A 144179-nucleotide genomic window follows, 5' to 3' on the forward strand; every position below is an offset into this window, starting at 1 on the left:
GAATGAGAAAATGAGACCACACACAGCCAAGAGCCTGCAGAAACTCAGGAGTCCTCTGGTGTCCCAGGGCTCAAAGTCACTTACGCCTCCATGGTACCATCTGGGACAGGAGGAATCTGGTGAAAGCTGGGGAGAAAGGATGAAAGAGTGAATCACCCCAAAAAGAGACTGTTCCTGAAAAGACCCCTTCAGGGACCAGATTGGATTCGGTTTTTTCTTCCTCTGCTATGCAGTGGGAGTCAGGCGTGGGGCTTGAAAGGAAAGTGTGTAAGTTATAGAGAAGAATGAAGTAGCGGGTTCTTGGCATATCTCAATCAAGTGTGAATAAATAGGTGATTCCAATTCAGATGCTATGAAAATACGTCCTAGAGATTTCTGGAGATTCAAAGCAGGGTGTTGTGCTTGAATGTAGAACCTGAGAACCAGAGGGGACACTAGAAATTGTCAAGTCCCTGGTATTTTCCTCTGCTTGTGCCTTATCTGATGGTGCCCATCCCCTTTCTCTCTTTCCCTATGAACAGCAAACTGCAAGCACTGGCATTGAAAAGATGGCACTGGCTTTGCTATATGCATTATTTGGGAATGACGATCTATTAAAAGGCTGCCCCCAGCCACCAGTCCCAACACATGTAGCTCAAAAAGGCTGCAGGCAGGAATCAGAGCCATAGGACATGTGTTCCGTGGGTCAGAAGCCAACCCTGGTTTTATTAAAGTATGTACAGGCGACTGGGAAGGAAAAGGACCACTCTGTGATACAGCCAATGCCACAGCCAGGCTTGCTGTCTGGGGCCGGCCTGCCGGTGGCTCTTTGGAAATCGGTCTGGTTGGAGCCTTGGAAGAGACCTGATGAATCCGGTCTTGACCTTCGCTCGACCGGAGCTGACCCATGGCATCTGGTTCATCCCCAAAAGGTGGGCGGGGAAGGCCACTGGGTTGGTAGAATGGGGTGAATTTCTTTGCCACTCACATAGTCTCTTTGGAAGAAACTGAGTTCTTATAAGCAGCATGGGAATCTTCCAGAGGACCCCAGCAGTCAGGGAGGCAACGGCCTACCAGAAAGTAAGCTCGACTCACCCTCCACTGATTTTGAAATCAGAAGCCCAGGGGCACAGCGAAATTCACAGGCAGAATCCCACTCTGGGTCTGTACTGCCCCGGCTGACACACACGGACGGCTGCACAGAAACACTCCTCCCTGGGCCTATGGCTCACTTCATGTTTCTCTCGATCCAGTCTTTAAAAGGCAGCACTTTGGTGAAGGCCGTGGAGAGGCTGTGGCTGCACGTCTTGTCATAGCTCCAGCTGACCAGCCCCACCAGGTGCCAGCGGGGCTCCGGGGACGCCCGGCCCGGGAAGGACACAGCCGCGATGCCCCCCGTCTCAGCTGTGCAGATGTCGGAAGGGGCCGTGGGGTCCCGGCCGGCACAGAACATGCTGTCCGTGATGCTCACCGGGATCCCCTGTGCCTCGTGCTGCTCTTCACACAGCAGCGAGTCCGCCACCCTCACCACCCCTGAGCGCAGCGTGTCGTCCTTGTAGCTGGGGCTGCTGGCGTCCGCCAGGACGTTCCAGCCGGCCACAGTGATGCTGGACTCCTGGAAGGAGGTGCTGAGATCCCGAGGGGCCGCCAGGCAGATGGGCTGGATGCGGGTGCTGATGCGAGCCTTGTCCAGGAGCTTCAGGATGGCAATGTCCGTATCCAGCAGGATGGGGTCGTAGCTGGGATGGAGGATGACTGCAGAAATCTGTGAAGGTAAAGAATGGACAGCAATGGTGAGCGGCCGACTCCACGGTGACGGCAACAGGCAAGCCCTGGGGCTAAATTATCAGGAGAAAATATCTGAGAGTCAGCTGCAATTATTTGGACACACTGCGCTCAGTGGATCATAGAAAGCAATTGCTCTGTTTCTAGGGTTGCAAACTGAAATGGCTACCAGGGCTGGCAGGTGGTTTTTAAATAAGTGGAGTGGACAAGCGAGGCTTCGAAGGACCAGAATGCCACATCCCAGGCAAAGAGGCACACCACTTTGCTCAGCTGACCACTGCTGTGCAGACATGCTCATTTTGCCAGAGAATAGACTCCAGACCTCTGGCTGAAACCTCCTGGTTTTTAAATGTTGGCTGCTGCTGCTGCTGCTGCTGCTGCTAAGTTGCTTCAGTCGTGTCCGACTCTGTGCGACCCCAGAGATGGCAGCCAACCAGGCTCCCTCATCCCTGGGATTCTCCAGGCAAGAATACTGAAGTGGGTGGCCATTTCCTTTTCCAATGCATGAAAGTGAAAAGTGAAAGTGAACTTGCTCAGTCGTGTCCGACTCCTAGTGACACCATGGACTGCAGCCTACCAGGCTCCTCCGTCCATGGGATTTTCCAGGCAAGAGGACTGGAGTGGATTGCCACTGCCTTCTCCAAATGTTGGCAACTAACTGATTAAAAAAATATACATTAGCACTATCAAAACACAAACCTGTACAGGCTACCAGCTGGCAACCTCTGGTCCACTGTAAACATTTCATTTACCGTCAAGCCAGTAAGATAGAGCTTCACCTAGGATGGTCCACAAGACTTTTCCAGCAAGCCTCCCCTGATTATCCCCATTCTTGCTCGTCACCCTCTTTGATGGGGCCCCCTGGAGCTTACATCTGTGATACGCTACAACATTTTTATAGACTTGTTCTATATCTGAGCTCATTTGCCCAGGGATTCTATTGTGCTGGATTAGTCACAATATACTGGTCTGTCTCTTCCCCTAGCCTGTGGACTCTTCAGGGCAAAAACCATGCCTTGTTCAGTTCTGTGTATTCCCAGTGAATGGCATGCTGTGGGAACCCAACAATGGATGGATGGATGGACAGGTGGATGAGCTAGACTGCATGAGAGGGTGGATGGTACAGAAGGAGGGAGGGAGGTAGGGATAGAAAATAATATTAGAAATTTATTAGGAGCCTCTATGTCCTCACAGTCTACCTAGCACTGTGTCCTAAACAGAATAGGTGGTTGGTTACCTTTCAATGACCCCAATGATAGAAGATATTTTTTATTATCTTATTTAAAAATTTTTTTGGGGGGGGAAGACTCCATAGTCTTTCTAGATGCCCCTTTCTAGTGTCTGCCAATCATGAAAGGTTAGGCATCTAGGTGGCACGGTTGGTGGAGAATCTGCTTGCCAGTGCAGGAGATGCAAAAGACATGGGTTCAACCTCTGGGTCAGGAAGATGCCCTGCAGGAGGGCATGGCAACCCACTCCAGTCTGCTTGCATGGAGAATCCCGTGGACAGAGGTGGACTACAGTCCACGGGGTCACAAAGAGTCCGACAGTACCGAGCCACTGAGCGTGCATGTGCCTAATATTTCCAGGCTCTGGACTGGATGCCAAGGTAACAGACTGACAGAAGGACTGCGCTCCCGATGCTGGGGGCTGCCGAGAAAGAAACCAGACTTCCAGGCTGCAGCCCTCTCTCACCCGCAAGCTCTGGATGCTCTTCTCATCCCGGTCGTCATCCCTGTAGAATTTCCCCAGGACGACTTTGAGGTCTGCCGTCTTGATCACGGTGACCCTCCCCAGGTCGGTGACGCAGTGGGCAGCCACCACCACCGTGCGCTCGTTGACCAGAGCACCGCTGCAGACCAGAAACCAGGCATCCTTGTGCAGACCGCCCCCGTGCACCCCGCCGGCCCTCCTGTAGATGGCAGCCTGCCACGGCCAGCGCGTGCCCTGGGTCTTCGGAGCAGAGATGTTCTCGGTTTTCCCACAAACTATGGAGAAAGCACCAGCTCAGTGAGATAAACTCAGACCTCCCCATCCAGAGGAGAATGTGTCAATCAACCAACAGAGCACATATCTGGAAAGGTGGGCCCGACAGGGGTCAAGACCACAGAGCATCTAACCTGTTTTTTTTTTTTTTTTTACAAACTAATCAACCACCTTAACATGCTTCACTATAAAGTCGAGTGTTATAATTGGGAGTCTTACCATCCTAGGCACTTACTGGGTAAGTTGCCTAATCTCTTAGAGCCTCAGTCTTCCTGCCTGCAAAATGGATACAGTAATCACAACTGTCTCCTAGGTTCTTGCAGAGAGTGGATGAGATGATGTATATAAACTGACTCAAAATATCATGACTATAAAGATGACCACCTCGAACTAAGCCATATTCTTCTCCTCTAACAAAAAGGATGGGGGTAGTAGCTTAGTATGTGCAAAAGCCCATTCAAGACATTTCCATGTATTATCTCAGTAATCATTATTATAACCTGTAAGTAACTGATACCTCATTACTTACTAACAATAATGTAATTAATACCATTGGGTGAAGAGGATGAAAACTGGGCCTCAGGTAACCAATATGGCATAAATAGAGGTTCTCTGGCTCCTTCAATCCCTTCTCCATTTGGTGCTTAATGACTGCTCTGTCCCTTTTCTCCAAGCAAATATGATAAAATCATCCACAAGAAAGTATGCCTCCTCTTCCTCAAAAATTCATCTAGGATTTAATTATCTCTCCTGGGTAATAAGTTTAAGCCAAAGGAAGGAAACTCTAACTGTGGAATTTCAGACTTCACCAAGCTGAGGGAAAGTATTAGAGGACTATTCTTTTGGACAAGGATTTTTTCCCCAAAAGTCATCAAGAGGGTCAGGGGCTTTTCATAGGCAGCCATGAGAGATGTAAGCTGTTTCAGTGCAAGGACAAGCCTTGACTCACTAGGGATGCAGGACGGGGCACGGCCACTCCACTTCCCGGTCCTTAGACATGTCCTCCGGCTGCTGCCCAGGCGGCGGTAGAAGGGTGAGATGCATTCGTACTGGAGCTGGGCGTGCAGATGCTGGTACCCAGGTGGCAGGTCTCCAAAGGGAAGGACTGGCTTCTTGGTAGGGGCGTCCTGCAGTTTCTGCTTGCTGAAGGCTGATGAGTATAGCTGGTGTAATGGCGTTTCCCTGCATCACAGCAGAGAGGCCCGGAGAGAGAGGAGGGCAGGAGACAGTCATTACAGCCCTTTTAGTATCTGTGCCAAGCTGCACAAAGATGTTCAGTTACGAAGGAAGAAAACAACAGCTATCTCATCCTCTGTGTGTGGGTGACTCACTCTCCTTTTCTCCCCTTACCTCTCTCTGTCTCTGTCTCTCCCTCACACACACACACATCTCTTCTACCACTGAGCAGATTTTCTTGCACACTTCAACCTTCTCTTTATTCCTCCATTTCCATTTCTGGCATGCTTCCAGCTCCCCAGGGTTTTAACCAAAGAGCATAATATCTGACATAATAGCTGCAATCCAAAGGTACGCTATACATGCACACACACACACACACACACAAATTAACTGTGAAATTAAACAAGAAAAAGAAGTTAATTTCAAGGAAAGAAATCCAAGTGACTGCTCTGCTCTAACCATTATCATAATGGAGCAATATAAGGAATTGACTCAAACTAAACTGTGTTGATACAGTAGCTTGATTTAGCAATTAACGGGTGTAATTAGTCCACCTCAGAGAATAGAACCTTCTCTCAGAGCGCACTGATTGGGAGAAATAAGAAGCGCTGTGTGCCAATGTGAAAAGGCCTTTTAAATGCGCCCTGATGTTGAAGCCCCGGAGGCCACTCTAGGGTTCTTGGGAGAGAGGTATGCACACTACACAGCTTCTGCTCATTTTATATCAGTGCATAATGACAATTAACTGACAAGTGAGATTTCCTTTTGGAATCAATGTTTTCATCCCTGTTAAATGCATGGAGAAAGGTAGTCCAGAGAGGTAGGTGGGGATGCTGAAGGGTACACAGGAAGCTTAGACAGGACCCCAGACAGCACTGGGCGATCACAAGTCTCACCCTGGTGAGAATACCATTGTAGGAAATGTTTCACGTGTCCGTACAATGCTTTGCTCAGAGCAAATATTCCACCTACATTGATTCCATTCTACAGATCTTTAGCTCATATTTAGAACCAGGTCTGTAGCTCAGGGGGCTTCTGTACTTGCAAACAAGCTCAGGTTTTGGCTGCTGAAGCTTTGCATTGCCTTTGGGGGTTCCTGAATGAGCCTGTCTGCTGAAGACCATCATATCCTTGCTCCAGCAGTGAATCTTCCAGGAAGATATTTGCCTTGCATTTAATCCTTTAACAATTTCTAGAGACAAACGTTAGTGTGATTGCCCTTATTTTGGAAAAGAGGAAACTAAAGGCTCTGCAAGTTTAGGAATTTGCCTAAGAATAGCCAGCATTAAAGAGAGATGACAGAAAGAGCACTTGAACCCGTCTATCCCATCCAGTCATTCACTCATTCACTATTCTGGGGGTGTCCACTATGCAGCAGGCACTATTCTAGGTACTAGAAGTTCAGCATGAACTAAACAGGAAATGTTCTTGCATGTGTAACTTTCACAATTTTTTGGTGGGTTGTGAGGAGACTGAAATTGAACAAATAGATAAACAAATGTCAGTAGGACAATAGGTGAAGATGAATGCCAGGTGAAAATTGGAGATCTCTGTAAAGGTCAGAAAATACTGGGTAAACAAGTCAGCTCAGCAGTCAGGGTGGAGGTAAGGGTGCTATCTTTTTAAAAGAACTGTCATGGAGGGTCTCTCTGCCAGGTAAAAACTGAGTAGGGAACTGAAGGAAGCCAGGCATTTCAGCCTCGTTGATATCTGGTGGAAGCAACTTCCCTAGCTTGCCACCAGGGGTCCCCACCTCTCTCTTTCCAGGAGAAAGACTAGGTGGGCGTCCCGCCCCCCGACCCCGCCCAACCCCGTCCCCCCCACCCCACCCACACACCGAGGCTTCACATCGTTCATCAGGGGCTAGTCATTCATCTCTGGTCCCTAGCTCCACCAGCCTGCCTTATCTGATTGATCACTACCAAGGACATCTTCCTAAGCCACAACTGACTGTGTTTGGTAGGAATGCCATCTCCCTAAAAGCTGCATGATAAATACACAGTCATTTTAGAAGGACTCAAGTATTAAAATCCAGCTCCTCAAAGGCCATCTTAAAGTCTGGCTTCCAACCAGCCACTGACTTTCCCACGATCCAGTGAAACCTGTACATCTTCCAACAGTTGCTACCTCTTGGCTAAAGGCAGCTAGCTAATAAGCCGCCATCTAACAAGCCCTTTTCTTTCCTGGCAAGTCAACACGGAGTGTCCCTAAGAAACCTCCGACTGTCTTTGGCCAAACACAAGTAGGGAAAGGGGGTGGAGAAAGGAATGGTCATTTGACTTTAAAGCAGAGCTCAGGTGTTTCAACCTCACCTTGACTGAACCTGCATTGGAAGAACTTTCCGTCTCACCAGGTCTGAGATCTTTGGTTCTCGGCAGGCTAGAAAGAAAAAGATAAAGCTGCATAACCCTTTTCCATACTAACTGTTCACACCATGAATTCAGATTCATACCTGACCACCCTCTCTGGACACCAGTGCACATTCTCCAGGCTCTCAGAAGTGAGACGTGTCAGCCAAGCATGAACAGCTCGCTTAGCAAAAGAGCATGCTGAGAGACTTCCCTGGTGGTCCAGTGGTTAGGAATCCACCTGCCAATGAAGGAGAGCCGGGTCCAATCCCTCGTCCAGGAAGATCCCACATGCTGCAGGGCAACTAAGCCTGTGAGCCACAAATACTGAGCCCATGCTCTACCGTGTGTACTCTGTAACAAGCGAAGCCACCCCAATGAGAAGCTCATGAGTGCAGAATGGCCCAAAGTAAATAAATGAATTTTTAAAAAACAGAGCATGCTGAGTTTCATTTATTAATAAAATGGCAGCCCCCTTTGAAGAACCCAAGTAGAATAAACACGTCTGAAGAGCTGCTCCATCCAGGTGATATGAAAATGTGAAAGGATTAGTCGCTCAGTTGTGCCTGACTCTTTGTGACCCCAAAGACTGGAGCCCACCAGGCTCTTCTGTCCATGGACTTCTCCAGGCAAGAATACTGGAGTGGGTTGCCATGCCCTCCTCCAGGGGATCTTCCCAACCCAGGGATCAAACCCATGTCTCCTGCCTTGCAGGGCAGATTCTTTCCTGTCTGAGCCACCAGGGATGCCCAGTGATATGAAGCAATAGTAGTTAATAGAATTATCCGTTCACAGTATTAGCAAACTAGATCAATCTGGAATAAAGGCCAAGGGCAAGGTTCTAAAATGTAGCCCAAGATAGGAAAGCACAAGGTTCTCATTTAAAACTGAACAGCAGTGTCAACCAACAATAAGTCTTGAGTAACTGATTCCTCCAGGTCCTTTCTCTGCAATTAAGGCTTGTAATGATCCTTTGAAAGCAACTCAAAGCCTGGTTTAATTTTGTTGAAGTCTCTTTCTTCACAAGTGAAAAGGAATCCTTCCCATCTCACTTTCCCAATCAAGCAGCCAACATTTGTCTAATTAGCAACCTAGGGAACTCTAGTTGTATTAATTTGTAAGAGAAGAGTTAACAAAAAATCTCCAAGGACATAGGTAACACCATGTCCATACCTAATGAAATCAAGAATCATAGTCTGTGCTGGTGGGGATGAAGGTCGCTCCTGGCTAAAGTCTAAAGTCTTCCTTTCACAGACTTGTTCTTTCATTCCTTTTCCCATGATTCAGGTTGTTGACAAACACTCAGAAGGCAAAGTGGAGGAATGAAGCAATTATCTGGATAATCTAGGCCAAGGATATGCTTTTCTTCAGGAAACAACTAGATAGTTGTGTGTGTGTGTGTGTGTGTGTGTGTGTGTGTGTGTGTTACTTGCTCAGTCCTGCCACTGAAAAGAGAGCTACTGTCGACTTGGAGCAACAAGTGAATCAATTTAACAAGAAACTACGGGGCTTCCCTGTTGGTTCGGTGGTAAGGAGCCACCTGCCAATGCTGGAGACACAGATCATCCCTGATGCTGGAAGATCTACATAGCATGGAGCAACCAAGCCTGTGTGCACAGCTACTGATGCTGGAAACCTGTGCTCTAGAGCCTGGAAACCTCACCTACTGAGCCTACCCACCCTAGAGCCTATCCTCCACAAGAGAAGCCACTGCAACAAAGAGCAGCCTCCACTCTCCACAACTAGAGAAAAGCTTGCACAGCAACGAAGACCAGCACAGCCAAAAACAAATAAAAAGTAGACAGAGAAATAAAATTGCATATATATCTCTCTCAAATATACATGATATATATATAAAAGAAACTACACATGCCTACGGTCATGGAGTCAGGTCCAGACTTCCTTATACAAAGTCCCATTTGTTCTGGTCTCAAACTACCTTTTAAAATTTACCTCCCAGATTCTCCGATTGACTCATTTTTTTACTTACCATGATTCTTTCACTTCTGCCTATACCACTTTTTGTCTTCCAACTGGAATATCGTCCCAACTCCTCTTTATCTCAGTAAATCCTTCCCTGTTTCCCAAAGGGGCTCCAGTCCTCCCTGCTACAGGAGAATTGGAGCTCATATTTCTCAGAATACACACCACTCATTTGCCCTGTAACTCTCCTTTGAATGTTCAAGGGTTTATTGTCTTTTAAAGATGCTTTTAAACATTTTAACATTTCAAACCTCCCTCCACACAGGCTGGCAAGGATGATGCGTCCATTGTATCTTTATTTCTTGCATTGATTTAATGTTGCACAGAGGGTAGATAAATGTAGCCATATAAATACATATTAATTGTTTCAGTTCTATCCTTGGGGTTACACATAAAAAACTCAGCCTTGTCATCTCTCTAAACTCTGATAAGTACATCACTCTTCTTGATCACATCAAGACATTGTGATGAGGATAAACTGGTCCTTTGGCGATCCAAAAAAGAAGCCCATGTTTTATGGATGGTTTTCAATATAAGAATAATGTACGGTTTCAGTGAGAACTTAAAAGAGAAAGGCAATTTTTTTCCCAGGGCTTCGAAAACAGGTATGGGAGCTACCAAAATGTGCAGCAACTCCACTTATCTATACAGACTTCAGAAATATTTGCCAGTCACCTTTTATGCAGATTGGCTGTTTCCCTGACCACTCTCCATTCTGCTGGCAAGTTCTCATCTCATTACCACTGAGAACATAGGAGCTGTTACAAAAGAAGGTCAGGACGGTGCCGATTTTTGCATAGCGCCCGTGGATAAGCCCAGGGCCTCCTGTAATTTTCTTGTACCCATTGACTGGGCCCCCGGGGTCTGAGCAGTTTCTTTCTTCAAGAACTGAAAGTGAAAAGAAAAGAAAAGAAGAGTTATTAAGAGTCTGAAGCATTTCATTTTAGCATTGAATCTTTTCACATCTCATTGAATTAAAAATGCAGTGATATGCAGCCTGCTAACAATGGTACTCAAAGGAATTACCAAGAGAAAACGCATAACAGAAAAATGCACGCATTAGACATATCTTCCTGTTTTAACAATTTATTCTTAAATTGAGAACTCTTTCACACCATATATATAAAAATATATAAATTTGACACCACATCAGGCCCTCATGTAATCACATTCATTTGCTTCCTAAATTGTGAAATCTGGACAGGTCTGGACAAAATAAACATTTTGCCTAGATTTTATCCTCAGTATGCAAGGATTGTTGGTTTTCAGTACTGTAATATCATCTCCTTCATTCCCTGAAGCTTGGGCAATTAAACCAGACTATTCAGTTTCCTATTTCTGTTGTTCCCAGAAAGTAGAATAGATTAGAAATGAGAGCACATTTATGAATTTAGATTTTCTATTTCATCTGCCAGAACACTGGGTGTGTTAAAAGTTGTAATTAAAAAACACTAGAGCCAATATAAATTCAGAGATACAACAAATTCCCGTAATCTCCAAATAGAACTTTTCATCTAAACATGTAACAATACTCATTATAGGAGATCTCTATTCTCTCATTCACGCTGCACAGCTACTTTCAGTAAAATTGGCATCAACAAAACTATCCTGAGCACCGAACAGGATATTAGATATATCCTGGAAATACTCGATCAGCTAGACAATATATTTTTCTCAAATGGATTATGGTACAATACTGAATATTACTTGCCTAAGGATACAGAGTAAGTCCCCTTAGAATTCAACCTTTAATTACTGAGTTTAGATACCAATCACTCTATCAGGCTCCCTAGCCTCTTTTTAATCATTTTTCTAAGATATGGGCTCATCCCTATACACAGGGGCTTCCCAGGTGGCTCAGTGTTAAAGAATCCGCCTGCCAATACAGGAGACACAGGTTTGATCTCTCATCCAGGAAGATCCCCTGGAGCAGGAAATGGCTACCCACTCTAGCATTCTTGCCTGAAAAATCCCATGGACAGAGGTGCCTGGCGAGTAGCAGAGTCAGACACAACTGAGCACATTATAAAACAGTCTCCACACAACTCAGTTATGCATCGGACATTCTTTTTTTCCCTTAAGGGTCCCAGTTACCTTTCAAACAACTTGCTTGCTTGCCTCCAGGCAAGAAATGAATATCCATTCATATAACACTTCCACAATATTTCAGAACTAAAAATTAATACATTGTTCCTATGTGCAATTTGGCAAAGTTGCTAAACTGGTTAAGCTCCTGGTTTGTCTACTCTAAGACTGCTCACAGCTCACATGACAGCTGATCTCAATGACACTGTGTGCTCTGGACTATGCATTCTGTGTGATCTCCCTGGTGGTTGATGCCAAAGCCCCATTTTAAATGTCAAAAAGGGATCTCACTGAGTGAGTTGTTTAAAAATACCAAAATGGCATAGAGAAGGCACTGCACTTTTTGAAGCTTCAAGAGGACTCAGAAAAATCCCAGTGCTTATACTTCTAGGAATCCCTGGATGATGTGGAATGAAGAGGCAGAAAGAGCCTTCCATATTGCTTCATTGATGGGCCACCTTCTTCGAACCCAGGTCTCCTGCATTGCGGGCAGACACTTTAACCTCTGAGCCACCAGGGAAGCCTTCTTATAGTACAGACTCAGTCAAAGCTGCATATGTAGCCTGGAAACAACCGGAAGAGCCCACAGACTTCAATCATCCCCAAAACATATGTCATACCTGCAAGTTTCAGAGGATGGAATTCACCGTCAACATAAAAATCAGACAGTGTCTCATAAAAATCTGCATTACTAGCTTCTGACAAAATTTAGCTCTGGAAACCCTGGGTCTATATTCTCACAGGGCGGGGAGGAGCTCTCTACTTAGACAGTATCACATTCTTGCCTTGGTCACAGTCCCCACTCACCAGCTGTCTGGTGCCGGCAGAGACTTCAATCTGTGACCAGTTAGACTATCAAAGGGCTATGATTTGTGTAATTCAAGTGTAGTTCCTCATTCATTTTGAACTTTGCTTGTTAGAGATCACAGCCAAGAAAGGCTGAGTGATACTTAAGACCTGTCCTGGAATACGGAAAGAAAATGAACTAGCCTCTAGCCATGTCAACCTCAGTTAGAATACAACAAATCACTTTTACTGTAAGCCTAATCATTGGATTTTTCTCCGCTTAGAAGTAAGTACCTTCACAGTCCATTAGGCTTCCACTTCATGATCTCTTACCTGTGAGATGGGTCCTATTTCTATTACATTTCATGTGGGTTTAACTGGCAGGAACCTTGGAGAGTTCTCAAGCCCTTCCAGGTAATAAAGCCTCATGACAATCCAGGTTCTTCATGTCATTGAAAAGGGTTTAAAGGGAGATTTAAAGGTCAACAGACTCAGGATACCTAAACACGTCTGCCCACGGTGGAGGAATTCTGCCACATTTCTGTAATTCTGAAACACATATTCCTTTCTAACACGACATGTCTGAAATCAAGACACGTGCCTACTTCTCTTGTAGGTCTACTCTTTCATTTGGTTTCAAGTTATGCTCATGAAATATGACCAGGGTTGAGCAGGATGATGCTTCCAAGGGAAGGTTCAGTGAAAGGTGAGACCATGTGGCTGAAATTCAAGAGAAACGTAGACGTTAGAAATAGATTCATAAAGGATTCAGATAATGGAGTTGTCTGACACGACTTAAAAAGTAAATAGAATGAAAATGTTCAAGGAAATAAAATATAAAATTGAGGACTTTGGAAGAAAACTTTCACCTTAAAAAGTAACCCAGGGAGAAATCTAGAACACAAAAGTTATAATGACATAAAGTAAAAAATTCAGTGGATGAGTTCAATAGCAAATCAGATGCAACTGAAGGGTACTGGCAAAGTGAAAGATAGTCAAACAGAAGACTCAGTATGAAGCCTAAGAAACAAAAAGATGAAAAATGTACAGGAAAATGTAAAGATATAGTAAGAAAGTTAATAAATCCATTAACTGGCATCCCAGAAGAAAAGAGAGAGAATGGAGGAAAACCAAGATGTAAAGATATAACAACTGAAATTTTTCTGATGAAAGACACTGACCTACAGATTTACAAGGTCCCAAGCCAGATAAGTATGAAGAAAATCACACACAGACATAGCGTATAAAGCTGTTCAAAATCAAAACCAAAGAAGGAAAATCTAAGCAGCCAAAGGAAAAAAAAGGACTGGAAAAGCATACTTTAAAATAATTACAGTCGTTATCTCTGGTTTGTAACATTGAGAATGTTTCTTGCTTCTTTCTACTATTTTTTTCAAGTTTTATAATCGGAAAATGTTAGCCATAAAATTGTGTATTTTATAATTTTGTTGCTGGCCTATAGCTATTATCTTTTAAAGTGTCAGGAAATGGTTTGGGTATCCCCCGCTAAGCCTATAAATCTAGCATGAAGTCTTCATGCCTTTTTTGTGTGTGCTCCCAGACCCTCTCTGCCCCCTGCAAATCTCTTTACCATCCTGCATAACCACAGTGTAATCCAACGTTCCATGAACTCAGATTTAAATGTTTTGTCACTAGACTCTGGTGGAAAAAGAGTGGCCTCCAGGATCAGATAGCTATAGGCTCAAATATACAGGTATTCAACAAATGTCTGTTTGTGGGCAGAAAGAATAAAGGCTAAAATGTGCTCATTCTTCCAGTTAATAAACTAGGGTCTGGGAAAATTAATCTTTTCAGGTCTTGTTTTCCTCATCTATGAAGCAAGATAATAACACTTTTCTGGTTGGTCTGGTTTTGAGTAGCAATTTAAACTACGCATAGTCTCTGCTTCCCTTGTTTGCCTTTATTTACAAAGCATCCAACTGCCTTTAAAAATCAATTCCCCAAATGCATACACCTTAAAGAAAAATCCATAAAGGAATTTAATTATTGGACCTTTTCAAGTACAAAGCAATACTTTTTGGTCTCTTGGTAATGCAATGGGTTTCCAGATCTGGGTCCAGTGTGTTGATTCCGACTTCCGGGTACCAAGCATGGTCTCTGTACTTTCATCTATTTTAATCCCGTGTAATGAAGCCTTAAAATTATATTCTTACATCAAACATCTACTGAGCATTATTCTCTCTTCCCTCATTTATTTCCTGTGCTTTTCAAAGCTATACCTTCTCCTCTGATGCTTTTGAAGAGAATTCTAAGACGTCCTCATCTATCCTTTTCTCTCCTGGTTTAGACCTCTACCTGTTGGGTTCACAGACCATCTGCATGTCATCAGAGCATCTCCCTAAGGTTAGATTTCAAAGCTATCTCTCTTTTCTCCCTGTGGGTTCTCTGTTTAGAGACCTCTGTATCTTCCCACTGAACAGACCCGTGATTCTTTCCTATTTGATGTTTCAAGAGCTTTTGACTTCATTTCTTCTCGGTGGGATGGATGTTTTCACACAAAGCCAAAGGAGAATTTAAAACATCTGCATCACTGGTGTGAAGGAGCATCAAACTCCTGCTTTGCTAAGTAAAATAGTCCATAACTAGTCATAAATAGCACATTGTCCTGTTACTTTGGGGACTCAGCCTAGGGATATAAACACATTAAGTCTAGCATGCCTTTACATGCTACCTTGTAAGCAGAGGCAGTACCCAGGATGCACTTCTCTGCGACACTGTTTCAGATAAATGGTTTTAAAAAGACCTTCTCTCCTTGTCTTCTTTTGCTCTTCAGGACAGCAGTATTAGGCAGTTCCCTGTGATACCACTTTACAGAGGCGATGCGATCGCTTTGCATGGCCCATGTAGCGATCACTGTTGGTGCCACATCGAGGTCTCCTCTTATCCTTTTCCAAGCTCTGCTTCTACACGTGTGCTTTGCTGCTGAGAGCTGGCACCTGCCACCTTCACGGACTGCCCTTGGCATGGGCCCCATCTCGCCCATATGAAGAGCTAAAAACTGCCTAGATTTTCAGCCCCTTCATGCTCACCCCAGGGTTGTCTATAGCCAGTGACTGATGGGTGTGGAAGCACAAAGGCCCAACTCCTGTTCTTCAAGGTGTGATTTACACTTGCCAGCACCTTACAGGATGGGGCTGAGTCTGGGAGTTCAGTTAAAATCACTCATGCTTGGCTTGTTCCTCTTTCCCATTTTCCTTCTGCAGCTTCCTTAGTGGTTGATCCTGAAAGTACTCCCTGTAATAAATCATGTGGACCCAAAAGTGGCTCAGGACCTGGTTTGGGGAGTTCTGCTGTTTTCTTAGCCCTGGGCATCAGAACCCTTCATGCCTCCCCATGGCAGCACTCCTGGGAGTGTTGGAAGCCCAAAAGGTGGTTAAGCCAACCCCTGGCATGGGGCTTGTTTGGCTTTCCACACTCCTAGGAGATCTTGGGCAGGATGACTGGCAGGGCAACTAGAAAGGCCACATCTCATCAGAGGGTCTCCAGCCTCCACAGATAGTCTCATATTCCAGCATCCCACCTGCCAAGCTCCATCAGCAGGGCTGTTTTGACCTGAAGGGAACAGGAGCCTTAAGACATGGATTTCCCCAAGCTGAACAGTGTGGACCCAGAATACACCATCCAAGCATTCTCCTTACTGATTTGCTGCTGTCTGTGTAGAGCCAGGGACCTTTTGCAACCCTGGGATACAGAGCTGGCCCCAGCAATGACTGAACTTCCCACGAGCCTGAATTGTGGGTCTTAGAGTTGGACTTGGAGAAGGCAATGGCACCCCACTCCAGTACTCTTGCCTGGAAAATCCCATGGACGGAGGAGCCTGGTGGGCTGCAGTCCATGGGGTCTCGAAGAGTCAGACACGACTGAGCGACTTCACTTTCATGCATTGGAGAAGGAAATGGCAACCCACTCCATTGTTCTTACCTGGAGAATCCCAGGGATGGCGGAGCCTGGTGGGCTGCCGTCTCTGGGATCGCACAGAGTCAGACATGACTGAAGTGACTTAGCAGCAGCAGAGTTGGACTTAAGTTGATTTAAAGCAAATAAAGTTATATCCTTTTCTCCCCTGATTGATCCACTAAGATGCATGCTCAGTATAAGGTATAATGGCTAAGATGACCAGGTCCAGAAGGTTTTATGGGCCATGACCACAAAAAATGGACCTGATGATAGAGACATCAAGAAGTGTATCAGGATACTGCAGAGACATTATAAGGAGAAGCAGCTTTTTGGTGCACACAAATAACACCGCCTTCTTTGTGCCCTCTGCTCAGATCAACTACACTGACTACAACAAAAGGAAGCTCACACTCTTCATTCCTAATTTAGGGAGAGGGTTCATTTCCCATCACCCTCATGATCACAAAATTCAGAGGGCAGATCCAGCTGTGGCAAGAAAGCAGACTGCTTGTTACATTATATTACTCTATCCTTGCTCACAAAACACCTTTTCATGAATGAATCCATAATTTCAATATGATATACCAAATTCATGAGTATTTGTCTTTTCCTTTCTTCTCAAAGCTATCAGTTCAAATTTGGAGACAATACATAGAAAAAAGCCCCTAGGAACCAAACAATTCAACCATCACTTTTCTTTCTGGAAGCCCAATTTGTCTTTCTGTAAAGGCCTGTGAACTGCTGCTGGCTGTTGGTATCACTGATGACTTTTCTTGCATCCTCTATTCAATGAGCGCCTCCTCTGTGCCCAGCAGAATCAGGGATTGGCAGATGTGCTTCTATAATTTTAACATGAAAATTTTTCATTTAAACCCAGACAACCCAAGGCCTTCCCTGCCTTATTAAAATAAGTGCTGATGTAAGCACTTATTAAAAAATGGTTTGAGGCCTTCCAGAGACTTAACCCCCAAGTCTTCAGGGGAATGGAGACATACATATATAATTTTTCATTAGCACCATTTCATCCTAAATGACTAGTGTCTAACTTTGCTTATAAATTATATCAGAACATAGGAACGTCTAACCAAACAATAAAGTAAAGGTAATCACTGGGGCCTTAAATAATTTAAAGAGGTGTAGGGGGCGTCTCAGAAAATACTAGCTAACCACAGCAATTGACGGTAGTCTGGGTTGCACCAAAGAGTCCATCAGGTACGATTAACTGGGTTAATACAACTCAGCCTTTGTGTTGCCTGAACGATAACCTCTTAATCTACAGGCAGAAACCTGGGTGAAATGGAACCAGGGTCTATTTTAGATGTTTATGCTAAGAATAATCATTTGGGATTTGTTGGAATCTATTGAATCACATGTGTGTTCTCCTTGTGATACTAAACAGATGTGTTGATACAGAGACTACCATTTAACCAGGGCACGTGTTACAGTTAATGCAGTGAGACCAATTGATCAAGGGCACAATTAGGAAAGAGGACGCAATTAGCACAGGCCCAGCGATGCTTCCTTACGATGGGAGCAGCCGCCTTCTAACACATGTCTGAAAAATGGTAGATGGCAGAGGATGACCAAATCCTTCAGATTTTAAGTCCTTTGGGAGACATTATAGGCTCTCTCTAGAAACATTACTGGCGTCTCCACTTACTTGTACTACCCCATCTCACAAAGGACTGGGCTGGCTCTTTCACACCGAGAACAGTGTGTGTGTGAGAGCGAAAGGGACAAAAGAGAGAGAGATCAATTCTTGGATCTAACATTAAATCTTTTTAAACCAATAATACAATCATACTTTGAGCATCCCTTTAGACAATGCAATCCTGAAATATATGTTACTTAGCATTGATCAAAGTCTTACCCAATATTTTAAAGAAACAACCAAATGGTGATCTAGCTGACTTGAACTCTATAACTCAATTAAGTTAGCTCCTCAGAGAAATATCTTCACAAATTATTTTAGGTTGGGTTCTTCTAGAAGCAGGCTGGGAGAGATAGATTTGAGTGTAAGTAGCTTATGTAGGTGGTGATCCCAATGAGGGCCAAAAGTAGTGTGGGAAAGTAAGACACAAAAGTTTGTATTATTAAGAAAGTTACTACTGGGGGCGATGGAGTTTCAGTGCCAGTGGGGAACTCTGGAAGACAGTGTAGACTATGTCTCAGAGTCATACTACCCAGAGAGCAATGGATATGAGTTATTACCTACAGACCACCATCAACCATTTGTTGAAGGATGATGAGATGAACATTAATTCCTCAGCACTCCAGTCTTTGCTCATATATGAGTCAATGGACTCTGAGAGCCAGAGAAAGCCCTTAGGCAGAGCTGCAGGAGCCTGGGGCTGGAGGTCAGTGGGTCAACAGTAATAATGTTAGCATAATAAAGTCTAGCTACCTTTTTTTTTTCCCCAGGAAGGTGGAAGAACCCAGTTTTTACACGTTTGGTATAAAAAGGGTTAAATTTCTGTTATTTACAAAGTTGAAGTGAAAAACATTTCTCCAGCACCCACCTTTACATAAGGAAAGGGAAGAATTAGGAATTAAAATAACACAAACAATATCTGCATCTGCAAATGAACTTGTATTTGCTTTCCGTTAATACACAATGAGAGCTATGCCAGTGAAGGCCTTTCTCTTTTTTGCCTTTGCTGCCAAGAAATTCAGAATCGCAGACTTTCTGAGGCTGAAATTTCATCTGATGCAAATGTTGAACTTACTCTCTCATCCCATAGAGTGTCCTCCTTCTCTGTTCTTGTCCCACTTCTAAACTCTCTTACTTTAATTATTATTTATACCCTGTGTGTGTGTTCAGTTGCTCAGTTGTGTCTGACACTTCACAGCCCCATGAACTATAGCCCTTCAGGCTCCTCTGTCCATGGGATTCTCCAGGCAAGAATACTAGAGTGGTTTGCAATTTTCGTCTTCCAGGAGATCTTCCCAACCTAGGGAAGATACATTTAGGGTAATGAGAGAGCTATCTGAGCAAAACACTAAGGGGACCACTCTGTCTCTTTAACAGGAATTATTAGAGCTGTAAGAGTATCTTGAGAGTTCCAGCAAGGGACACAGATCCAAAGTCAACAACATTCAGGACTCCATTATCTAGCTGGCAGTGTGAGCTGGGGCGTTAGCCTCAACTCTTCCAATACTCTGCTATCCACCTGTTCTCGTCACCAAATTCAAAGGAACAATTTGTGATCATTTCAGTTCTATTTGGAAAAGGCATTAGCTTTCTTTTTTTTTTCTTTATATATATATATTTTAGTGAAGAATAGTTGACTTACAATGTTTCAGGTGCACAGCAAGGTAATTCAGTTATACATATACAATATATTATTTTTAAATTATTTTCCATTAGAGATCATTACAAGATATTGCTATAGTTCCCTATGCCATACAGTAACCTTTTATTGCTTATTGCATATCTGTTTTTTTAATTAGAAATCTAGCATTCTATTCATACTAAGCCAAACAAGTGGAATCAAAATGTCACAAATTTTTTAGTTGGGCAAAAATTCATAAGTTTTCTAAAATATGTATATTATTTATATATAAAGCATTAACTTTCTTACTGGGACTTCGTTCATCCTGGAAACCTAACTTAATATGAGACCAACACCCAGAGACAGCCTTCGGACAGGCTTGAATCCCTTTCTCACTTCTTCCTGTTCAGTTTGTATCTGAGTCTGGTGCCTCTGGACCCAACATCTTTTACCTCCAAAATGTCTTCCCCAACCAGGAACAATGACACCAACTGGTGATATAACCCCTCCACTGAAACCCTTTTTGTCCCTGTCCAGCTGATGGAACTCTGCCCCCTGATGTTTTCCAGCCTTCCCAGGTTGTGAATGAGACAGCACCCGTGTGAAATTACACTTGGACTGCGCACACTGCTATTTGTTCATCTGGCAGCAATTTGGAGGCTGAGGCTTTCAATTAGCGACTTGATCTTAATCAGTATTGTCCTTGGCTCCTGGTACACTGTGTCTTTCGGACACCCCTTTTCTGGTGTTTAGATGGCCTATTTCATTAGACAGCTGAAACTCCCTGTGCCTAGGAGACGGGTCTGCTTCAAAAAATCCTCAGAAAGTCCTGATTACTTTGCTTTTGTTCAAAATCAACATCCTCATTTGCTAGAGTCGATGGGTAACTTATGTAACTATAGAAACGTAGTCGTCTTCTACCTGGTGGATGTGCTCAGTAAGTCTTCTTCAGTTCAGTTCAGTCCAGTCGCTCAGTCGGATCCAACTCTTTGCGACCCCATGATTTGCAGCACGCCAGGCCTCCCTATCCATTACCAACTCCCAGAGTTCACTCAGACTCACGTCCATCGAATCAGTGATGCCATCCCAGCCATCTCATCCTCTGTCGTCCCCTTCTCCTCCTGCCCCCAATCCCTCCCAGCATCAGAGTCTTTTCCAATGAGTCAGCTCTTGGCATGAGGTGGCCAAAGTATTGGAGTTTCAGCTTTAGCATCAGTCCTTCCAATGAACACCCAGGACTGATCTCCTTTAGAATGGACTGGTTGGATCTCCTTGCAGTCCAAGGGACTCTCAAGAGTCTTCTCCAACACCACAGTTCAAAAGCATCGATTCTTCAGGGCTCAGCTTTCTTCACAGTCCAACTCTCACATCCATACATGACCACTGGGAGGCTCCCACAAATCTCAGAATGTTTCTGAGTCAGCTCCAGGGGATGGGGCTGGACGGTACGTAATAACACTACCAAAATGTCCCCCAGTGGCATTCCTCGACAGCTTTTCAAATGTAAAGTGTGCTCACAGCGAAAATAGCCCAAACAAGGAAATTCTGTTTAGCCTTGGGGATGAAGAGGATGACCTTGCAGAGGAGTCCTGAGCTTCAGAGGACATTTGAGTCCTGAGATCCTGCCCACTTAGTAACTCTCATCCTCACCATCACCATTATTACCAAACATCTTTCTAGAAGTAGTAATATCTGGGAAATGCATGGCATGACCACTCTCCTGTGTGCCAGAAAAAGGCTACAATTGGAACTGGTGTACAGTTCTGCCAAATGAAGCAGGAAAATATACTAAAGAGCCCTGCCTTACCCTTACCAGTGCCTGGTGCCTAACAGACACTCAAAAATGTCTGGCTGGATGAATCTGCCAAGTGGGGAGGATCACAGTACCTCCCCCAGGGGCATGTTGTGATAATTAAATGAGACAGTGTCACATAGAGCACAGAGTCTGATCTATATTGAGAATGCAGAGAATAACTACCATTGTAGTTTTTAATACTTGGATACCAATAAACATGCCTTGTGTTTTGCAGAAAAGAAGCTTTCACCTTCTGAAGCAGGGTGAGGGACAGGTGGTAAATGCCCCACAAGGCAGGAGTTTCCAAGGCAAATGAGAACACTGCTGGAGTCGGCCTCAGGGTCTGCAATAGCAGGTAAGTTTGCTTCCATCAGCAGGTAATTCGGCTTTGCTCTCAAGTTCTTCTATTCTTCTTATCTTCCCACCACTTCCCTCCATGGGCAAAGAGTCCATCCCAGCTCTGAGTTACTTCTTAACCCCAAACCAAAATAAATCCTACCCCTGCATGACGTCCTGCCTCAGGGACCTTGTCTGCCAAAGCAAAAGCCAAGAGGGTCCCCACAAGGAGCAGGCAAGTGGAAGCAAAGTCTTAGTAAAACTGTGGTGGACCTGGCCCATCCCACACTGTTGGGCACTCCATCCCAAGTTTTCGGAGTCAGTCAGGCTGAAGAGCTGTTTATGAGGCTTGATCTGTCCTCTTACTATTTGGCTAGAATGCCATCCATCACTAAAACAACTGCTGACCAGCAAAATGCACTCCATGTATACCAATCCTAATCATCTTACTCTGAGTGAGAAGAGGCTATGCCTTGATTAAAAGGCCACAGATTCATGGAGCCCAGCAGAGTTAAGGCTAACATGTTATTTGGTCTATGTAGACTCAGAGTTACCCAGCAAAAAATGATTCAAATGATAAGGAAAATTTCCCCCTGAATTATAAAAACAAGCAAATATTAGATAGTTATGAGAGGGCAGCTTCCACTGTGTTCAGTGACCACATTGGCTTTCCAGATCTAAATCCAATGAGACAGCATCCCTCCAAACACGCTAAGAAAGGGGCAGAGATTCATCTCCATGTTACGGAGAGACAGTGGATGGGAGGCTCCGGTGTAGGAGGTGTAAGAGGGAAGCAGACTACTAGCTAAGCATCCTCCCAGGACTCCTTCTGTCTCTGAAGGCTCTGGGTTACTACTGAGTGTTGGTGGGTAAAAACAGTGGACCGCCAGGAACTGTTTTTTTATGAAGTTATCCTTATACTCCTAATGTCCTCTCCAGCCAGACTGTGAATTCTCTTTTCTGCCCTGTTGCTCTAATTTAATATGCAAGGGATGCTCTGGAGACTTGGTCTCCTGTATAACCACAGGGGACTGACATAGAGTCCACCTCATGTTAATGAGTGAACATTAAAAAAGAACCATTAGAAATAAGGAGGCTGACCAAGTAACATGATGCTTGGAGCAACCTGCCCCGGAGTTTCCCTATCCAGTCCCCCCTGCTATTACTCCATGTATCATCTCCAACAGCCCCCTATTCTGGCTGTTCTGGCTACAGAGACTCCCCATCCATCATGCCACTGTGCATGTCTACCCCTGGGATCCAGGGTTTCTTTATGACAAAGGCATTGGCAGTATCTACCTGTCCTTTAAAACCCAATCTTTCTTGCCTGGATGCTGGTGTAATGGCAGCAGTCCTTAGCATCTGGCAATGATTCAGGAGGAACAGTTCATAGAGAAAACTCAGAAACTCTTGGGAGAATTTTCTTAAACCTTGAGAGTCTGAGAAAGGTTTGTCATGATCATCTAGTTTGTAGAAACGAGTGCTGATGCCCTAACCCCTTAGCTAGAACATCCTTGCTTTCTGCCAAACTTTTAAATGGCTACATGGGCCCAGAAGTAGTAATAAGAATAACTGTTTCTATTAAATTCAGTGTATTTCTATCACTATCTGTATCAATATACAAGTATCTTAAATGGATCATCTTATTCCCTCCCTGCTATCACCCCTAAGAAGAACTTGATAAGATTTTCCTGGAATTTATAAGTGGGGAGACTGAGACTCCTAGGAGGTAAATTACTTGCTCAAGACTTACCAGGCTGGTAAATTGCAGATTTAGAACCAAACCAAAGTCTTTCTGACCAGAGTCCAAGCTCTCCACCCTAGGTTGTGTCATCTCAGTGTGGACAAAGGTATTCTCACCTGTCTTCTACATGTTAAAGATGAAACAGACCTTTAGAACTCTAAAGAAGCCAGTTCAAAATTCCATTTTTACAATGTCTCCCCTAAGAGATCTTAGAACAAATACGCATTAATTCCAGCAAGCCTGCAGCCCATTATTTACCTGTGATGGGAGAGGGGACTGTGACCCACAAGGGGTCTCAGGACATTCATCACTATTAAGGTCTCCTGGAAAACCCCAAAGTTCCCAGTCACTTATTTTGATGAGAAACACGGGTTGGCCCTTTGAAGCTGAAGTATAAAGTGTGCCTCTTATCCTGGGCTCTTTTCTTCCCAGTCCTTGGGACAGGCTAGTGGGAAACCTTCTGATGCCCCAGAACCCCAACGAATCCAGAGACACCATTTGTCTTTAATTGGTGGAAGCCGATTTGTGTTGTTCAAAGGCGCGTCTGAGCCCGCAGGGTGAGCATTGTGCCCCAAGATTTAGCCCGTTTCATCGCCCTTCATTAGGATGCAGGGGGGAGACCTCGGCACCGTCAACTGGGCCAGAGGAACAAAGGCAACATGGAAAGTGGAGCGGGCAGCGAACCCCTCAGTCTCTACTTTGTCAAAACAAGATTCCGACCATTTGCTCAAGAACTTACTTTGTCCTTCTGTTCCACACAAAGAAACAGGAAACTTCAGAGGGAAAAAAAAGGGGGCCCAGTTTCTTACATGGTGGCCCAGGGAGGCTGGGGTTGCAGAGGGTGCTGGCAGGAGGTTAGCTTGGCCCCAGAGCTCAGGAGGGCCCACTCCCCTGTTTTTGTTCTCAGAGGAGGTCATCTGGGAGCAGGAGAAGGTGCTTCTTCCCTGGAAAACAACTTGAGGAGAAGGTGGGGTTGTAATCAGTGAAGACTGCCCTCGGGGCCCTTGCACCCTCTCACTAACCCAACGGGAAAACCTGTGTTGATTGTATCTTCTTGTTCATCTTGCTTGCTTGATTAGTCGTTAGGTCATGTCCAAGTCTTTTGTGACCCCATGGACTGCAGCCTGCCAGGCTCCTCTGTTCATGGGATTTCCCAGGCAAGAGTACTGGAGTGGGTTGCCATTTTCTTCTCCAGGTTGTTTATTTACTACCCCACAAAATCTGAACAAAACATCTCCCCTCAGACTCTAAGAATTCCTTTGACAATAAATCCATTTTCAACTTGACAAGGATAGACCAAGTTGCTGACAGGCACGTTCTAACTCTTATTTTGAGGACCGGTGTGTATAATGGCTTGTCTTGTAAGCAGGTAAAGTGACTTTTTTTGGTGACCACTTTGGCAACAGCTCTCCAAAGGTTAAATACAGGTAACCTTTGGACTAACAATTCAACATCTAGGAATTTATTTTACAAAATACCTTTGCATGTGAGCAAAGAAACATGTGAGGCTATTCATCTCAGCCTTTTTCATAATAGTAAGAATATTAAAAACGACATTAAGTCCATCTTAAGCGATGGAATGATTATATGATTGGATAGACATTCATATAATGGAATCCTCCAGCAGACCAACATGGACTGACCTGGGAAAATGTCTATGATATGAACACTGAAGGCAAAAAGTTGAAAAATTGTACGTATGCTTTAAATTCACTTTTGCTTGAAACCAGGTTTCTCAGTCTTGGCACTACTGACCTGTGGGCCAGACAGCTCTTTGTTGTGGGGCTGTCCTGTGTATCTTGGGGGGTTTTGCAGCATCCCTGGCCTCTACCCACCAAATGCCAGTGGCACCCTCCCCTCCTGTTGTTACAACAGCCAAAAAAGTTTCCAGTTTCCAAAAGTCCCCTGGGGCAGGAGCAGGGGGCAAAATCACCTCCAGATGAGAACCACTGGTTTAAAGTAATGACACATAGACAACCTAGGTTTGCACACCTTAGAAAAAAGTTTAGAAGGATCCTCATTAAGTTGCTAACCGTGGGAACCAGGATTGGTCAGAAAAAATAATGTTCTTTTTATTTTATACACCTCTGTACTGTTTGATTATTTTTACAAGTCTATATTTTTTCTGTAATTAAGCAGAAAATCTATTTCAATTCTATTCCCACTCACAGACATAGACACACACAAGGAAAATAAAGAGAATAACTCATATCAAGAGACAGCTAATTGGGACTTTCTAGAAAAGAGAGACAGGTGGGTCTTACCTGGGAAGGAAAGTCCTCTGAGAGGACTTGATAATGAGACCAGAGCTAATCAATCTGCAGTCTCACCAAGCCAGGTGGTGAGAATGGTGTCTGAGAACTTGTAAACAGGGTGGGAAGTGTGGAATTCTGGCCTCTGGTCTTGAATTTGACCAATTTAGTGTCCTGAGCCCTGTACTTAAAATCCTTCATTTGCTTAAAGGATCATCTACCTTCCCACAAAACCTTTCGGAGAGCAGCACATTAAAGCATCATCCATGAAATGATTTCCCCTCATCAGATTTGGTGCTACATAAACAAAAGATGGAATTTTTATTAACATTTGTTTTGCTGCTTTAAAAGTCATTTTAAAAAAACATATGCCTAGTTCAATTTGGGCATTTTAGGATTTAGAAAATCCTAGAATGCTTCAGTTTCTTATTAATTTTGAAAGAATTTCTTCCAGGGAAGTATTTTCAGCTTTTTGATATATCTATGATAAAGTTTTTTGTTTTTGTTTTTTTTTGGTTTTTCTGGAAAAATGGTTAAAGTTTGTTCAGAAATTACAAGGTAAACTGTTAATAGACCATTGTGATGATTCCCTTATTGAGTTAGTTGGAATTCATGGTGAATATCCTAAGACAGAAAATCAGACCTAAATCTTATGGAAAATAATCAAACATTTGGTCCCCCAAGGCTTTCCTAGTGGCTCAGTGGAAAAAAAAAAAATCAGTGCACTGCAGGAGACGTGGGTTTGATCCCTAAGTCAGGAAGAGGCCCTGGAGAAGGAAGTGGCTACCCACTCCAGTATTCTTGCCCGGGAACTCCCACGGACAGAGAAGCCTGGTGGGTTACAGTCCATGGTGTCGCAGGAGTCAGACATGACTTAGGGATTAAACTACCACCACCACAGCAAATGGCTTATCAGATATCCACAAACAATATCTTTCCCCAGTCTCAACAACAGGGTACTAAGAGAATTATGGTTTTTGAACAACATTTTGAAAAGTAGCTAGAAAGAATTCTCTTGTCCATTTACGCTGATGTTTTGAAAGCAAAAGTGACTTGAGACCAAAAGCAATTTGAGATAGTTCATGAATCAAGTTATGAATCAGTTCATAATGACATAGTTTACATTCTTTTTCATCATATTTATTTGTTTTGTTCTGGGTTTTTTTCTGGATAAAGTAATAATGCCTATAAGTCCATTTTTCACTCAAAAGCTACTCATAAATATTTTAGTCAAAACTTTCAGACCAATTTCCTTCCCTCTGCTCCACTCTCCTTCTCCAATTTAACTCAGCTTCTTACAGGTATTTTGACTAATTGGTAATGTTTAACTTTTCTCCAATTTTGCCTTTGTTAATCAAAGCCCTAATATGGTAAAGTTAGTTTAGTATGGTAAAGTTATGGTAAAGAATTTAGGGCTTCCTTTTTTTGTACCCCTCTGCATCTAAAGGGTAGCGCTCATGATCAGTCATTATCAAGACTCCACAATCACTCCATCTACAAATTCCTGAAACAAAGGGAAAGCAACACTTCTCCGCCTTGTACGCCTCACAGAGAACTTGAACGAGTCAAGAACCACAAAGCAGAACATACTTTTCTAAGAATCCGGCATAATCACACTTAGGTCAGCTGAGACACCCAAAGCAACAGGTGTTTTAAGTAGAATGAAATGTACACTCAAGGACACACTACCGACACTGGCTTCAGTCTGCGTTGTTTGCAAGGAAAATTCACAAAATTAACTGAAAAATGCATGAACTTTATAAAATGCTGTCAAACCAGGTCTCTTATATATAGGATGACCCCAAAGTAACCTGAGCATGCCAGTTAGAAGTGACAGCAGAGGCTGCTGGGGCCCTGTCCTGGGATGCCGCTTCCCTCCCCTCCCCCACCCAATCTGCTCTGTATCCTTCCAATGGCCTGCACCAGCCAATGCCTCCACTGCTCGAGTGTTATTGGAACCACCCTGGCACATGCACAGAACGTTAAGCATGTCCCACTTGCCCAAGGCAGACCTTAGCCAATTGCCAATCGCACTTGGGATGTGAAAGCCCAGCTGTCTTGCGTTAAAGCCAGGACACACTCTGAGATGTACTTTCCATTCCAGATTCCACTGCCTGTTAACACTCAGGCTGGGATTTTGCCCGAAATTGTGCCTTTGCTTGGCTTCCTTCCCTTCCGGTCCAGCCTCCCCACTCCCTTACCAGCTTCTCCTAGGGGACGTGTCCTTGACACGTCATTTGTACACACGTTCCCATGTCAGGATCTGCTTTGGGGGAACCCTCCCTAGGTCATTAGCTGCCCTCCTTTGCTTTTCCCCAAATGTTGACTCCTCCTGTTCTGCTCATTTCACCCATGTGACAGCTCCAGTGTGGGACACCAGTTTTAGGTCTCAAACTTCCATTAGGATCACTTATCATACATAGAAGGGCTCTTGATCACCAAAGACCCTTGATAGCTGATTTTTGGTCATAGTGTTTAAGTTCCTCTCTGCCAATGGCACAGTCCTGGGCACCGCACCACTGGGCTGGGTGCTGCCCGGTGCTGCCGTATGCACTGGCCTGTGTGTACCCTTCCCAAGGGCAATGCTGTATCAGATGCCATTATCAGATAAGGATTTGCTGTATCAGATACATGTTCTAGTTTCTCTCCTCTGGCAAAAGCTTGAGTCTAATAGCACACAAGAGTCATGTTCTGCCCTTCAAAAACATGAATGAGAAACTCCTACGTGCTTTGGAGTAAGTCATTTGTTTGATATCTGTCTGCAAGAACTGGAAAGTGTGGGTGACCCGATGGGACAGCCAGGATATGGCTCAGGCAGGAGGTGGTGGGAACTCAAGTGGCAAGGGCAGAAAGGGAACGATCCCAGAGAATAATATGTGGACTGCCACGGCTGGCGGACTTCTTTCCTCTGTGACTCCTCTGGCCTATACCACCCTCGCAGCCCCATCACCTCTCAGACCTGCTCAAGAATTACCAGAGAAGCACAGAGCTGAGCTCACAAGTCGGGATAAGGTCCTTCAGAGAACAGCAGGACATGCTTTCTTGTGCATTCCCATAGACCTCAGTGCATAGTCGTCTCTCAATAAAATGTTGCTTTGTCTGTGACTCATGTAACCTGGTCAGATCATCATAAGATGATGATCGTACTTTGTCATCCACTCAGGATACTCGCGTATGAAACAGTATGCTATTAATAACTAGACATAAACAAAATGCATAAACTAGGACTGTCCCTGGGAATCTAGAGCTCATAGTTATCCTACATCTTTACCATCCTCAGTGCAGGGCTTCAGACTGCACAGAAACACAATGAATGGTGCCCCGGAGCATGACTCCAAAATTCAGACCATGGGATGGAAAGGGAGTTCAGACTCTGGGCCTCAGGAGCGTGTATGATGGTAGCTTTCTACTGTTGACCCTTTCTCAGCGTGTTTGGGCTCTGGATACTATTTAAGGCCACTGAAGGTGTATCTTTCTAAGATAAGATCTTTCTAAGCGGTATTTGCCGCAGGTGAGGGCAAACTGGGGTGGTTCCAAACATTCTGACTCAAAGGGAGCCCAGCCCTCTTGAGGTTCACTCAATGGGAGAGTCCATGTTACCCGTCATCTTGGAGAGACCATGTAGACACCAGGGAACAACACCCCCAGCAAGCTCCCCAGACCCTCTCCATGCCAGCCCCACATGACACCTTCACTCCCACTCTGCAGGCAAACTCACGATTTTCACAGTGCTTCCCGGTGTAGCCCGCCAGGCAGGCACACTTGTAAGATCTGGTGCTGTCAAGGAGGCAAGTGCCGTCGTGGAAACAAGGGGACGAGGAACACGCTGTAAGAGAGAAGGCAATTGCTCTCAGCACCCCTGTGCGGTGAGCCCCTTCATTCAAGCCTGGAGTCCTGACCACAGCCTCTCACTTGTCTTTTAAAGTCTTCTTGCCATTTTTAAACTCCTTTTATTGAAATCATGTCACCACTGTTTCAAGACTGCCTAAAACAGCTACTCACTAATCAAATGTTGCTGATGTTATTTGATGTTTTCCAAGGCCCCAGAAGTCTGCTCCAGACACCTCTAGTCTAGGACTACACACACAAGGGCACCACATAATTAAAGCAGAAGCAAGCTTCACCCCTCCCATAGGGGCTCCCATGGGAAGAGAGCAGGCTTGGGTAACACATCTCTTTTTTTCAAGGAAGCTCAGCATCCGGGGTATTGGGGGAAAGGAACCGAAGCTGACTTCATGACACTGGTGAAGGGTACTCAAGAATTTCCAAACATGCCTTCTGTGAACCGTAGTCCCTTGAGATGTTGAGAGTTAATGGTCTCAGATACGGTGGGGAAATGCTACTGGGGTTAAATGATAATCCACCAGGTTTCCGCGCTGCAGATCTTCTCAGCGTACTCCACGTTCTAATGTGCATTGTGAATTTCTAAGAATGCACATAACATTCTACCTTTCACAGGCCTTATTTGATCTGAGAGACTGCATTTCACAGAGAGTCCTGGGGACCATTTTTCTACAGAGAACACTTTGGGAAACACTAGTCTGCTTGTTCCCCACTAACCCCACCTTCATTTACCCTGGTGTAGAAATACATGGCTGGGCCGAGGGCAGCAAGCCTGAGTTGAGTGCTGGCTCTGTGGAAGGCTCTGGCAAGAGACAAAGACGAAGAGAGAGCCTGCTCATCAGGACAAAGCTTTGTGAAGAAGAGTCGGCAGTGACTACAACCTGAAGCGTGATTCAGTGAGTGTCAGAAAAGAGAAAGTTCTAGAAGACATTCAGAAAAGGGCAAAGCCACAGCTCATTGGAACAAGGGAAAAGGCTTAACAGGGCAGGAGAAATCTGACAGGGCCTCTGGGGATGGGACATGATGTGCAGGGGTGGGAAGGTGGCTTTAGGCAGGGAATAAAGAGTGCAGGTGGGTCACACCAGGTGCTTGAGGAACAGGAAGACCACACAGACCAGAGTTCTCCAGGGGAGAGTGAGGAAGAGACCCTCCTGACCCTTCCCTCAGTCACAGGGTCACAAGCTGGTGAGCCGCCTCTGCCCTCAACTTCTGACTGCCATGAACACCGCCAGACACATCTCAGCCTCGACTGGCAGTGTGGCACCGAGGGGCAGGGACTGAGCTGCAGGCTGACCACAGCATAGCAGCAAAAGCCTCTGGAGCTCCCAGGCCCTGCAAGTCTGCATAGGAGACAGGTCCTGGGAGGGAGCCAGATCACAGCTCATAGGAGCAACTGCTGGAGGCTCGGGCAGGAACGTTCTCAGGGGGACGAGGTGGAGAGGGTGGAGTGTCTGCTGGTCTTGCTGAATGGGCAAGGCTAAAGGAAGGCCGATTCCACCTCCGCCCACCTCCCTTCCTGAGACATCCATGTCAGACCTTCCATAAGGGAGCCTGAATGGTCAAAAGGCCATTGCAATTTCTTAAATTCAGTTATTTGTTTCAAAAAATAAATACTGCAAGCTGGAGTTTATCTTGTAAAACCTGATGCAATCCCATCTCCAAGGAGTAGAAAAGATCTGGGGTGATTCCTTAGCACTGAGCCCATTGTTCATTTTGGCCAAATGCTACTTCCTCCTATGACAGGACAGGAGGTGAAGTCAGATGCAGAGTTCCTCATAAAGTGAGTGGCATTTCCCGGGTAGTGTCAGACTTTGAACAATTATTTGAAAGATGACAAAGGAGGCTCAGGGCATGCCTGGGGCAGGGCGGCTACCGAGGGCTTCCTCTGCACCAGACACTGCTCAGCTCTTCATTTGTTCTGTCTCCCAGAGACAGAGCAGGATCTAGGGTTATGCCCTTATTCACTGATTAGGAAACCCAGGCCCAGAACAGTAGAACTTGTCTAAGCTGTATGGTTTAATTTGCCAGGGACCAAAGCTAACTCTCTTAACCATGAGAGGCCCTAATAGGAGCCCCAGAGCCAAACTGTACACATTACCTAGTTCCATCTCCAGAGCTGTGCTACCGTGGACAAGTGACCTCACCCATCTGTGCCACAGCAGCTTTACAAAGTAAGAATTCCTAGTTTTGGTTCTGGTGAGTGTTTCTGAAACACCCCTTGCCATTTCTCTCCACCTTCTGAACGTGCAGGTCGTTTCTGAGAACCCAGCAGGTGGGGTTTTAACAAGGCTGGGCAGGAAGGAGAGGGAAACACAGAAAGGAATGTTTATCTAGAGCACAGCCATAAAAAGTGATATTTGGGAAACTCTCTGGAGGTCCAGTGGTTAAGAATCCGTGCTTCCATTGCAGCGGGCATGGATTCAATCCCTGGTCAGGGAACTAAGATCCCACATGCCACAGGGCATGGCCAAAAAATAAACTTTAAAATAAAATTCGACCTTTCTCTCTCTGGCCTTTACCTGTGATCTCCTCAAAGATGGCATGGAAGCCGTCGAAGTTCTTGGAGCCATCTGAGTGAAAGAGGATGTGGAGTGAGGAGCCCGTGCTTCGGATGGGAGCTGGCCGCTCGTTGCCACAGAAACGTTTGATGATCTGGCTGTCCCTGCTGTCCCCATCACGGACCTCAACATAGTCATATTGGCACATGTAATCAAACTCCAGGCTCAACATGACAATCCTGGAGGAGGAGAGGGCGAGAGCAGGAGGCAGGTGAGGCCCTGAAGAACCCTTCCACCCTCCTGGGCAAGTTCGAGGCCAGATGACAAGCAGGCCTCCGGAAGAGAAGAGCTATGCCCTGATCTGGTAGAACCGTGGCCCTGGAGGACTTGTGAGCAGCTGCATTTCTTTCCGTGTGTGTGGGCAGGTGTACTGTGTGCAGGTGTGTGGACGCATGGCAGGTGCAGGGGGCGCCACAGTGCATTCCGAGAACCTCTGCGCATACCGGCTCCTCATACAGGGGCACTTTCCTCCCAGGCTGCCTGGCTGGTTCCTTCCTAAACTCAGCGCTCAGCTAAAATATTCTCTCCTTAAAGAGGCTTCCCTGACAACTCTTTCTAAAGGAGAGCCCTTGTTTTCATCATAATATGTATAGACATTTTACTTTCTCATATTTATCTCCTTGATTTCATGAGTGTGTGTGCACACATGCATGCCTGTCTGCTCCCCTAGACTGCAAATTCCTTAAGGGCAGGGTGTGGCATCTGTCTTACTCCATCACTGTTTGCTTAGTGCCTGATGCAGTTCCTAGCACGTAGACACAATACACAAACGTTGAGTACGTGACAGAATGGATACTTCAATTTTACAATTGGACAGTGATACAGTATATGTTATCTTAAAGACCAAGCAAAGGAAAAAACTCTGCATACTCTTCTGTCTGATGGAAGGATCAGAAGATAATTATCCTCTTGGTAACAATAACTCTTGCCCCAAAGAGTAGAAACAGTAGCATCATATCAAAATTTCAGAATTGAAAGAGACATATCTTTGATTAGCTTAAAGGGATCTTGGGTTTGGAAATACTGGGGTGCAGCAGATCAAAAAAGCAGAAGATAAAACCCTAAGCTCTCATCTGCACGAGGTAAGAAAAGAGGCAGACACACACCAAGGTAAGAGAGGAAAAGATAACGTTTCAAAAGATTCCCAAGGCAATGCCTGAGTATCAGGTTCACAAAATGTACATCTGTATATTCTTCCTCACGTTCTGCAGAAGTGGGAATAGAGAACTCAGAACTGCCACCTGAAAAGTTCGGACTAGGGTCACTTCCATCACCTTGGGCAAAAACTTCAAGTGCCAGAATTAGAGAACAGTCAGGATTCTGTATGCTCTTAAAGATCTTATTTAAAAAATGGAATGATCACTGAGTATGACTAGTGTTTATTTTTCAGAGATTTTTATCACAAAACATTTTGTAAAGGAGTGTAAGTCCTACTCATCATAATGTGTGGAACATGCTATAGTAGTAAGGATCTGGCCCCCCACCAGCTCACTGCTGGCCTTGAGCAATCACTTGCTTCTCTGGGCTTTGGTATCTTAATCTGAAAAGGGGGAGGGCGGGGGGGGGGCAAGTCCACCACCAAACCGAGATCACAGCTTTTTCTGAAACTGAAACAGGAGATACTGCAACCTGTATTTACATTCACTCATGTGTTCACTCATTCAACACATCTATGGCAGGTCTGCGCTGTAACAGACGCTGTTCCAGGTGCTGAAAGTACAGCAACTTCCCTAGGAGACACAGTGCCTGCCCTCATGAGTTCTGATCTGAGGGACAGACAAAAAGCAAGGAAACCAGAAAACGAGGGAACTGTAGAGAGTGTTAAGTCCTAAGAAAAACAGAGCAGGTGAGAGCACGGAGAGTGACTGGGCGGGTAAGCTTTCTACATACATGGTCAAGGACATTATCTGGGTAGACACTTAACTGATGAAACGGAGCCAGCCATGTGCAGGTCATGGGGAAGAGTGGTCCAGGCAGGAGAATCTGTAAGTACAAAGGCCCTGGTAGTCATGAGCATATCTGAGGAAATGAAAGGAGGCAGGGATGCTACGCTGCCAGGCGGTGCATACCTGGGAGAATGGCATGAACAAAGGTCAGAGAGGAGAGCAGGAGCTGTTTTGTACGGTGAGGAGTTTGAATTTTATTCCAAGCTTGAGAGAAACCACTGGAAGGTTTCACCAACAGAATGATAATTTGAGAGAGGATTTTAAAGGGTCACTCCAGTCACTCTGAAGAGAGGAGATGGCAGAGCCAGCAAGAGTGGAGGCAGGGAAGCCAATTAGGCCACAAGAGAATCCAGGTAAGAGTCGGTGGCGGTTCAAAGTAGAATTTTGGTAGTAGAGACAGTGGAAAGACTTGAGATGATTTTACAGCTGAGTAAATAGATTCTCTGGTGACCTGGCTGTGGTAGGCAATGGAAAAGGGAACACCAGGGATGACGACCAGCTTTGGGGCTGGACACTAGGCTGCAGAGTATTTCCATCCTTATAACTGTCCCTGGCCAGCAGGTCCAGGTTTGCAGGGAAGAAACCTATATACTTCTGTGCCTCCCTAGGGCCCTTTCCTGGGCAGGTGATGTGCTGCTCAACCGCTCCAACATTTTGGAGTTTTGGTTGGTGGAGTTGGGGAGGCGGGGCTGATTTCATCCTGGGTCTTAGAGAAGCTCTTCAGAGGCCTCTGAGGGGACCATTTGTCCTGGTCCCTGAGTTGCTGAAAAATTAGCCTGTGGCATCCAAAACTGTCCTTATCACACTGGAAGGTCCAGCCTGGAGCCCATTCAGCACAATGGTGTAGCCTCTCACTTGCTCCTTGAACTTCCTCTGGGTAGGTTCATTTACTGAACCTTGATCCTAACACCCCAGGACCTCAGGGAACAAGAAGACCAGCAACTAAAGGGTGGCTTTGATGAGGAGGGTTGGGAAAGGGACCTGAGTCCTGGATCCTCTCAATGTGGGATACAGTGTTGCCCCTCCTGCATGACACACTGCCATCGAGGAGCCAGCTGACATATGGCAACATCTGGGTGCATCAATCCACCCAGAAAACACTGACTGGAAGCCTGTGCTCTAGAAGATTAGAGATCTCTATCACCGCCAACGTCTCCATGATTTAGAAAAGGGAAGAGCTAGGTGGATAACGTCCCTAGAAGTCCCGGGCTGAGTGGGCCACTCTGCTTTCCTAAAGAGGAAGAGTAGAGGTGTCTGCTAGGAGAGAGGAGAAACACTGGAGGCAGGGAGCAGATCTTTCAACTTTTTTTATGCAGGAAGGGTCTATCGAGCACCTGTCGTGTGTACCATGTCCTGTTGAACAGTTGAACAGTTCTCACAAAGCAGGATGCACTTGTGTTATTTATCTCTAGTTACAACTGAGTCCATGGCATAAATTAAACATTTGTGTGGACCCCAGTGCTCCATAAGATGAATGGCTTATCTTCCACACAAATGAAAGAATCGGTTTATTGGTTGTGGAGGTGGTGGTTGGTTTCTGAGAACAGCAACGAAAGAAGCTGTGACAAGCATAAATCCCAATCTAGAGTACAAAGTCCTTAAAGGTTAGGCCTGGCCTTATTTCCTCCCGTTCCATAGAATGCAGCCAGTACTAAGTGAATAGGTGACCTGGTCACGGTTATGGGTGGGCAGGTTGCTCTCAGTTCTGTGTTCTGTCATATTGGTGTCTTCCTGGGGTCATTGTCACCTGAGCCCCACTGTCTGCAGTCAGTGAAGGACAAGCATTTAATTGGTGGTAGTCTTACCCAAGCCTTATCCCACAAAATCACTAAGAGGTAATGGGAAAGGCTCTAATACACATTTTCTGCTTTCAAGAATAAAATGTAGATGGTTAGCCCTGATTACTAGGATTCAGGACCTTTGGTTTTGTTATTGCACTTCCTTAAACCTCAGGTTCCATAATTCTGACCCCAGCCCCTTACCTGAGTTGGATGATAAATCCAGGTTTGGCATGAATGGTCCACTCACAGTGAGCATTCAGGGGGTAGCTCTCCAACAAAATCTGACCCTTTGGAACACGTAGAACCTGGCCACATCCTGAGAAGAGAAGATTGAGGCATGGAAATTGGAGTCAACAGGAAAGAGATGGTAAAAGGTCTCAAAGCCTCTGAGCTCACCCCATGCCCCTGAAAACAGAATGGAGAAGGATATTTCTATTTCTCAAGCCCCTGGTGATATGCTTGGCAACTGGCAATGAATTATTCATTCATTTAACCCAACGGCTTGAGAAGGGAAATAGCATCATTCCAGTTTTCCAGATGGAAAAATGGATAACCAGAGATTAAATAATTTGTCTAGCTATTAAGTGACAGAGCAGATTTAAAACCTAGCTGTGTCTGAATATGAGGTCCAGCCCGCTCTCCAAGACTGCCACACACCAGCCTGCTGCCGCTTACAAGGCTCAGAAAGTAGGCCCTCCCAGCAGCTCTACCTGGGACACCGTGGCCTTTGTTCAGCATCTAAATTTACGTAAGCCCCTCTGCTCTGTGTCCCCTGCACACCCTCTACTCCACACATATAATCCCAAAGCAACTCCTTTTTATGTGCCTCCATCCAATTAGAAAATGTATGTATTAATTTGTTCTATGAGCAATTATGCAATAGTGAAAGCATTAGTCGCTCAGTTGTGTCGGACCCTTTGCTGCTCTATAGACTGTAGCCCAACAGGCTCCTCTGTCCATGGAATTCTCCAGGCCAGAATCTGGAGTGGGTAACCATTCCATTCTCCAGGGGATTTTTCTGACCCAGGGATGGAACCTAGGTATGGCAGGGAGATTCTTTACCATCTGAGCCACCAGGGAAGCACTTGTCTAATGCAAATACCAGAAGCTGGACATGAACTCCAACCAGTTCAACTGGATTAGTGATTTTCGATTTTTTTTCTAGCTCCCAAGACCTTCCCCCCCCCCCCCCAACTCTTATGAAGACCACCAATTTAATTTAAAAAAAATGAATCCAAGAGGGGGTCCTGGTTGAAGTAGAAGCTGGGACCCCAAGCCCTCCATCCTCATTATCACCTTGGTCCCCTGAGTCCGTTCCAAGGAATCCCCAAGATTTGAAAAGTACAGAACAGAGTCTCCATTCAATTACATCATAGATCACATCTTCTAGTGTCAAGATAAGCAGAGGTCTGTACCCTAGTTGTAGGGAAAAAATTATCTCGATCACGTAAATAAACTATATTTTCTGCCAGAGTTGGCAAAGTATGATCCATGGGCCAAATCCAGCTCACTGCCTATATTTTAAATGAAGTTTTATTGGAACAAAGCCACATACATTTTTAATGCATCGTGTAAAGTTGGTTTCCAGCCACAAGGACAGACTTGAGTAACTGCAAAACAAGACAGTAGAATCCACAAAAATGTAACTATTTACTACCCACCCCTTTATAGGAAAAGCTTATTTAACCCTATCTACACGGAACTCAGTCTGACATCATAAACTCCAGACCTTCAAGTTGCCGTTAATGACCTCCCCCAATAAATTCCCAAGCTCAAAAGAAAACCATGAACATCAGTGCACGGTGCCTCATGGCAAGATGATGGTGGTAATATTTCTACAGGGGTAGGAATACAGCCCAAACTCTGTTTTCAATAAGCTTGAGGTCTGAGGCGTGTGATTTTTGCAAGATTAACTGCTAGGTTACCCAAGTCATCTCATCATTAGGATGTTTATTGCTTCTATTTCTGCATGGGAAGCATCTCTCGCCCCTTTCCACGTGAGTCTCTTGATTTGGCCGGGCCTCCATTGTCTCTCTGTGATCCCAGCCTCCTTGTATCCATCCCTTTCTCCCAACTTTCCATTCCCCACACAGCTGCCAAAGCTACCGCTTAAATACATGAATTAGATCACATTACTCTCTCGACTCACCCCTCCAAAGACTGTGCCCTGTAGCTCACCTCCCCGCAGCACCCACGGCCCTGCCCTCTGTTCAGCCTCCACCACCACCCACCCAGTCCTCACTCTGAGCCAGCCACACGGCCCCCTTCCTGTCCCAACTCCAGGCTTCACACCCACTGCTCCCTTAACCTAGAAGGTTCATCCTCTTCCACGTCTCCTTCCTCTGGGAATTAAGCTCAACTGCTACTTCTTCAAAGAGGCCTTCCTGGACCACCCAGCTAAAACGGACCTTCATACTTCTGCGGTCACTGCCGTTACTTGATTTTGTCTTCTTCATAGTGGATATCGCTACTGGAAATTTTCTAACTTATTTGCTTCTCCCTTTGGTAGACATAGCACTCCTCTAGTTGGTACACCTAGAATGGAAACCGGCCCAGAACACGTGCTGCTCAATAAAGAGCTGTTGAATGAATGAATGATGGCATTGTGACAGGCCAGGGACTGGCTAAACAGCTTACACACATTCTCTGGTTTAATCCTCACGAGAAAGCTTGGAGATAGCTGAGGTAGATGGAGAGATTGGTTTAGTTCATCCTTGGGGAGGGGGTGGATAGGAGAGAGAGGAGTGAGGAGAAAATAGGCCTGGCCCGGAAGGGACAGCCAGGCTCCTGGAGGAGTATTTACTAGTCACTCATGGACAGAGCAGCCTGGCAGGCCACGGTCCATAGGGTCGCAGAGAGTCGGACGCAACTGGAACGACTAAGCAGGCATCACACGCGCCTTAATTTTACATTTTGCACATTTACAGACAGTTCCTAAGGGAATACACTACACGCGGCTATATTTAAAATGGATAACGACCAGGTCCTACTGTATACACAGGAAATTCTGCTCAATGGTATGTGGCAGCCTGGATGGGGGGGGGAGTTTGGGGGAGAATGGACACAGGTATATGTATGGCCGAGCTGCTGTGCTGTTCACCTGAAACTATCACAACATTGTTACTTGGTTAATCCCCAATATAAAATAAAAAGTTAAGAAAAGAAAGCTGGGCGAATGACATTTATTTCCCCATCCCCCAGACAAGGAACCCTAAGGATGGGAGAAGTTAGGTATCCCCATGGCCCACAGCCAGGAAGTAGGAAGGTGGCAGATGACTGTTCTAACTGTGGAGCAGTGGTTGCGATGGGACGTAGGAGTCCCCTGTCAGTATGAGTCTCAATCTTAGAGTCACCGGCTGTGTGGCCTTGGGTGAGTTACAGCATCTCTCAGAACCTCACCAGACCTGAGCCAAATGGGAATAAAACTGGCATCTACCCCATTCATTTTGTGAGACGTGAATCAGATTATGCACACAGAAAGCCCTTAGCAGAAAAGCCAGCAAATGCTAGCCGTTGTTAGTTGGTGGCAGATCAGGGACTTGAACTTGAATCTGTCTAGTACCAGCACTGGATCTGTCTTAGGGTTTCCTGACCCAGCCTTCTCCCGCACCATTTTGAAGCGGCAGGATTTCCCACCCCCATTCCCAAATACATTGAATCTTTGCCCGTCCCCTTGCCCCCTCCAGCTATTGGAAATGCACATGCCGTCTTCCTGCACACCTCACATTCCTCATCGCCCCCGTCCGCCCATCTGCTGCCCGGCTACGGAAGTGATACACTGGGTGTGAGAGACAAAAAAAGAAACCTTCCTGCACAGCCTCCGCCCCCCCCTCCCCCGCCCCTCCCCAGGGACTGGCAGCTTCCCCGCCACAAGGTGTTAAGTCCCAGCTCACAGCAAACCTCCCGCATGGACCCCAAGTTAGAACCAGCAGCAGATGCTGCCAGCCAGCTTCTGGTTTCCTCCCTGGAATCAGACAGCAGTGTCATGCTCAGATCCTCTCTCCCCCTCTCAGATCCGGGGGAGCCAGCAGGATTTGGCCAGCCCGAGGGTCTCATGATGCCTGGGGAGTACCTGGGGACCCACCCCCGATCTGGGCGCTGGCCCCTGGCCACGTGAGATGTGAGACCACTGGCTCCTGGAAACCAGGGGCTGTCCTTCAGAAACAGCCAGGATTCCCAACCACACAGCTGGGACCTTCATGATGTTTCCCTTCTCACTCTGGAGGGGAGGCCAGAGTCGGCCTCAAGACAGGGTGCAAGTTCCAAGCAGCCAGAGACACAGAGGCCACGTCTCAGAAATGTGCTTTGCGGGGTGGGGTGGGCAGCGGTGTGCAGTTAGTGGGCACCGGGCAAAGGAGAAGGACCCCATGCCCTCCTCACACCAAGGGGCTCCTTCAGCCCCCGTCTCACTCCCACCCCCATGGAGAGTCCGAGGAGCCGGTTGCAGGGCAGACTCACTGCACCCTCTGTCTAAGGCTGAACACAGCCAAGTGTCCCCGCCAATGAAGTGCGGCTGGCCAGCCAAGCAGGTGGTCCTGGGGCTGAAAGACGGGAGTGGCAAGGGCCCGGACGACGTGCTCGGATTCCCTGACCACGTCTGGCTGCAAGGGAAGAGGTGTGCATGTGCGTGTGTGCGTGTACGTAGGGAATTTTGCCAGCCACGCCAGACTGGCCCCTGGGATCTCAAATCCTGGACTCATCTCCAACCCTGCCTCCTCCCCTATCCTTGCTGCAAACCCAAACCGGAGAGAGAGCTGGATAGACTCTGCTTTGACAGAGCTGAAAGGAAATCTTCATGAATTTCCAAACTAGAAGGAGAGCTGGAAGCTTCCCAACAGCAGTGAACACCCCCAGCATTCTGACAAGTGTCCTTATCTCCAGCTGGGGGAGAAAGGAGGGAGGGGCGCTTCTGAGAAGCAGTGGATTTTTTTTTTTTTTTTAATCTTTCCTCTTGGCTGGGGGCAGGGAGGACTAAAGAAGGAATTCTGATAGCTTCCTTTTTTTTTTTGGCCATGCTTCACAACTTGCAGGATCTTAGCTGCCTGACCAGGGATTGACCCACACCCTCAGCAATGAAAGCTTGGAGTCCTAACCACTGATGCAGGCGTGTGTGGGTATGCTAAGTCACTTCAGCCACGTCTGACTCTGTATGACCCTGTGGACTGTAGCCCCCCAGGGTCCTCTGTCCAGGGAATTCTCCAGGCAAGAATACTGGAGTGGGTTGCCATGCCCTCCTCCAGGGGATCTTCCCAACCCAGGGATCGAACCCATGTCTCTTATGTTGCCTGCACTGGCAAGCGGGCTCTTTAACTATTAGTGCCACCTGGGAAGCCCCTGGAAGCCAGACCAGGTCCTAATCTCAGTTCAGATTTGTCCTAGCTGTGTGACCCCAGACAACTTCTTCAGATTTTCCAAGCTGAGCGTCCCTCATTTGGAAATAACAGGAGTACCTACAACCATGCTGTTGTTGCTGATTTATTATTTAAGGATTAAATGAGATACTTACTGTATGTAAGGCATTTAGCACACATAAACAATAAATGGCAGCTAACACTGTCATTTTTCAAGTATTGTCTGAATCTGAGACACAAATTTGGCAAAAGAATCACAGGTGACAGCCCAGGTTCTGATCCACTGCTCCAGGTCTCCTAAGAGCCTGTTTACATCATTGGCTAAAGCTCCAAAGCCTTTAGGCCCAGGAGCCTAGACAGGGATGGCAGAACAAAAGCCTGGATGATGACATGGGAATGACCCACACACCAGACCAGAAGCAAGAAGGAAGCTGATACCATCCATGTGATTTGGTTCATCCTACCCTGACCTGCTCATCCCTCAGACAGGCACTTGGAGTGAAGACCTCAAGGGCCTCTCACTTCAAGAAGAGGCTTAGTACAGAGGAAGGGACTGGACTTTGGGGCCCAGCTTCTGAACTGGCATCTTGGCTCTGCCACGTAACAGCTGCCGGACAGCAAGCGGTAAAGTGACTCAGCCTCTCTGAGCCTCGATGCCCTCACCTGTAAAAGGCTGGATGAGGATGAATGGTTCTTACATGAAGGTACTTAGAGCAACGTCTGGCTCATAAGAAGTGATAGCTTTTAACCAGGGGCTCACGTCTTCATTAGGTCTCTAGAAATGACTTCATGGCCCACCCTGTGATCTGGCCTATAATTCCAATCAATCTAATACTTTACAATGGTTGCTTAAGTGTGTGTCTCCTCCATGACACAGTTCCGTGAAAGCAAGGACCTTTGTCTGTCTTGCTCACCTTTATATGCGTGAAATATGTGCTTAATTATTAACTGAATGAATGACTCTGCCAATTAAATCAAGCCTCTTCCTGCCCAATCAAATCATTTTTGCATCCTCTTCCCAATCCCATACCAAATGGTCTATCCATTCAGTTGAAACAGTTGTCCAGCAAAAATACCATCTACCACTTTATTGCAAAAAGGTTTTTCTCCCCCAGATTCATCACAATCTTCATCAAAAAAGCATACACTAAGATAACCCTAATGATCCAATTCAAAAGTCAAGGACTGGGCTAGAGCAGCATAAAAAATTAGACAACTAAATTTTTTTTTTTTTCTCTGTGCTTCAGTTTGGTTGATTTCTACCAACCTGTATTTAAATTCCCTCATCCTGTCTTCCATCGTGATCAATCAGCTGTTAATCCCCTCTGATGATTTTTTAATTTCAAATATTACAATGTGTTCAGTTCTGAGATTTCCTTTTGGTTCTTATTAATGCTTTCTAACTCTATTCTCAATTTTCTCATCTCTTCATCCATTATAATTACCTTTTCCTGCAGATTCTTTAATATATTCATTTTAAAATTACTTAAAACTCCTTGTCTGAAAATTCTAATATTTGATCCCATGTGGTGTGTTTCTCTTGACTGATCCTTCTCTCGACTATTGGTCCTATTCTCTTCTTGCTTAGTCACAACAGAAAAGACATATTTTCTTTTGACTGGTAATACCTTTTCCTCTATGAGGCAGGTAGAATGAGGTACTGATCAATTTGATCAAATCAGGAAGCAAGCTGGTTTGGGGCAGGACTGAGGCTATAATCCCTCCAGAAGCATCTTGAAAGTCAAGCAGTGGGAACCTTAGAAAACTTATTTTTGATTTTGAACATTCTCCCTGCCCAACTTCCAGCACTTCCATGACTGTAAGGTCAGAAATCTTTGAGCCTGTGAGACCACTAGACTCTGAGATGACAAATTTTTGAAACTGGAAAATGACAATATTCCAAGATGTTCTGCTCTCTAGCCTCACCCCAGCCTCTGCTTGCTCAACAAAATTTCACCGAGAAGTCTCGGTGGATAGGGTAATCTTTGTTTGGGGGTCTTTTTTAGATGCAAGTTCAATAGGCCAGCCCACAGGCTCATCCCAAGTCTGGCTGGCTCCTCCTCCTTCTCAGGCAGGCCTTCACCTGCCCTGCCCTGACCTCGGTAGCTGGCCTCAGGTAAGATGTATCCTGGATCACTTGCTCTCCTAGGAAGAGCTCTTTCCTATGGAGTTTAGTTTCTTTTAGATTCTGTGTTCATAGATACGTGATGGCTTTAAGGTAAATTCTGAATTTCCCTTGATTTACAGAGTGATTTTTGCTGTTTGAAGAGGAAGGAAGGCTTTTTTCATGTCCCTCTCCACCCAAACCAGAAGTTGAACAATAATCAATGAGCTCTTTAATAACATAAAATCATCTGCAAAAGTTCAAATGTTCATTCTCTAGAATCAAGAACTTTAGCACATAAAGTATGAAATGCTATTCACCACATATACAATACTTGTCCTGGAAAGCAGCCTCCCACGTGTCTGCGCTCAGTCGCGTCCAACTCTTTGTGACCCGTGGACTGTTGCCCGCCAGGCTCCTCTGTCCACGGAATTCTCTGGGCAAGAATAGTGGGGTGGGCTGCCATTTCCTCCTGCAGAGGATCTTCCCGACCCAGGGATCAAACCCACGTCTCCTGCATCTCCTGCATTGGCAGGTGGATTCTTTACCACTGGGGCCACCCGGGAAGCCCTGATCTCCTCATGACCAGCGTATTATCCTCTTGTTTCTTAGGGAGTTCTGTTTTATTATTTTTCCTCTGTGGCCCCACGTTGATTTCCTTCCCAACAAAGAAAAGAGAAAGAGTGCCCTTCAAGGCTCTGATTTAGTAATAATATGAATAGCAGCTACCATTTACCAAGCACTTACTATGTTCCAGACTCCTTATTAAGGAATTTCATAGATAGCACTTCATTTAACCCTCACATTAATCCTTCATTAAATCCTCTGATGGGGCACTGTTATTTCCCTCATTTTGTAAATGAGGAAGCTGAGATTTACAAAGATTGGGTAGCATTGCCAAAGTCACAGAAGGAGTCATGAAACAGATTAAAATCCAGGTCTTGCTGATTAAAAGCCTGGTTTCAAGCCCAGCTGTTAACCACCACATAATACCATCCGAAGACTTGATGCTTTTGAACTGTGGTGTTGGAGGAGACTCTTGAGAGTCCCTTGGACTGCAAGGAGACCCAACCAGTCCATTCTGAAGGAGATCAACCCTGGGATTTCTTTGGAAGGAATGATGCTAACAGTACTTTGGCCACCTCATGCGAAGAGTTGACTCATTGGAAAAGACTCTGATGCTGGGAGGGATTGGAGGCAGGAGGAGAAGGGGATGACAGAGGATGAGATGGCTGGATGGCATCACTGACTTGATGGACATGAGTCTGAGTGAACTCCAGGAGTTGGTGCTGGACAGGGAGGCCTGGCGTGCTGCGATTCATGGGGTCGCAAAGAGTCGGACACGACTGAGCAACTGAACTGCACTGAATACCATCCTCGATTTGTACCCAGGTGAGCACTGCTCCTTTCCTGGGGGCGTCAGGACACAAAAGCCCAGACTTCTGTGAGCCAGCTTTCAGTAACTCCACCCAGGCGACTCTATTCTTCCCCAGCAGTACAGCTCCAGAGATGAGTAAATCAGACTCCCAGCTTTGTGGGCCTTTTCTCTCCCTCCCCCTCCTTCCCTCCTTCCTTCTTTCTCCTTCTCTCTCTCTTTTGCTCCCTCCTTCTCTCCCTCTCTTTCTCCTTCTCTCTCTCTTTCTCATTGACTCTTAATCATTCCTGGACCAGCCAGCACAAATCGTGCTCCTCTCTGATATTCCAACCCCACATTTTGGTCACCACTGATGGCCCGTTCCTCTGCTCCTCTGTCTATCTACAATATGACTAAGGAAATGAAAAGTATTACAGGCCTACTAAACTCTCCCCATAAGCCCTCTCTCGTCTAGGTTGCTCTCCTAACCTTCCTACCTCCCCATGACCCTTCGGGGCCTGAAGTGTTGGCCTCACTTCGGTGCTACCTAGAAGCGTGACATCCGGGAGGCTCTCCGGCCCGCTCCTGCTCATCTCATTTAGTGGCTTAGGAACTTGGTCTGAAGGCCAAGTTAAATAAACTTCACTCTGGAAGACTGCAGAGTGGTTGCACTTAAGAACTCAACTTTCCAGTTTAAGAAGCTTTGAAAGGAAGCCTTGATTTTACCTTTAGAGATCAGTGCCTCTCATTGCCAGCGTCAGATCACAGTTCCTAAATATCATTCCCCACCAAAGGAACCAGGATTGGAGAAATGGCTGATTTCAGGACTTGTACATTTGAAACACTGAGGGGGTGGGGGCAGTGCCAAGAAGCAAGGAAGTGCTCACAGAACGATGCAGTAAACTCATCTTAAAGGGACTTTGGTGGCCAATTCTGGGACAATTTAAGCATCAAAAAGAGGACGACAGGATTAAGGGGGGAAAAATGAAAATTCATGTGCTCACTGTACAGAAGAGAGAGAAGACAAATGTGGGAAAATGATAATAAAGGGTGAATCCAGGTAAAGAATGAATGTAGTATTTTTTCAACTCTGTGTATTTAAAACTTATCAAAATAAAAACTTGAAGAAAAAAGGAATCACTCTTCTGAATATTCTGCGATTACTAAAGCAATCTTTCCTGGCCAGGAAAATGTGAAGAAAGTTTTCCCCTGGGCTCAGTGACCTCCAGCCCTTCTCCAGTTCTCTTGCTTAATGTAACTTGTCAATGGTTATTAATGAATCGATCACATAATGGATGTTAAGACCATAAAGAGTTGGATTAAAACCATCTGTGATGAGCATTGTCAAGGACAGTGAGCAAATAAAGGTGCTACCACGTCTGCTCAGTACTGAAAGGTCTATAATTAAAATATAAGCATGTGTGATCCTTTCTGGCATTTGCCTGGCACTCCTCCTTTCTTCTAAGGTTCTATATGGCACTCAGGAAAAAGTGCCCGGGTTCTACAACGGTGTTCAGCAAGAAGCCCTCCTCCTCCAGAATTAAACGATCTGAAAGGATCACTTGGGCGCCATCTACTGGGCAAATGCTTGCACTGCCACATGGCTCCAACATGCACAGACCACCCAGGGCAGGCAGTCAACAAATACTGAAATGAATTACTTCCGCCTGTGAATTCCCCTTACGTGTATTTAGTATGAGCTGTAGGTGATGAGAAACTAGTAACATCATATTGATGTCTTCTTATGGTCAAGTCCTGTTTCCACGAAGGTATTGTAAACTCACGAAGGGTTCCCTGATTCCCCTGGTGACCTGCCTAGTGATCCGTAAGAAATGTTCTCTTCGTGTATGTGGCTGTGACCAGGGAAACATACACTGCATGGAATGAGGCTTTCACCGTGGAACTGAACAAGCATAACTGAACCAACACAGAATGGAACAGGAGTATGATCATTGCTTTGTTTCATAGCATTGACCATATTCTTTTTGTCTCCTCTAAATTTCAGGTTCTAACATGGCAGTGACTACATCTGTCTTGCTCATCATTGCACATAGAAGCATTCTTTCAAGAAACATTTTCTGAATGGATTGTGGTTTGTTGTTCAGTTGCTAAGTTGTGTCCAACTCTTAGCAGCCCCATGAGCTACAGCACGCCAGGTTTCTCTGTCCTTCACTATTTTTGAATGGATGGGTAGATTTATTCATTACTTCTTTTTAATGAATGGGGGCATGCGTGCTCCACTTTGTCTGGCTAGTGGTGGTGACCCATTGCCCTGAGCCAATTCTGCTGTCTTTGAGAAAGTTTGATCCTATACATGGAAACCATCACCAATCCAGACCAAACAGACCTACACAGTTGGCTGTTGAGCTGAGGCTAAACGCAAGACTCAACCAACAGGTACTATTTGGAAAGATACATCGACAGGATTTCTTTGGGAAAATGCAGTCCTCTGTCTTTGACTTCCTGCATGCAAATATTCTTCTCCTTCTCTGCCCTGTCCTCTAAACAAACTCACTCACAGTGTTTAGAGTATTGTTCAGAAAATATTTGTATCCTTTCCTTTGAGACGGAATATACTCTCATACTTGACTGATCTGTGGCTCAGTCACGTGACTTCCTTAGAATACGAGTGAATGTGATGATACCAGAGGCCATGAATGTGGCCGTGTGTTTGGCTTGACTGCTTGTGCTTCTGTGACACACTCGAAGCAGATCACACCCCAAACTGCCTGCCGTGGTCTGAGCTCCAAACTCTAGAGTTCAACCCAGGCCAACCCAGCTGACACCAGTTAAACACCAGCCAACTCACAGACACATGACAGAGAAAAATACACATCTATCCTTTTGAGGTTGACTCTTATGCCGCAAAAACTGACTAATACATATGAATACTCTATCACCACCACCTGTGAAAGCTTTAACTTAGAAATTCTACTCTCTGACCACAATACCTCTTTCATCTCCATGTTCGTTGGCTTTTTTACCACTAAGCCTGCTTTTCCATCTCATCGACACCTCCAGTCTCTATTTTCTTTACCAGGTTCATTTTGGTTTTGTGTCCTGCCCACGCTGGACCCCTGGACAGTCGTGTCTCTGCCAACTCTTAGGTCAACCACATGACTGCTTTTATTCTACTCTGCTACCATGCTGCCGGTGAGCATCACCCACCTGTCCAGGCTGCATCACCTACACATTAGTTCTAGCTTCAACTGGGTCCTCGGCCATGCTTGGGCATGCTTTAACTTTTTGCTAGCTGGTGCATTTCCTCATTCACCAGGTGGCTCTCCCCAAATTTTGGTTCTCTCAAGCCTCAGCTTCCCTTCCACTCTGCTATCATTAGAGACTTCATATGCTACTTTGCAGAGAAAACAAAGCTATAGGACAAGTCCACCAGTAGGAGGTAGGTGAGACAAGGGGTCTGAAATCACACAGACCCCGAAATCCCACAGACTTAGGGGTCTTAGGTATTTTCCTTACCCTTTGCCCTAGACCCCTGCATTTTTGCTACATGTTTGATCAGGCAAGAAATACCAATAACACTCCATCCTCTATCTCTGTGGACTGGAAATATTGTTCGTAAGAGTAAAATTAATGAGAATCTAAAACCATCCTGATTGCTTCTAATTTAAATGGGGAACATGTAAAATAGGCTTAACAAAATAATAACAGTTTATACATTGCTCCAGATCCTGCCGCTCAGAGTGATATTCACCACTGGGTTGCTGCATGGGGGAATCTTAAGCTGAGAGACAGTTTAGATTTCCACTCCATTTTCAAAGGATTATTGACACAGAGGGGAGCACTAATAAAGATTAAGCAATCCTTGGAGATCAAGCAGAACCCAGAAAGAATCCCTTTCCTGGGACAAGTGGCATGCTTACAGGTTGATGTGGGTTCCAAGAGTTGAACTCAGGATTTAAGAAGTTTTCCAATAGGAATTCATATTTAAAATGCACTACAGACAACATTTTTGAAGCCTTATTCACTGCCTGCTGACCAATGACAGCATGCAGTTGCTTCTGGAATGGACACGAGGCATGCTTGTGTGCAGAATGCTTTGGCTTCATTCAGGAGAGAGGGGAGGATTTAAGAGGAGACAGAAACCTCCCATGGCCAATTCCAAACAGATGTCCACAATCCACACCCAGCAGAAGGAAACACATCTTTGTTTCTTATAGTCTTACCTAGAAAGCCTTCTGGCCACAAGCTTTCCAGAACTCAAAGAGTCCAACAAAAGAAGCCTTAGTCCACGGCAAGGTGAGACTTTAAAGGAGCCTGCGCTAGAGTCGGAGCTGGGTCAGGGATTACTCACGCATGCAGTCTCCTCCGTACCAGCCTGCACGGCACTCTGCACAGTAGATCCCCTTCACGTAGAAGTCGTCCAGGGTACCCCCCCAGGAGCCATTTCGGCACGTCTTGCAGTTTTCAAAGATGGTGCAACCTGAAACATTTCCAAGCAGAGAGTGTTCGATTAAGCACATGCGGGTTCTGATGGGTTGCATGAGAAACTGTGGACTTTGCCAGGATCTTGTCTCACCTGAGAGCATCTGGACTCAGAAAGGTGCCCTTAGGAAAAAATGCTCATCCCTAGGAAGATGCTAGAGTCACCAGCATTCAGACTGAGGAGTTTAGGGGATGGTCTGAACCATCTTCCGGGTTAGCGACTGATGGCTTGTTTTAAAACAATTTAGCTTCTGGTCATAATTATGAACTTCAATTTTCAATAAAATACAATGCTATTTAAACTTATTTTTAATCATTATGTTTTACAAAGCAAATAATATTGATGAAAATACCCCCAAATTTAAGACTGACAGCAAATGCTTATTATTACATTAAAACCAAATCTAAATTACATTGCTGTCTGTGCTAAAGGAGAAACCTCTTGCTGATTGTAAATTTTTCACATTTTTTTACAAGGATGCTTATCTCATGTGTCATCAGTAACCTGAAAAGTATTATGAGATATTACAAATATTTAGTAATAACCTTCCAGATTGATTGCACATTTTAGTTCTAATTCATATTTTTTTTTAAAGTCAACACTGAGATAATTCAGAGGCCATAAAATTCACTCTTTTAAAGTGTACAATTCACTGGGTTTTAGTATATTCACAGAGTTGGGTAACCATCACCACTATCTAAATTTAGGATATTTCATCACCTCCCCCCAGAAAGGACCCCATACTTATTAGCAGTCACCCCCTGACCCTGATCCTGACCCTGATCCCTGGCAACCAGTAATCTACCAGTCATTTCACATAAATGGAAATATGCCACACGCGGCCTTTCTTGTCTGGCTGTTTTCATTAGTGGCTGATGATTTAAGGTAAAATGAGACAACCTGTAGTAAAAGGCAGAATACATCAATATGGGGGGGGTTTCTCTTTATAAAAGTATCACATATTGATTGTGGAATATTAAGAAGATTCAAACAAGCAAAAAGAATTCAATTGAAAACACATAAAATTCCATTACCCGGAGAAAATCATCTGTAACACTCTCCCTCTGTATATACACAAACTTTTTTTTTTTTAATTAGGCTTATATTATACATTGCACATTCTGTTTTACTTTTTGATTTAATAAAAATAGTAAACATCTTCCCATTCCATTAAATATCCCTCTATGTCATATACTCCTATAGCCAGAGTGTGCTGCTGGAAACAGCCTTCAGTTCAGTTCAGTTCAGTCGCTCAGTCGTGTCCGACTCTTTGCAACCCCATGAATTGCAGCACGCCAGGCCTCCCTGTCCAACACCAAATCCCGGAGTTCACTCAGACTCGCATCTATCAAGTCAGTGATGCCATCCAGCCATCTCATCCTCTGTCGTCCCCTTCTCCTCCTGCCCCCAATCCCTCCCAGCATCAGAGTCTTTTCCAATGAGTCAACTCTTTGCATGAGGTGGCCAAAGTACTGGAGTTTCAGCTTTAGCATCATTCCTTCCAAAGAAATCCCAGGGCTGATCTTCAGAATGGACTGGTTGGATCTCCTTGCAGTCCAAGGGACTCTCAAGAGTCTTCTCCAACACCACAGTTCAAAAGCATCAATTCTTCGGTGCTCAGCCTTCTTCAAAGTCCAACTCTCACATCCATACATGACCACAGGAAAAACCATAGCCTTGACTAGACAGCCTTAGTGCCTATTAATGGGCTCACCTTGGAAGGTGTCAGGCTCCCCAGGATCAGAAGACCACACTGGAGTGGACTGAGCAGACCTCGATCAAGGGTTGTTTTTAAAACATGGCCTCCTGAGAGGTGGGGATATTGAGGAAAGGTAGAGATAATCCAAGCCCACTTATTAAAACAGAGCGCTAAGTTCTGGCTCCCCCATTCATTGTCCAGCTGTGGGTCCTTGAGCAAACTGCTTAAGTTCTCTGTGCCTCAACGTTCTCATCTGTAAACCTGGGGTTAAAAAATGTACTTACCTCATAAACTTGATTTAAAAATTAATCTCACACCTATAAAGGGCCTGGCACGTAGCAAGTACCCCACAAATATGAACTATTATTATTATTCTGCATTCCCGTACTTCCACTTACTGGGCTTATCCCCACCATAGCATTTGGCATGCTCAATTTTAACTGCCTATTATCTGTTTTCCTATATAAACTGAAGTCAAGAATTGCATCTTATTCAACACTATATCCCCCCACACTTAATATAGTATCTCGCATGTAGTTAGTTCCAGAATATTATATGAGATTTGAGTGAATGAATAAATGGAGAGGTGGACAGTTGGAGAGATGAATGAACTGCTAATCCAGGCTTCTGAACTGTTTGAGATAACCAGCATTTCCTTGAGCTAATAGCATACTTTTTTCTTCAGCTAAAATTAGGTTTTCATTGGCCCACAGTGCACATATTCAGTGTATACATGTGTGATGTCTGTAAGAGAGAGACTTGCAGCTCTCTCTGCATACCATTCTGACTTTGCGCCCTTCTTCCAGTGCTTGCTTCTTCCAACCAGAAAAGAATTGCTAATACGACTCATCAGAGTTCATATGGCCCACAATTGGGTCCCAGGGGGGAACTATGTGTCTTTTATAGGCCATCTTCACCCGTGTCTCACATTCCCATCTGATTCCCTCCCCGCTGTGCCACCTAAGAGGTCAATGGACTCCATCTGCCTTCGATGACCCTGACAACTCTCTCTCTCTCTCTCCAGGCCATTAGGGACAAGCCATTAAAAACCAGTTTGGTGATTAAAACGAACAAGGCTATGTTCAAAAGACACTAAGCAGCTCACAGAATTGCCCAAATGGTAAGAGAACCAAGGTCACAGCTAACAGCCTAGAAATGCACTAAAAGACACACCCAACTTGCTCCACTGAGGGCCCCGGTGCTGCTGGACGTCAGCACTACCATCCCCACCGCCGGGCCTCCCAGGTGGCACAGTTGTAAAGAATCTGCCTGCCAGTGCAGGAGATACCAGAGACGCAGGTTTGATCCCTGGGTCAGGAAGATCCCTTGGAAGAGGGACTGGCAACCCACTCCAGTATCCTTGCCTGGAAAATCCCCATGGACAGAGGACCTGGCAGGCTACAGTCCATGGGGTTGCAAAAAGTTGGACATGACTGAGCACACACACCCAGACGCCCCACCAGGGCCCTGGACATTGGTCCTCGTGCAATTACTGTCATCACAGGAGAAAGAATGGCTGCCCATCAGGATGACAGAAGTGATAGAAACTCTAAAACCAGGCAGAGATCCCGCTTCTCACCTTTGAGACTGACAACATTCCAAAATGACACATTCTGTTGTGAGACTTCAGGCAAAGAATATTCTCATGGATGGCTGCTGTGAACGCCAAATGCATGGAGAAGAATTTGGCAAAGGCTGGGAAAATGACATACGCACCTCCCTTTGACTCAGCGATCCTTCTTCCAGGAATCTATCCCAGAGATATGCTGCAAAAATACTAGCTAATATATGCCTGAGGCTATTCACTACAGTAGTATTTATAACAGCAAAAAGCTAGAAACAATCCAAATACTCATAAACTATGGTAATCCACAGTTTATGATGCACAATGCAGTTTCGTGCAACTGTAAAAAGAAGTGGGAAAAAATGGCTTTATACTGTCAGTGAGCAACCTCCAGCATATATTGTTAAGAGAGAAAAAAGCAAGGTGGTCAGCAGTGTTTATGGCATGCTGTCTTTCGTGCACGAAGGGGAAAGACACATAAATGCATACACAGATTTGCTTCTATTGTCAAATATAAGCCTACCTACATGTCAAGCAAGTAGGTTTCAAGTAAGTGGTATAATGCCATGGATAAGAGAACTACAATTGACTTTAAAACATAGTATTTTGACCCTATAACCTAATGAGATACATTCTAAGGTGAATAAAAACCATAAGCATCAGTGCTGTTATTACTAACACCCATAATGCTCTAGTGTGGCTTTTTATAAATTTAAGATAAAGCGAGTAAGTGATTGCTACTGCTGCTGCTGCTAAGTCGCTTCAGTCGTGTCCGACTCTGTGCGACCCCATAGACGGCAGCCCACCAGGCTCCCCCGTCCCTGAGATTCTCCAGGCAAGAACACTGGAGTGGGTTGCCATTTCCTTCTCCAATGCGTGAAAGTGAAAAGTGAAAGTGAAGTCGCTCAGTTGTGTCCGACCCTCAGCAACCCCATGGACTGCAGCCTTCCAGGCTCCTCCGTCCATGGGATTTTCCAGGCAAGAGTACTGGAGTGGGGTGCCATTGCCTTCTCCAAGTAAGTGATTGGTTTAGTATTATTAGGACACAGCATTTTCACCATGAAAGAAAAGACATACAAATACAAAATCCAAGAAGTTAATTAACAGCCTTGGAATGTTACATTTGAACTTGAGTAGCAGTGAAAATATTTTAAAAATGCACATTTCCCAGTTCTAGACACTTAAGAAAACAAACAAAATCCTGTAACAATGACAGTCCAACAGCAAGGAACACCTCAGGTGACCAGATCATGGTCTCAGACCAGAGTTCCTTGGAGAAATAGCTGATTCCAGATCTGGGGCAAAAAACAGATAAGAAGAAATCAAGAAGTCTTCAAAATCAGTGTGGTCATGCCAGAAGAACACAGACACAAAGGGGAACCCAGTATTATATGATGGGAAGTGAAGTGAAGTGAAGTGAAGTCGCTCAGTCGTGTCTGACTCTTCGCGACCCCGTGGACTGTAGCCCACCAGACTCCTCCGTCCATGGGACTCTCCAGGCAAGAATACTGGAGTGGGTTGCCATTTCCTTCTCCAGGGGAATCTTCCCAACCCAGGGGTCGAACCTGGGTCTCCTGCATTGCAGGCAGACGCTTTAACCTCTGAGCTACCAGGGAAGCCCTATTATATGATGGGATGTGTACATTAAAATAAATAATGACTGACATCGATTAAACCACATGAAGAGGAGCTAAAAAGCCTCTTGATGAAAGTGAAAGAGGAGAGCGACAAAGTTGGCTTAAAGCTCAACATTCAGAAAACGAAGATCATGGCATCCGGTCCCATCACTTCATGGCAAATAGATGGGGAAACAGTGGAAATGGTGTCCGACTTTATTTTTTTTTGGCTCCAAAATCACTGCAGATGGTGATTGCCGCCATGAGATTAAAAGACACTTACTCCTTGGAAGAAAAGTTGTGACCAACTTAGATAGTATATTCAAAAGCAGAGACATTACTTTGCCGACTAAGGTCCGTCTAGTCAAGGCTATGGTTTTTCCTGTGGTCATGTATGGATGTGAGATTTGGACTGTGAAGAAGGCTGAGCATTGAAGAATTGATGGTTTTGAACTGTGGTGTTGGAGAAGACTCTTGAGAGTCCCTTGGACTGCAAGGAGATCCAACCAGTCCATTCTGAAGGAGATCAGCCCTGGGATTTCTTTGGAAGGACTGATGCTAAAGCTGAAACTCCAGTACTTTGGTCATCTCATGAGAAGAGTTGACTCATTGGAAAAGACCCTGATGCTGGGAGGAATTGGGGGCAGGAGGAGAAGGGGACAACCGAGAATGAGATGGCTGGATGGCATCACGGAATCGATGGACGTGAATCTGAGTGAACTCCAGGAGATGGTGATGAACAGGGAGGCTTGGCGTGCTGCGATTCATGGGGTCGCAAAGAGTCGGACACGACTGAGCGACTGAACTGAACTGAACTGAGAACATCAATTCACTATTTTCAAAAATAAAAAAATTTTTTAAAGTCTTTCTCTAGCTCTTCCTTTCAGGGCACCCATATGGTTAGGTGGAACAGCTCTTCACTACTCAGTTGGGAAGACCCTTCCTAGCATCAGTCAAGGTGGGTGCCTCCTGTATTGATGTAATAAGTTGTTGGGTGCAGGTATGGCAGATGTTGATGGCCTTCTGTAAGATGCAATATGAAGCACACAACAATGCCTAAAGCGCCTCTCTACCATGCGGGAGACCCGGGTTCAATCCTTGGGTTGGGAAGATCCCTTGGAGAAGGAAATGGCAATCCACTCCAGTACTACTGCCTGGAAAATCCCATGGACAGAGGAGCCTGGTAGGCTACAGTCCATGGGGTCACAAAGAGTCGGACATGACTGAGTGACTTCACGTTCACATTCACGTTCACGTTTACTTACCCCATGACCTCATGCCATCTCATAAAGCCAAAGCCTGCCCCCCATCACCACTGCCACAAAAACAGTAATTGTCAGCCTTTTGAAAATATCAAAAGTTGTTCAGACTTCTGGACCTCTGCCAAGGACCCCTAGTCAGGACACCCTGACTTAGCTCTCAGATTTTCCTTAGAAAATCTAGAGGCACTGCTCAACTATTTCTCTGCAAACCCTCCTCACCATCAGGGAATTGGAACAGTGGGTTTCTTTTCTGGATCAAATGTGCAAGGGTCATGCTGCGGTCACTTCTATTTTAAAGCTCAGCATTACTCTCGTCCAAGAAGGAAAATGGTTTAGACGTAACACCTGTTTACTTGAGCCCTGTTTTCTCTCCCCTTCTATGATTTTCCTCAAAAGAAAATTCCTGGTAGTAATAAGCATCATTCTCTGCGTTTTTAATAGAAGGGGAGAGGCAGAAATGAGAGAAGTGCCCAAAGCCTATTTTTGACATCCTTTTATTCTTCAGTGTAAGGAAAGTGTATTTGAAATTCTCTACATCCTCTGTTTGATCAGGCCTAGAAGGGAAAAGGACTCACAGGCAGCAGATATGAAAGTACCAAGAAACCATTCAGTGAGTTGCTAATCACACTAGAAACATATTAAGAGTGAAACTCAGTGTCCACATGGCTCTCAGCAGACAGACACTTCAGCACAGGAAAATCACTGTCTCCTCTGAGGTGGGGGCCAGGGAAGCTGGGGTTTGGGGCAAGGCAAGTCTAGCTTGATGTAAAGGCAAAGGAATGGGCACCGTGACCTGGGAAGGCCCCATCTCATCCTAGGATGCTCTCATATCACTGGGAGGTGTGGTGGTGCATGCATGTTCAGTCGTGTCTGTTTCTTTGTGACCCCATGAACTGTAGCCCACCGAGCTCCTCTGTCCATGGGATTTTCCTGCAAGAATACATATTACTGGGACCAGTTCCCAAATGCCCAAGCATCTCCCCTGACTTCTGCTCTTCCCTTCCTTTCCAACCAACTCCAAACTGTCATCAACTGCACTCTCTAATTGCTCTCAGATCCCTCCACCTCTCCCCATCCACAGGGTTTCTCTTCATCAAGGTCTCCATTGTTCTTCCCCTACCGCTAATCATGCCCTTCCTCCAATCCTTTCTCCATATTGCGGCTGAAGAGAAAATCGGCTTTCACCTCTTTACTAAAAGATCTCTAAGTGTTACATAAAATATCTTCAGGATATAGCTTAAACATCATAGTACAGCCTGCAGAGCCCTTCAGTATCTCACGCCTGTTCTCTCCTTAATCTTTGTTTATCTCTTTCCAGGTTTCTCATCACACACACACACACACCCCTCCAGCCAGACTAAGCTATTTGCAGTTCCCTAGACTCTATGCTTTCTCTTGCCACGGAGCCTTAGCACGTGCTATTCTCTATGGCCTGACCTCTCTACTAGATTCCCTTCACACTCCTCAGTTTGCTGCTTCCATCTTCAGCACGCATATCACCTCTAATAACTCACCCAGCCCCGTCCCCACCCAGGCTCCCATGGAACCCGTGTTCTCTATCACAGCACCTCCCATGATACATTACAGCTACCTATTTACTCTTCCATCTCCCCAACCAGGCTGTAAGTTCTAGAAATGCCAGGAATGTCTCTTTTTCTAAAGCACTGTGTTCCTAGTACTTGCCATAGTACACAGGGGTTGTGCAGTCTGTTTGTTCAATGAATGAATAAGTAGATGAATCCACAGCTTTGTAAGTTTGGCACTGGAAAGGGCACTAACTCCTCCAATTCCTCTGCCTGTATTTAGAGTGGGCGGAGTTATGCCACTTTTAATCATTATGGCATCACAACCCCTGATGTCCACCTGTCAGAATTCAAAGGTTCTGCCTGCTTCCATCAGTGACCTCAGAAAACAAGAAGGCAATCCGAGGTCTCGCAGCGCACACTCACCTGGGTGAATCAGGCAGGAGTCACATTCATTCTCCTCGTTCCTGCAGCACGGGATGGTATAACCGACCACTTCCTTCTTTCCAGGGCACTCACATTTAATCTGATCGTATTCACAGCACTCCCGACACATGATATTCCACTCAGCTCCAGGGCAGGCTTCATTAATGACTGTGTACTCTGAAACAGAAAGCAGCAAGTGAGGATGGAGGGCTTGGCAGGAATAGGTAAGACCCAGAAGCACTCTACTGCCAAGAAGCACCTTGCCCTACAACCTGCCTGCAGGATGTTCAAATCCATCCAGTGGGGCACAGGTGAAATTAGTTATTTCAAATTTCAAAGGTGCTATTCAGTTTTATTCTTAATAAAAAAAAGAAATCATGTTTTATCAATATAGAATCTAAGTGGATTAACACACATACACATAAATAACAAAAAGCATATATTTCCTGAGTGTCTATGTTTATTTCTATTTTTGCTAGTGTATATCAGACCACTGCTTACAGCTACATGGGTTGTGCACTGCACAATCCCAAAAGGAACCATCCAACTGCACAACTGCACGGCACAGTCCAGGCATTTGGGCCATCAGAAAAGTCTGGTGACCACTCTCGAGGCTAGTTCTATCAAGTACAAGGCTGAATGCCAAGTAGAGACCATGTCATTTCCTCCAAACTTGGCTCCTGGATTTTGCAGCAAGCCATTTTTATGGTATCTTCAAAGCTAAAACGAGCAGAAAAGACAAAAAGTATCTTAATTAGTATGTTTGGGAGAATTGCAATGTTTTATAAGAGTGAATTCATTGGCAGAACTTCATTCAATCCCCCAATATAACTGAGTGTTCTTTCCCATGAGAAAATAGTACTCCTTTCTGGATAGAATTTCTCTCTTTTCTTCCTAAAATATATCTTAGGTGAATGAAAAGGAAAAATCATCTGGCAAAAACTATAAGAGTAATCAGTTGGAGGTTGCCCAGAGGAATCCAGGGTAAAAAACAAGACAGACCTCACTTTGATTTCCTCTTCCTCCTGCCCCAACTCTCTAGTCCTGAAAAATTTAGCACTAAGATGATTGAAGCAGAAATAGGTCAGATAGGAAAGGACCTGGTCTCTACTTGGCATTCAGCCTTGTACTTGATAGAACTAGCCTTGAGAGTGGTCACCAGACTTTTCTGATGGCCCAAATGCCTGGGCTGTGCTGTGCAGTTGTACAGTTGGATGGTTCCTTTGGGAATTGTGCAGTGCACAACCTGTGTAGCTGTAAGCAGTGGTCTAATATATGCTAGCAAAAATAGAAATAAACATAGACACTCAGGAAATGTATGCTTTTTGTATGCTTCCTCAAATAGCAGATATTTGAGGAAGAAAGCAAATCTGGCTTCCCTGTGAAGACTTCCCTAAAGACCCCAGGCCAGGATCTTCATCAAACTTTGTAGACCCATGTAAACCAACTCTAAAATCTATGGTGGCTTCTAACCTCTTAAATTTCATAGCTTAGTTTTCTGTTTTCCTTCCCTAAATTTGGAAGTCTGACAAAGAGTAGATCATTCTTAATTTGCCAAGTAGAGTCATATAGAAAAACTCTCACCATCTTCTCTCAGCCTCCAGTCATAAGAACATTCTAGCATCATAGAAAGGAACCACTTGCATGATAAGGGACAGTTTCTTAGAATGAATACATGCAGTTTTATGAAAAAAATCCCTCATTTCTTTTCCATAAACACTGGTAGGGCAGCAAAGATCCTCATACTGGCATTTGGGAACAACTGGCATCGATCACTATGATATTGTCACCACTGGAATTTTGTTTCCTGAACTATTCTGTGAGCTCCTCTAGGACAGACACTAAAACTTACTTAGCTGAGCTTCTCATGTTTCTGATTTTGGTGGGATGAAATGAATACCTTTTAAAATCTAGAAGAGAATTTAATGGTTAAAAGTGAAGGAAAGTAGAAGAAAACATAGAAGTAAGTCTCCACGATCCTTGACTTGGTATGATCTTGGATTCTTAGGCATGACACAAAAAACAACAAAAGATAAACAGATAAATTGGATTCATTGAAACTAAAAACTTTTGTGCAACAAAGTGCATTCTTAAGCAAGTGAAAGGACAACTTAAAAATGGGGGGAAATTTTGCAAATCTAATAAGGATTTCATATCCAAAATACACAAAAGACCCCTTCAACTCAACCACAAAAAACCAAACAACCCAATTTTAAAATGGGCAAATGACATGAATAGACATTTCTTCAAAGAAAATATACAAGTGGCCAAAAAACACATGAAAAGATGCTCAACACCACAAGTCATTAGGGAACTGAAAATCAAAGGCACAACAAGATAACATCTTACACATACTAGGATGGCTATAATTAAAAAAAGGAAAATAACAAGTGTTGACAAAGCTGTAAAGAAACTGGAATCCTCGAGTATTGCTCATGGGATTGTAAAATGGTGCAGCTTCTATGGAAACCAATTTGACAGCTCCTTCAAAAGCTAAACATTGAATTAACGTGCAGCTCAGTGATTCTACTCCTAGGTATATAATCAAAATTTATATACTCCAGGTATATAACCCCAAATCAAAATTAGAAACTGAAACGGATACTTGCAGCATTATTCACAATAGACAAAGGGTAGAAACAACCCAAGTGTCCACCAAGAGATGAGTGAATAAGCAGGCAGTGGAATATGTACACAATATTCTGAATGTGGAATATTGTTCAGCCATGAAAAGGAACAAGATGCTGAAACAAATAATGATATGGACCAACCTTGCAAACACACAAAGAGGCCAGACACAAAAGGGCAAATATTGCGCCACCAAATTGTATGCTTAAAATGGCTTATGTAGCAAATTTTGTGTTATTTTTATTATGCTTTTAATGCTAAAAAATAGTGAGAGAAATAAAAATGTTTAAAGGCTTAAGCACCGGAGTCAGACAGATCTGGGTTTGGAATCCCACCTCTGCTACTTACGGGGTGTATGATCTTGGCTAAGTTAGTTTACTGACTCAGTCTCAGTTTATCATCCAATGAAATGAATTCATTATATAAAACTCAGGAGCTAGCTGAAAGGACTAGATAAGACAATGTATATAAAGAGTTTACATAGTGCTTACTATATAATGAACATTCAATAGCTATCAGCTTAAGAAGAAAGATACTATAACTCCATATTTCTCAAGGATCTCATTTTTTGAATATACCACATATCAACTCCTTACATAAAATGTTTCTGTTGTTTCCATCTGCATTTGGAGCAAAACTTAAATGCTCTGGTATGGTTCCCAAGGCTTTTGAGAGCTGCTCTCTCCTGAGTCCTATAGCCCTTCCTTGGTGACTATTTTCCACCTTCTATTTCTCAAAGCCACAAAGGTCTTGCTCATCCCAGGGCCTTCACACTGGCTTTCCCCACTGCCTCTATCAAAGCACTGGGCTTCGGTGGAAATGACCCCTGTTGAGAACGGTCCTCACTGACTTTCTCTTCTGAAGTTTGTGCCTCTGCTCATCCTTCCATAGTATTCTCTACCAGAGCATCCCAGTTGCTTGCTTTCGCAGCCTTTACCACAATGTATAATCCCTTTCTGTGTTTCCACTGACTGGTATGTCATCTGTCTCCCTCACATGACCATAAGCTGGCAGGAACCTCACCTGATTTGTCCACCATAAATAGGGATGGGCCCGGCATGCAAGAGACACTGAATAAATCCCTGTTGAATGAATCAGCCTCCACTCTAGAGCTTCAACAGTTAAGAATTTTCATCCAGTGGGTCAGAGCGATGAGCCAGGAGAGCTTGTTCTGCTCAATAATTTGCTGATATCAAACAGGGGCAGTTTCCCTCCCATGATAAAGGGTGTAGAACAACTGGCCCAGGTTATCTAACTTGGGTCCCAATCCCTTGGCGCCAGCCCGTGCCTAGTCTAGCCATATGATTTCCCAACTCTCTGAACATCTGACATGCCTGTCGGGTGTGGTTCACGGCTTACCCCTCCCTTTGCTCATCTGAGGGCAAGTACTCCATCCTTCCAGGTTTTCTAAGAATTTACAAATAGTGATGACTCCTCGGGGACACTGACAGAATAAAACTTACTTGCAACTTTGGTAAGCCTTGTACTTTTATAAATGTGGAAAGCCAAGCAAGGTTTGCTCCACTGCAGTAGAGGGTGGAGCCTGTTTTTCCTAAAGCAGCAGGCTAGTCCAGCCATGGAATACTGCGGGCCTCCCTTTACCCAAGAAATTAATTCCCTAAAATGCCTTCACTGGCATTTCTCTTTATTTCAATGAACAAGTCCACCTCTGCTCTCCCTAGCACATACATTAATTTTATAGGTACGGTCCAGAATATTGTATCGTCTTAGCCAAAGGGAATGACCCCAGGGAAGTCCGTTTCTATGCTGTCTGCCAAGTCAGCCAGCTGGCTCCTTCCCAAGCAGTCTGTCTGGAAGACAGAAAAACAGCCCCAAAGATGTACATATCTTGACCTCCAGGACCAATGAAAATGTGACCTCACATGACAAAAGGAATTTTGCCAATGTGACTAATTTAAGGATCCTGAAATGGGGAGAGAATGGGGGCTTGTCCAGGTAGGGCAAATGTAATCTCAAGGATCTTTATAAACGGGAGGCAGGAGGGTCAGAGTCAGAATAGAGGTGTGACAACAGCAGCATTAGACAGATCAGAGTGCTGTGCTTTCGAGATGGAGGAAGGGACCACAGCTGAAAGAACACAGGCAGCCTGCAGAAGCTGGATGAGGAAAGGAAACAGCTTCTCCCCTAGCATCCAAAGAATGCACGCCTGCCCTCACCCTGATTTTGGCCTCCTAAGGCTCACTCTAGACTACTGAGCTCCAGAACTGTACAAAAATACAACTGTACTGTTTTGAGTCACTAAGTTTGTGGTAATGTTACATCATCCACAGGGAACTTAACACACTGTGTCTTCTCAAAAGAAACGTTAACGCAGGGCCAGTCATTTAACCACTCTGGTCCTCAGTTATCCCACTGAGCACAGTGTCAAGACTGTGGGTGAACTGATGAGTTCATTCTTTCATCCCACAAGTGTTTACAGAGCATCCACCATGTCCCAGGTAGGAGGCTGAGTGCTGGGATACAATGGAGAGAAGAACAGACACCATTCCCGTGGAGTTTCATAGGGGAGCAGACGTTGGATAAAGGACCTCACAGACACAGGATCACTCACCGCGACGAGGAAACATACAACGCAGAGAACAAATGGATGGTCAAGGCGGGTATTCGCACCACATCTACAGGACTACAGGGTTCAGTTCAGTTCAGCTCAGTCGCTCAGTCGTGTCCAACTCTTTGCGACCTCATGAACCGCAGCATGCCAGGCTTCCCTGTCCATCACCAACTCCCAGAGTTCACCCAAACTCATGTCCATTGAGTCGGTGATGCCATCCAACCATCTCATCCTCTGTCGCCCCCTTCTCCTCCTGCCTTCAGTCTTTCCCAGTATCAGGGTCTTCTCGAATGAGTCAGCTTTTCCCATATGGTGGCCAAAATACTGGAGTTTCAGCTTTAACATCAGTCCTTCCAATGAATATTCAGGACTGATTTCCTTTAGGATGGACTGGTTGGATTTTCTTGCAGTCCAAGGGACTCTCAAGAGTCTTCTCCAACACCACAGTTCAAAAGCATCAATTCTTCGGTGCTCAGCTTTTTCTTTATAGTCCAACTCTCACATCCATACATAACCATTGGAAAAACCATAGCCTTGACTAGATGGACATTTGTTGGCAAAGTAATGTCTCTGCTTTGCAATATGCTGTCTAGGTTGGTCATAACTTTCCTTTCAAGGAGTAAGCGTCTTTTAATTTCATGGCTGCAGTCACCATCTGCAGTGATTTTAGAGCCCAGAAAAATAAAGTCTGACACTGTTTCCACTGTTTCCCCGTCTATTTGCCATTAATTGATGGTACCAGATGCCATGATCTTTGTTTTCTGAATGTTGAGCTTTAAGCCAACTTTTTCACTCTCCTCTTTCACCTTCATCAAGAGGCTCTTTAGTTCTTCTTCACTTTCTGCCATAAGGGTGGTATCATCTGCATATCTGAGGTTATTGATATTTCTCCCAGAAATCTTGATTCCAGCCTGTGCTTCTTCCAGCCCAGCGTTTCTCATGATGTACTCTGCATATAAATTTAAAAAGCAGGGTGACAATATACAGCTTTGACGTACTCCTTTTCCTATTTGGAACCAGTCTGTTGTTCCATGTCCAGTTCTAACTGTTGCTTCCTGACGTGCATACAGGTTTCTCAAGAGGCAGGTCAGGTGGTCTGGTATTCCCATCTCTTTCAGAATTTTCCACAGTTTATTGTGATCCACACAGTCAAAGTCTTTGGCATAGTCAATAAAGCAGAAATAGATGTTTTTCTGGAACTCTCTTGCTTGTTAAGGAGGGTTAAATAAAATAACAAATAAAAATCTATCATTTGCCAAGATAAGATCACTTCCCAGGAATATGGAAGTGAGGGAGGAGGATACAGGGTTAATGGTGTTATTGACTCAGTCCCTCTGGTCTGGTAAGTCCATCACCCTTACTTCTCACCTGGCTGGAAAAGAGACAGGAAAGTGCCCTAAAACATATATGTAAGAAATGAACAGGTAAGTTTATTAAGAAATATTCTATGAAAAAATATTTAAAGTTGATCAGCTGAAGAGATCTGAAAATACAATAAGCAGACAAAAACAATCTCCTGGACTTTTCCTCCTCCAATTGTGACAAAGGGCACACTGGTCATTTGGCTTCAGATCTCCTGGAGGAAGAAATGGCAACCTACTGCAGTGTTCCTGCCTTGAAAATTTCATGGACAGAGGATTCTGGTGGGCTACCATCCAAGGGATCGCAAAGAGCAACTGAGCACGCATGCATGAACGTACAGATTTCAGGGAATTTCAATATGATGTTAAAAGCCAGTTACAAAAACTAGGATTTAAAGAAACACCAACAGTGGAAAAGCAGCTGAAGGTTTTCCTGCATGTATGCTAAAGCATTTTTATATTTGTTTAGCTAAAGTGCTTTTATACTGTTCATGCAATTTAATTTTTAAAATGATCCAGCAAAATGGGTAATATTTTCTTGTAAGTTAAAATGAGTTACTCTGACCTCTTCACTTTATCAGTGAGGAAAAGAGCTAAGTAGGAAATAAGCAAAGAGAAATTCCAAAGGCATTTTTTAAGCGAATTCTGAGAAGAAAGGGAGGCCTGCAGAATTTCAGGTTTAGGGAAGACATGAGCAAGCCTGCTGCTGAGGGCAAAATAGACCAGGACAACCTCCAGTTTTTTGGGCTGCTGTAGGTGAACAAAGGTTACTTTGCTGTCCACATTTAAGAACAAAGCCTTACTTGTTGTCTAACCTAGGGATTGGTAAATGGTTTTTGTAAAGAGGCAGATACATTTTTCTTGGCATTTTAACTTTATCTTTTTAATTTTTTATTAATTTTTGTTGGAGTGTAGTTGCTTTCCAATGTTGTCTTAGTTTGTGGGTCATGAGGTCTCTCTGGCAACTACTCAATAGAAAATAGCCACAGATAACATATAAACAGATGTGCATGACAGTGTTTCAATAATAATTTATTAAAAAAAAAAAAAAAGAACAGTCTTATTAAACCACAAATGAGTTTTATCCTGCCAGTGCTTCCTAGGAAATAAGTACAAATTAAGCATCAAGAACTCACAGAGCACCACCTTGGAATCAACCAAGGCACCAAACCGTCAAGCACGTGCCCATAATCACATAGCAAAATTGAACTCACAAAGTTCCGGGCACATTATACATTCATTCATTTATCTCAACTTTTCCACTGGATAAAGTCTTTATTTATTTATTTATTTATAAAACACTCTATGAAAAGTGAAAGTGTTAGTTGCTCAGTCATGTCAGACTCTTTGTGACCTTGGAGACTATATAGGCCACTAGGCTCGTCTCTCCCTGGAATTCCAAAGGCAAGAATACTGGAGTGGTTTGCCATTCCCTTCTCATGGTCTTCCTGACCCAGGGATCAAAACTGGGTCTCCTGTATTGCAGGCAGATTCTTTACCATCTGAGCCACCAGGGAAACCCATAAAAGACCCTATACTTTAATAGAAAAGATTTCTTGTGAAAGCATCAAAAAAATAAAATTATACATAAAGGATTCAGAAATAACTTACCCTTCAATTGTCATCTTTTAATTAACATATATATTCACACATAGAAGCTAAAAGATGTGTACACAGCCTTCTTAACCTCTCAAAACTGGTAACCTATTATATTTTTGGCTTTCTTTAGAAACTGCTTTATTTCTTTACTTCAGGCATGAACATCTTCTCTTGACCTTGAGTAGTCCTGAGAAGTGATTTTAAATTGCCACATTATTTTGTGTGGACAAATGCTTCTATTTCCTCTTTTTTTTTTGTAAATCAGGGTAAACAAATATCAAGAGAGTTGCAGAGTAGTGGGTTGGCCAAAAGTTCATAAAATCTTACGGAAAAACATGAACAAATTTTTTGGCTGACCCAATACTTTGGTATCATAGGCTTTGCCCAAGCCCTTCCCCAGCTCCCATGCTTGGGGCAGCCCCCCTGAGTGGAGATTTCATTTATAATGGTCCAGCTCTGCTTTTTCCTGAATTCACGCTGGAAAACATAAGACACTTAACCTCTCAGTTCTGTCTTATTCATGCAAACACCAAGGCAATGAGAACAATGCCGACTGACTGGCATAGGTTCGGCTTTTGCTTATTTCAAAATTTTGTTTATTTGTTTGTTTTTGGTTGTGCTGGGTCTTCGTTGCTGCTCAGGCTTTTCTCTCCTTGTGGTGAGCAGGGGCCACCCCCTAGTTGCCGTGCATGGGCTTCTCATTGCGGGCGTTTCTCATTGCAGCATGGGCTCTGGGGCAGAGGGCTTCAGTAGTTGCGGCCCCCGGGCTCTAGGGAATAGGTTCAGTAGTTGCAAAGCACGGGCTTAGCTGCTCCACAGCGTGTGGGATCTTCCCAGATTAGGGACTGAACCCATGTCTCCAGCATTGGCAGGCGGATTCTTTACCACTGAGCCAGCAGGGAAGTCCAGGTTCAGTTTTTATAGATGTGGTGGAAAAGGTGAATGAACGAGTGAAAGCCGGCTGTCCTCAGGGCCTTCGGCATTGTTTTCGCAGCCTGGCAGCTAGCGCTAAGGCTCTCCAACACTGATATATTTCTCCTGCTGACAAGACGGAGAACACTTAATCCCTCAGACAACCAGGGCTTAACTCCACTGAAGGGCAGAAAGGGCAATGGAGTCCCCACAGCATCATCTCTGAGTAGCACACTTTTTCAACACCAGGTTTCAAGGAAATAAGCTGACACAGTAACTGTTCAGGCAAATCTGAAAAAAGTCAGAGACTTCTTGATGAAAACGCGAGTCGGCCTGTTCCATACATGATGTCGGTTGTCAGACCAAAGGCCCAGGCTGAGGCCACCCCAGAAGGTGGCAAAGAAAGGGGCTTTCATCAAGGGCTCACTCCTCTTTGATGTTAGAACATGCCTTCGTCTCCACTCAAAAACCCCGCAGCCCTCCCCTCTAACCACATTTAATGAAAATCTCCACTGACTGTTTTGCTGTCCTTCACATTATAAACCTAAGACCAGAGTGGGGGACAAAAAGATGTAGGAATCAGAGTCCTACACTGAGGCAGCTTGGGCTGCCCTCTCATCCCGACTCACTCCCCCGCCTCTTCTCAGGCTCTCTGAACGCCCCGTATTGATTTCTAACACAGCACATTCCTAACCACCTGAAGGTCTGACCGCCCTCTCCATGGGGCTGATGACAGATGCCAGGCAAATCCCAGAAGGAAATGCTGTGAGTCAGGGGCGATGGAATGGTTACTAGGGCTCTTGATGACTCAGTATCTCCTCCTGCGACTTTGAAAACCACCCCACCACCAAGTGACTCTCAGTCCCAGCCTGGCTGGGTTCCCACCCTCAGCTGACCTTGGTCTTCCCCTTCTCATAGCTCCTCTTGCTAATAAGATAATGATAGCTGGAAAGTCAACACGTTCATCATCCCCTTTGGGTATCAGGAGTGATAAGTCTTTCAATAGACTCCCTAGAAATCTAGTTTGCAGGCATTAGTACATTGGGGAGGAAAGGGAAGCAAAAATCAATCTGTCACTTTCTTCCCCTCTCCATCCTTTATTAAGCACAATGCTCCACTCTGTCACGTCTCATTCGTTGTCCCCTCTCCCTGGGTCCCAGCCCCCACAAGAATGTACCCAAGCCTTTGAAACAAACCAGTTCACTGAATCCTCAGAGCCACCTTTCAAAGTAAGTATCATTTTCTTCATTTAACAGATGAGGACACTCAGGAACAGAATGGTAAATAAATTGTCCTAGGTGGCACAGCTTTCAGGTGAAAAAGCCAGCTCTTTCTAGGGCCAAAGTCTTATTCTTTTCAACACAATTCTTTGTTTCTAGAGAGTTCACAACTTTGACTTTACAGATCAAGAATGCATCACTGGCGAAGTGGACACACTTGAAAATCAGATTACTCAAATTTTAATACTGAATCTGCCTCTCATTTATGCTTCTGGACAATCACAAACAAGACATCTTGCTGCGGCATTTTCCCCGAATCTCAAGAGAATGGATGTAGATTGATGGGGTTGTTAATCTCACTGCAGTTAAACAGGCAATAAGCATAAAGTGCTTTGGAAGAAAAATAGCGTGTTTGTTGAGACATTACCATTATTCTCTCTAGAATCAAAACACATCAACAGATAAAGAAGATATGGTACATATATAGTTGGAATATTACTCAGCCATAAAAAAGAATGAAATAATGCCATTTGCAGAAACATGGATGGACCTAGAAATTTTTACACTAAGTGAAGTAAGTCAGACAGAGAAAGAAAAAAAGATATATCACTTATGTGTTGAATCTAATAAAAATAATGATACAAATGAAGTTTTCTTACAGAACAGAAACAGATTCCCAGACCTGGAAATCAAATCTATGGTTACCAAAGGGGAAACACGGGGGGAAGTGATAAATTAGGAGACTGGGATTAATGTATACACATTACTATATATAAAATATAATTAACAAGGACTTACTGTACAGCATGAGGAACTCTACTCAGTATTCTGTAATAACCTATATGGGAAAAGAATCTGAAAAAGAATATATATATATATATATATATATATCTGACTCACTTTGCTGTACATTCTAATATACTCTAATGAAGTATAATTGATTTACAATATTGTGTTAATTTCAGATTGTAAATCAACTATATTCCACAAAAAAATTTTTTTAAAGCCATCATACGTGTGGCTAAGATACAGATGGCTAAGGGAACAAAAGGGGTGAGTAACTGTCTCCCCCAGAGGCCCACACATACATGGCATTTCCAAGCAGTCTGTTCTTGTTTCTATCACGGCATTCTGAGTTCCTCTCCCTTGCTTTTAGATTTCCTAATCTCTTCTCTCTAATACCTCCTCCTCCAGACGCCTATTTAAATAGGACATACCTCACCTCCTGCTGCTTCTCTTCTAGGAATAGAAATTCTACATCTATAGCCAAAGGGAATAAAACCCAAACTCGAGCATCTTGGAAGGGTCCCAAGTTGCCATTATCCTCAACAACTGTGCTAGAAATCCCTAGCACAGAAAGACAGCTGCTTCTGGGTTATTTGCAACACTGCAATATGAGCTGAATAGATTTTATTTTCTTAATTAGCATTGCCTACTAAAAATTTTTTAATAATGCACTTAAAAGTTCCTGGCAATAAAACTCAGCAAATATTATTCAAGCAAAGCATTAGAATGTATAAATTAAGGAACAATAAAACTTGGGAATTCCCTGACAGTCCAGTGATTAGGACTCTGAGCATTCATTGAAGAAGGCCCAGGTTCAATCCCTGGTCAGGTAACTAAGATCCCACAAGTTGCACGACACAGACAAAAATATATAAATATTTTTTAAAAGTAATACAAGAAAAGATATTTCCTTAAGAAAACAATAAAACTTATGCTTACCCTAAAAATCTAATCTGGATTTCCTCAGACATAAAAACAATCCCACCTGTTCCCCAATTCTCCACATGTTGAAAACCTTCTTTCTGAGCCAGAGTCTGCCAGGGCTCTATGGGGACCTTTGTCAACCACATCTATCCCTTTGCCAGGAGCCTCCAGAGTCAGTGTTACTGTCTTCATGTTCAGGTTCACTGATGCCAAGCAGAAGCCAGATTTTCCTTCTACCAAAGGCAGATGGCCAAGAGCAGATGTCAGGCTGAACGAGGGTGATGCACTTACAATGGTATGTCCTATGGTTCACTCAGCCCTAAGTTGGCAGCGGCTTCATTCAGGCTAGTCCTCATTATAGCTGCCTCCCCCAGCTCTACAAGCTTGAACAAGATGAAGGGGAACTTCTTTTGGCCTGAGGATTCCTGGCTGGCTCTACCCTTGAATCACAACAGGTGGCCATGGGCACCATCTCATGTTTGGGAGACAACATCACTGACCCAGAATCACCCACTCTGCAAGACACCAGCCCCTCAAATCCCTGCAAGAATCCAGCACATGGACAAACTTAGGCATGTGGAAGGAATTTCAGCCTAAGGTTGGAAGGCAGATGCATGATAAAAGCAGGGGAGAAAGCAAGTCTCAGAGAAATAAACATACGGTGAACCTTTTGGAATTTTTTTTTTTCTGACACAGAGTCACAGATGACTAGGATAGGACTGTGCACCAAGATGAAGTGAGCCTGAAAAGGACCATGTAAATTCCAGCCTACTAAAGATAGAATACCCAATACTTCTCCTTAATTCCTTCTGTGCTAGTGGGAAAAATACTAGAAAAGAGAGGAGCAGAAGATGACTTTAATTTCCTGAGTACTCCTTTTTGCAAAGCAGTATACTGAATAAGCTATCTCCCTCTCTCTCTCTCTTTTTTTTTTTGGCCGTTCCATGTGGCATGCAGGATCTTAGTTCCCTAACCAAGGATCAAACCCTCACCCCCTGTAGTGAAAGCTCAGTCTTAACCACTGGACCACCTAGAGACTGTCACACTAAATGAAGTAAGCCAGACAGAGAAAGACAAATATGATATGCTATCACTTATATGTAGAATCTAAAAACAAGGTTACAAACGAATTTATCTACAAAATAAAGTTACAGATGTACAAAATAAACTTATGGTCACTGAAGGGTAAGGAAGAGGGAGGGTAAATTGGAAGGAAGGGATAAATCAAAGATTGGGGTTGGCACATAGACACTGCTGCTGCTGCTGCTGCTGCTGCTGCTAAGTTGCGACCCCAGAGACGGCAGCCCACCAGGCTCCCCCGTTCTTGGGATTCTCCAGGCAAGAACACTGGAGTGGGTTGCCATTTCCTTCTCCAATGCATGAAACTGAAAAGTGAAAGTGAAGTCGCTCCAGTCATGTCCGACTCTTAGCGACCCCATGGACTGCAGCCTTCCAGGCTCCTCCGCCCATGGGATTTTCCAGGCAAGAGTACTGGAGTGGGGTGCCAGTGCCTTAAAATAGATAACTAAAAAGGACCTACTCTATATCACAGGGAACTCTATAGTCAACACTCTGTAATGGCCTATATGGGGAAAGAATCTAAAAAAGAGTGGATACGTGTATATGTATAGCAGATTCATTTTGCTGTCCACCTGAAGCTAACACATTGTAAATCAACTATACTTGGGTTTCTCTTTCTAACTTAACTTCACTCTGTATGACAGACTCTAGGTTCATCTACATCATTACAAGTGACTCAATTTTATTCCTCTTTATGGCTCAGTACTACTCCAGAACCTGCTATATAGCACAGAGAGCTCAGCTCAGTGCTCTGTGATGACCTAGAGGGATGGGATGGGGAGGGTAAGGGGAGGCTCAAGAGGGATGGGACGTAAGTATACATATAGCTGATTCGTGCTGTTAGAGAGCAGAAACCAACACAGCATTGTAAAGCAATTACACGCCAAACAAAAATTAAAAAATAATAATAAATCAACTATATCCCAATAATAATTTAAAAGTAAATAGGTTATCTCATTTGTGTGTGTTAGTCGCTCAGTCATGTCCAACTCTTTGCAATGCCAGGGACCGCAGCCCTCCAGGTTCCTCTGTCCATGGCATTCTCCAGCCAGGAATACTGGAGTGGGTCGCCATTCCCTTCTCAGACTCAAATAAAGACACTATTATTCTCAGTGTACAGGTTGGAAGGTGGTTGGAAGGTTGGAAGTGAGCAGGACGACAGACTTCCTATCTGTCTCTCAGCAGAAGTCCGAAGAGGCGCTCCAATTTTGTAGATTTTCAAATTCCCTTCTTACCTTATCCTCCATAATGGTGAGAGAGATATTCTTCAATGTTTTACTCATTATGGACAAGAGACCTGAGTTTTCCAAACTGTATTCCATGGAGTGCTCAATCCACTGATGGTATAAGGTATGACATGAAAGAGGTTAAGTAATTTTCCAAGAAAAGAGCCATAAATAATGGAGGCAGGATTCAAACTCTGGCCCATGTTTTAAATCATAATACTCTACACTCCACGTTTATACACGTCCACCCACATACACACGTAAGTGTATATATAACTATATCTATTTCCTAAAGGAAATCAATCCTGAATATTCACTGGAAGGACTGATGCTGAAGCTGAAGCTCCAATACTTTGGCCATCTGATGCTCAGATGACAGAGCTGACAAATTGGAAAAGATCCTGATGTTGGGAAAGATTGAAGGCAGAAGGAGAAGGGGACGACAGATGATAAGATGGTTGGATGGCATCATCGACTCAATGGACATGAGTTTGAGCAGACTCCAGGAGACAGTGCAGGACAGGGAAGCCTGGTGTGCTGCAGTCCGTGGGGTCACGAAGAGTCAGACACTACTGAGCAATGGAACAACAACCATACCTATACTTTTATTTTTCTGTGTGCATGTATATTCAAACTGGAACACATCCATACTAAGATATCAGCATCAAGAACGAAGTACATAAAATGGCCAGGAAGAGCTAAATCTTTGCTGAGAAGGTTATGGGTTGGGCAGAAAACCCTTAAAAGGAATAGCTGCTTTATTCCTTATCCACTGTAGTCATCCAATCTGAAACAAGTCTGGGCAGAGACAGGAGGCAGGCAACGGGAGGGCTAAGGGAGAAACCGTGTTGCATGACAACAAGAACAATATTTAGGAAAGGGAGGAATAAAGCTGTTCCCAGAAACAGCAAACAAGGGTTGATGAACAGCTCAAACTCACGTGCTGTCTCTATGGGATACAGCACCAGTGTAAACAGCCCAGACGCTTCCGGGGTGTACAAATCAGGATCATGGTGCCTGAGCTATACCCAAACTAGCAGACAGGAGGGTAAATAAGAAAAGATTGGAGACAAACCAACATGTGTGTTGAGGTGGGGGGAGGTTAACTGGTAATGAATGGACTTGGATCTTGAACTCAATGTTCCCAGGAGCTAGAAGGATGCGCGAATATTCTCATTTTTGAAGTGGGGACAGGGTAACTGTCGCCAAGGTTGCAACCTAAGTGGGGAAGTCAAGTCATAGCTCTAACCGCTCTCTGGGACTGTCTCATCACCACGTGCACCTTAATCAGAGTCACACCTCATTCCGCCCAGTGATCCCAGGGCAGTCACATTACTGTGAGCACCGTGTAGATCAGGAATAAGCTTTCTTGGTGAACTACGCAGGTCAACGCTGGTGAGGACTTTTATCACAGCAACAGGTCTGGGATCATCCCAATGGTTCTTTCAATGTCTCAGCAAGTGTGAAGTGAGCAGGACGACAGACTTCCTGTCTGTCTCTCAGCAGAAGTCCAAAGAGACCCTCCAATTTTGTAGATTTTCAAATTCCCTTCTTATCTTGTCCTCCATAATGGTGAGAGAGATATTCTTCAATGTTTTACTCATTATGGACAAGAGACCTGAGTTTTCCAAACTGTATTCCATGGAGTGCTAAATCCACTGATGGTATAAGGTATGACATGAAAAGAGGTTCTGCCGCTGAACAACTTTTTAAACGCTAGTAACAGCTTGCTTTATTGTAGGGCTTTGCCGAGCCTATAATATTCTTTGTACCAAGTTAATTCCCACATTCCCCAAACTTATTTCACCATGACATCCTAGGTTTTATTATTTCTGCTGAATATCCTTTAATATTAGTATCTCATGAAACCTACTTTGGAAAACACCAGGCTAGACCATGAGCTCTCTCAACAGATTACAAGTGTCTTTAGGAAAAGGACTGGTCTCATTCATCCTGCTATCTCCAGTCTGTTGAATAAATATACGAATGCAGACACATCAGGCATATGTGATTTCCAGGGTCAGGTTATTTGTGACAAAGACTGCTGTTAGAAACGGCTCCTGCTATGGCCTTCTGGAGTCTATTTTACAGGGAATCCATTGGGGCCACTTCTGTTGTTTAGTCACTCAATCGTGTCTGACTCTTTGCGACCCCAAGGCCTGTAGCCTGCCAGGCTCCTCTGTCCATGGGATTTCCCAGGCAAGAATAGTGAAGTGGGTTGCCATTTCCTCCTCCAGGAGATCTTCCTGACCCAGGGATCAAACTTGAGTCTCCTGCATTGGCAGGTGGATTCTATACCACTGAGCCACAAGGGAAGCCCCAATTGGGTCCATTACTATTACATATATTTTGCTTTTTGGTGTATTACAGTTTGTCTCTCATTTCCATGAAGACTTGAATATTCACTTGTTCTGTTCTACCAGTGAATTGGCCAGGGGAGCCAGGTTTGCACAGAAAGGAGGCTGAACATCACTTAGAAGCAGGCAGTGGACCACCCAGTGGGAGGCAGAAAGCCAAACAAGAAAGAAGTAAGGCAATAAAGATTCTTTATACCAGCCAAGCCCTTCCTTCTGCTTGCATCCCAGGTGAGTGAAGAGGTATATTAGAAAATATGGGAGTAGATGCTACCAGCTAGAAGCTAAGCTCAGGCAACTCATCCTGGGCATCCTAGGTGTTCTCCACCATCACTACTGACTTCCAAAGTGGGGTCGCACAATATAGGGGATTAACTGATCATCTTCAAAGGAATCCTGTGAAGTAAACTGGCGTAGAACTGGGTTTGGAAAACTGACACTTCAGTTCGCCGAAGTCCTCAAATGATTTGATTTGAGGCAAACCAGGCCAACATCCCTCCTCCACCCAGTCGTTTTCCATTAAGCTAGCTGGAAATTTATTTTAACCAATCATAAATTCAGCTTATGAGGACAATTGCTGCACCTCCCCATGAGCTAAAGTTGCCTGAATGTGTTCCTCACTCTGTTCTGGCAGCAGCAGCCCTGGTTTTCCAATCACCAAATCAACTGACCAGACTTCTAGTTACCGACACTCGCTGCCAAACCACTAACTCAGCCCCCTGAAACAGCCAGAGTCTCGGAGAGGACAGTGATAAAGATGCCTACACTGCAGGGATAAAGGCATGTCCTCAACTCCAGAGGCAGAAGGTGACAGAAACATGTGTCTTCATGTGGACTCTCTTAACCACTCGACAAAAGACCCAAAAGACAGCAGATCCTCATTCAAGGTTGAAATGAACTGGTTAAAATCCATCTCAGTATTAATGGAGGGAGGCCGCATCTCCATCCCCTGCAATATCCATCAGCTGCGTTCTGCCAAAAAAAGAAGAAAGAAAAATGCCTCCCCTTATTCATGCCAGGCCTGCTACTCCTATTCCATCACCTAAGAATTTACACATTGACGATCTTGACAGAATAAATCCATAAAAGACTAGTGCTCCACAGTCTCGGGGCCAGGCATGAAGCATGTCTCATCCTTAACTCTGTCGCTCCACAAACAGAAATGTGATTTTAATTATAAAATTTGACCATGAGACAAAGAAATTCTCACTTCCCATGTCTAATCATAATAAGATGCATGTGCCTGTGGACAGCTACCCAGAAGTGAGTGGGATTTGCGATCTGCTTAACATTCCTGTTTCCTCTAGAAAATGGCTCCTCTTGGGTTCCACGTGGTCCCATGGGGAGTGCTGAGGTCTCTCCCTCGTCACTTACATCCATTCGGCCTCCACAGTGGTGAGCATGTGACCTTGCTGACTCAGGGGCCGGGGAATATCAGCTCTTGGAATATCCACAGGATAACCAGAACTCTTTGCTATCACCATGATCCTTATGATTTGGCCAAAATACAGACAGAAGATCTACCACAGTTGGACCCACTACTTTCTATAGCAGTGTTACTGCTTTGGTGTATGCATTATGGGGTCAGACTGGGTTCAAAACACTGATGTCCAGCTCTGCGACCTGGGCAGGTACTGTACCTCTCTCAGTATGTGAACGAGGGATAATGACTACTCACCTTGTAGGTACGTTGTGAGGATTAAATGAATGCATGTAAAACATATAGGAGAATGCCTGGTATTTACCACAAATACCAGTAGATTATCTGGGATCTGGTCCCTTAGGTATGAGGCGTCCTCCACTGGTGTTTCCACCATTACAGGTGAAATATCTGATGTGCAGCCCTACTTACTCCACTCTCAGCCCACACAGGCTCTGTGTCTGTATCACAAATAACAACCGAGAACAATAAAAGGAACAGCGTTGGGCGGTGAGTAGCAGAAAGTCCCATTGGTTCAGAGAAATATCTCCAGCCAACTCTAATTCTCTACCTTCCCTGAATGGTTTTGTTCATAGATATGAAGTTTGACTTTTCCTGCATTTTACTTCTTTCTCTCCATTATAAACCTAATGCTTTGGCCCAGATCTTGGGATGACTGACAAACAGAACTCCTTAAACACAGACCAGGCTTGAAATCTGATAACTTTCTGCCACTGATCTGGTAGCTTTCAAAGCTCCAGCTGGCCTCAGGGTCCTCTGCCCTGGAATTCAGGAATTAGAAAATGTAAACACTGCGTTTCCCTCCCCTTTAAAATAAAATGAGAGGGTTCTGGGCTCTTGTGACTTTCAAATATCCACAAAGTGGGGGTGACAGGTCCTCCCACATGAGGGGAGGAGCAGGGTATCACTTTCCCTCATTTATTACTGAAATGTGCACCCTTCTCTCCAAATCAATTGCAGCTTCTAGAAATAGGCTCAAAAAAGGCAGGTAGAGAGGTTTTCTCTTGCATTGGGATTGGGCACCCCATAGGAGGGCAGATGGAAATAATTTTCTGACTTAAGGCCAATCATTAGGTCCTCCAGACACCATGAGACGCCATAATCTCAGCCGTTGCTGTCTAGCCAGGGTAACCCAGATGCAGATAAATTTAAGTCAAACCCACAGTCCCTGCCAGTAGCATTCCAAAGCCCTCCCTAAGGCTTCTGGATATTTCTAAGGGACTTACATGCTCCAGGTCATCTCTGCCTCTGGGTCCAAAGGTGCTTTGTCCCCAGCTTATTGACCCAAATATAACACCCAACGTCACCCTCAACTTCAACCAACAGCTCACCCTCAAGGGCATTCATAAAACATTTTACTGGTGGTCATAGAGGTGAGGTTGTGTTCCACAACACACACAAGTGAAAATATATTTATGTTCCTGTCAGCTGCAAAATGCTCACTTGTTCTTCTCCCCATTCAGCACCCAGCTTTCCACTTTTTCTCTTTCACATCCCATTTCTCCCCCATCCCTCCCAGGAACAGAGGTCAACAAGGCAAATATAAGCAGGGACCAGCAGGTAAGACACCTGTGAACTGAGAAGTGGGGTGTCAGACTGGACAGAGGACCCAGCCCACCTCAAAGCATTCAGGTTCAAAACCTTTCAAGTACTATACCTTGCTAAATACTTCTGCAGACCTTTACCCAAAGGCTGCCAGTCCTTCCATGTTATAGTCTCCCTCTTTGCCAGAGTCACCCCACAACACAACAATAGCGCCACCCACATGGGAGAGAGCAAGGACCCTCTCCTGCCACGTGTGTCCTGAAACCACGCCACGATCACATGCACGTCAGTGTAGGAGGCTGTTAGCTGTGTGAGTCTGTCAGCCGGGTACCAGGTGAGCTTGACTCAGGAAGCTGACAGTCTGGGCTCACCCCAGGCTCCACTAATCTTCTTGTGTTTTCTTTTTATCATTATTGCTGTACTGTGCTAAGTCACTTCAGTTGTGTCCAACTCTGCGACCCCATGGACTGTAGCTTGCCAGGCTCCTCTGTCCATGGGGTTTACCAGGCAAGAATACTGGATTGGGTTGCCATTTCCTTCTTCAGGGGATCTTCCAGGCCCAGGGACTGAACCTGCATCTCTTTATATCTCCTGCATTGGCAGGCAGGTTCTTTACCACTAGCGCCACCTGGGAATCATTTCTGCAGCAAAATGTAAATAACACACTTACCATTTTAATCACCTTTAAGTGTACAGTCCAATGGCCTGTGTAACCATCACTGCTATACATCTCCAGAATGTTATCATCAGATCACTGACACTCTACGCCCATTAAAAACTAACTCTCCAATCCCTCCTCCTCCAGCCCCTGGTAACCACTGTTCTACTTTCTGCCTTTATGAATTTGACTCCTCTAGGCACCTCACATAAATGGAATCATACAGCATTTATCTTTTTGTGTCTGGGTTCTTTCACTTAAGCATCATGTTTTCAAGGCTCATCCACGTTGTCATTTTGACCAGAACTTCACTCCTTTTTAAGGCTGAATAGTATTCCATTGTGTGTATAGCCCCACATTCTGTTTACCCACACGTGGGTTGTTTCTCCCTTTTGGCTGCTGGCAATAGTGTTGCAGTGGACATGGGTGTGTGAATATTTGCTGGAGTTTCAGCTTTCACTTATTTTGTGTCTATTCCCAGAGGTGGAACTGCTATATCAAATGTTTCACTCTTCCAGGAACCCTGCCTATGTATCTTTGAACAGGGTACAGACCCTCTCTAAACCCCATCTGGGGAATAACAGCACCTGCCCTGCTTCAGTTTAAACACTGAGCTCATCATAAATGCTCAGATGTTTACTCTCCTCCTCCTCTGCCTTTGAGGTACTCTGACCAAATGATCTCTCCAGTCACTCCTAGCTCCTGAAACCCATGATCCCACCATCAGATTATTTCCCTGTTGGAAAAGCTAGGAGTTCTCAGAGTATATATCAAGGGAAAACCCTCTTCATAGTCCCCACAAAAATCTAGCCCTGCCAAGAAGGCCCAATTTTCATAGCTCTCTCCTTGGAATTTGCTAACACATCCCATTATAAACCAACATCTAATTTTTCTTGCCACTCCTTCCCCCTTGCTTTCTTTCCACATTCCCTTTCTGTACTGGTTGCGCCTGCCCACTGCATATCTGGGCTTCAAATTATCCTCCCCGGTTGCCTGGATGCTCGCTCCCCACCAGCTAATGTCTGTTGGAAGCAACACTTGTGAAGTTATTCATGTGAAAGCTTCATTCCCCAGAGTCACATCTTTTCAATGAGTTGTTCCTTTTAGGCTGGATCCTGCTGGCAGAGCTACTGCTATTTGGTGAAGTCAGTGGAATTGGGTTTCTCCCCTCACATGCTGTTTGTGTTGGGTTATCACTTGGCCTGATGTTTGGATTCTCATCCTCAGACACGTGTCCCGAGTCGATGAGCAACAACCGTCTGCCGTGCCATCCCAGTGGATGTTTACATTTCATCAAATGCTCTTTTTAGAAAAGTAATTAGAGGAAATATGCTGCTAAGCTTTCCTTGACGGGGGCCAGATTCAGAATTCCAGCAGGGAGTGGACTCACTCGCTCACAACTTGAAATATTTTCCTTCTCCACTCCATCCCTCTGTGCTCCCTTTAAACGTGAATGTTCGACAGACAATGAAATAGCCTTGCTCTACGGCTCAGTCAGCAGCTTGGCTGCCCAGAGACCATGCACACTCCCTGAAGCTCTTCTTTTCTGTTTGGCTTTTTTGTTGTTGTTAGTTTTGTTTTGGTCTCTAAGTCGCGTCCGACTCTTTACGACCCCATGGACTGTAGCCCGCCAGGCTTCTCTGTCCATGGAATTCACCAGGCAAGAGTACTGGACTGGGTTGCCCTTTCCTTCTCCAGAGGATCTCCCCCACCCAAGGATTGAACCCCTGTCTCCTGCATTGGCAGGCGATTCTTTACCAGAGTCAGCTTTCTTTCCTGAGTAAAAGGTATAAGAGATTCTCAGGTCAGGGATAAGTGGGTTTTTCAGATCCTGGGCAAGGAAAAAGGGGCAGCTGAGCTTTAGTTTTCTGCTTTTATGGGTTTCAGCCATCTCACCTGCCACGTTAGAAAAAGAGATGCAGGGACAAGAAAACTAAACCTGGGAGCCTGGCACTATCGGAGGAAGCAGGCTCCTCTGGAGTTGGGCTTGGGCTGCCATGCCCTGGAACGCTGGCTCAAAAGGCAGAGGTGGAACAGGGACAAGTCTTAAGGAAAAGTCACCAACTAAACCCCAGGCAAGTGGCTGGGTTAAAGGATTATCAGACTCCACCCTCCCGGGCTCCTTCTCCCTATATTATTGGGCTGTTTCGGATACTAGTAAGGCAAAATTCAAACGAAACACTCTTCAGCTTGAGAGTAAATTAGCAAGGAAGATTTCACCTGGGGCTGGCAGGTAGATGGAAAGTGTTGACTGAAATGGGGGGGGAGGGGTGTGTGTGCTTTTCATGTATCTCGGTTTTTGTTCCTTCACCATGAAGCGACGTGTGCCGAGGTCCAGCTTCCCTTCTACAGTAGCTGATGGCTTTCTACACCCTCACCACCCAACTTACTGTTTCATTGTTGGGCGCTTGCCAGCTCCATGCAGCAGCGAAGCACCCACTTCGTAAGTAAAGCAAAGGTGACAGGTCCCCAGCACAGGGGGCAGGTAACCCCCACAGAGGGGAGTAGCAAAGGCTCATACACTCCCTGCTCCTCCACAAAGCTGCCCTGTTTTATCACCTGTGCCTCTTACCTCCTGAGTGCTCACCTTGCCTCCTGACACCTGGCTTCTCTAGCCATAGAGGGCCAGATGCTCCTAAGAAGTCCTCCTTCCCCGCCTGCCCAGCAACAGTCACAGGACAAGCCTGCTCTCCCCTTGCTTCTGCTGGGTCAAGAGGCTCCCAAGAGCTCTGTCTGGGTCTTGTTTCAACCTCACTTGCCCCAGAAGCCTATCTGACGTGGGGTTTGTGGCTCAGAAAATGACATGTGAAAAACACAGAAGCCACAGTTCTTTCTAAATAAACTCTGCGCATCCCCAAAATCAACTTGCACTCTTCACCCCGGCCTTTTCTTCTTTCTCATCCTTATCGGAAAGGAAGTGTATATATGCTGAGTGAGCACCTCTCCCTTGCTGGGAATCTGTTCTGAACGCTTGTGCTGTGAGATTTCCTCAACAAGATGCTTCAGGAAAAACACCCTCCCTGCAAGCCCTGCTCTTATTCACCTCTTTCCTCCCAACTCACCTGGTAGGGGGCTTTTTCCAGGTAGAGATTTGGCTTTTGCATGTCAGAGGGGTCACCTGAGCCTGGGTAGAACCCCAGCGATAATTTTGTGCTTTAAAAAGCTTAAAAAAAAAAAAAAAGGCACATAAAACGGAAGCTGGTACATTTCCTGAGGCAGTTCAGTCCCACAAGTTGGGATGGCAGAAAAAACGGTGTCACGTTCTTAGAAAGAAAGAGGGACACTTCAGCACCACCAGCCAAGCCCCCAAGATTCCCACTAGAAGAAAGCTCACCACCACCACCCACAGACACACAAGCACCTTCTCTTGGGACACCCCGCTCCTGCCCCCTAACTAACCCCAGGAGACAAAAGTCCCCTCCTGGGGGCTCCTGAATGCGACCCACAGTACCTCTTGGCAAGGACGAGATGAGAAGGAGCTGCAGGAAAGTAAGCCCCAGCTGCGGCCACCAGCCCAGCTCCATCGTTCCCGCGGCGGTGCCCGGAGTGACTGCTGGGGAGGGACCGAGGGAGGCCGGCGGGCAGGCGGCTCCTACGCGGACCTCCCCAAGCCCCAGCTGAGCGGGAGCTCGGGTTTCAGCTCGCCAGGCTCTCCCATCCTCATCCGAGGGGAACCACCTTCAGCCGGCGCGACGTCAGCCCAAACCTCTCCTCTCCGCGGCAGCCTTAACCCTTGCGGAGCCCGGGGAGGTGTGGCCACGCGGGGAGGCCCCGGGCTGTGGCTGGAAGGGAAGCTGGGGGCACGGAGGCCCGCCCAGGTCCGGCTGGGCTCCCCCAGGCGGTGAGGGCAGGGGAGAAGCCCGCAGGACCCTGAATGGGGGGCGGAGGTAGCCGGGGCTGCGCCTCCTCCCCCCCCGCCCGCCCCCGCGCCGCCCCCCCAACCTCAGGTGAGGTCTGAAGCCCCACCCCCACCTCCAGCCCGGATGAGAGGTCCAGTGCCTGCCTTGACTGCGCACACTGAGTCCGCCAGATTAAACGCCTGGCCTCGGGGGAGGGGGTGAGCGGGAGATGGGAGAAAAGCAGTCAACCTGTCTCCCCCCTCCACCTGTATCCCCAGTCTCCTTCCTGCCCAGCGTTTGCTCCCAGCGCTCACAGTCTGGAAACCTTATCCTTTGCCTCTATAAGCTGCTGGGGGTATTCTGCATGGTCCCACAGCGCTCATTATGGTGAGTTCAGCAGCTTAAAGAGCTCCTGTCCACATGCCAGGCAGGGTACTGTGCTCAGGGATAAAAGAACACACAGGCATTTTCCCGGTAGTGAGGGCGTTCAGTCTAGGTATGGAGATAGCAAATGAGATGTTGAAGTGAGGAGGAAGGATGTGTTACAAGATAACAGCTGACATTCTTGATCAATTTCTCTGTGCCAGGCATCTGAGTACCATACATGTATCAACTCATTTATTCCTCATAATACACCTGTCATTCAGTCTTACAGAGACAGATACTGGGGCATGAGAATTCAATAGCTCATCCAAGTAAATGGCAGAGCCAGGGTTTGAACCCAAGCAGCTTGGGTCCAGAAGCTACAATCCCAGCCAGCAGGCACACTGCTTCTTAAAATTCTGTGTATGCAGTGTTTTATTTAGCCATTATAGTCACCATGTACAGTAGATGGCACTGTCCCCATAGTATGGATGCCAAAACCAAGACTCAGAGATGAAATGACTTGTTTAAGGTCACTTGGCTGGAACTGTCAGAGTAGGATTGACACCCAGGTCTAACTCAGGGAAGCGCTGGGGTTTCAGGACATGCTTGATCTCAGTTTGTGTGGTCAGATGAAGAACCGAGGTTGGGAGGAGTGATCATTGAGGCCTAGATCACTGGGAGGCTTCCCAGAACTGGGGAAGCTTGAGCTGGGACCTGAGAGAGGCAGGATCTCAATCTATGGAGGGAGTGGGGGAGGTCTTTCTAAGAAAAAGGGCTGAGTTCATCTAGTGCCACTGGGAAATAAATGACTATTTACATGTTTAATTAAAGGATACTTTTCTCCTTTAATTATCCTTTCTTCAAAGGATCCATGACAATGTAAACCATTAAAATGAATTTTAGACACACACACGCGCACACACACACATATATGGAATCTAAAAAGATGGTACTGATGAACCTATTTGCAGGGCAGTAATGGAGATATAAAAACAGACTTATGAACACAGTGAAGGAGAGAGTGGGTCAAATAGAGTAGCTTTGAAACATATACAATTCCATATGTAAAATAGATAGCTGGTGGGAATTTGCTATATGATGCAGGGAGCTCAAACCCAAAGCTCTGTGACAACCTAGAGGGTTGGGACTAGGTGGGAGGTGGGAGGGCGGTTCAAGAGGGAGGGGCCATATGTATCCCTATGGGTGATTCAGGCTGATGTATAGCAGAAACCAACACAATGCTGTAAAGCAATTATCCTCCAACTAAAAATAAATAAATTTTAAAAAAATGAATTTTAGGGACTTCCCTGGTGGTCCAGTGGCTAAGACTCCAAACTTTCAAGGCAGGGGGTCAGGGAACTAGCTTCAACTAAGAGTTCAAATGCCCATAACTAGAGATCCCGCATGCCACAACTAAGACCTGGTGCAGCCAAATAAATAAAATAAATAAATATTAAAATGAATTTTAAACAGTTTTGAGATTACACACACACACACAAACACACACACACACACACATATAATCTCATTGGAAAAGACCCTAATGCTGGGAAAGATTGAAGGCGGGAGGAGAAGGGGATGCCAGAGGATGAGATGGCTGGATGGCATCACCAATGGGGTGGATATAAGTTTGAGTAAGCTCCAGGAGTTGGTGGTGGACAGGGAAGCCTGGCATGCTGCGGTCCATGGGGTCGCAAAAAGTTGGACACGACTGAGCAACTGAACTGACTGATACAAACACACACATAGACACATCTCAGAACAAAAGCCAACTCAAGAGGATAAACACTCTGTACAGTTTGGAAAGAGAAGGTAAAGAGAAAGCATGTAGTCATGGTGCTTGGATATTATTCCATAGTTAATGGAAGACTCTGACTGTTTAGGAGCAGAAGGTGTGGGGCCCAAAGCAAAGTCCGAGAAGAAAAGCCTTTCTGGTGTCCAGAATGGGGGATGGAGGAGGCCAAGGCCTGGCTAGAGAGAACAGCTTGGAGCGAGGAGCAAGCAGTGGAAGTTGAAGGGAAAACAGTGGGAGGAACTTGGGGAAGGCAGAGTCCTGGGACTCAGAACAGCCTGGGAGCGCAGGAGCGCAGCCACAGGGACTCCATTTGGGGAAATCCCTGAAAGCCAGCCCTGCTTCTGGGGCCCACTGCAGCCAAAAGACTGGGAGCAAGAACCTAGCGGTCAAATCCTCCATTCACCACCAACTCTCGGAATCTCAACTGTCTCATCTGTGAGATGAAAATAATAACCAAAGCTACTTTGTGGACTATTTGGAGAATTTAATGAGATTATGTACATAAGACCCTTAGCACAGGGTTGAGCTCATTCTAAATGCTCAATAAATATAAATCACTGTCTGTATTATCTGTCTGAGACTGACCCCATGGAAATCCCATGGTATGGGCCTTCTTCCTCACCCTCAGTTTCTCTATTAAAGTGAAATTTGTTAAAACAGGCACCAAAAATAACCTTAAAGGGGAGGGTGGGGGAAGTGCCAAAGGGCAGCTGGGTAGGAGGTTAGAAGAGGAGAGTTTTACTTTCTTGCTGGTCAACCAGGCCTAGTCCTTTGGTGATGGGAGTAGGGAGGAGTTGACATGGTTTCCAAGTAACCACAGGATATGGTCTTGGGTGGCCTCAGCCTGCAGTGGTTTGGAGCAGGGCTTGGGTTCCCAGCCAGAGACTGAGACCAGGGTGGGGTGGTGAAAGTACCAGATCCTAGCTTCTAGATCAGCAGTCAGTGACAAGGGCCCTGGGCCTTTGGCTTTGCAGAAAATAATCTCCACAAAGATAGAAAGTGGTGAGATAAGTAAAGTGTTTATTAAGAGGGAAAAAGTGTACAGTAGGTGTGGATAAACACAAGAGGGGACTCTGAGAGACAGTCACTGAGTCGTGCCCTTGTGGCAGTTTGAATGACTTTTATAGGGTATTTCTTCCAGGGTTTTCTGTAGCCAATCATTTTGATTTGCCTGGTTCACAGTCCGTATTTGGTATATCTCAGGATCCTCCCATGTGTGTGCATGCATACATCTCTTAGCCTAGATGGATTTTACCAAAAAGGCATATGGGTAGCTTGGCATTAGTTAGCATCACTCCCCTCTGACCTCCAAGGAGCTTTCCTGCACATGTGTGATCGGGGAGGTCTTCGGACTTTGAGAACAAGAAATACGTGCACTGGGCAGGGCTTAGCCTCCTCCCTTATTTGTTCTGCTTATCTCTTCTTGGAGTTTCTGTGCTTAGGGATGAATCTCCAATCACGTTACCCTGGTGGAGTGCAGGGTGGGAGGGAAGCTTCTACCTCCTGCCTCAATATTACAGCCTCTTAGGAATCTGTTTCTCCCATTAGCTGACAATGCCACTTCCTTCTTCCCTTGTCTCCCCTCACCTACACACACACACACATAAACCTACCCAGCAGCTTCATCCCTACAGCAATTTAGCCCACAAGGGCGGGGCCCCAGGTGATGCATGTGACTCTCTAAAGATGTCTCTACTGAAAGTCTTTGCTGCTCCAGGCTTAAGGGACTGGAAACAGGCCTTCACATCTATTTTTGGAATGCCCACAGGAATAATGTCACTAATTTGGGTTTGCAAATTTTCTAGGACTAGGGAACCTGGAAAGGAATTCTCAAAAAGGAGTGGGGCACATTCCTCTGGGGAACTGAAAGCAATGATCAGATATTACCTTGTTGAACTTGACAATAAACTTGGACGGGGAGAGGAAGAAGGAAGCGATAACTATGATACAAAAAAGGTGGGTAGTTTGTCTGAGGTCATACAACCCTACATAAATTTCAGTTTTCCCATACAAGTTTAGCTTCCTCTCTTTCCATTAACTCTGTTTTTCATATTGATAGAGTTTAGTGTTGTTCTAAATCAGGATTCTTGACCCAGGTTCCATGGGGTCTACCAGAAGGACTTTTCACAGGGCCTTTGAACCTCTGGAAATGATATGCAAATTTTTCATGCAGTTTTTGGAGCAAGAGGAAGTCATGGCCTTCTTCAAAATTTCATAGGGATCTGCAAAAACCCAGGTTTTTTAGAATCACTGATCTTTACAAGTTAACATCGAAATTCACCAAATATTTGTTGGGTTTGGGGAAAGTGGTTTGGTATGTACAGTGATTGAGTCTAGGCTATAAACTGCATGATGGATATTTTTAGGACCCTCCCCCCACCCTTTTTTTTTTCTATTTTTGTCTTAAGAGCACTTGCTCTGGCTCACACTGCCTCGTGCTGAATCCAGGTGGACCACTAGCTACTTGTGTACATCTCAGTAGGTTAGTTCACCTATGATGGCTGTAGTTTTCTCATCTGTTAAGTGAGGAGAATAATGGTACCTGCCCCCATAGGGTTGGAGTCAAGAGCTCAGAACAGTGTCTAAAATACACTAAGTACTCAGAAAACACTATTTTTATTATGGTTCTCTCCCCCTCCTGCCCTCACTTGCTACACCCACTTCTGGGAGGAATAAATCACTAGAAAGGCTGGATGTAAAAGAGGCAAAGTGCCATGCTGGGGAACAGGGAACGATACCTGGAATTAAAAATTATCTTCTTATAATGAGCACTCAGAAATCAACAATCGGCTGTAGTAGATGGAGTCAGGCCACCCATTTAATTACAAGTCACAATCCCCACTAATTTTCACATGAAAGGATGAGGCACTCTAAAAAACCTGGACCTTTTTTCACTGCCCTGGGAGGCTGATTGCATGTGAATACACGGAAAGAAACCGCAGTGGAGGCTGTCTTGTGAATGACAACAGCTCCCTAGTCTCCAAGCTGTAACTTTTTCAGATCAGCAGCTTGAGCAGAGACCATCGAGGGCAAGCCAGAGGGAATAGCTAGGGTGAGACCCGTCTGTAAGCCCTGCTTGCTGGTCATTATGTTTGGTTTTCATCAGCTCTGTGAAACACAAAGTTCAAGTCACCCAGGGCCAGAGATGGAAAAGGGTAAGTCTGGGGGAAAGACAAAGGGCCCTTCCACCAGAGCCTGCTCTAACTGGCCCCGCCATGGAAGTCTCCAGCCCTAATGAATCCCGGCTGTTCACCTACACAAGTGATGATGTTGTGCCTCCTGGCTCAGCTCCACTCCCTTTCCACCGGGAGCTGGGCAAGCGGGTAGGTGAGTCTGTGGTTCTTTCCGTGGCCACATTCTTCTTGCTCTATGTCATTCTTTATGGAACTCGCTGAAAGAGGGCGTGCTTCCTTCCTTCGTGGTCATTGCACTCTTGAATCTCTTGGGGAAATCAGTTCTTGATTTTCATGTGTGTATTTATAAACTTCAATTTAAATCAAAATTTCTGCTATGCCATGAGCTGCAAAGCTTTATAAAGAACTCTGACAAAAACTGGGACCCCAGTCCAAATGACTAACTCAAGAGTTACATGTAGTTGCACCATTTTGACATATAGTTGAGCCATTTTGGGTGGGGAAAGGACCAAAACAGAAAAATTCCGAGGGAAGGCAGCAGGGTATGGTGGCATGAAAATGGCACCAGGTCCCAGCATGAACCAAGGCTCTACTACCTACCAGCTGGGTGAACTTGGACAAGTCCATTGGCTCCTCTAAGTCTCACTTTGAAAGAAAGTGAAAAGTATCAGTCACGCAGTCGTGTCTGACTCTTTGCAACCCCATGAACTGTAGCCCACTAGGCTCCTCTGTCTATGGGATTCTCCAATCAAGAATCCTGGAGTGGGTTGCCATTTCCTCCTCCAGGGGATCTTCCAGACCCAGGGATTGAAACTGCATCTCCTGGGGCTCCTGCATTGCAGACAGATTCTTTACCATATGAGCCACCAGGAAAGTAGCAGTCTCATTCTCCTCATCAGTAAAAGGGAGGTGAGAACTGCCTTATCATTCTGGTGAGATTAAAATGAGGCTGGCCTGCATAATGATAGCTCAATCAAGGGTGACTGTTATGAACACCTAATCTTAGAGTTTCATTTTGAAATAGGGACCATTTCCCACAGCTCTGGTGATGGAAGTTAGGTTATGTTCCTATATTGATTTGAAGCCAACGTGTGTCTGAAAAATATATTGCCTTGAACAGTTATGCTTCCAGTTGGAGGTCTAGGGGCAGAGTGTGCATTTGTTCAAAGACAAATTGAGAGGTGTGACCTGAGAGGACGCAGTCCAGGTGCTAAAGAAAGAAGTATTCTGACATTTGTTAAAGACTGTAGGGAAGGGGACTTTCTTGGTAGTCCAGTGGTTAAGAATCCACCTTGCAATGCAGGGGACATGGGTTCAATCCCTAGTCAGGGGAACTAAGCTCCCACATGCCACAGAGCAATGAAGTCTGCACTGCAACTGCTGAGCCCACGCGACACAGCTAGAGAGTCTGTGCACCACAACGAAAGATCCCGCCAAAAGACGGAACATCCCAGAGGCGTGTAACCAGGGCATCTGAAAGTCAGAAAAGTTAACCTGAGAAGGCGACATTGAACTTCAGAGCTGAAGAATCACAGAGGGAAGGGAGAGTAGAGGACAAGAGATGAGAAAGACCATGTACTTGGAGGCTACAGGTGCAGGCAGGCCTTGAGAACCATGAACTTGGTTCGCGGGGGTCATGGAAAGAGCCAGGGGGTCAGTGACTGGACGGTTGGTGCCCCAGTTTCTCCTCTCTGCAACAACATGCAGTATGCAACAGGATGGAGAGAAGCGGCTTGAGAGGCGCCGAGGAGGTAAAAAGGATGGGATCAGTGATCATGGTATAGGTTGAGGAAAAATATGGGAACAAAGTGAGCGTTATCCCTGTTGCTAACCGCATAGGCGTGGACAGATGCATGGCGGTGAGCTGTGCAGGACTGCTCTCCTCTCTCTTAGCCTCTCTCTCTGTTGCTCCCTCTGTCAGATCACTCACTCTGGGAGAAGTCAACTATGCAAAGCTCACATGGAAGGGAACCAAAGCTTCCTGTCAACAGTCCCCCAAAGGAGCATGGGAGCACATCCTCCCTTCTGGGGCCCTTCTGGTGGCTGCAGCTCTCAGCAGCAACTTGCCTGCAACCTAGCAAGGGTCCCCTTAGCCAGAATCACCCAGATAAGCTGCTCCCAGATCCCCGACCTTCAGAAACTGGACAAGATAACAAATCGTGTTGCTTGGCACTGCTAAATTTGTTCCACAGCAAGAAATGACTAACACAAAAGATCTCTGAATTGGATGATCTTTAGAAGAAACTAAAAGTGTCTACACAGTCAGTAAATCTGCAGCCAAATGAAAACTGCTAGAGTTTAAGGACCCAACGGTGAGAAATTTAATAAAGTGAGACTATCACAGGAAAGAGGCTTTCAGCAGCACATAACAGCAAACCCAACTTACCTGGCTTAAACAATAAGGAATTGTATTGTCCAGTACAGCAATAAGTCCACAGTTAAGATGACTCCAGAACTCAGTCTGTGCCCTAACAATAGTGTTAAGTATTTAAATGGCTCTGAATAACCAGCAGATATATATGGTATGCACATATTTATATAGAATCTTAGGACATATAAATATAGCATATGTTGTATGGATGGCTAACAGGAGCATAGAAAGTGCTCATCATCGTTAGCTATTAGAGAAATGCAAATCAAAACTATAGTAATGTATCATCCCACACCTGTCAGAATGGCCGTCATCAAAAAGTCTACAAATAATGAATGCTGGAGACGGTGTGGAGAAAAGAGAAACTTCCTGCACTGCTGGAGGGAATGTAAATCGGTAGTCACTGTGGAAAACAGCATGGAGGTTCCTCAAAAACCTAAAAATAGAGGTGCCATATGACCCAAATGAACAGAGGAGTCTGGTGAGCTACAGTAACCGTGGGGTCACGAAGAGTCGGACACAACGGAGCGACCAGCACACACACTCGCTTCAGTCATGTTCAACCCTTTGCAATCCCATGGACTGCAGCAGGCCAGGCTTCTCCGCCCATGCGGTTCTCCAGGCAAGAATACTGGAGTGGGTTGCCATTTCCTCCTCCAGGGATCTTCCTGACCCAGAGACTGAACCAGCATCTCTTAATGTCTCCTGCACTGGCAGCCAGGTTCTTTAACACTGGCACCACCTAGGATGAGCAATATTCCATCATATATATATTTATATATATGTTACTCAGCCATAAAAAATAATGAAATAATGCCACTTGCAGCAACATGGATGGACCTTGAGGTGATCAGACTAAGAGAAGTAAGTCAGAGAGAAAAAGACAAATATTTCAGCCATAAAAAATAATGAAATAATGCCACTTGCAGCAACATGGATGGACCTTGAGGTGATCAGACTAAGAGAAGTAAGTCAGAGAGAAAAAGACAAATATTTTATCACTTATATGTGGAATCTAAAAATTGGTACAAATGAACTTATTTACAGAACAGAAACAGACTCATGGACATAGAAAGCAAACTGATAGTCACCAAAGGAGAAGGCAGGGAGGGATAAATTAGGGGTATGGAATTAACAGATACATACTACCATATGCAAAATAGAGAATAAAAATGTACTGTATAACATAGGGAACTATATTCACTATTTTGTAATAACCTATAATGGAAAATAATTTTTTAAAAGGATATATATACACACATATATGCAAATCACATTGCTGTACCTGAAACTAGCAGTTTTATAAATCAACTACACTTCAGTTAAAAACAGCATATGTTACTTGTGAATACAAACTTATCATTAAACTATTAAAAATAGGTAGAATTGACACGGTGGTGGTGGTGGTTTAGTTGCTATGTCATGTCTGACTCTTGTGACCCCATGGAAATGACATACAGTACCTTGAAGGCAGTAGTTACCATTGAAAAGAAGGGGTATCAGGATTCCCTAGTGGTCCAGCGGTTAAGCATCCACCTTACAAGGCAGGGTACAACGGTTCCATCCCTGTCCGGGATCCCACATGCCGTGGAGCAACTAGGGCCATGCGCCACGACTACGGGGCCCACACGCTAGAGCCCATGGCTCGCAAGCTGCCACTGCGTAAGCCTGCGAACTCCAGAGCCTGTGCTCTGTAACAGCAGCTACCGCAGTGAGAAGCCTGCGAACTGCAACAGGAGAGGGGTCCCACCCACCGCAGCTAGAGAGAGTTCACACACAGTGAAGAACCCAAAGACCCAGCATAGCCACAAAAAAAGAAAAGAAAGGAAGGGTGTCGCAAAATGTGATATATGAAAGTTTAGCTTCAATATTAAACAAGTAAAAGAGAAGTTGAAGCAATTGAAGCCAAATGTTAACAGCTGTCTCTCTTTGAAGCTAGTACATAGGGTTCTGTTATAGTCTGGAAGTTTTTTGGATGTCTGGATTATTAATAATTATACATATATTTTATAAAGTAGCTACAAAAATGTAAGAAAAGGACTCATGGGAAAATATTTTAATGGATAGAGACGACAAGCATTTATTCTTTAAGGAAACATTTTGAAAGAATAAAATAATGCCACTCACAGAAACATGGATGGACCTACAGATTATCATAAAAGTGAAAGAGCAAGACAAATGCCATATGATGCCACTTATATGTGGAATCTAAAACATGACACAAAAGAACTTACCTACGAAACAGAAACAGACTCACAGATATAGAGAACAGACTTGTGATTGCCAAGGGGCTGGGGGCTAGGGGAGGGATGGACTGGGAGCTGGGACTGGCAGATGCAAACTGGTACGTATAGAATGAATCAACAACAAACTTCTACTGTATAGCACAGGGAACTATATTCAATATCCTGTGAAAAAGCATAATGGAAAAGAATATGAAAAAAATGTATACGTATAACTGAATTACTTTGCTAGGCGGCAGACATTCACACAACATTATAAATCAAGTATACTTCAATTTAAAACAAAGAAAACACTTTGAGTGTCTCCTACGTGTCAGCCACATTCTAGGCTATGGGGACAGCATGGTGAACAAGACAGAATGATTCCTGTCTTCATAGAGCTTACATCCTACTGGGCAAAGATATGCAACAAACAAAGAAAAGCAGATCAGATGGGAGAGTGCTATGCTACAAACAAAGCAGGGAAATAGTCTAGGAGGGATGGAGGAAGGTACTTCAGTTTGTGGAATCAGAGCAGGCCTCTCTGAGAAGAGAGAAGGTGACACTGAAGTTGAAACCCAGATTAAAACATCATGAGAGCCTCCGAGGAAAGGGCATCCCAGGCACAGGGAACAGTTAACGTAAAGGCTGCAAGCTAGGAATGAGCTTAGAGCGCACAAGGAGCACAAAGAAGTCCCGTGTGGCCAGCACACAAGTACATAACCCACTTTCTAGGAAAGAGGGCATATGGCAGTGGCCAGGAGAACATGCTTGGATGATCAAGTGAATTCACACCAATGTCGCGTTACCTTTGGAGCATCGGGGAATTCTTTGAAAATTTAGTGGAAAACTATGGATCCTAGAAAAATACACACATTGATTTTTGCTTATAATTTTGGAATATGCATGGACCCTCTGAAGCCCACCCAGAAATGATCTCATTACAGCATTCACACTCAAGCCACATTATTCCCAGTTGGTGAGGGTATGGGGGCCTGACCTTTTTAACTCGAATGCAGGCCATTTTGACTCTGGTGTTCCCTACCACAACAACCAATGCTATACCAGTCTGAAGGTCTCCTACCCCATCCTCCTGTGTTTCCGCTTGCTTTCCACCAGGTCAGACCTACATAGCAGTCTGAAGGCTCTCCCTGCCTAATCCTGCTTCTCTCCCTTTTATGTTTCATAGGCTTTACCACCAAGAACTCTTTTTCTTTTTCAACGTACCTGTTTTCGGTTGTGCTGGGTCTCTGTTGCTGTGCATGGGCTTGTCTAGTTGGGGCAAGCAGACAGTACTCTCTAGTCGCTGTGTGCAGGCTTCTCATTGCGGTGGTTTCTCTTATTGAGGTGAGGACTCTATAGCAGGGGTTTAGTAGTTGTGGCACATGGGCCCAGCCGCCCCAGGGCCTGTGGAATCCTCCTGGACCAGGAATTGAACCTGGGTCCCCTGCACTGGCAGGCAGATCCCCAAACACTGGACCACAAGGAAGGTGCTACCACCAAGAATTCTATCTGGCACTTCTAAGTTTGCTTGGTGTCTGTTTCTTAGACACCAATACAACCTATATTGTATTGCGACCAACCAATACAATCAGTACCGGGAATAATAAAAAACAAGAGGTGGTAAGAGGGGGTTGTGGTTCTAGATCACAGAGCTGGCAAGGAAAGCCCCATTCCCCAATGGTATTTGCAGTATAGATAACCCTGGCACAAGGTGGCAACCCAACTGCTAAAGATTTCCCAGGTGGCTACTTAGAAGTACTTCCTAGTGGAAGAGAATGCCTGGGCTGGGATGAAGATTCAGGCTTTTATTCATTATGGAGGAACAACACATTTAAGGACAATGGAATCAGCCGGTTACTAAGTCGATCTGATGCCCTGCAGAGGGATAATGAGAAACTAAGTATAATTAACAAATTTAAATACTAAGTGTGAAAGCCAGTGGTCCTCTTTGGTAGTTCCTGCAGTAGGAGAGTGGATTAAACTGAGAAACAAACTCAGGTTCTGATATTTATAGGCTTCAAAGACAGTGGAGTGCTTAGTCATGGCTGGTCTACTATGCTATGATATCAGTGTCCTGCCTGGAAACACTTGAACTCTTGAACCTGAGATTGACTCATCTGTATGGATCCTCTCAAAGTATGTGGTTCCACTGAATTCCGTGAATCCCCTGAGCCTTCAGAGATGGCTCATCTGTTCCTGTTAAGAACCAGAGCTCCGTCCTTGGGAAGAAATAGTGTGGGTGTTTTCCCACTGCAAGAAGGTAAGGGTCCTCCTCAGGACTTTCGCTCAGGCCTGTCCTGGCTACCAGGCCAGAAAACAGGGTTAAGTTCCATCCTAATCCCAGTTTAGAACATGATGAGGGAAGAAAGAGACAAATGCCAAAGGGGCTGCAAGAATTAAGCAGCATGTAGCAGCAGCAGCCAGGGGAGTAACCGTGGGATTGGATTTTGAGGGCGCTTGATCAAGGAGTAGGGCTTCCCTGGTGGCTCAGACGGTAAAGCGTCTGCCTCCAATGCGGGAGACCTGGGTTCAATCCCCGGGTCGGGAAGATCCCCTGGAGAAGGAAATGGCAACCCACTCCAGGACTCTTGCCTGGAAAATTCCATGCATGGAGGAGCCTGGTAGGCTGCAGTCCATGGGGTCACAAAGAGTCGGACACAACTGAGCAACTTCACTGGCACTGACTGGATCAAGGAGTACAGAACAGAAGAAGAGATAAGCAACAGTTCACTTAACTGGGAGTACTCTTTGGGAATGGATTTAATGCCTTGGCAACAACCCTAGGGTATGGGCAAATTTGCTAGTAGGTAACTCTAAAAAGGGCTTTCCAGGTGGCTCAGTGGTAAAGAATCCCCCTGCCAATGCAGCTGATACGGGTTTGATGCCAGAGTTGGGAAGATCCCCTGGAGAAGGAAATGGCAACCCACTCCGGTATTCTTGCCTGGGAAATCTCATGGACAGAGCAGCCTGGAGGGCTACAGTCCATGAGGTGGCAGAGCCAGACATAACTTAGTGACTAGAAACAAAAGCAAAAGAAAACTCTTAAAAATATGGGGAAAACACTAGCCCATGCTGACCAAGTAGTAATGCCTGAGGTACTGTGGAAATCAGTGGGGTTAAATGGCTCAGGGAAATAGGCATTTTGAATTGGATATATTACATAAGGACAGAAGATGCATCACAAATTTATTTCCATGGAAGGACCTAGAGAAGGCGCTATTCACAATGGCCATTAACAACATGCTGATGAAATGAATATCTCAAAAACAATAGAATGATCTCTGTTCATTTCCAAGGCAAACCATTCAATATCACAGTAATCCAAGTCTATGCCCCAACCAGTAACGCTGAAGAAGCTGAAGTTAAACAGTTCTATGAAGACCTACAAGACCTTTTAGAACTAATACCTAAAAAAAGATATCCTTTTCATTATAGGGGACTGGAATGCAAAAGTAGGAAGTCAAGGAACACCTGCAGTAACAGGCAAATTTGGCCTTGGAATACAGAATGATGCAGGGCAAAGACTAATAAGAGTTCTGCCAAGGAAACGCACTGGTCATAGCAAACACCCTCTTCCAACAACACAAGAGAAGACTCTACACATGGACATCACCAGATGGTCAACACCGAAATCAGACTGATTATATTCTTTGCAGCCAAAGATGGAGAAGCTCTATACAGTCAACAAAAACAAGACCAGGAGCTGACTGTGGCTCAGATCATGAACTCCTTATTGCCAAATTCAGACTTAAATTGAAGAAAGTAGGGAAAACCACTAGACCATTCAGGTATGACCTAAATCAAATCCCTTATGATTATACAGAGGAAGTGAGAAAAGGATTTAAGGGACTAGATCTGATAGAGAAAGTGCCTGATGAATTATGGATGGAGGTTCGTAACATTGTACAGGAGACAGGGATCAAGACCATCCCCATGGAAAAGAAATGCAAAAAAGCAAAACGGCTGTCTGGGGAGGCCTTACAAATAGCTGTGAAAGGAAGAGAAGTGAAAAGCAAGGGAGAAAAGGAAAGATATAAGCATCTGAATGCAGCGTTCCAAAGAATAGCAAGAAGAGATATGAAAGCCTTCCTCAGCGATCAAAGCAAAGAAATAGAGGAAAACAACAGAATGGGAAAGACTAGAGCTCTCTTCAAGAAAATTAGAGATACCAAGGGAACATTTCATGCAAAGATGGGCTCAATAAAGGACAGAAATGGTATGGACATAACAGAAGCAAAAGATATTAAGAAGAGGTGGCAAGAATACAAAGAAGAACTGTACTAAACATATCTTCACGACCAAGATAATCACAATGGTGTGATCACTCACCTAGAGCCAGACATTCTGGAATGTGAAGTCAAGCGGGCCTTAGAAAGCATCACTACGAACAAAGCTAGTGGAGGTGATGGAATCCCAGTTGAGCTATTTCAAATCCTGAAAGTTGATGCTGTGTGCTGCACTCAATATGCCAGCAAATGTGGAAAACTCAGCAGTGGCTACAGGACTGGAAAAGGTCAGTTTTCATTCCAATCCCAAAGAAAGGCAATGCCAAAGAATGCTCAAACTACCACACTATTGCACTCATCTCACATGCTAGTAAAGTAATGCTCAAAATTCTCTAAGTGAGGCTTCAGGATTCGTGAACTGTGAAATTCCAGATGTTCAAGCTGGTTTTAGAAAAGGCAGAGGAACCAGAGATCAAATTGCCAACATCCACTGGATCATGGAAAAAGCAAGAGAGTTCCAGAAAAACATCTATTTCTGCTTTATTGACTATGCCAAAGCCTTTGACTATGTGGATCACAATAAACTGTGGAAAATTCTGAAAGCGATGGGAATACCAGACCACCTGATCTGCCTCTTGAGAAACCTATATGCAGGTCAGGAAGCAACAGTTAGAACTGGACATGGAACAACAGACTGGTTCCAAATAGGAAAAGGAGTACGTCAAGGCTGTATGTTGTCACCCTGCTTATTTAACTTCTATGCAGAGTACATCATGAGAAACGCTGGGCTGGAAGAAGCACAAGCTGGAATCAAGATTGCTGGGAGAAATATCAATAACCTCAGATATGCGGATGACACCACCCTTATGGCAGAAAGTGAAGAGGAGCTAAAAAGCCTCCTGATGAAAGTGAAAGTTGAGAGTGAAAAAGTTGGCTTAAAGCTCAACATTCAGAAAACGAAGATCATGGCATCTGGTCCCATCATGTCATGGGAAATAGATGGGGAAACAGTGTCAGACTTTATCTTTTTGGGCTCCAAAATCACTGCAGATGCTGACTGCAGACATAAAATTAAAAGACGCTTACTCCTTGGAAGAAAAGTTACGACCAATCTAGGTAGCATCTTGAAAAGAAGAGACATTACTTTGCCAACAAAGGTCCGTCTAGTCAAGGCTATGGTTTTTCCAGTGGTCACGTATGAATGTGAGAGTTGGACTGTGAAGAAGGCTGAGCACCGAAGAATTGATGCTCTTGAACTGTGGTGTTGGAGAAGACTCTTGAGAGTCCCTTGGACTGCAAGGAGATCCAACCAGTCCATTCTGAAGGAGATCAACCCTGGGATTTCTTTGGAAGGACTGATGCTAAAGCTGAAACTCCAGTACTTTGGCCACCTCATGTGAAGTGTTGACTCATTGGAAAAGACTCTGATGCTGGGAGGGATTGGGGGCAGGAGGAGAAGGGGACGACAGAGGATGAGATGGCTGGATGGCATCACTGACTCGAGGGACATGAGTCTGAGTGAACTCCGGGAGACGGTGATGCACAGGGAGGCCTGGCGTGCTGCGATTCATGGGGTTGCAAAGAGTCGGACACGACTGAGCAACTGAACTGAACTGAAGACATTCAGTGGTAAGTTTCTTCTATAGGCTAAGGTTGATTATAAGAAATAGGTCATAAAACTTGGCTTACTAATAGCAGTGGGAATAATAAGGCCTCAAAGCAATAAAGTCCAGAAGATAGTTATTAATCACCAGAAATGAGGGGATCCCACAATAACCACCACAATCAATAAGATTGGAGGGGCAAAGAAGGGGGCTTGACCCTCAAGGAGTTGTGGATATAGTTAATAGAACATGGTATTCCTTAGAGACAAAAGAACAGGCTGAAATGGAGGGTGCTGCTTAATGTATATAATCAAAAGAGGCAAGAACAGATGAGCAAGAGGCTGAGGGTGATTACGTCAACAGAAGTTGTGAATCTAACTCAATTCTTGAACGTGAGCCAGTTTTCATACCCAGAACCTGGCTCCAGAGGTGGATGGGTCCCCAAAAGGAAATAAAAAGCAACACTATGGCAAGTATATGTTATAATGATTCCTTTGATACTTCCCTAAAAATACTTATCACCTCTTACTCAGATGACTGTGGACTAGGGGAATAAAAATGCTCATACATTTTGAGGGTTACTGGACACAGAGTCTAAAATCTAGAGACCTGAAATAACATCAGAGCTACCTGTTTGAGGTATATCTCAGCAGGCTAATAAGTTGACTTTTGGCCAAAGGCCAGCTTACAGTGGGTCTGTGGATCACCCATCCAGTGATCATTTTTCTGGGCTCCAAATATTTGATTAGGATTGACACACTCAGCTGTTGAACTCTAACATGAAATCCTTGTTTTATCATGATATTGATAATCATGATAATAGAAAGACTGAGCAAAAGCCCCTAAAATTGTCCTCCCCTCTGAAACTTTAGTTCCCCAAGATAATGAATCAAAACCAGGATCACATTCTTGGAGAATGGTGATGTTTAATACCACCTCTAAGGATTTTAATGACGCAGTCATGGTGGTCTGTCTCAATCTAATTCACCAGTCAGGCCCCTGAAGAAGCCAGACGGATACTCTAGCATGACTGTCATCTATCACATACTTTAACAAGTACTTTCAATAGTGGTTGTCTTAGTACTTTTGCTACAGCAGCTTAACATGGACTTGGGTAAATGGTATGCAGCCAATGAGTTCTTTCCTATCCCAATCAGAGAAGAGAATTAGAAATAATTTACATTTACATGGAATGGTCAGTAATATACTCTTACAGTATTGTCCTAGGACTCTGTTAATTCTCGTGGTGTCATCATATAGTCAAAAGAAATCTGGACCATGTAGAAATTCTGCAGAATATCACATTGATCCATTCTATCAATGACAGAGCAAGGATTATAAAAGCTGGCTAGCACACTTGAGGCATTGGTGAAACAACTCACTGAAGATGATGAGAGATAAACCGTAGGAAGATGCAGGGGTATTGCACATTGGTTAAGTTTTCTGGGTCCAAAGATCAGGGACAGGCTGAGAAACACTGTCCAAGGTAAAAGACAAATTGCTGCATTCTTCATCTCTTAGAATGAAGAAGTATAATGTCTCTTGGGCTCTTTGGGATGAGTTTTGGAGGCAGCACACTCCACATCTAGCCATACTACTCCAGCCTGTATCCCAGGAAATCTGAAAGATAGCCTGCTTTGTGTGGGGCCTGGAACAAGAAAGGAATCTATAGTCCATCTAGGCTCTGGACTCAGAACCCAAGTAGCTCTGCCATGTGGAGGATATGATCTGGGAGACTATCTGGTGTCGGAAGTGTCAGTGATGGGAAAAGATGCACTAAGGGTCTTATAGCAAACTCCAGTGGGAGAATCACAACCTAAGCTTCTAGGGTCTGGACCAAGGCCATGTCAGTTGCAGCATTTGCTTTCTGAGGAACATATAGATTATTACTGAGCCCTGGTGGACAGGGACATTTGACCCTGGAATATCAAGTAATCTTGAGCTGAGTTCTATCACCAGGGGCCTCTCTGGTGGCTCAGATGGTAAAGAATCTGCCTGCAATGCAGGAGATCCAGTTTTGATGCCTGAGTTGGGAAGATCCCCTGGAGAAGAAAATGCAACCCACTCCAATATTATAGCCTGGGAAATCCCATGAACAGAGGAGCCTATAGTCCGTGGGGTCACAAAGAATCGGACACAACTGAGCGACTAACATTTTCACTTCACTTTTTTCTCCAAGTCATAAAATTACACAGAGCCATAGCAGGTCATTCTAAGATGGCAATGGCACATCCCAAATGGATCCCAAGCAGGCCCAGAGGGCACAATCAAGCTTCATGGACACAAACCCCAGACTCCCATGCCTTCCTCCATGATTGCTCAGTAACTCTCTCTCAGCATGCACCTATGACAGACATTCAGGGAGAATTCCCAATACAACCGCCTGATGGAGAAAAGTCCCATGCTTGGGTTACAACGGGACATTTAGGTATATGCGTTCGAGCTGAAAAATGGATGGTGGGCATCTTGTAGGCATCATGGAATGGACCTGAATGACAGAGCTGAGGGAAAATGTTTGCAATGGGTGGAGCTTTGGGTGGTGCACCTAATCCTCTGCTCTGTGAGGAAGAAGTGACCTGGGGTGAGAATATATCAAGATTATGGACCATGGCAAGTGACCTCGCTGGCTGATCAGGAGCCTGAAATGAAAAGGACTGAATGACGGGAGGCATGTGAATGGGCATATAGGAGTGGGCACCAAGGAGTACTAGAAAATGTGATCATGCTGGATAAGAAAGCCTCTACCATTGGATAGGCATCGAACATCCAAGAAGACAGGAATGACTCAGCCAGTTTACATTAGCTGGTATTTGCGTGATGGGCACATGAACAGAACGGTCAAAGTAGTAGAGACAAAAGTTAGAAGTTACACACTAAAACAGCCTGGACTGCTGCATACCAAAGCCAGTCTAACTACTGCAGCCTCTGCATATCCAACCTGCAGGCAACCAGACCCAGTGCGGAGCCCCAGCATGCTCTGTTTTGATCTAGAAGGAATGGGACAGGGACCTAAGATTTAGCATTTCCACTAGGGATTTAATGATGCCACTTATCCCAGTGATGACAGTGGTGCTGGTCTACGTACAACGAATTAGAGGAGTAAGAGCAGATCTTTCCTCTAAGACCATAGGCAAGACCACTGATAGGGGAAAGTTCTCCCAACAGGCTCAACAGAGATTCACGAAGGGTAACCTCAGACACCCCGCCTATGGCAGAAAGTGAAGAGGAACTAAAGAGCCTCTTGATAAATGTGAAAGAGGAGAGTGAAAAAGCTGGCTTAAAACTCAACATTCAAAAAACTAAGATCATGGCATCCGGTCCCATCACTTCATGGCAAATAGATGGGGAAACAATGGAAACAGTGACAGACTTTTTTTTCTTGGGCTCCAAATCATTGCAAATGGTAACTGCAGGCATGAAATTAAAAGACGCTTATTCCTTGGAAGAAAATTTATGACCAACCTAGACAGCATATTAAAAAGCAGAGACATTACTTTGCCGACACAGGTCCATCTAGTCAAAGCTATGGTGTTCCCAGTAGTCATGTATGGATGTGAGAGTTGGACCATAAAGAAAGCTAAGTGCTGAAGTACTGATGCTTTTGAATTGTGGTGTTGGACAAGACTCTTGAGAGTCCCCTGGACTGCAAGAAGATCAAACCAGTCAATCCTAAAGGAAATCAATTCTGAATATTCATTGGAAGGACTGATGCTGAAGCTTTAATACTTTGGCCACCTGATGCAAAGAACTGACTCATTGGAAAAGACCCTGATGCTCGGAAAGATTGAAGGCAGGAGGAGAAGGGGATGACAGAGAATCAGATGGTTGGATGGCATCACCAACTCAATGGACATGAGTTTGAGCAAGCTCTGGGAGTTGGTGTGGACAAGGAAGCCTGGCGTGCTACAGTCTATGGGGTCCCAATGAGTTGGATACGACTGAGCAACTGACCTGAACTTCCACTAAAGCAGGAATAACAGCAGGGAGCTGTTGACCCGTGAAAATTGGCACCAAGGACTTAGCCTGACTTGACTGAGAGCATTTTCAAACCAAGCTTCCTAGGAATGAAGGGGTTACTCTCTGCTAAGCAGGTTGGCGATGAGCAGTATGAATTGTGGTGCACTTGCAGGAGTCTGGGCCTTGTAACAAAGTCCTCCATTCCTTCTGCACTGCTGACTTGACCGTGGCCCTTTAACTTTCAGTCTTAAGTTTCCATGAGCTGCAGCAGAACTGTCATCAGGGAAAGCATGCTACTCTCCAAAGGACTTAGAGGTTGGGAGGGATCTCCCCCCCCCACCCATAAATCCAAGTCTGTGCATGCCTCTCTTAGGCTCTGCAAACCTACTTTACCCCATCTCCTTCACAGCGGGGCTCCCAGAGCCTCAGGACAGCCATAAGTCGGGCTGGACCAGAGCTGCACTGACACCGGGATCCTCCTGAATGTCCCTCTGGTGGACTGGGCCCACTTACCTGTGATTTCCCTCTGGACCCTCTCCTTCTTATCTTATTTCATTGGAAAATCTGATCTTATTTAAGGTTTGTGTTTCCAATACTGTTTCTGGGCAGGTGACCAGCGGAATGCAGCCAGGGAAATGTAAACAGTTAATGAAACCTAACAAGGAGCACACTTTCAGTTCTATTTCATGCCTCCAACGACTCTGTCTCTCATATTTCCTCGGCTGTGTTCTTCCTCCTGGGTACAGTCTGGGTCTGTTCTCCATCACCACGGCAAGAGCCTCCAGGAAACACAGGTGTCTGCAGTCATTAGAAATTCAAATCCACCTGCTGGACCACGCGCAAGAAGAAGGGCAACTCGCGGTCAGCAGAGATGAGATGGGTGAGGGGTGGCTGTCTGGCCGAGAGCCCAGAGGGGCCCATAAATCATGCCGGTTTCCAGAGGCAAGGAGCTCTAATGGGAGTCAGGTGAGAGGCCCACCTGTGGCCAGATGGCTGGATGCTATTAAACAGTGGCCCCAGAAGGTCTAGAAAGTGGGTGTCTGTGGTTCCTTACACCCTGGAAGCAATTTATGGCCCATGCCTGCTCTTTCTCTGGGTCTCAGGACCCTCCTCTGCTCTCCTCCTCTATTCCTTCTTTTTTTCATGTTGTTTTCCTCTCTCCTCTTCTCCTCCCTGTCTCTTTACAGCGAAGCAAGGCTTAAGAATCTAAGCATGAGGTCAGACTAGGACACCACTTAACTAGGGCAAGGGGATTTTCTAGCACATGGCTGATGCTCAGTGGGCCACTTAAAACCCTCCTGGAGGGAGCCTGGGAAATGGGCTTGGGGCCCAGTGAAAATGGGAAGTGATCCATTTTGTCATTGTCCTTCATTTCCACCTCTTCCCCGTTTTAGCATCTCTTGCCTCTCTATAGACCTCCCCTCCCAGGCCTCACCCAGGCCTGCCATCTCTGCTAATCCCTTCTTCAACCCCTCCCATGCTTACTCATGGGGTCTAACTCTTCCAGTAAAGCATCTTTGCTAAGCACAAGCTTATAAGCCAAAGGAATGACCTTGAAGAAGGGCATCCATGAATTCAGGGTATGCCACAGGGGGAGACATTTCAGGCACGCTGGCTTTCTTCTGTCCCTCCAGCCACATGACGTGGAGCCACCCCACCTAGACGCCTGCTTGTCTCTTAGCATCAGCCCATCCTCCCTCCAAGTCTCAGGGAAGTATCTTAGGGAAGTATCAGAGATCTACCCAAGTACTCCAAACTCCTTTAGGTACCAGGAGACAGCAAGGCCGGAACTCAGATCTCTATCCTAGCTGTCTACCCTCAGAAAACTTGCCTTTCTCTCTGGGTTCTTCTTCCCCCTCAGTATAGTGAAGGGTTGATCTATATGACCTAAAGTCTCTCTTAGCCTCCAACTTTAGGGGATTATTTTATACAAATCAGAGATTCTCGGCCTCTCTGGTGTGTAACTAGATGAAGCTCACTATTATTGCCATTCCCACACATCCCTGGCTCTTTCTTCCATAGGATCTTAGCCCCCATGAGATTTCAGCCTCTTGGCCCAGTGACCCCTGGGGGTGTCTCCCAGGTGATCATAAATCAATCAACTTCCACAGATACAACGCATCCAGTTGCAGCCACTGGGTTTTTCTCTTCCCCACCCACCTGCGCCTTCAGAACTCACCACGGGGCCTCCGAGCTGCTGCTGGCACTAGTTCGATGCCAATGCCCACACAAGTGTGCCCCCTGGCACTACTCCCAAGCTGCTGCCTTCCAAGTTTAGTCCACTCCAAAGTGAGATGATGGCCTCCCTCCCCCATTCAGAGTAACACAGAGTCACTCGGACCTCCAAAAGGACCTGCTTGTGCCCTCAAGGGTCATGGAGTCTGTTGTACAAACACTTCCTCCTTCTTCCCCTTAGGAGCCTCCTTTCCACAGAACGAAGGCACAGCCTGCATCTGACTTTATGCGGTCCTCCCATCCCCTTTCCCTCCCAGTGAGGGGTGGGAGAGCCTTCTACAGACATATTTAAATTCCATTTTAGGCTCAGCTCAGACATCCCTACTGGCCTTAACCATACGCATGCACACACACAGACACGCACGCACACGTGCTCATATGATTCTGTAATTTCCATTTACATCATCCTAGCAAATAAATCAAAGGAGTGTGTGTGTGTGTGCGCGCGCGCGCGCGCGTGTGTGTGTGTGTGTGTGTACGCATGTGTGTGAGTGAAATAAAGAGCAGGGGACCAAGAGTTCTGCTCCAAGTAGCCCATCCAGTATGCCAAACCTCAATGCCCAGGAAAAGTAGACAATTCTCTTTTCTAACTCTTCCCCTCAGTGGATTCCAGCAGCAGGGCTTGATCTCCAAACAAAACATGCGACAAACAGTGTTGCTGGTAACTTTTAAAACTCTGTACTTGCCGGCAAATAAGAATCAAATGGGTAAGGGAAGAAAATAATGAACTCTAATTAAAGTGCTTTCTTGTGGTTAATGCAGGGGGCCTGGAAGCAAAAATATAGGCTAGATGCTCAGTCTGGAAAATCAGCATGATTCTATTTTTAACTAATGAAAAGAGCCTTGTATAAGGACAAGGTACAATAACAGCCATTTTTCTCCCCCTAGGAATAGGGATTAAAAAGCAGTTATGAAGAGTATGAACCCAGGATTCTGTGTGAAGAAACCTGGAATCTGGGTCTGACTTTGTGAAATGAGCTCCCCTGCTGGTGACCCAGAGAGCACAAGTCAGACCATTAACTCCTGTAAGTATTAATGAACGATGGATGAATTAATTGACAGCTCAATTATTACCAATAAAGTACATGGGACCAGAAGACCAAACCTTGTCTAGGGGATTTGGGAAGCCTTCCTGGGGGAGGTGTTGTTGGAGCTGAGCTTAAAAGGATGAAGAGGACGTGATGAAGCAAAGGGTACACTGGCGTTCCAGGGGAGGGAGCAACAACGTGCAAAGGCAGACGGGGAGAGAAGGCAGACGTGGTACATGCGAGGAACTGAAAAAAGACCAGTGGAAGAAGGAGCCCAGAGAGCAAAAAGCAGTGGAAGTTGGGGAGGCAAGCTGGTCCCTGTGGACCATGTTAAGGACTTTTGTCCTTAAGGCTTACATAGCAGCCAGTCTTAAGTGGTACCCAGTTTCCAAGATGGTGTTCAATGACCCCCATCTGCTGGCAGGGGCACCTTTGTGTAGTCCAATGACAATATCATCCTTCCATTCTTCTGAACATTATAAAAAAGTTGGTATGGTTTAGAAATAAAGGAAAGGAGAAATTATTTGTTCTTCTGTCACCAGCTTGATTAGATTTCTACACCACTCCCATCAGCATCCTCTAGAAAGTCATCCCAGACAGACACTGCTCTCAAAAACGCCCTATCTACCTCCTGGGCACAGGCTTCCCAGGTGGCGCTAGTGGTAAAGAACCTGCCTCCCAATACAGGAGACGTAAGAGACACGCGTTCAGTCCCTGGGTCAGGAAGATCCTCTGGAGGAGGGCATGGCAACCTACTCCAGTATTCTTGCTGGAGGATCTCATGTACAGAGGAACCTGGTAGGCTACAGGCCATAGGGTCACAGAGTTGGACACGATTGGAGCAAGTTAGCACGCCCATACCTTCTGGGCACAAATTTCAAATTTCCAACCCATAGACCTAGAAGTTTGGGGGTGATGGCCATAAATGCTGGTGGGATTCTGGGATTCGGTGGTTGTGGTGGAGGCTAAACAGCAACCACACGAGTGCCTTCTACATCATTCATTTTCTGACACAGCCCTGAAAATACAGCCACTCAAGTTTCTCCAGGCTCAGTGGAATTTGGTGGCCTTTGTTCCTATGTGTGGAAACACATCAACCTGCCATTTCTGGTAATAGGGACCATGATGTGTTCTTGGCTTTCACCACTGGTTTTGGCACAAGCACCACTGAGGGCTTCTTCTTCTTTTTTTTTTTTTTTTTGGTTTTTAAATATCATTTTTCAGAAAAGATAAATCAACTGTAAAAGTATGTTATGAAAATCAACTTGGCAAGCAAGGTCTCCTGGAGAGGGCAGGGATTGCTTTATTTTCCATTATCTCAGTTAAATAAATAGATTTATCCTTTTAAGATGTTCATGTAGGGTCATCAGGATCACAGTGATTTAAACCATGGCCCTTGGCCGATGCAAGTCCAGAGCATGACCTAATCAGGCCTGGAATTTCAAAGAAGGAAAAAAAAAACCTGGTCTAGAAATGAGAATTTCAAAGTTATCTAAGTACAAGGACGTTTTCCCTTTTTGCTGAAGCCTCCTGGGAATCCTCCAAATGCAGCCTGGTTCTCGACATCTTTTAAAGGTTCTTTTGTTCTGTTAACAGTGAGTGAGGTTAAGTCTGGACAGACCTTCTGCTTGCTTCTCCTCATCCCCATGCCAACAGGCTCGGACCTTCCTTGCTGGATGGTTTTGCCCTGGAATATTAGGAGCTGAGTGACCTTGAATGAAGCATTGAACTCATCTGAGCCCCTGTTTCTTCATTTGTACAGCTGCAAGCAGAACCCATACTGAGACAGGATTGTGAAAACTAAGAGTTAATTGATATAAAGTGATTATTAGCACATTGCCAGACACATCCCGTCCGAGTCATGTAATAGGAAAGGAGCATAGTGGTTGAGGTTGTCAGTGCCATAGTTGAAGATGCTGCATTGGCTATAGGCTTGCTGGTTAAGGGCAAATTACTTGATCTTTCTGACCTGTAGTTTTCTCATCTGCAAATGGGGATGAGAACAGTGTATATTCCCTCCCTCACAGAATCGATGAGGGTGCAGTAAGACAATTCTTTAAATAGTGCCCAGAACATAATGCATAGCAGGTAAACAGCAGCTATTACTACTATGACTTTGAAAAAACTAATGATGACAATCAGAGCTTCTATTACTAGTATTATCTTATTATCAGGGCTTCCCTGGTGGCTCAGAGGGTAAAGCGTCTGCCTGCAATGTGGGAGACCTGGGTTCGATCCCTGGGTCAGGAAGCTCCCCTGGAGAAGGAAACGGAAACCCACTTGTGGCAATCCACAAGTACTCTTGCCCGGAAAATGCTTATTATTTAGGGATTTTTGATTACCAAGCAAAGCAAATCACTTTGCTAACTTGTGAAAAAAGAAAATATATTGAATAGCTCTGAGACAGACAGCTGACAAAAATCAAAGGCTAAGGCTGAATGGCCAAGCTTTAGATGGAAGCAGGAGATAGGAGAGTTTCCAGTTAAGTCACAGGTATCATTGCATGGTATCTTCAAGGTGCTGCTGTAAGGATGAATCAGTCCCACTATCTTTAGGTCACCTTCCAAAAGGGGGTGTACAATTTGACATCTGAACCAAGACCAAAGCCAATTGGGAGGGATATTTATCTAAAGGATAATCTAGATATTTTCAATATTAGGGGGCTAGGACACTGAGGAAGCAGAAATAAATGATGCCAACTACAGTTGTGACCGCCATGACGACTTCCAGTCTGTTATTTAGAATAATAGTTGCAGTTGTTGTCGACGTGCTCAGTCACTCGGTCGTGTCTGACTCTTTGTGGCTCCGTGGACTGGAACCTGCCAGGCTCCTCTGTCCATGTGATTCTCCAGGCAAGAATACTGGAGCAGGTTGCCACTTCCTACTCGAGGAAATATTCCTGAACCAGGGATCAAAACTGCATCTCTTTCATCTCCTGCATTGGCAGGCCGATTCTTGACTACTAGTGCCGCTTGGGAAGCCAATACCTGCAGTAGTTGCTGTTAATACTATTCGTCATGCAAGAAAGGGCAAACCAATCAAAATGACAGTGTCAGTGAATATCTAGACCTGAACTTCATGGATACTGAGATTTCTAAATAATCAGCCCAGTCATTTCCAAAATGTCTGTATCTTTTGAAAAAATTTAAATCTTCCCTTGATAAAATGAGAACCATCATTTCTTGACAGCTTATTTTAATGTCAGGCATAGCTAAGGACTTGCCATATTTTACCTCATTAGTTGTACTGTGAGGTTGACTCAGCAGAAGTGATTAAGCATTGTTAAAATAAGTTTTATGAAAACAATAAAAATTAATGTTGATGTCATAATATTTATATATAAATAAATATTATTGAATCAACATTAATTTTCTATCAGTTCAGTTCAGTTCAGTTCAGTTGCTCAGTCGTGTCCGACTCTTTGCGACCCCATGAATCGCAGCACGCCAGGCCTCCCTGTCTATCACCAACTCCCGGAGTTCACTCAGACTCACGTCCATTGAGTCAGTGATGCCATCCAGCCATCTCATCCTGGGTCGTCCCCTTCTCCTCCTGCCCCCAATCCCTCCCAGCATCAGAGTCTTTTCCAATGACTCAACTCTTCGCATGAGGTGGCCAAAGTACTGGAGTTTTAGCTTTAGCATCATTCCTTCCAAAGAAATCCCAGGGTTGATCTCCTTCAGAATGGACTGGTTGGATCTCCTTGCAGTCCAAGGGACTCTCAAGGGTCTTCTCCAACACCACAGTTCAAAAGCATCAATTCTTCGGTGCTCAGCCTTCTTCACAGTCCAACTCTCACATCCATACATGACCACAGGAAAAACCATTAATACCAAGCTATGGGAATTAATAGCTTGGTATTAATCCAGTTTTTAATTTGCAATAAAGCTTCTGTGTAGAGTGAATTGGTCATTCAGTTTACAGGACACACAATTAAATCTGTGCAGCTACTCACCCTGGATCACGCTATGCAGAAGTGCCTGTGTGAGAAGTAGTTTCATCACGAGTCAGTGTCTGCAGTTCGGAAGATCTGCCCCATGATGTATTTGTGGTAAAGCAGAAGAAACAGATGCTCATTGGGACAGCAAATTCTTATTGAATTATGAAGTGAGTCAGTGTCTAGGACATCCAGGTGCTGTCATTGCATTGAAAAATTCTTTGGGATAATATACTGCTTCTTAAAATAGCTTGACTTTCAGAAACTGAACTGCTGTTAGACTTTTTAGATTAATCCATTTAGGGCTCAGATTTGAAAGCACTGTTTGTTTTCCATCTTAATGGAGAGCCAGTCTCTCTGGAAAGGCAAGGCAACACCCTTTGAGTTACAATTCTATCACAACCACTGGGAAGGCATGGGCTCCTCCCATCAGCTGTCACTTAGATCTCTGAGCATCTTTTTGGAAACCAGTTTCGGCTGTTCCAGAGCACCACTGCCAATCTCTGAGTCTCAAATCTTTTGAGAGAGACATATTTCTTCTTATTACGAAGAACCTGTTGTGAAGGATTTTTCCTGGAGTGGTGATGCGTTTGCACTGAATCTTCTCTCTTCCACTGACATTTCTGCTGTGCTCAGCAAAGCACGGCTGAGACAATGGCAGCAAGGCGACAGGGTTCTTTGCTGAACTGTGCCTGGGAGGACTCACTCTTGCCCCAGCCACGCTATGTAGCATTACCCCCCTTCATCACAGCAAAAGGAAGATAGAACGGGTGGCGTCTCTGAGAGTCTACCCATAGGAAAAGACCACACAGGCTACATCTAGAGACCAACAGAACATACTTTGGCAGGAAAGCTATGGAAAGTCTTACTTTGTAATGGCGGTGAAACCACTTACGAAAGGAAAATTTTACAGAACAATCCTCTCTCCGTCCTCTTTGCTTGGGACTGAGGCCTCCAGGGGCCTCAAATCCTGTCCAAAAAGCCTTAGGGGCCAGGGAGAAGAACTGGGGGTGGGCACCCTGGAGACAAACTTATTTTATGCAATCATTTTGCAAAAATGTTAACCCTATACCTTTCTCCTTCGTTTAGTACACCTGCTCTCACAGTTGAATGTTAGAAATCTGGTCATCCAACTCACACTAAAATCCCTGGGCACACAAAAAAAGAAAAAGGACAGGGCAGCACCTAACTTGAAGACATCATAAAAAGAGAAATAACCCATCAGTGCCACAGCCAGGCACTGACTATGTCACAGGCAATGCAAATAACTGACTTGGCAGGTTCACAGCTCTCTTAAGAGGCAGGTGCTATTAACCCCCCCTGTACAGAGGAGGGAATAGATGAGTCTCAAAGAGGCTATGATTTGCTCAAGGTAAGCCCAGCAAAGAAAAAAGTGGCCAGTGACACTCTACCTAAGTGTCAGCTTATCTCTGAAATAGGATGCTAAGAGAGCTGTGATTCGCCATCCTGCCTCCACATTAGAATTAGCCCGGCAGCTTTTAAAACTACAGATGCCTGGATTTATCCCATGACAATTAAATCAGAATCTCTGAGGAACCAGGCAGTTTTTTTTTTTTTTTTTTTAAAGTCCCCCAGAAGGCGATTCTAGTCTGCAGTCTGAGTTGAGAACCATGAGACAGGGCACTATGCTACTGATGGAAGGGACCAGAATCTGTTCCTCTTTCTGTCTTGGAATCACAGAAAGACCTTCTGGCAATCCGAGCTCCTTCCCTGCCCCTCTGCCCGGTCCCAGACCAGAGTGAAGGGGCTGCTTCTGCCCTGCTGAGCTAGGGAATGTGTCAGGCCAGAGCTGGGAAAGAGACTAACTCTCCCGCGAAGAATCCAACAGATTTATCTCTGTGTCTGCCCCAGGGAGGTCAAGAGAAGATCAGAGGAGAGTCAGAGGTGAAACTGAAGGGCATAGGAAGAAATACACATGATCAGTCTGGAGGCTGCAGGAATGCTGGGAGGAAAGATTCTTGGAAGGGGAAGGAATGGGGCACTTTGGAGCACTCTCGCTATACAGGGGGAGCCTGGAGGACTGAGGCTCTCACTGGCCTCCAAGATCCTAGAGATTCCAAAGGTTCCAAAGGCAGCTCCTCTGGGGTGGAAGGAGAAAGGCTTTTCTTCTAATGGGCACAGTTAGACTTGGGCTTTTAGGTTTCCTTAAATAATCCCACATCTGAATAGCCTTCTAACAAATCTCCCCTCATGCAGTCTCTGTCCCACCCTCCCTGCCTTCTGCATCAGGCCAAAGCAATCTTTCTCAACTTCAGCGCGCGTTAATCCTTGTTCACATTCCTTCCTGCCCTCCTGGTGCCCCACAGAAAAGGCCAAAAGCGTGAATGTAGCAAAACAGACAAGCCAGCCCTGTGGGGGTCTTTTGTTTCCCAATCTTTCTGTTCCTCGAACCACCTGGCTTTGCTGGTTTTGCTCTGGATCTTTGCACAGACTGTGCTGTGCTCCTGGAACTTGCTTCCCATTCAACCTTTTACTCATCCTTTGGGACTCAGCTTAGATATTACTTCCTCCAGGAAGTCTTCTCTGATTCCTCCAGTGTTCTCGTGCCTATTTTAGCTCTGATTAGGATTATAAAAACTTGTTAGTCTGTCTCCCTTTAAATGTAAATAAACTCCCTTGAAGTAGGAATTATCATGACATTTCCAGCACCCCAGTGTGTGTGTGTGTGTGTGTGTGTGTGTGTGTGTGTGTGTGTGTGTGTGTGATGGGGGAGTCCCCAGTTTCAGAGGGAAGGAATACCTGCGGAGTATCTTGAGAACAGCCCATCCAAACACACATCTCCTTCACTGGCAGAAAAATCCTGGATGCCTTAGAGCAACATTCTCCCCTGGCCCACCACCGAACTCCCCGCAGCTTTACCTAGATGGGCACGTGTGCTCAGCTGTTCAGTTGTGACTGACTCTTTGTGACCCCGTGGACTATAGCCCACCAGGCTCCTCTGTCCACAGGATTTCCCAGGCAAGAATACAGGAGTGGATTGCCATTTCCTTCTCCAGAGGATCTTCCCGACCCAAGGATCAAATCCTGGTCTCCAGTATTAGCAGGTAGAGTCTTTACCATTGAGCCACCAGGGAGGCCCATGTAACGGACAAAATTGGAAGATATTTAAAGTGCGCCACCTGATGATTTGATATACACACACGTTGTCAAAGGATTCCCACCCTAGAGTTCATCAGTACACCCAGCACCTCACATATTTATCATTTGTGTGTGTGAGAGAGAATATCTAAGCACATTTCAATCATGCAGTGGTGTTATCACCTCTAGTCACTGTCTTATAATTAGATCCTCAGACATTATTCATCTTATAGCTGAAAGTTGTACCCTTTAACCAACCCCTCCCTATTTCTCCCACCCCCCAGCCCCTCTCTACTCTAAAGTTTGGCAATTTTTTTTAAAAGATTCTGCATATCAGTGATACTGTGAGTTATTTGTCTTTCCTTGTCTGACTTCACTTCGCTTAATGCCCTTTAGATTCATTTATGCTGTTTCAAATGACAAAATTTCCTCTTCTAAAGGCTGAATAGTAAACATTCAGATATATATGTTATATATATATTCATTGGAAGGACTGATGTTGAAGCTTTGGTCACCTGATGCAAAGAGCTTAATCATTTGAAAAGACCCTGATGCTGGGAAAGATTGAGGGCAGGAGGAGAAGGGGACGACAGAGGATGAGATGGTTGGATGGCATCACCGACTCAATGGACATGGGTTTGGGTGGACTCTGGGAGTTGGTGATGGACAGGGAGGCCTGGCATGCTGTGATTCATGGGGTCACAAAGAGTCGGACACGACTGAGCGACTGAACTGAACTGAACTGAATATATATACGAATATCATATTTATATACACTTTATTTGGCTTTTCTGGTAGCTCAGCTGGTAAAGAATCTGCCTGCAATGCAGGAGACCCTGGTTCAATCCCTGGGTTTGGGAAGATCCCCTGGAGAAGGGACAGGCTACCCACTCCAGCATTCTTGGGCTTCCCTGGGGGCTCAGCTGGTAAAAAAAAGAATCTGCCTGCAATGCAGGAGACCTGGATTTGATCCCTTGATTCAGAAGATCCCCTGGAGAAGTGAACAGCTACACATTCCAGTATTCTGGCCTGGAGAATTCCATGCACTGAATAGTCCATTGGGTCACAAACAGTCAGACACAACTAAGCGACTTTCACTTTCATTTCACTTTTTATACCCTTTACTTACTTATTTTTATATACCTTACATTCTCTTTTTCCATTCAGCAGTCAACAGGTCCTGAAGTTGCTTCCATATCCTGGTTATTGTGATTAATGCTATCATGAACATGGGAGGGTAGACTTCTTTCTTAGATAATAATTTCTTAAAACATTAAAAAATCAGAGGTCCTGATCTGACCTTGGGAGATAGGTGTATCTTCAGGGAGATCATAAACTCAGTCTCCAAAGGACTAGAAAAAAATCATAGAAGAATAAGGGAGGAGATGAGAACACCAAGGCTCTGAGAGGTTGGCTCATAAGTGCCAGAGGGCAAGCCCAGTGTGACTTTCTCTGGGGTCCTCTTCATAACCTCACTACCCAGAAGCCTGTCCCTCTCCGCTGAGCCACTGGCTAGATCTCTTGGTCCTCGGTTGAGCATGTGCTACTCTGTACCTACAGGTAAATATATTGCCTAATCCCTTGTGCAGTGGAAGCCGTACGGGCCCTGAAACCTGAAGCCTATTCCAGGAGCTCATAACAGCCTTCAAGCATTCACATTCCGCAGTGCTATGCTCACTGGTGATCTCTCTCCAGACAGTTTCAGCCTGTCTGGAACTTCGTCTCCTCTGGAGTTCCAATGGGGGACCACATCCATCACTCACTGGGGAGGCAGCTACATCAAAGCATGAGGATCGGCTCAGCAGTAGTTGTCAAACTTGGCAGATTCTGCCCAGTGATTCCTGAATCTCTTTTGCTTCCCTACATGGAAGGAACTCCATCACACTGCTTTATGCTTGCCAGTCTGTGGATCTGATGCCAAAGGACTCCCATTTGAACCCGGGATCTATATACCTTAAGATCATGTCGCCTTGAAATGTTGCAGCTCTGAACCTTGGTCTCTTCAACTGTCCAGTGGAAATGTGTTTGCCCCATAGGACTGTTGTGGAGAAGAAGATTTAATGACATGGCTTTGAGGAAATACGTGCCATATTCCCAGGGGTATGACACACGCTTGGGCAGTTTGCGTACTGCACACAGGCGCCAGGGTAGGGAACAAGCAGAAGGCAGAATCCAGCCTGGCTTCTACTCACCAAGCCATGCGCCCACTGCTGTATCCACCTGGGGAGCATCTTTCAGTAATTTAAACAAATGTCCTTTAAACATGGTCCTGGCAGGGCCTGGCACATGTGAGGTCTCAGTAAGCATTAACTGAATTTTAAATTCTTTGTTATCCACACACAGAGAAAATAAAAGCTACGGTTGCTGAAATAGTAATACTCTAAGCGTGCTTGCCCAGGGGTGGTGATATAGCAGAGTGGTTAAAAGCAAAAACTTTGGAGTTAGACCAGGGTTTCAGCCCCAGTTCTGCCATGAACGATGCTGAAGGATCATAAGCAAGATGCAAAACCTCTCTGAGTTTCAGTTTTATCATCTGTAAAAGGGGAATAATTTGGGAGGATTAATGGTGACACTCGTAATTACTGCCTCCTGAACACCTCATGTTTTAAGTGTTCTGGGACCAAGCTTTATGAAGAAGGAGACCCCAGATCACCAGAGGTGATTAAACATTCATTATTGTAATTGGTACTTATTAAAGTCCTAATGTGTTCTAGGCTCTGGAGGGATTACACCATCTACTGAGAATTTTCTGCTTGCCAGATAATGTGCTAAGCACTTCATAACACATAATTTCATCTATACCCAAAAGCACCTAACAGGTAGAGACTGTGATTATCTGCCCAAAAGGAATTTACACACTAGTTAAGAAAGCAATGACTCTGATTGAAACCATTCAAGTAAACACATAACAACTAAAGTCAGACGGCGTTTTGGAAGAAGACGAGTACGAGGACATACTGTGAGCCTGGGGGTGGCTGGGAGTTGATTAGTCACTGGAGGCAACCTAGATATCCATCTCTAGAGAGTTTGGTATAAATATGTAATGAAATGTTACACAGTAGTCAGAAACCATAATCTACATCTAGGAATCAGGCTAGATTTCAAACACCATGTTCAATGCAAATAATAAGGGATGGGGTAAGATTTAGAAAACAACAGAATAGGACACTATGTGCCAAATTGTGGGGCAAGCACTGTAGGGCTTTACTTACAAAGAGAGCATCTCAGCCCCAGGAGCATTCATCATGGACACTGGGGAGGCAGCCCTGGATTCACCTGTTCATTCCCCATGCTGCCACCCAGGGTGCACCAGAAATGATGCTAAGACATGGACCCTGCTCTCATCAAGGCCACAGCCCAGGGTTCAGATCAATTCAGTTCAGTGGCTCAGTCGTGTCTGACTCTTTGTGACCCCATGGACTGCAGCACTGCCTGGCTTTCCTGTCTGTCACCAACTCCCGGAGTTCACTCAAACTCATGTCCATTGAGTTGGTGATGCCATCCAGCCATCTCATCCTCTGTTGTCCCCTTCTCCTCCTGCCCCCAATCCCTCCCAACATCAAGGTCTTTTCAAGTGAGTCAGCTCTTCGCACAAGGTGGCCAAAGTATTGGAGTTTCAGCATCAACATCAGTCCTTCCAGTGAATATTCAGGACTCATTTCCTCTAGGATGGACTGGTTGGATCTCCTTGCAGTCCAAGGGACTCTCAAGAGTCTTCTCCAACACCACAGTTCAAAAGCATCAATTCTTCGGTGCTCAGCTTTCTTTATAGTTCAACTCTCACATCCATACATGACCACTGGAAAAACCATAGACTTGACTAGATGAACATTTGTTGGCAAAGTAATGTCTCTGCCTTTTAATATGCTGTCTAGGTTGGTCATAACTTTTCTTCCAAAGAGTAAGCGTCTTTTAATTTCATGGCTGCAGTCACCACCTGCAGTGATTTTGGAGCCCATCTGCATATCTGCGGTTATTGATATTTCTCCCGGCAATCTTGATTCCAGCTTGTGCTTCACCCAGCCATAGCCCAGGATAGGTTTCCTAGATAAGAAAGTTCTTCTGGAAAATTCTCTCTAGCCACACGGGAGCTTCTCTCTCACAATTGTCTCTCTGGGTTGGTAGATTCATTTTTCTTTTCCAGATGTGCCCCTACGAAGTGGTCTGGTCAGAGCAGAGAGTGGTATCAGCATACGCCAGCCATGCTACAGAAGTTAGTTAACCAATACCACACTTCCCTCCACAAAAGTGTCCTTTCCTGGTTGTTGACTTAGAAGGGGCTGGGTGGCATAAGGAAAAATAGGCTCAGGGTTCTGTCAATCATCATGATTACTCCCAGCCCCATATAAGGCCCCAAATAGCACATCTTAATTTTTTTTTTTTTTTTGTAATGATAGGAATATCCTAGACCTGAAAATACTGATTATTTTTGAGACTTCCCTGTGGTCCTGTGGTTAAGATACCACACTTCCACTGCAGGGAGCATGGGTTCAACCCCTGGTCAGGGAACTAAGATTCCACATACTGTGCACAGCAGGGCCAAAAAATAATAAATCAATAAATTTAAAAACCAACTTCAAAGAATAGTAGATCAAGGCTGGACCAGAACATCAGCTAGGATCTCTTCCTGTCTGGTTCCAAGATCCTGTTGGCTGCTACCCATGTATATCTGATTGTCAAGCTCCCCTCATCTTAGCAAAATATGTGGTAAATGAATTCTCCAAGGTAGCCTCAGGACCTGCAATGTACATGTTCTACTTCTACTAAATCCCTAGCCAATGGAAAGGCCATTAACTCACATCACCTTCTCACAGAGCTGATTCTTGGCCTCTCAGAGCTAAACTTTATTTGACCATCATCTGCCACCCTCTGAAGTTTGGTCAAACAGAAAAATCAGGACAAGTGCTGTGATACACAACAACTCTCCAATTTCTCTCTCCATGGGGACACCTGGGATTCCAGTGTATTGTTTCAGAGAGAATGGGAGACCTCGTGATAGGAAGCCAAAATTTAAAGCCAGGGCACCCTCAACATGGGTTTATTTGAAAGGATGACTCAGACAGGGAGAGGCCACAAGAAAGAAATGAGTGATGTGGTAGGACTGGGGTGTGGAGGGGTACCAGGCAGTGAGGCCTCGTGAACAGAGCACAAAGCATCCCCCTGGGACAGCTTTGTCTTGCAGTGTGAGTGGTGAGGACGACTTTAAAGCCCTTGAGAAGTCTAGGGCATCAAAAAGACTACTGGGTTATATATGAACTCACCAGTGGGAAGACCACGCTGATCACTTTGGGACAGAACCCCTCTTTTCCTGAAAACTCTGGTATTTACTTCTTGTATTTAGCTTCTAAGAAAGTCAGAGCTGGAAGAGAAATCACCCCCACAGACTCTGCCCCATTTTTTTCAGATGGTAAAACAGTCCCAGGGAGAGAAGGCAACTTGCCCAAGGTCAGGAACATTACTGGAACCTGAGGAGTCTGGGGAGACGTTGCTGTCTTCTTTTGATTGGTCCTGGAACTAATTACCCTTTACTCTTGCTGGCCTGAACAGCACGTCTAATGGAATGGGATCACTGGTCATGAGGCCGGAGGGCATTCACTCTCATTCTGGTGCTGAAAGTCCACATAGCACTTCTCCAACTAGCCAAGTATCTTCAGAGCCAGAGCACCAAACAGCACCCCAGGATAAGCCCTGAAGGTGGTCCAGGTGGTGAGGCACTGCTTCCTAACGACATAAAGGGTTGGGTTTAGAGAATATCACAACGGCCAAGGTGTGCACGGGCTGTCTTGGTCAAGGCTGCTGAAGAAGATAAAATGTTATGTCTGGAATTCCTGATGTCACTGTTGGAGAACAATTCTGAATGCTGCTTCCATCACCAGTCTTAACATTTGCCCCTCTCCTTCCCATTTTAAACCTGGATCAGAAATCCATGCTCCAGACTGTTCTTGCCTTCTCCTCCCCCTGCCCTAATCTGTCATTAAGGTCACCCCTTACAAAAGTTACATTCCCAAAGCTCACCACTCAGCAACCCTCACAATGATTTCCCCAACCCGGAAACTTATTTATTTCAATTCCACCCCAGCTTTAGCTTGCCTTGTGAGCTCTCAGCCAACTGCCCCCCTTTCCCCACTGGAGATGCCTGTTCCCAGCCCTTGCACCAATCCCCCAGCTCAAAGCCTCTGAGTCTGAGAAGGGCAAGGAAATCTCCAGAAATGTTTTAGGATTGAGAGAGAGAGAATTCTTTTTCCTCTTATAAAAGAATTCAGAAGACTCTATATCCCCTTTGAAGAAGACTTCAAATTGTGTTTCATAAAGAAGAGAGGTAAGATGTCATTGGACTCATGATGCTTGACCTTCAGACAGCACTCTGTGTGTTGAAACCTGTTTGGTAAGGATCACCCTATGCTCTCCTTTCAAGAGTCACTAGACTTCCTTTAGTAACACAATGAGTTGTGAAGAAGTGTATTTGCTGAGATGTCGGTCTGCACCATTTACTGCAGCAGAGGCTTCTGCAGGCTCAGACCTAGACCTCATTCCTAGCCTTCTTCATAATATGATTATGCCCTGGCCAAAGGAATAAGGGAGAAAGTGATGCATAGGCCAGGCACTTCTAGGCCTGGCCTACAAAACATCCCGTGAAATTCTCTGCTCTTTCCTTCTCCATCTGCCAGCTGAAATGGAGAAGACGTCAAGAATTTAGAGCAGAGCCCAAAGTAGAAGGATCCTGGATCCATGAGTCACTTGGAAAAGAGCTGATCCGGAACACCCATGCTGGGGTGTTGCAAAACTGAAAAATAAACTTTCATTGAATGAAGCTACAGAGATTTGGGGATAATTTGTTATAGTAAATTTGTTGACTAATATATAATTCATTACTCTGTTTTTTTGGAGGTACTAACTCAAGTCAACAAAAAGAATCCTTTGGCCTCAAGAATCTGTCTATTTATGATTAAAGCATCTTGAGAATAACAGAGAAAAAATATTTGCAACATGTGTTAAGGTCAAGCAGTTATGACTGAAACAGAGAATTCTAAACATTAAAAAAGTCATCTAGGGACTTCCCCAGTGGTCCAGTGGTTAAGACTTTGCCTTCCAATGCAAGGGGTGTGGGTTCAATCCCTATTAGGGGAGCTAAGATGCCACATGCCTCAGGATGGAAAAACCAAAAATATAAAGCAGAAGCAATATCGTAACAAGTTCAATAAAGACTTTTACAAAATTATTTTTTAAAGTAATCAAAAGATACAAACATGATTCACAGAATTACAAATGGCTAGTAAGTATATACAAGGTATTCATCTTCATTAGTGATTTGGGAAAACCAAATTAAAATAGCAAAGAGATAGAAGTTGTCACTGGTTAGATTAGAGTGACACTATTCAGTGTAGGCAAGGGTTTAGGGAAAGATACTTTAGTAAGGGTGTAAATTGCTGAAGCTTTTTGAAGGATAATTTGACTCCACCAATTAAACAAAATGTGCTTCCTACCAAATGTAAAATGTGTGGACCCTGTAGATTAGCAATCACACTTCTAAGAATATTTATAAAAGGGCACAGGATATATAATAAAGGATTATTCATTGCAGTTTTTCTTGCTATATATAAAAACCTGCCTAAATAACTGTCAATATGAGAATGGTTAAATAAATTATGGTACAGACATATGTACCACATGAAATCTTATGTAGCTGTTAAAAGAATGTATAAATGGCCATCCAAATGAAAAAGGCAAGTTTAGGGCTCAATAAATAATTAACAAATGAGTAGATGTGCGTATGTAAAAGATTACCCGGTAGGGCTTTTCCCACTGTCTCTGTATTCCGCTAAAGTCCAAGGTTTAGGCTTAAGTGATGAAGACACACACGTTCTAAGAGAAGTTTTAGACACATCCACACAGGGCGTCCAGGAGGTGCCCTTCCCTATGCATCTTGTTCATCCACCTCCAGGTCATATACGAAAAGGCTGAGATTCAGCAGAGAATATCTTCGGAAGAGAATCCATGGGAGTAGAGAGCAAAGTCGTGTTTTTCCTCCTTTCCCCTTCAGACTGAGGGAGATGCTCCCTGGGAGAACCACTCATGGAGTGTAGGTGCGTCTGTCTGCCAGGAGAAGCAGCTACCTCTCATCCTTCAGCCTAATGTACACTGTCTGTACACAAGCTCACCACTAGGTATTGCTACCTAAAACAGAGGGTGAAAGGGTTCTGGAAGAATCTGAAAGGCAGCGCTCAGAGTTTGGGGGTATGGACAGGGAGAGAGACACTAGCCTGAAGAGGCGGAGAGATGGGAGGCTGGCTGAGGCTCGCTGTGAGGCTGGAGAGAGGAGGGAAGGCGTCAGCAGAACCCATCTGAACTCCCAAGGTTGAGCATGTCATGGAGGCATGAGTTTCCTATGGGCTGAACCATGACATCCCCTAATATTTCCAGGTCCCAGACCAAGAGTACAAAGAGAGGCCCACATATCCTATGTCTAAATATTTTTAAAGCATGAATCAAGCTAAATAAAAAGAAAGAAAACATGGTCTATCATCCTACCTGGACAAATATACTTTCATAATGACTGGAGAAGGAAGGCACACAAGATAGGGCGCAAGTTTTCATTGTTGTCGTTCAGTCGTTCAGCCATGTCTGACTCTTTGGAACCCCATGCTCTGCAGCACGCCAGGCTTCCCTCTCCTTCACCACCTCCTGGAGCTTGCTCAAACTCATGTCCATTGAGTTAGTGATGCCATCCGATCATCTCATCCTCTGTCGTCCCCTTCTCCTCCTGCTTTCAATCTTTCCCAGCATCAGGGTCTTTCTGATGAGCCAGCTCTTCGCATCAGGTGGCCAAAGTATTGGAGCTTCAGCTTCAGCATCGGTCCTGCCAATGAATATTCAGGGTTTATTTCCTTTAGGATTCAGTGGTTTGATTTCCTTGCAGCCCAAGGGACTTTCAAGAGTCTTCTCCAACACCACAGTTTGAAAGCATGAATTATTATGGTGCAAGTTTAGGGAGCTATAACTCATTAAATGGTATAAAAGAGATTGATTTCTCTATAGAGTAAAGGGCCTGGGGTCTCTGAAGAGCTGACATTTGGGCATCAACCACACAGGTTACAACAGTGCCAGTCAAATAAGACCCCCCTCTCTCTTTTTTTTTTCTAATTCCCTCTTCCCCATACTGCAGGAGACAAAGGCCACAAAGGACGTGGCGATGCAGGAAGGGTCAAAGACAGGATCACATCACAGCCACTCTTCCTCCCACAACAGGTCAGCACTGAGCTGGGGCCAGGCATCCTGGGAGGGTGGTGGGGAAAGAAACTGAATTCGATGAAAGATTATAAAGTTTCAATTTATACTGGCCTGGACTGTTGAATACTTGCCAGTTGTCAGAAATCTATGAGACCATCTGAGATGCTGAGAAGGGAAATCATTTGAGTTTGTTCAAAGCAAGAAATGGGAGGGGGGAATTATACTAATTGCTGACTGCACCCTACCAAGTTTCACCCACTTAATTATTAACAAACAAACCAAAAAACCTAAACCAGTTAGTAATATACTTGTATACATAGAGAAATTTTACAACAATCCCTAGTGCAGTGGTTACCCCAAAAGAGGAAGAATGAGAAGGGGGAGGGGAAATTTTGACTTTTCAATTCATACATTCTGAGTTTCTTTTGTTTAAAAAATTTTCTAGAAAGACATATGAGTTTTGAATGACGTATAACATCCTCCATTTGCCCAATAAAGCACTTAGCAAACGTCTTCAACCCGGGGGGAAAAAATCTAGCCAAACACAAGATCTAACTTGGGTATAACTTATTTCCCTTCCTAAAGTTGCCACAAGGCCAAACTCTATGATTTTCCTAGGGGAAAAAAGTGTTGTTTATTATTCCAACTGTTGCCATAGCAGTCAGTGTTTCCGTGTTATCGTCTTTTTCTCCCCAGACATTACTCCACTAATACATGTTCCAGACCTGCAATCTGAGGCATTTCAGCCAGAAGGAAACATACTTGCACTGATGTAAAATCAACTGAGAAGGCCGGCGCTGCCTTCGGCGCTGCCTTGGAGTCTGAGTCCTAGAGTTTTCAGTCACTGCATCAGGAAGGAGTGGAGGTGGTCCCTGGATCAGAAGGATTGCACCCTGCAGAATTTCACTCAGTCCCACAATGACCCATTTTCTTCCCCCTACACCTTTGGTCCCAGCTACCAGAAGTGAGAATTCGCCTGCCAATGCAGGAGACACAAGAGATGCGGGTTTGATCCCTGGGTTGGAAAGATCCCCTGGAATAGGAAATGGCAACCCACTCCAGTATTCTTGCCTGGGAAATCCCATGGACAGAGGAGCCTGGAGGGCTACAGTTCATGGGGTTGCAAAGAGTCTGAGATGACTGAGCAACTAAGCACACCAGAACTGAGATCATCTCATAAAAGCGATAGAAAAAGAGAAGAAAATTGAAGCCTGGAGAACAGTTATTAAGGAGCGTATCCCTGGTTATACTTACATCAGCCAAACAAAATGAAGAATCAGAGCAATTCTTCAACTTTTCATCAAGACAACTGCTGTCTAGATATCAGCAAGGCTTCCAGCCTTAGTGGGATGGGGGCCCTTTCAGTTTTCACTCAACTAGCATAGTATATGAACAGGCAATAACAATATACACTACTATTCTAATGACTCCAAGGATTCTTTGGGACCAGATGTTTCCTCTGGTCATTCTTACTGAGTTGGTGTTTCTGTGGAATTATTTCTCTGCATTCCCTGACTGACATCCTTTTTCTCTTGTCTTCTCTCCATCCTGCCTGCTCTTCACTGAACACCCCATTACTTCAGTCCTTCCAAGTACTGTTAAAATTGTATGTAGCAGCCTTTTACTGAAGTGTATAAGCAACAGAATTACAGCATAGTAAAATACAAGAACTGCCTTAATTTCTTGGGCTGGCCAAAATGTTCATTTAAGTTTTCCATAAGATGTTATGCAAAAGCCCAGACAAACTTTTTGGTCAACCCAATATAATTATTTGCTTCTATTGCCTAGACCATCCCTGGAAGCATATACTGTAGAAGGACTGGAGTCAGAGGCAGTAGGGAGACTCTCATTTATTCAGCAGCTTCTGACTGAGCACCTCATATGTGCTGTGCACTGTTCTAGGGAGGAGATTCCCAGGTGGCCCAGTGGTAAAGAATCCACCTGCCAATGCAGGAGAGGCAGGAGATGTGGGTTCGATCTCTGGGTCGGGAAGATCCTCTAGAGGAGGAAATGGCAATCCACTCCAGTATTGTTGCCTGGAGAATCTCATGGACAGAGGAGCCAGTTCATGGGGTAGCAAAGAGTTAGATACAACTGACCATACCTGTGCACACTGTTCTAGGGACTTGGGATTCAGAAGCAAACAGAACAGACAGACTTTAACTGTCTTCATGGGCCTTTTATTTTGTCAGTGAGTGACCAAATAAAAAACGGTCCACTGAAAAACAGACGCACAGCCTAAAAGTTGAGAATTATGTTTTAACCAGCAGACTTACTGAGGACTTAAGCAAGGGATGAGTGAGTGAGCGCTAAGCCGCTCAGTCGTGCCCGACTCTGAGACCCTACGGACTGTAGCCCACCAGGCTCCTCTGTCCATGGGATTCTCCAGGCAAGAATACTGGAGTGGGTTGTTGCACCCTCCTCCAGGGGATCTTCCTGACCCAGGGATAGAACTCACATCTCTTAACGTCTCCTACAATGGCAGGTGAGTTCTTTACCACTAGCACCACCTGAGAAAACCTACGCAAGGATTGAAGTGAAGTGAAGTGGCTTAGTCACGTCTGACTCTCTGCAACCCCGTGGACTGTAGCCTACCAGGCTTCTCCGTTCATGGGAATACTCCAGGCAATGGCAACTGGAGGTTGCCATTTCCTTCTCCAGGGGATCTTCCCTACCCAGGGATCGAACCCGGGTCTCCCACATTGGAGGCAGACGCTTTAATCTCTGAGCCACCAGGGAAGCCCAGGGTTACAGCTTCTCAAATAGCTCAGAGGGACTGTTCCAAGGAGTTAAGGAAGAAGCCAAGATATACTGAAGTTTCTGCAAACAAAACAAATCAGGAAGTCAAACATCAAAAGATTACTGCTAATTAAAGAAAAAGTCAGACATCTCAAATGAATGAATTTACTGCTTTTCCAAGTAGAGGAAAATGCAAGAGAGTCTGGGCTTACTGAAATTATTCCTTTGATATGCACCTTAGCTATCTAGGGCCAGTATCCTTTTTTTTTTCTCCATCCTGAATCCCATCAGGGTACATACTTGGGAGGGGAGAGGGGCTACAGTGGCTGATGGCCACATCTTTTGTTAACTGAAATGGCAGGTGACATTCTTTGCCCACACAGCAAATTAAAAAGTAAACAATACAGTATACTAAATAATGATGTGCTATGAAAAAAACAGAGCTGGTAAAAGAGGTCAGAATGCAGGGGGTGGAAACACTACAGCTGTAAATAAGCAGACAGTAAAGTCCCATTGAAAAGGCAACGTTTGAGCAGAGGCTTGCAGAGTGAGGGAGGGAGTCCTGAGGATACCGGAAAAAGAGGCCTTCAGGGGAACAGCTGGTACAGAGGCTGCGAGGCAGGAGCCTGGTGTGTCTGAGAAACAGCATGGAAGCCAGTGTGACTGGAGCACAGTGAACAAGAGAGAGAGGAGAAGAAAGTGGGTGGGAAAGGGAGGCCTAGAAAGCCACCATCAGGAGTTCGGGTTTTTCTCTGAGTCAGATGGCAGCCATTGGAAGGTGCTGAGCAAAAGAGTAACATGATCTGACCTGTGTTCTAGCAAGAACCCTCAGGCCGCTAGGCAAAGCACAGACTCTAGTGAGACAAGGCCTTCCCGGAGCCCAGTTGGAAGGCGATTATTGTCATTCAGGAGACAGCGTAAGATGGTGGCTCTCACCAAACTGGTAGCAGATTCTCAATTTTTTAATAGACTTTTTAGAACAGTTTTAGGTTCACAGCAAAATTAAGCAGAAAACACAGAGAATTCCCATTTATTCCCTGCCCCCTTCCCAACATGGATAGCCTCTCTCTCTGTCAATGTCCTGCACCCCATGGGTACAGTTTGTTATAACCATGAGCTCGCACTGATGCCTCAGTTCAGTTCAGTCACTCAGTCATGTCTGACTTTGCGACCCCATCGACTGCAGCATGCCAGGCCTCCTTGTTCATCACCAACTCCCAGAAATTTACTCAAACTCATATCCACTGAGTTGGTGATGCCATCCAACCATCTCACCCTCTGTTGTCCCCTTTTTCTCCTGCCTTCAATCTTTCCCAGCATCAGGGTCTTTTCCAAAGAGTCAGTTCTTCACATCAGGTGGACAATTCTTCACATCAGGTGGCCAAAGTATTGGAGTTTCAGCTTCAACATCAGTCATTATCACCCAAAGTCCATAGTTTACATTAGAGTTTACTCTGGGTATTGTACGTTTCATGGGTTTTGACAAATATGTAATGACATACACCTACCATTGTAGTGTCATCCTTGACACAGCCCTAAAAATCCTCTGTGCTCTGCCAATCCATCCCTCTCTTTCCCCAACCCCTGGCAAGCAGTGATGTTTTCACTGTCTCCATAGCTTTCCCTTTCCCTGAATGTCGTACAGTGGGAATCACTGTATTTAGATTGGGTTCTCTCACTTAGTGTTAGGTAGTTAGAATAGGAAAAAGGAGTCCAGAATGGTGGTGGCTAAAAGACAAAGAAGGGGAAAAGCCCACAAAAATAGCACAAAGGACAGTGGGGATCACAGTCTGTAGCCTTTTCAGACGGGCTTCTCTCACATAAGTAATATCCTTTTATGCTTCCTCCATAACTTTTTATGGTTTAATAGCTCATTTATTTTTAGTGCTAAATAATGTTCCATTGTCTGGATGTACCATAGTTTACTTATCCATTCACCTTCTGAAGGACATCTTGGTTGCTTCCAAGTTTTGGCAGTTACAAATAAAGCTGCTGTAAGCACTCCCACGCTGATTTTTGTGTGGATGTGGGTTTATTTCAGTTCATTTGGGTAAATACCAAGGAGCATTCTGGATTTATTGTGGTATCAGAATTTTCTAATGGATTGGTGGAGTGTGAGGAAAATAGAGAAGATCTTGTATAGAGCAGTTTGGAGAAAGAATTTCAAAAGTTAAATCTTGGGTATATTAGTAGGGGGAGGTCCATCAAACACCAGAGTAGAGGGACCAAGTAAGCAGTTATTACATGAGCCTGGAGTCCTGGAGAGACGTTTGGTGGAGACACAAAGTAAAGAATCATGAGTACATACATGAACTTAAAGACAGGATGTTTGATGAGATCACACAGGAGTGAGTATAGTTGAGAAAGAGGATCAAGGACTAAGCCCTGGGGTCCTCCAGTATTAAGAGGAAGGCAAGAAGAGAGAAACCAGCAAGGAACTGAGAAGGAGCAACCGTGACTAGGAGAAAAACCAAGAGAGTGGGATGCGCCAGAAAGCCAGTGAAGAAGAAAGTATATCAAGGAAGAGGGGGTGATCAACCACGGCAAATGCTGGTGGGAAGTCGAGTAAGATAAGGACTGAGAATTGACCACAGATTAGCAACACGGGGACTTCCCTGGTGGCTCAGACAGTAAAGATTCTGTCTGCAATGCAGGAGACTGTTGCAGTGAAAAGGAAAAAAGAGGAATGAGTTTTTCTCTTCCCTTTTCCTGAGAACAAAGAAGATAAAGAGAACAGTGAGCAGGGCCTGAACATTCCTAGTTGTTTTACTTTAACTGCTCCTAACTCTACATGTCTGTAACTAAGTTTGCTTCTGTACCCACTAACTCTGCAGGAGCTACAATTCACATTTTTTTCCTTTGACTCTTTGCTAAATACACCCCCTATCTGGTGTTTACCCTTACAACACCCTTCCCCTTGTAGTTACATATGGGAAAGGAGGCCACAGAAACACAGAACTGCCAGACTCAATTACTGGGTTACTGATGCCCGTTTATGATTGTCTTTGAAACCCTGCAAGAGGAGGCAATCAAGATCCTATCACCTTTGTTCCTCATCACCTGACTGCAAGCCCTTGCCCTATAGAAGCCTCTAGACTCCTCATGGAGGGGACACAGTTCTTGAGGCAGGAGCCTACTGGCTTCCCCTCTCTGCTGGCTGAGAATAAAAGCCACATTTCTACTTTCTCCAAACTGTGTCTCTGTATTTTTCTTTCAGCTGCGGTGGGGAGAGAAGGTCAAGATTTTGGCCAGCAACAAGACCTGGGTTCGATCCCTGGGTCAGGAAGATCCCCTGGAGAAGGACATGGCAACCCTCTCCAGTATTCTTGCCTGGAGAATCCCATGGACGGAGGAGCCTGGCGGGATACAGTCTATGGGGTCGCAAAGAGTTGGTCACCACTGAGCGACTAACACACTTCAGCAACATGGAGGTCAGTAACCTGACCTTGAACAGGAACTATTGCGTAGTGGGGGAGAAGAAAGCCTGGGGTAGATTCAAGACACGTGTTTTCAGTGGGGATGACAGCTCTCTCAAGGGAGGGGAAATGAATCCTTGGGGGATGACAAATATTTTTGTTTAAAAGTTTTGTGTATAAAATCTAGATAAACATATAGTACACAAGCAACTCTATAGAACATCTGCACTATTAAATGTCGTGGCTGCTTATCCATTAAGTTGTGTCTAACTCTTTGGGCTGTAGCCCTCCAGGCTCCTCTGTCCATGGGATTTTTCAGATGTCACTGGTAGGAGAAGGCAATTAAAAACAAAAAAAAGCAAGAAAGTTTCCTTAGGGACACAAAAATGGAAAAAGAAAACTTGAGAAACATTGGTTCAAGAGACAGTGTGAGGAAAGGAATTCGAGACAGAAGATAACTAACGCTCAAACAAATGTTGCTGCAAAGGAATCAAAGAAGCGGAGCAGTAGCTGGTAGAAAATGTGGAGTTGAGAGCGTGTCTTTGAAGCGTTTAGTAACTGTAAGTCCGGTCTTCCCAGGTGGTGCTAGTGGTAAAGAATCTGCTTGCCAGTGCGGGAGATGCAAGAGACGCGGGTTCGATCCCTGGGTTGGGAAGATGCCCTGCAGTAGGAAGTGGCAAGTCACTCCAGTCTTCTTGCCTGGAAAATCCCATGGACAGCGGAGTCTGGTGGGCTACTGTCCATGGGGTCACAAAGAGTTGGACATGACTGAGCGTGCATGCACACACACACACACACACGCTATATATATGTACATATAGTGCATCTCTGGTTGTGTCAGCACCATAGCATGTGGGATCTTAATTCCCTAACCAGAGACTGAACCTGTGTCCACGGTGTCCCCTGAACTCTAAGGTGGGTTCTTAACCACTGGACCATCAGGAGAGTACCAACAGGATGCTTATAAAGTGTTTCAGTTCAGTTCAGTTCAGTCGCTCAGTCATGTCCAACTCTTTGTGACCCCATAGACTGCAGCACACCATGCCTCCCTGTCCATTACCAACTCCTGGAGTTTGCTCAAACCCATGTCCATTGAGTCGGTGATGCCAGTCAACCATCTCATCCTCCATCGTCCTCTTCTCCTCCCGCCTTCAATCTTTCCCAGCATCAGGGTCTTTTCAAATGAGTCAGTTTTTCACATCAGGTAGCCAAAGTATTGGAAAATCAGCTTCAGCATCAGTCCTTCCAATGAATATTCAGGAATGATTTCCTTTAGGATAGGCTGGTTGGATCTCCTTGCAGTCCAAAGGACTCTCAAGAGTCTTCTCCAACACCACAGTTCAAAAGCATCAATTCTTTGGCGCTCAGCTTTCTTTATAGTCCAACTCTCACATCCATACATGACTACTGGAGGGAAAAAAGTGCTTATTAAAGGTCAAATAAAATTCTTAACCATTCACAGATGTGACCTCAGTTTCTTTTCTCAACAGCTCTGTCAAGTGAGCACCATCACTGGCCTACATCTGTAGTTAGGGAAATGGAAGTACAGAAAGGTTAAGAAACTCACCTGCCCAAGACCATGCTGCTAAGAAGTATTGGGCCCAAATCAACGTTTGAAGACTTATCCTAGACCCTTTCATATTGTTTGACTTTGTTCCCTTTCGTAGGTAAAAATATTATACATACAATCACACATTGTCAAAAGTTAATACTGGGTATTTCTCCCCTAAAATTGGCCATTCTCTGTGGCAGGGAATTCCTCTAGGATGGATTCCTGTCTCTACCCTTGGGTCTTCCTCTCCCAGGAGATCTTCTCCACTCTGCTCCAGTTATCAACTTCCCAAACTCTAACTCTGATGATTTTATCTCCAGAACAATTTTCAGCTGCCCATGCAAATTCAGCCATAGGCAAGTTGTGGGGGGGTGTTACCCTTCTCAATTCAAAAAGTCCACCAATGCTTATCAAGCTGATTTCCTTCACAAAAGAATTGCCTGCTTCTAAGGTGAAATTAATTATCAATATAGTGAAAATAAAAACAAAGGCAATCAGCTCGTGCCCTGGAATGCAGACTTGCAGCCAGTCATTGTATTTGTTAAATTGTAATGTTTCCTGCTGCCCAGGAATCTTGATCACCCGTTCCCACTGCTCCTCCCCCCAGCAGTACTTCCTCCTACAGACAGGAGTTTTATTAACATAACCCAAAAGCAATGTGAGGAAAATTCAAGTTAAAAAAAAACCAAAAACCTTTGCTTTAATTAGGTGAATTTTTCAGGGAAAACTATATTTGAAGACTAAATTATTTGTATAATTGTCTTCATTCTTCACTTACTTGAACAGGTTTAAACCAAGTCAGAGGCAAAATGGCTTACTCTGGTTGATAAGCCCTAACCAGCAGTTAAGACGTATCTATCCATGACAAATCATTTTAATTAAGGCCCGATTTGGGAGCCAGGGCATTTTTTTCTGATCTACAAGGACCAGATGTAATGGATTCAAGAGAAAACAAAATCATTTCCTGAAATGGCCTGTCTCTAAGGCTTTCAGGGCGTGGCCCGTGAGCACACCACCATTCCCAGGCTTGCTTTCTGGTCTTCGGGTCTATCAAAGCACTTCCTGCTAGTCTCTCCCATAAATTTTTCCAACAACCTTTGGCATGACCCTGCTGCTGCTAAGTCGCTTCAGTCGTGTCCGACTCTGTGCGACCCCATAGACAGCAGCCCACCAGGCTCCCTCGTTCCTGGGATTCTCCAGGCAAGAACACTGGAGTGGGTTGCCATTTCCTTCTCCAGTGCATGAAAGTGAAAAGTGAAAGTGAAGTCTCTCAGTCGTGTCCGACTCTTCAAGACCCCATGGACTGCAGTGTACCAGGCTCCTCCCTCCATTGGGATTTTCCAGGCAAGAGTACTGGAGTGGGGTGCCATCACCTTTTCCTGGCATGACCCTACCCTCGTCCAAAGAAACTGGTCTTGTTCCAGGATCCTTGTTCCGGAGCATCCATTGGCCAGCAGTCAACATCCCCAAAGTGAGCTCATTTAGGGTGGGTGGGAGCTTGGGGGAGCTCCAGTGAGACCCACCCCTGCCCTCTGCCACCCTACGGCCCACAGATTATTCCAGAATGTCTTTGCTATCTTCTGACATTTGTCTACAAACATAAGTGAGAAATATACCTCATAATTCTCCTTACCATCTAGCTCTTAGCTGTTGACATCAAACACAGCTACTCACATTGCCAAAAACAAACAGCAATTTCAAAGTCAATGCAGTCATCCTACCAGGAGCAGGAAGAATATTTTATTTTTCCCCATAACCTTCTATGTACAAAGCAATCTCTCTCAGAAAGAAGGTACTCTTTCTGCTATTATGCAGAGGTGTCCCTTCCTTTCCCCCAACTCCTAACTCTCACTCTCCCACATTTGTCCCTCAGGTAGCCTCTAAATGACTTCCTGTTGGCTGCAGTCTAAATGTAGAGGGGTGTGTTTGTGTGTGCATGTGTGTGTGTGCTCAGTATTGTCTGACTCTTTGCGAGCCCACGGACTATAGCCAACCAGGCTCCCCTGTCCATGGGATTCTCCAGGCAAGAATACTGGAGTGGGTTGCCATGCCCTCCTCCAGGGAATCTTCCCAACCCAGGGACCAGGGCTCAAACCCATGTCTCTTGTATCTCCTGCGTTGGCAGGCAGATTCTTTCCCACTAGGCCACCTGGGAAGGCCACCACCGGTAAAGGGAGTGCTCAGTTCTTGTCCAGTGACCACTTTCATCCCAGAAGATGCTATTTTCATCTGGATTATGGCATTTCTTTCTCTAATACTACCTTTTCCCCTTTATCCCTACTCAAGAATCATATATGAATAGAAATGCATGGGAGCAATATTATTTTATAGATTCTCCCAAATCCATTGTAGTGTCTCACTGTAAATTGATTCACTAATATCAGCATTTGTTATGGATGATAAATTACTCATAATATATCTGGCAACTGATTGCAGGGACATGGGAATTCTTTGGTTGTAATCTACCGGAACAGAGACTAGAAAGAGGGGAAATATACAGGGAAGATAAACTGGTTCAGTAAGTTAAAGTTATGAATACTGGGCATGAGGCAGAAAGCACCATGGTTAAGAACTCGAGACATGGAGCCAAACTGATGAGGCCTAAAACTTGTTCTGCCCTCGGTAACTTTAAGACTTTAGGCAAATTATTTAAAACCTTTCTTGATCCTGAGTGTCATAATAATAATACATGCCTCAGAGCATTGTTGTGAGAATTATAAGGGACAATACTAGTAAAACAGCAAGCACCAGGTGAATCCACAAAGTGCTGGTTCCACTCAGTGATGCGCAATCCACGGTCATAACCCTCTGGGAAGGAAAGAGGGGGCAGGGCTGAAAGTTTGGTGAAAAAAGTTTCCATACTACTGATAAAGAAAACATTTCAATCCATTTCTGCATGGCACAGATGTTTTAATTAAAAAATATGTAGCTGATTTTGCAATACTGTGAAGTTTTTGCTGGGGCTCATATTTATATGATGGGAAACCAATGTTTTGAGACAATCAAATGGTCCATATATTGTTGGATGTTATCTAGATGAGCCATTTTGAAAGTATACAAAAAAAAAAAAAAAAAAAGGAAGTATACAGCTTCGAAATCTGTCTTGGATCCAGACTATTCTGACTAAATGTTTTGACATTAAACAGTGTGAAACTTATCCAGAAATCTTGGTACTCAGATAAATAGGTTTCTAAAGAGTTTTAAATTGTTTGGATTAAAAATTCTTTAATTTCTAAATAGTATTAAAATGTTACAAAAATATTTTGCCTTAGTGATCTGGTTTCAAGAAATAGTTTGAAACCAAACAGGCTTGCACTGTCTTAGAAAACCACTTACATGTTATGAAAACCACATGAAATAGATTTCAAATCAAATAATTTTAAGAAAACCATTCCAAAACCAGTATTTTGAAAAACTTTCCAAATGTAACCGTTGGTGGCAAAGACTCTCTTGAAATTGCAAAGAAACCAGATGTAAATTTCATAGCTTCTAACCTTACAAAATGTCATTCTCTTTCATTCCTACTTTATTTTAGCTGTTAGCCCAGGAGATTCGAGCAGTGAATGCAAGTATAGTTTAACACCTGAAAACATGCAGAGCTGGAGGAAAAAAGGACTTGCTTTTTAGTGAAGCCTAGGTTTGAATTCCTTCTCTACCACATATTATTTGCGACATCTTGGCAACATCACTACCCTTTTTGAACTGCACTTTCTATCTTAGATTGGGTTCCCCCAGAAAGCAGAGCCTGGCCGAGCGCTTTTATGCAAGGGTTTTTGAGAAACAACCTAAGAAAAAGAGTGGGAAGTAACATAAGTTCAACAGGAAAAGAAATAAAGCCATTCCAAGGGGGTCTCCTAGAGTTAGCCAGCACTGTGAGCAAGCAGGCCCAGTGGTAGGGGGAACTTCTGAGGGCTGTACGGAATGCCCACGGGACAGAAGAGGAGCCAGTCCTCGACGGGCTCCACCATTCACACCCAGATCACGCACGCGTGAGTGCCGCATGGTTTCTGACTTCCCATGTGCAGACTTCCCGTGCCGCTGTCAGAGGGTCCTGAGACAGTGGAGGAGATTAGAATCTGCCACCCTAAAATAGGCCACTCTGCTGGAAGGATTATTTTGAGTTAAAGGCAACTGAGAGTCAACAAATGCAGGAAGAAGCTTTCTCAAAGTTTCCCTCATGTGACTTCAGTCCACAATTTCTGAGTACTGAGGCTGCCATAAATTCCCTCTCTGGGGAGTTTCATGGCCATAAAAAAAGATGAAAAGACCACCCACACCTGCATAAACAAACATTGTCACAAACTTTCCTATGTCCATTCATTTCTCTTAAAAACACATGTGTCTTTCCTAAAGAAGTCTATTTGCTCTTCCCTTTTCTCCTCCCGCCCTCTCCCCTACCAAGTTAGGTACATAAGCCTCGAATTTTAAACATTTAACAAGCGACTACTTCTTTTGTTAGCTTCCACAGGCCAATAAACTTGGCCTCTTATTAATCTGCCTTTGTTGCTTTAATTTGCAGGCCCCCAGACACCTTTCATAAGGGTGCAGTGGAATAATTTTTCCTCCTCAATAGTAGAAAGTGAGAGAAGTGCAATGCAGCCTGGATGAGATGTGGTCAGGTAGGTGACACCTTATGTCACGCTGGTCACTGCAGCAATGGCTGGAATAAACAGTGGGCCCGAGAGCACAAGAGATACCCGGAGGAGGTTCCCCACCCACACCATGGAGGCAAAAACACCAGCATTACAGGGACTTCATTGACAGAGCCTATGTTTAGCATATGACATTCATTTCTTGAACTAAAATCCCCTCTTTCCTATTTTCCTGGTGAACAATTCCTTATCATCAAATTCCTTACCCCTGTACTTTTTCCAGATCTAAAGTAAAAGAGCACTCTTCCCTCTTTCATTCCTTCCTAAATCAGGAATATCTGATCTCTCCATCCCACACCCCCATTCCCAAGCCCTACACTCTCTCCTAGTGAGGAGTAGCTCATCTGAATGCTGAGATGAGGAAAAATCCTCTCTTTCAGGCTAACCTGATCTTCCTCCATCCCTGCAAAAAGCACATATGCTCAGGGCCACGGCCTCCTTTCTTAGGGTTGTAACCGAGGCTGTGCAGGATGAGGCAGGTTTAGTCTCCCCTGAAGATGGTGGCAAGGAAGGGAACTTAGGCAGAAACGAGGAGCAACTGACCCCAGACATAAGCCCAAAGCACAATTTCCCATAGTGTTTTACCAGCTACTAAATCTGAAATGTCAGTGGCCTATCTGATACATCTATCTATTCGATCCTTCTGTTACAACATAAGCTTGATAAGATCAGGAATCTTTGTTTTGTTCACTGACGTTTCCCAAATGCCGAGAGCAGAGCTTGGTGCATAGAAGGAGTTCATTATTTATTTGTTCAATGAATTGCTGAATCCACGGGGGAAGAAGGATGATTAGCACTCTAGAAAACCCTCAACCACCTCCTTCGAGACAGAAATGGGCTTTCTTTCGTGCTCCCTTGGACCTCCCATTATGACCCTAACATAATATAATTACTTGGTATGAAATCTAGCTCTCCTGTTTAACTTGAAGCGTCCCTTGGGCATAGTAGCATGGAGACCCACTCCTAGAAGATGCTCAAAAATAACAGCTGAATGAATGAAAAAGATAAGGAATTCGATGATATTACACTTTAATTGTCTTCTTTTAATTCTAATGCCAGAGATTTTTTTGTTTTACTAATGAATCACTCCCAAGCTTGTTCCAGAACTCTGAAGAGAAGAAAAAGGAAAATAAATCAAGATAAACCAAAAGGGCAAATGTAGATAAGGACTCTTGGCTCTTCAGCATCTTTTTTTGAAATCCAAGGAGTGTAAGTGAGTCAAGGGGAAGGATGTCAAGTTCTTTGAGGGTTTGCTAACATTGTTGTCAAGACTACAATGTCAAGAATGAAAAAAAGAGGACTCAAGGAAATAACAGATGCTGTTACAGCTTTAAAGAATTAGAGGATGGCAAATACATGGAGAAGAGGGCAACAGAGGATGAGATGGTTGGATGGCATCACCGATTCAATGGACATGAACTTGAGCAAATTCTCGGAGATGGTGAAGGACAGGGAGGCCTGGCATGCTATAGTCCATGGGGTTACAAAGAGACATGACTTAGTGACTGGAAAACAACAACAAAATACATGGCACTTGTAGTGAAAAAACTTTCCCCAGTCCCCTCACTCCATGCCACCACCTTGCCATCCTTGGTAAACATCACTATTAAATGAGACAGAGCTTACTTCCTTTGAGTGCTCAAAGTTCTTCCCGGCCAGCATGGCAGAAGAACCCTACCTATTATTCCTGGTCTAGACCTGCTATCTTCATCACCTCAGGCCGTCACAACAAAATACCATAGACTGATGGGCTCAAACAACAGATATTTATTTCTTCACAATTCTGGAGGCTGGGAAGTCCAAGGTCAAGGTGCCAGCAAGATGGGTTTCATTCTGCAGCTTCTCCATTTAGGTCTTGGAGGGTCGTTATCTTGCAAGCTCTGTGGTGTCCCATCTTACAAGGGCACTAATCCCATCATGAGGACCTCACCCTCATGCCCGCATCTAAACCTCATTCCCATCCAGTGGCCCCATCTCCATATACTATCACACTGGGGGGCAGAGGAAGGTTTCAACACATGGATTGTTGGGGGTACATAATTCACTCCATATGGGCTCCCTGGTGACTCGGGCATAAAGAACCTGCCTGCCAGTGCAGAAGAGGTGGGTTTGATCCTCGGGTCAGGAAGATCTCCTGGAAAAGGAAATGGCAACCAACTCCAGCATTCTTGCCTGGGAAATCCCATGGACAGAGAAGACTGGCAGGCTGCAATCCACGGGGTAGCAAAAGAGTCAGACACAACTTAGTGACCAAACAACAACAGCAGCAATTCACTTCGCAGCATCTGGGGAGCTCCTTAAACTTTCAAAGGCGTGAGCCACCCACCTGGGGATCCTGATTTAATGGATCAGATGGGGACATGGGAATCTGGGTACTTAAAAGCCTTCCAGTGAGGAATGTTTCATCACTGACATGGTTTAGAATTGCAGGCTCATGGTGATAATAAAAAGAAGACCATGGGGACTTCCCTGGAACTCCAGGGCTTAAGACACTGTGTTTCCATGGCAGGAGTCACGAGTTCGATCCCTGGTCAGGGAACTAAGATTCCACATGCTATACAGCCAAAAACAAAACAAAACAAAAAAAACAGACCAACTTTCCATCTGTTTTATTACTGTTCTAAATGGCAATCCACTCCAGTACTATTGCCTGGAAAATCCCACGGACAGAGGAGCCTGGTAGGCTACAGTCCATGGGGTCGCAAAGAGTCGGACACGACTGAGCGACTTCACTATCACTACAGACAGCACACTCCCTCATTGCCTGCACCTGTCCCACCCTTAGCTCACACCACCAAGCACTCAGCTCCTTTGTAATTAACCTGTCAATTGTGTAGACTAGAGCCACAGGGAACCCAGCTGGCTTTGACTGTCACCATTTGTTACGCATCTAGCAGGGCTTAGTATGTAGATTCTCAAGGATATCTGCTCAACGAAGAGAAGAGTCAACACAGGTTGGAGCATGGCTGTCCCAGACACCACCGTGCAACTCAACCCACCTCAAGTGTCTAATTGGGAAACAGCATCTATGAACTGGCAAGGTTTGCCAAGACATTCACAATGAAGGCAAAGGCAAACAAGGGCAGCTAAATTCATTCTTTCTTCACTTAAATTTCATTTAAAAAATTCAGAGATTATGATTTTGTGTGTGTTGGTGCCCTTTCTTTTACTAAATGATATTAATAGTATAGAACCGCACATGTGGCTACTGAGCACTTGAAATTTGGCCTTTGCAAACTGAGATGTACTGTGAGTGCAAAATGCACACTGATTTCAGACTTAGTATATGAAAAAGTAAGGGGTCACATTAATATTTTTCTATTGATTGCATGTTGAAATGATAAGTTTAGATATGTTGAGTTAATCAAAATACATTTTTTAAAAAATTGTATGTTTTCCTATGGCACTGATGATCTGCTAAGTCCAGATACAACTCCCTTTGAGAGCCAGTGTTAGTCACTCAGTTGTGTCTGACTCTTTGCGACCCCATGGACTATAGCCCGCCAGGCTCCTCTGTCCATGGAATTTTCCAGGCAAGAATACTGCAGGGGGGTTGCCAGTCCCTTCTCCCAGGTATCTTCCCAACCCAGGTCTCTAGCATTGCAGGCAGATTCTTTACCATCTGAGCCACCAGGGACCCACTGAGTATAGACTGAATTCAGGAAAGAACCTCAGGTGCCATTTGACAACCTGAATCAAGAAGCCTGAGTTACCAGAAAGCATTTTATAGACACCATCTGCCCCATCTGTTGAAACTGGAGTTTCTTGACCTCCAGGTATGTCACTAGTATGTTGTTTCTAAATAATTACAAGTAAGTTTGAATATACAAAAGTATATTTGCATATAACCTGCACCCATCCTCCTGAATACTTTAGGTCACCTCAAGAAGACTTATAATACCTAACATGCTACATAAATAGTTGTCAGAGTGTGGCAATTAAAGATTTGCTTTGGAAATTTCTGGAATTTTTCTTGAATATTTTTGATCCATGGTTAATTGAATCTATGAATGTGAAACCTGTGGATATAGTAAGTCAACTATACACACAACGGAGTATTATCCAGCCTTTAAAAAGAAAGGAAATTTTGACATATGATACAATAAGGATGAACTTCGAGGACGTTATACTAAGTGAAATAAGCCAGAACAAAAAGACAAATATGAGTATGAATATGCTTAAATGAGGTACTGAGACGAGTCAAAATCAAGAGTCAGAAAGAACGGTGGTTGCCAGGAGCTCAAGGAGGAAGAAATGAAGAGTAACTGTTTAATGGGCATAGAGTTTCAGTTTTACAAGAGGAGATGAGTTCTGGAGATGGATGGTGGAGATGGTTGCACGACATTCTGAATGTATTTAATACTATTCAAATGCACACTTAAAAATGGATAAGATCATAAATTTGGTTATGGATATTTTAACCACAATAAAAATTAACTTTGAGAATTAGTTTCCTTATAATAAAGTAAAGCATATTCAAGGACACCTCCTTGTTACTGCCATTGTTATTTTCTCATTTACCAATATCCTCTCTTTTTTCCTTTATTACATAAACTGTTTAAAATTCAGAATAGTTTCAGATTTGCAGGAAATTGCAAAGAGCATGTAAAGAGTTCCCATATGCCCCACACCCAATTTCTCATTATCAACATCTTACATCAGTATGGTATCTTTGTTACAGTTAATGACTTAATATGGATATGTTGTTATTAATTAAAGTCCATACTTTATTCAGACTTCCTGAATTTTTCCCTAATGTCCTTTTTTTTTTTTTAATTCTAGGATCCCATCCAGGGATGTTATTTTTAGCCATCATTTCTCCTTAGGCTCCTCTTGGCTGAGAAAGTTTCTCATAGTTTCCTTGTTTTTGGTGACCTTGAAATTAATCTGGTATTCTGTAGATCAATATTGAGATTTTTCTGGTACTTTTATCATGACTAAATTGGGGTTATGGGTTTGCAGAAAAAAACCACAGAGGTCAAAGGCCTTTCTCGCAAAACATTGAAAGAGTTCCTTTCTCAACTTGGCTTATCACTGATGATGGTGACCTTGATCACCTGGATGAGACAGTGTCAAGTTTCTACAAAATTCCTCTTTTTCCCATTTTCATACTGAATCTTCGAACGCAAGTGACTATGCACAGCACACATTGAAGCAATGGGAAAAAAATACTTCAGTCCCATTCACAGGAAGAAAAAAAAAAAAAAAGTAGGTGAAAGGTTAAATCACTTTCCTAAAATGTCAAAATTAGTAGTCTGCAAAGAAAGGATTAAAAACCCAGGCCTGATCGACAGATTTTTCTCATGGCCTTTGGAGAAGTCAACAGAAATTCACATATAACAGAACTCACTGTAGGAAGTCACCACATTCCTTCAAAATACAGAGTCTCATTGTCTCAGAAAAGAGCACAGGCTGAGAAGTCAACAGATACGGTCCCAAGTCTATGTCCACCCCAAATGGTCACGTGGCCTTGGACACTGAATACCTCCAGCCTTGAGCTGAGTCCTCTGGGAGAAAAAACAATCCATGTTTAGGAACCATGACTCTGGTGCTTGAATCCCAGCTGTTAATCCCACTCAGCTGTTAATCCTTGGGTGAGTGTCTTGCTGTCTCAAAGTTACAGCTTCCTCATCAATAAAATGGTGGTAACAAAGACAAATCTCTGTCCAGAAATTCATTTAATGGAGAAATATAATTATACTTTCTATAACCCAGGTTAATTTTTATCTTGAGCTCTGTTTAGATCTGAATTGCAGATATTTACCTCCATTGTCCCAATCCCTTCTGCCCTTTTCCCAGTGGTTGTGACCTAGTTCTGAGAAGGTTAAAAAGAGCTAAACTGTGGAGGGCTCATCTCATCCCTATCATCTAACCATCACAAAATCTACAAAAATATCCATCTTTGATCTTTTTCCTAGACCAAGCTGGTTGTCACAGTTGTCAGCAACACAGATCCCCACTGAATAGGACCTTCCCCCTTGTCTGGGGCTCTTGCCACAACTTACTTGACACATTTGGGTGCCTGGAATCTTCCTCCTGCTCCCAGGCCCACTGGAGCATACAAAACTGGAAGGCTATCTAAGGCGCCACCTGCTGAGACACATCACGCACAGCCTCCCTCTCCTTCTCTCTCAGTGAGTCTGGAGGATGTTCTCAATGGTCCCAGAGAATGAAGCTTGGTGCCTTTGGTGTGTACAACCACTCTTTCCCATCCCTGGGCTTAGCTCTTGTCAAAGGCTCCACAAACACCAACAGTCTTTCCATTTCCTTAGCCTAGGCCAACAGTTCCTGGAGAAGAACTTCTCCTGAAGGAGAAAAGATGCTTTGCACTCATGATATTTTCTCCCAAATCTTTTATCTCTGTTTTAAGATATTGAAGTTCCTCCAAAGATCCGGGCTTTTAAAATACAAGATCCAGGAAAATTACATGCTATTTAGTTAACATGTAATAGGTCTGTGGCTATTTTTAAGTGAATTAATAAAATTTTTAGTAGATTTTATTATTTAGCTGGGCTTCCCCAGTGGCCCAGCATAAAGAATCCACCTGCAATGCAGGAGCTGCCAGGAGACACAAGTTGGATCCCCTGGGTTGGGAAGATGCCCTAGAGGAGGGCATGGCAACCTACTCCAGTAGCCTTGCCTGGAGAATCTCATGGACAAGGAGGGTGGCAGGCTGAAGTCTATAGAGTCTCAAAAAGTTGAACACGACTGAAGCAACTTACCATTATTTAGTTATAGTTTCTAATTTGGTAAGCATCAAAAGATATAATCCATATAAACAAAAGCTCTTCAGAGATCTCAATAAATTTTAAGAGTATAAAGAGACGTTAAAAGACTAAAAAGTTTGAGAACCATTGAGTTAGTCTACAGCCATTTTTAAAAAACATCTACTATATGTCAAACATTCTTAAAGAGATGGGAGTACCAGACCACCTTATCTGCCTCCTGAGAAAACTGTATGCGAATCAAGAAACACATGTTCACCTGTGGTGGATTCATGTCACTGTATGGCAAAACCAATACAGTATTGTAAAGTAAAATAAAGTAAAAATTTAAATAAATAAATAAATAAAAGAAACAATGGCTAAAACCAGACATGGAACAATTGACTGGTTCAAATTGGGAAAGGAATACATCAAGGCTGTAATCTGTCATCTTGCTTATTTAACTGATTTACAAAGTATATCATGTGAAATACCAAGCTGGATGAATCACAAGCTGGAATCAAGATTGCCAGGAGAAATATCAACAACCTCAGACATACAGATGATACCACTCTAACGGTAGAGTGAAGAGGAACTAAAGAGTCTCCTGATGAAGGTAAATGAGGAGAGTTAAAAAGCTGGCTTAAAACTCAACATTCAAAAAACTAAGATCCTGGCATCCACTCCCATCACTTCATGGCAAAGAGAAGGGGGAAAAGTGGAAACAGTGGCAGATTTTATCTTCTTGGGCTCCAAAATCACTGCTGACAGCAATTGCAGCTATGAAATTAAAAGACACTTGCTCCTTGGAAGAAAAGCTATGACAAACCAAGACAGTGTATGAAAAAGTAGAGAAATCACTCTGCCAAAAAAAGGTCTGTATAGCCAAAGCTCTGGTTTTTCCAATAGTCATGTACCAATGTGAGAGTTGCTCCATAAAGGAGGCTAAGCACCGAAGAATTGATGCTTTTAAATTGTGGTGCTGAAGAAGACTCTTGAGAGTCTCTTGGACTGCAGGAAGGTCAAACCTGTCAATCCTAAAGAAAACAACCCTGAACATTCATTGGAAGGACTGTTGAAGAAGCTGAAGCTCCAATACTTTGGCCACCTGATGTGAGGAGCCAATCCGTTGGAAAAGACCCTGACGCTGGGAAAGATTGAAGGCAAAAGTTGAAGTAGGTGGTAGAGAATGAGATGGTTAGATAGCATTTTTGACTCAGTGGGCATAAATTTGAGCAAACTCTGGGAGATATTGAAGGACAGAGGACCCTGACATGCCACAGTCCATGGAGTTGCAAAGAGTTGGGCATAACTTAGCGAATGAACAACAACATATGTCAAACAATGGATACTTTATACCAACAGCTGAGATGTAAAGCAGACAAGTCAGAGTCTGTCCTTAAGCAGCTCACATCAAGAAGAGGAAATGTCAAATATTATTAATGAATAGACACTGTAGATTTATTTGTCAGAACACTCAAATGAAGGAGCACAAGGATGGCTCCAGAAATGCAGGGCTGATATAGCCTTTAACTCAGATGAAATGTCACTGTTTCTCCAAGACTAACCCTGACCCTGAGAGGAATATAAAAGGGTAAGGAGAAATCACAAAGGGAGACAAGGCAGGGAAAGACAGTTCAGGCTGAGAGAATTGTAAGCCTGCATAATCTAAGGTGAGAAAGTGCTGCTATGCTCAAGAGCAAGTGGGTATTAACATGGCTGGCGCGTAGGCCACACAAGGATTAGCAAGCAAAGGCTGGATGCCTAACAAAACAGAAAATAAACAGACATTGCAAAATCTCTCATGTTTTTCCTATCAGCAGATGATAGTCATTAGTTTCTTCCTGTCACGGAGGACATGGACCTCCGTGACTCAGCAGAGATGACCCATGGCAAAGGAATTGGTGCTATGAGCTCTTAATAAGTCTCTTCAAACTAAATCCACATGGTGCCTCACCTTGGAAAATTAACTGTGCTCCATGGTACGTAGCTTTTATACTCTTTTATTCAAACAAACCTCTATATTATAGTCTGTATGTGAAAGTTGCTCGGTCATGTCCAACTCTTTGCAACCCCATGGACTATATACAGTCCATGGAATCCTGCAGGCCAGAATACTGGAATGGGTAGCTGTTCCCTTCTCCAGGGGTTCTTCCCAACCCAGGGATCAAACCCAGGTCTCCTGCATTTCAGGCAGATTCTTTACCAGCTGAGCCACCAGGGAAGCCCTATATTATAGCCTAGAATACGCAATTCATGTGAACTTTTGCAGCAAAGCATAAAATTTAAGAGGGCTTCTCAGGTGGTTCAGTGGTAAAGAATCCACCTACAATGCTCGTATCCTTTCTCTGACCTTCTCACTTGCTCACTCTGATGGGCTTCAATGGCACACATTGTGAGTGGGCCCATGGAGAGGCATCAGGACAGGTGTCCTCTAGCCAACCGCCATTGAGAAACCAAGAGTCTCAAAGCAGCAGCCCACGAGGAACTGAATCTTGGCAACAACCATACAGAAGTGGATCCTTCCCCAGTCAAGTTTCAAAATGGTAGCAGTCCAGTTGTTGTTGTTCAGTTGCTAAGTCATGTCCGAATCTTTGCGCCCCCACGGACTGCAGCACACCAGGCTTCCTGTCCTTCACCAACTCTCGGAGCTTGCTCAAACTCAAGTCCATTGAGTCAGTGATGCCATCCCACCATCTCATCCTCTGTCATCTCCTTCTCCTCCTGCTTTCAATCTTTCCTAGCAACAGGGTCTTTTCTAATGAGCTGGCCCTTCACATCAGGTGACCAAAGTATTGGAGCTTCAGCTTTAGCATCAGTCCTTCCAATGAATATTCGGGATTGATTTCCTTTAGTATTGAGTGGTTTGATCTCCTTGCAGTCAAAGGGACTCTCAAGAGTCTTCTCCCACACCACAGTTCAAAAGCATCAATTCTTTGGCACTCAGCCTTCTTTATGGTCCAGCTCTACATCCATACATGACCACTGGAAAAACATAGCTTTGACTATACAGACCTTTGTTGGCAAAGTAATGTCTCTACTTTTTAACACACAGTCTAGGTTTGTCATAGCTTTTCTTCCAAGGAGCAAGTGTCTTTTAATTTCATGGTTGTATTCACCATCCACAGTGATTTTGGAGCCCAAGAAAATAAAGTCTGTCACTGTTTCCATTGCTTCCCTATCTATTTGCCATGAAGTGATGGTACCAGATGCCATGATCTTAGTTTTTTGAATGTTGAGTTTTAAGCCAGCTTTTATACTCTCCTCTCTCACTTTCATCAAGAGGCTCTTAAGTTCCTCTTTGGTTTCTGCCATAAAGGGTGGTGTCATCTGCATATCTGAGGTTATTGATATTTCTTCCAGCAATCTTGATTCTAGATTGTGATTCATGCAGCCCAGCATTTCGCATGATGTACTCTGCATATAAGTTATATAAGCAGGGTGACAATATACAGCCTTGATGTACTCCTTTCCCAATTTTGAACCAGCCTAGATCATACTTTGATTACAGACTATAATCAGCTTTGAGCCAAAGTTCTGGCTAAGTTTTGCCAGATTCCTGACCACAGAAACTAGGAGATAAAAACCGTTGTTAAATTACTAGATTTGGGGACCATTTGTTATGCAGCCATAGATAATATTAAACATACTGTCCTTTGTTATGTTACAAATTGATAAAAATTGTCTTCACCTTTAGTAAAAGAGAGAAAAATTCAGCGCCTTTCCAGGCCAAGAGTGTTCCAGAGAATGTGGCAGGTCAGAACTGGAAAATCCATTCCTCAGGAACAAATGTTCTCATTTACTGTCTTTCTCCAAGGCATGCTATGAAATTTAGTGTTTAACGTGCCCTGTCCAATTTCCTCCCACTTCTGCAATTAAGTTGACCTGCAAAGTCAACAGGTATGTATGTTTAAGTGTCTTCATTCCAAGAGCTGCTACTCTCATTTAAACTGTCCAGTCTCTCTTCTTTTGCCTCCAAAAATTCAGTAAACATGCTACTGCTTGGCAGAGTTGACATCTCCCCCATGGTAAAGAAGGATCTGAACTCAAGAGACGTTTTTATGTCTTTGTTTTCCCCATTAAACTTCTCAGCCTTTTTCTGATATTTACACTTCATGTCAGTGCCTGTATCTAGACTATGGACTGATAAATAGTGTTTGCCTTATAGCTCTGATTTTCCACTACTGTTTCCAAATTCAAGCTGGATCTGGCTGTGGCAGGCAAAATTGGACGGTGGCTCTAGGTGCTTGGTGGTTAGGCAGCCTTCCCACCACCTGAGGCCCCAGAACTGTTCTCAGAGCCTGTGTTAGCGCAAGGCCTGTAACAATCAGACTCAACATGAGATTACATACACAAGGGTTTGTTGGGGGAACACAGGGGTCAGAAAAGGCTGGGAGAGCCATCAGCTGCAATGTGAGTCTGGCCCTGAGTGAACACGAGAGAGAAGGAAAGTTGGGTGAGAACATCTTAGACCACCACGCAGTCCAATGAAAATTCTTCAAAGCTGTCAGGGATGGGACTTCCCTGGTGATCCAGTGGTTAAGACTCCATACTTCCAAAGCAAGGGATATGGATTCAATTCCTGGTCAGGGAGCTAAGATTCCACATGCCTCAGGGTCTGAAGACCAAAACATAAAACAGAAGCAATATTGTAACAAATTCAATAAAGACTTTAAAAAAATATTTTCTAAATTAAAAAAAAAATTATATAAGAAAGAATGCAGATGGAGCTGCTTAAAAAAAAAAAGAAAGAAAAGAAAAAAGCTGTCAGGAAGTCTCTAAGCCAAAGTTGGTTGTCAGTGAGTCCTGGGTCTCCTGGAAACGTGTCTACCTGAGTACCCCTGCCC

The 144179-nt window shown here is 44.6% G+C and overlaps 1 protein-coding gene and 1 non-coding gene across 2 annotated transcripts; both read right to left on the reverse strand.

Annotated features, from left to right (window-relative positions):
• Positions 1–681: 681 nt before the first annotated feature.
• On the reverse strand, positions 682–80873 carry PAMR1 (peptidase domain containing associated with muscle regeneration 1). The gene is made up of 11 exons (XM_052652729.1): positions 80677–80873; positions 56920–57096; positions 48698–48826; positions 35778–35892; positions 31811–32028; positions 29167–29274; positions 9936–10148; positions 7242–7308; positions 4700–4932; positions 3460–3752; positions 682–1744 (listed from the first exon to the last, which is right to left on the reverse strand). The coding sequence occupies exons 1-11, from the start codon at positions 80747–80749 to the stop codon at positions 1208–1210; spliced, it is 2163 nt and encodes a 720-aa protein (XP_052508689.1). The 5' UTR covers positions 80750–80873; the 3' UTR covers positions 682–1207.
• TRNAC-GCA (transfer RNA cysteine (anticodon GCA)) lies at positions 53637–53708 on the reverse strand. The gene has a single exon. It is a non-coding gene; the product is annotated as a tRNA-Cys (tRNA).
• Positions 80874–144179: the final 63306 nt, after the last annotated feature.

Source organism: Budorcas taxicolor, chromosome 15 (assembly GCF_023091745.1).
Source record: "Budorcas taxicolor isolate Tak-1 chromosome 15, Takin1.1, whole genome shotgun sequence".
In the NCBI taxonomy this organism is placed as follows: domain Eukaryota; kingdom Metazoa; phylum Chordata; class Mammalia; order Artiodactyla; family Bovidae; genus Budorcas; species Budorcas taxicolor.

Excerpts from the sequence above, each read along its gene's own strand:
- PAMR1 (XM_052652729.1), bottom strand. The coding sequence starts at position 80,749 with ATGGAGCTGGGCTGGTGGCCGCAGCTGGGGCTTACTTTCCTGCAGCTC. Across the intron at positions 4,933-7,241 it reads CCAATGCAGGTTCAGTCAAG|GGAAACGCCATTACACCAGC; the intron begins GTGAGGTTGAAA and ends GCTGTGATGCAG. Across the intron at positions 1,745-3,459 it reads AGAGCATCCAGAGCTTGCGG|ATTTCTGCAGTCATCCTCCA; the intron begins GTGAGAGAGGGC and ends TTACCTTCACAG.